The 144,179-nt window shown below is 40.6% G+C and overlaps 4 protein-coding genes across 5 annotated transcripts; 1 reads left to right on the top strand and 3 right to left on the bottom strand.

The window, feature by feature from the left end:
* Positions 1-48,566: 48,566 nt before the first annotated feature.
* Mat2b (methionine adenosyltransferase 2 non-catalytic beta subunit) lies at positions 48,567-63,841 on the bottom strand. Of its 2 annotated transcripts, none has more exons than XM_021626860.1 (7): positions 63,452-63,841; positions 56,880-57,074; positions 54,514-54,628; positions 53,959-54,111; positions 51,807-52,000; positions 50,226-50,339; positions 48,567-49,443 (listed from the first exon to the last, which is right to left on the bottom strand). In XM_021626860.1, the coding sequence occupies exons 1-7, from the start codon at positions 63,479-63,481 to the stop codon at positions 49,273-49,275; spliced, it is 972 nt and encodes a 323-aa protein (XP_021482535.1). In that variant the 5' UTR covers positions 63,482-63,841; the 3' UTR covers positions 48,567-49,272. The 2 variants fall into 2 exon arrangements, with proteins under 2 accessions (XP_021482535.1, XP_021482534.1); XM_021626859.2 differs by lacking the exon at positions 63,452-63,841 and adding an exon at positions 61,143-61,346.
* Positions 63,842-67,317: 3,476 nt separating this feature from the next.
* Positions 67,318-92,242, bottom strand: Hmmr (hyaluronan mediated motility receptor). Its single transcript, XM_021626858.2, has 19 exons — positions 92,130-92,242; positions 88,799-88,897; positions 88,138-88,217; positions 86,775-86,822; positions 85,119-85,307; positions 83,728-83,814; positions 83,537-83,637; positions 78,605-78,679; positions 78,071-78,246; positions 77,535-77,683; positions 76,056-76,270; positions 73,264-73,380; positions 72,560-72,706; positions 72,039-72,185; positions 71,568-71,720; positions 71,370-71,469; positions 70,709-70,885; positions 68,821-68,983; positions 67,318-68,096 (listed from the first exon to the last, which is right to left on the bottom strand). Exons 1-19 carry the CDS (start codon positions 92,173-92,175, stop codon positions 68,077-68,079), a joined length of 2,289 nt encoding a protein of 762 aa, XP_021482533.1. The 5' UTR covers positions 92,176-92,242; the 3' UTR covers positions 67,318-68,076.
* Positions 92,243-92,476: 234 nt separating this feature from the next.
* Positions 92,477-99,554, top strand: Nudcd2 (NudC domain containing 2). Its single transcript, XM_060363847.1, has 4 exons — positions 92,477-92,978; positions 94,594-94,642; positions 94,853-95,004; positions 99,141-99,554. The coding sequence occupies exons 1-4, from the start codon at positions 92,691-92,693 to the stop codon at positions 99,222-99,224; spliced, it is 573 nt and encodes a 190-aa protein (XP_060219830.1). The 5' UTR covers positions 92,477-92,690; the 3' UTR covers positions 99,225-99,554.
* Positions 99,555-103,063: 3,509 nt separating this feature from the next.
* On the bottom strand, positions 103,064-112,402 carry Ccng1 (cyclin G1). Its single transcript, XM_021657865.2, has 7 exons — positions 112,159-112,402; positions 110,990-111,250; positions 109,310-109,563; positions 108,713-108,791; positions 108,535-108,633; positions 108,133-108,327; positions 103,064-103,493 (listed from the first exon to the last, which is right to left on the bottom strand). Exons 2-6 carry the CDS (start codon positions 111,248-111,250, stop codon positions 108,136-108,138), a joined length of 885 nt encoding a protein of 294 aa, XP_021513540.1. The 5' UTR covers positions 112,159-112,402; the 3' UTR covers positions 103,064-103,493; positions 108,133-108,135.
* Positions 112,403-144,179: the final 31,777 nt, after the last annotated feature.

The raw sequence follows: 144,179 nt of genomic DNA, 5'->3' as shown, positions 1-144,179 counted from the left end.
AGTATGGGTTTAATGACAGAGCCATACTATTATAATTTTATCATATAACCGATTAAAAAATTAAGAGCTATTCAGTCAGTAAAAGTTTTCAATTCAATATGCTTTTAGGCATTGCAGCTAAAGTAGAAAAATGACTTAGAGAGTTTTGTGGTCTTATTTGATTATTCTACATTGTATTAAGAATTTATCGCATCAGAGGTAGCTGCACCGCTGTGTTCCCAGGTCATGGACAGTCTGAAGCCACATAGGAAGGACCAGGCCAGCCTGAACTGCACAATGAGACCTTGTCCCAAAAGAAAAAAGAAATCATATCACTTTGAACCTCCCAAATTCAGTGACGACTTGTCAATATGCAATAAGAACAATAAAACATAAAACACAAGCTGTAAATGGAGCAACGAAAAGCGCTTCCTTAACCTGATAAATAATTTCAAAACAGAAACTTACAGCAAACAGAATACACAAGGAAGAAAAGCCGGAATGTTTCCTTTCAAGTCAGAAGCTAGCCCTGACTCAATCATGCAGAGCTGAACTAGAAAGAGACAAGTCAATAAAAGAGCCAATGCATGCAAACTATCAGGTGGAAGAATTGTCAGTATTTAGGTATACTGAATTCCTGTGGAAAACCAATTAAAACTAAGGCAAGGACTCAGAAAGGGTGTTAGAAATATGATCAATTGTTTGTTTGTTTTTTTACCTTTATCACATATAGAGTGGAAGGGAGATGTGTGTCCATGCACAGCACAGCATGGAAGTGTGGAGGTCAGAAGACAACTTGTGAAAGTCAGTTCGCTCCTTCCACCACACAGGTTCCAGAGCTCGAACTCAGATCTTTGAGCTTGGTAGCAAGAGCAGCCCTTATCACCCGAGTCAGCTCACCAGATGTAGGATCATTTTTGTTTTTAAGGTCACATTCTAATGCATCAACAAGTTGAAAATGTTAAAATGAAAAACACTGGTTTCCTGCCTTTAAAAGTGACATTGGAACTGCCACCACCTGAAAAAAACAAAACAAACAAACAAACAAACAAAACCCCTGGAATTCCAACATAAAGCTCCAACCTCTTTCTGAGGACAATACCTTGAGTCTCTGCTATTTTTGTCATGGAATGTCCCTAAATGGACCACATATTAAATGCTTGGTCTCCAACTTGGCCCTATTTGGAACCTTGAAGAAGCAGGTTCTAATAGAAATCTTTAGCCTTGATGCCTTTATTCAAGATTGTAGAGCTCCATCCTCTTCCCTTTTCTCTCCTTGGCTGCTTTCCTGCCAAGAGCCTAATAAACTTCCTTCACACCGGCACACCCACCAAGGTGTTCTGCCTGGCCAATGAACCAAAAGCAACGAGACCAACCAACCACGGACAGAGAAACCTCTGAAGCACTAACTGAAATAAGGATTTCTTCCTCAGATATTTGGTCACAGTGACAGGAAGCTGATGCACAAGCCTCTATGTGTTGTGGAGACTCGCTCTAGCTGCAGTAAACGGGCAAGAAAAAGGCTACAAAACCCCATCTGAGCTATAACAGCACGTTTCAATTTGTGTGTGTGTCCTAAAGACAGTTGTTGTCTAAACAATAGCCACCTTACCCAAAAAGGATGAAAATTCCATTTAACGGAAGTCAAATTCTGCCTTTTGATTCACAAAGGAATTGATACAAATAGGAGACAGCAGCCTAATAAGGGTTTGTGAAATACAGATGTGAGGCGACTGATACGTTGGCACCACAGAGGGTGACAGCTATTAGAAAAGCTATTAGGAGATTATAAATTGCAATAACAGCCAGGAGATGGGGGAAAAAAAGTCTCCTGTCCTCTGCAATAGCCTGGTAGGCTCTAATGTCCCATTCCCTATGTTAGACCCTTCAGTCACGTTTTAAGAGGAGACTTTAGACATTATCATCAGGAGGCCTTGTAGCAGAGGGTCAGTTGGCCATAAAAAATTTTTTTCCTGCTCCTGTGCATCCAAACCCATATCCCTTCCCTTTGCATCTGTGTGGGTTCTATGACAGCTCTGATCAATAAAATGGGGCTGGCTCTCTAACAACCTCTGGGCCCAGAACTGAAAGTACTGTCAGTCTCTTAGAGATGTAAAAGGTCCAGCTTCCCTGAGACTACTATGCTGTGAGAAAGCCAAAACACATCAAGAGGCCCTGTGGAAAGGCAGATCCCTATCTGTCACAGATGACTCCAGACTATGGCTATTCAAATCATCCCAGACCGGGGGCCAGAGATGTTAAGTGATGAAGCCATTTTGGAAAGCAAGTCCAACCAACCCAGTCCCGCCACCAATCCTACAATGGACCCTTGAAAGACCCAAGCAAGAACCACCTAAATGAATACAATCAGCCTACAGATTTGCAAGTCGTAGTTATTACATTATCACTCCATATACCATCACAACGTATAGAACAAATGCATGTGATAATAAACTATTAGAGGCAATTGAAAGGGATCAGCAGGAAATGATGCTTGCCACCAAGGTTCATTCACAATACAGATTTGATCCCTGGAATCTACATGGTAGATGGAAAGAATCAATTCTTGCAAATTGTACTCTGACCTACACATAATAATAAATAAATAAGTAAACAAACAAATAAATACTATTTAAAAATGTTTTAAGTGTGTAAGGGTTGTATTTGTTTGGGGTTGGGGATCAAAGCTAAAAGTCTTGTGTACATGAGGCAAGTGCCTCTAACCACAGCCCATTACGTTTATTACACTGTAACAGATAACCAGAACGTGAGGTTCTTGCTTACAGGCTGTTTCCAGCCACATAAGGAAAGGTTGAGGGAACAGTGTATGTTCAGCCTAGAAGGAAACATTCCAGAAAGGGTAATTACCATCTTCAAATATTTAAGACACTTGTCCGTAGCATAAAGAAGAATTTTCTTTTACAGTAGGCAGCATCAGGGCCACAAAGACTACCCAAATGATCATATTGTCCAAAAAGGTCAAGAGCACCTTCACTTCCCCTATGCATGCTTGAGTCTGCGCAGAAGACATCTGGTCAACTGGGGTATTAAAAGTGAGTCTAGAGGTTGTGACTAGGGTACTATGACAACTAATGTCTGTCTACACTAAAAATGCTTTCCACAGTTTCTACATGTTTAAAATACCGACTGAAGGTTGGGAAGATGGTTCTGTCAGTAAAATATTTACCAAGCAATCGAAAAGACTTGAGTTCAAATCCTCAGAACACACAGTAAAAGGCAGATAAAACAAAAAATACCTATAATCTCAGCACTGGCGAAGCAAAAACAGAAGAATCCTTTGGCTCAGTGGCCATTCGCCATTCAACCTACAGTCTAGCCCACCAACAAGCTCAAGGTTTAGTGAGAGACCCTGTCTCAAAAAGTAAAGTGTAGAAGACACTTAATACTGGTCATGGCCACACACACACACACACACACACACACATGCACACACAATGGAGGGGGGAGGGAGGTAGGGCGGGAAGAGGGAAAAGGAGAGGGAGGAAACAAAGAAAATACACACTTGAGAACAAATTTACTTGACTTCAACTAATAGTGTATTTAAAGAGATGTTTCTTAGTAATTATATGCACATTGAACTTTTAAGATGCTTGTGGAAGCGACTCTCACATGTACCATTTTTCACAGTGTTTATTCAAACCGCTACATGGAAAAGCTTTAGGATGGAGAAAGAGAATGTTCATCTCCACCTTGACTACCTACTTCCTTCTATTGGGTAACTCATGATGGTTCAAAGACAATGCTAATTGGGTCACAGTATTCTTCTATTTGTGCCACATGAAATTCTATAGGATAAAGTTTTATATCTCATTTTACCCTATTGTTTATGTTCTTATTTTATAGATGAAGAAACTGAGGCACAGAGAGGTTGATTAAGCTGCTCAAATATGCAGATAGGGAGCTCCTACCTCCCTGTTCTGCCACCTAGCCAATTGGAGAAAACTTTCTTTCATAACACAATGACTTTAGTTTAAGAAGTTCTGGAAAGTCTGTTTCTTTGTTTCCAAGAATCCTTCTATTTCATTTTCAGGTGACAATTGATGGAGTTAAGAAAAGCAAAAAGAAGTAGATTGACAACAAAGATCTCTCCTTATGCAGAGACGGCAGCTTATTGAGGAAGGATATCCTAGGTAGAAATTACAAGATTGTATGCAACCCCGCCCCATTCCCCACCATACTGAAGTCAGACAAATACTCTGTGACATAGTGCACCTCAACGAAAGCTAGGAAATAAATTGCGCTGACCCCAAGATAACAAGTGCTAAACAATGCCGTTCATTATTATTCCCTTCCATTAAGAACTACAGCTACAACAACAAAGATCTTAAGAGAGCCTGCAGTAGAATCAAACAAAAGACACTCCTGTTATACTTAAGAATCAGTTTGCCAAAAAGCTTGTACATATCCATCAGGAAAAAAAGTTAATTCCTTTCAGGACCCAGCTTGGATTTGTTATCCTAACTGTATTGCTATTGTGAAGAACTCGGGACAGGCAATTGGCTCTTGTGATGTACAAGCTTACGAGCCATCTTTGGATCTCCTAGAGGACACAGCTATTTCTGGAGGTGTTTTCTGTAGGGCTCTGGAAAAAAAAAAAAAAAGGACCTTTCAAGGTGGCCTAATGTCTTTCACCTACAGGGCTGTGTGTATACTCAATCTCAGACCCGACGAGCTTGACTAGCCACAGAAGTTGGGATGGAAGCCAGATGCATCCCAGACATCTCTGTGGTCCTCCTGCCTTCTGGCAAACTCCAGGACCAGATTGGAAAATCTGTGCCCAGTTTGGGGGCCAAGTTTGGTGTGATCCGGGGATGATTTATAAGGCTCTGGGTGGAGTCCACATGATAAGTGCTCCTTTGGCCAAGTTTAGCTTTGAAGTTTCTGACTCATTTGAAGGAAAATGTATTAGGTGCGGACAGATGGGCTCCCTAACAGGGACCAAGAGGAGTCTCCTCCAAATCCTATGAGACCCAAAAGCAACTGATTTTTCCACCTCTTTATTCAAAAGTCTAAAAAACATGCAGCACACGTGGTGTCGAGAAGGAGTTGGATGTACAAACGCTTTCTAGGGTTTGCCAAAAATAAAAATAAATTGCTTTTAATTTCTGAAGGGAGAAAGGCTGGATTGATTCTACAGGCTCTCCTCTAAACAGCAATTTACATGCTGAACCTGTAAAGCTGAGGGTAAAATACCCCTTCCTGGTGATTTGAAATCCGTTGATTAATTTCAAGTTGATGACCTTGTTCCCCTACAACAATAGAACTTTGATTCAGCTCACTCCAGCTGCCTCTAACTAGTTTCCAACAATCACTAAACAAGTCATGGCTATCCGATGGATGGAATCCCTATTAATAAATACAAATTAAATGAAGCATATCAAAAGAACCTGATCCTCATACCAAACTAAGTAAGGTTTTTCTTTGCATTAAAAAGAGAAAAATACATCCCCAACTGAAAGAATCTCAAGCATTCTAAAGTAATGTTGATCTATAGAAATACAATGGGAGTCACATATATAATTTCACATAATTCTAGTAGGCATATTAAAATGTAATAGCTCACAAAATCAATTTTTAAAATACTCTTTTATTCAATCCAATAGATCCAAAATATTGTTATTTCAACATGCAACCAGCATAAAACTTTGATAAGACTTTTATTTTTTACATTTTTTCCATAAGAATCTTTGAAATCTGGTGTGTATCATGTTTACCTTTAACAGCATTTCAATTTGCACTTGCCACATTTCAAATCCTCAATAGACTTGTGTACCTATTGGCTATCATTAGCAGACAGTGAGACTTTAAAGTAATGGCCTTACTGTATACATTTCAGTAAGGAAATTTTATAGTCAACCCAGATATGAGTTACAAAAATACAAAGGGTGGGTGAAGGGGGTTTAGCGCATTAGGTAGAGTGCTGGCAAAGCGTAAAGGAAGCTCTGAGCTTGCTCTTGAATACTGCATAACCAAGCTTAATGGTATGTATCAGTAATAACAGACTTGGGGAGGTAGAAGCAAGAATATCAGAAGTTCAAGGCCATCTTCACCTGTATAATGAGTTTGATATCATGTTGGACTCTCAGAATTTGTATCAGAAAAGATTCGTTAAAAATATGAGGGCTTCCTGACCTCACCAAAATGACATTATTTAAAAAGAGTTTACCACCCTAAAGAAGCTGAACAACAAGGAGGACCCTAGGGAAGATGCTTAATCCTCATTCAGAAGGGCGAACAGGACAGACATCAGATGTGGAAGAAGACAAGGAACAGGACAGGAGCCTTCCACAGAGGACCTCTCAAAGACTCTACCCACCAGGGTAGCAAAGAAGATACTGAGACTCATAGCCAAACTTTGCAGTGGGGATACACAGGGAACAAATTGTAATAAATAAATATATAAATAATATTTTAAAATTAAAAAAAAACAGTTTACCATTAAAGTCCCAAGATTCTGAGAAGAACCTTTTCAAAAGTTCACCATCAGATACCTCAGTTTCCCCATATGTCCCATAATAGTAAGAGTAAGTTTTCCAGTTATCTTTCAGGGCTAAATGAGTTAAATAAGCTAATAAAATCCAAGTGCTTCAAACATTACCCAGAATATCTTAATAATCAATAAGCCCTCACATTAAAAAAAAAAAAGTCCTTGGAGAGATGGCTCAGCGCTTAAAAGCACTGACTGACTGCTCTTCCAGAGAACCCACGTTCAATTCCCAGCTCACACCTGTCTAGAACTCCAGTTTCAGAGTTTCTGACACCCCCACATAAACATAGGTTCAGTCAAAACACGAATGAACATAAAAATAAATTATACATAGATACATATGTATGTATTAGGTAAGTAAAATTGCCACTCATCACTGTAAGCCCCAACACCTGTCACAGTCCAAGGGCTTATAAAACAATAAAGACTTCATCTGAAGAAGGTCAGGGTGGTGGTTAGAAATAAAGGGCTTCTAGGAATGCTGCCTACCAGCAGACCTTAGGAATCATCCCCCTTTAGAAATGCCATCATCAAGGAAATCTAACTCAAAACCACCATGAAATGCCATCTTGCCCCAGTAGAATGGGTATTAATGAAAAGACAAAGTGGTGATGATGATGATGATGATGGTGATGATGACGACAAGGATGTGGAGAAAGGGAGATTTACATATGTGTGGATCCTGACCATGTAAACCAGCACTACTATGATGCTCAATAGCGTGGAGGTTACACACAAAAGAGGAAGCAGAACAATTGTAGCATCGAATTATCCCAATAGCACATAACTATACAAAGGCAATTAAATCATCTGTGCATGTAGGTTTACTGCAGTTCTGCTCTCAAAAGCCAAGATGTGCAATCAACAGGTATCCATCCACAGATAAGTTCATAGAAAGTATGTGGTTCAGAAATATGATGGAATGCTATTTACATCCATAGAAATGAATGAAATCTTGCCATTTGGATCTGGAGGACATGGTGTGTAGTTGAATAGCTCAGCCACAGAAAGACAAACACCATAGGTTTTTCACTCAGTGTAGAAGCCAAAGAGTTGGACTCTCAAAGTGATGGAGTCACATAGTGGTTACCAGAGACAGAACAGAGAGCGGGGAAGAAGGACAGAGAGAGCAGTTAATGACACTGGAGGTGCATCTAGTATTATGTAACAGTAGGGAAATTATGGTTAACAGCATGAATCATGGAATGTTTCAAAAATAGCACTAACAGTTAATGTCTGAAGTGATGGACATGCCAATTACTGTCACCTACATTCATGTGTATGTATCACAATGTACCCCATAAATATTCACTGTGCGGATTGAAAAGGGAAAAATAATGACCAGTGCCTTACAAAGCCCTTTTCCCAGGCAGTTAGTTTACCATCCTGGCTTGAATGTAACATCCCACACATGTTTGTGTGTTGGAACACTTGGTTGAACGCTGATGACACTGTTTTGTAAGACGGCAAAACCAAGAGAAATTTGTGGGAGAAATAGAGTCACTAGCTGTGGGTTTGAGAGCCCTGCTCCTCTTCCTCTATTCTCTCTGTGAACGTCATGTGACTGGCACATCCATGATAAACTGTGTCCCTTCTTAAACTCCAAGCCTAATTAAACCCTTCCTCCCTTAAGTTGCTTCTTGTCAGGTATTTTGTTACAGTGGTGAGGAAAGTAATTAATACATTTCAAACAATACTGACAAGTTCTCCCTTTCCCCTGAAGACAGATTGGGAAGGCCACTTCAGGTCCTCCGATCCTCAGCCTCATGTGCGTCTCTGACTCGACTTTTCTCTCACAGTCCTGGTCCCTCCCTTCTTATCTATTGGCACTGATTCTAAATGCCCTCCCCACCAAACGCCCTGCATGTTAATAAACAATACACACAACCACTCCTAATGAGAGAACAGCTGCTCTCTGCTGAAATAAGAGTTAGGATTGTGTACAAGGCTGAGCGGTGCACCTAGCCGGAGTGAGGGTCTGAGTTCCATTCCCCCAAGAGAAAATTTTAAAAATAGAGAAGGTTTATTTAGCAATTTTTCCTAGCAATTTGTGTCAACCTGGTCAATGGATATGCTGCTGTATACCGCACCTTATGGATTCATTCTCTCTCTCTCCTCCCTCTCTCTCTCCTCTCTGTCTCTCTCTCTGACTTCCCTACCAGCATCTCATTTATTTTTCAAGCTACACAACCACGCACTGACAGAAGAAATGAGAACAGCTGGGAGCACTGAGATTGTTTCAAAAAAAGACTCTTTCTTCTTTGGGTTATCCAAGACCACACGGTACAACCAGATGCATGCCAGCGTGAGCCCAAACCACTGAATTCTCTCGCATCTCGGACTTTCAAAATCTTAAATTTGCCCTTTACTTAAAAAAGTCAATGATTTCACCAAGAAAGTTTGATTAGTTTCTTTTACTTTCTGTAATGAAGTGCCATCCTTTTTACACTTGAAAGGATCTTTGTAATAATGCAACATTGATCTTTTGAATACAGATGAGCTAACCTAGATAATAGGATTTAGAATGTGAAAAACTGGACTTGCAGCGATATTTAATGCTCCAGTGCCATCAAGAGGAATTATGGCACAAAACATCTGTCTCTAGAAAAACTGTCTGAGTCTCCATAAATAAATGTGGAGTCGTGTTTTCTTCTACGAACAGTTTTTATTTTGTTCAGCATCCTAAGAGAAGTAACATGCTGTGTCCCTAGATATCAATCATCCAGTGTAGAGAGGGAGGGAAAGGGGGCAGTTTGCTCACAGATCTGTCTTCTGTGTTTAGTTTTATGCCTCAAAGTTCTAAAAGGAGGACTCATATCTAATACTGGAAAGCAGTTCTAACAACACAAAACAGAGAGATGTTCATTCAAATAGTCTGCGCTAGGCTCTATGAGAGGTTGGGGGTACAAAATGATTAAGCACGCTGCAATCTCCCAGAGAACTGGCAAGGGAAAGGGGAGGAGGAAGCTCTCAAAAATGAAGTAACTTCACCAGAGAGCAATGAAATGTAGTACTGGGTTGCCATCCTACATCCCTTGAAGAGAAAGTGGAGACAGGAGGCTTTTGTGCTCCCACTCTCCAAGAAAGGCAGAGCAGATACCTCTTTATAGAACTCCTTGTACATAGGAAGTAATTCATACTGTCAGGGCCAGTGCCATGCCACCTATTAGAGTTAACAATAGAGGGCCAATGAGGTGGCTCAGTGGGCAAAGGTGCTTGCCAAGTATTTATTATAAAATGGTGAAATTGGGATTTGAACTCATTTTCATCTTGCCCTAAAGCCTGAAATCCTTCATAACTAAGCCATACCAAATATTTGACAGGGGAAAATTAGGTCAGCAAGGCATAGAACCAAACATGAAGACTGGGGGCACCCAGAAAGGCATATCAAGAAAAGCAAATTAAGAAAAAGATCCAGATAGGTACAAGTAGTGCCTTGTGGGAAGACAAGTAATATAACGTTCAGTTTGGAAATAGGGTCAGATGCCCGACCTTGCAATGACAAACTGGGCCAAAGAAATTAGGATAATGCAGAAGAGGACAAAGCAGGATGCACTTGCAGGACCGCCTCATAAAGGAAGGTCTTGGGTACCAGGCAAGACAGCAACAGCACAAATCTAAATGCAAAATACAAGTTCTGCAGAGCAGTAGCTGGGATGACTGTTGCCCTCATCACAGCCAGACGAGGAATACAATTAGCCCGAGAGTCTGGCCTTCAGCGAATCCTGCTTATGAATTCAGTAACCTTAACGGTGATGGTCAGAGCTGCATCTACCAGAAAGCATTCACAAAGATATTCAAGTCTCATAAAATATGTTTTTTTTTGTTGTTTTGTTTTGTTTTTTAAGTAAAGGAAATCTAACTGTATACAAGTTCATTAAGTTGTATAAAATTTGGGCATGTAATGATTTTATTTATTAGTGAGGGTTTTTTTAATAATAAGATTTATTTTTAAAGAAAAGTAAAATAAAATAAGAACTGGCAAGAAGAAAGTGGGGAAGAAGGAAGTGAAAGGAAGGAAGGATGTAATGGAACAAAAAAACAGGAGGGAAAGAATCTCTTCATCCAAGGCTAGGGAGAGCCACTTAATGGCTAATGTGCTTGCTATGCAAGCATGAGGACTTGAGTTTGATTTGTAGCGTCTGTGAAAACAACACATGGTTATAACAGCAGTGCTAAAGGTCAGTGGCAGGCAGATCCTGAGGCAGGTTAGGCAAACTGCAAGCTTCAGGTTCAGGGAAACTAAGCCCATGGAAACTCAACAATATGGCTACCAAAATAAGACCTGAAAAGGGGGTTATAAATATGAGAGGAAGTGAGGGGAGAGGGACATAGGAAAGGTTGGAGGGAGTGGGGATTTGATATATTATACATATATTTTTTTTAATTACAGGCAAATGGATGGAACTAGGAAAGATCATCCTGAGTGAGGTGACGCAGGCCCAGAAAGATACACGTGGTATGTACTCACTTATAAGGGAATTTTTAGCCACATAGTACAGGATAGTCATACTGCAAGGCATAGAGCCAAAGAAGATAAATAACAGTGAGGATCCAAGGAGGATACAGAAATCTCACCTGGAAAGAGAGATAGAGTAGACAGAGGTAGTGGCTGAAGAGAGGGGACAAAGGAGGAGAGGGGGTGCAAGAGTTAAGAGGGTGGAGATCAGACCTGCAGAGAGCAAGGGTGAGAGGAATGAAGAGAAAAGAAAAATTGAGGGTGGGTAAGTCAAGGTAAGCCTCTGGAAAGATAGGAGGGGGACTCAAACGGTGACTCCTGGTAGCAGATGCCATAGAGCCTGAAGAGGACAGCTTCTAACAAGATTAGCTTCCGAGTAGAAGGAGGGGAACTCCAACCCACCCAGAAAAACTTCAACCCCAAATTTATGCTGCCTACAAGATTTCCAGGGATAAAGACAGAGCAGAGATTGAAAGAATGCCCAACCAATGCCTGGCCCAAGCAATGATCTACTCTATGGGACAGTGCCAAACTCTGACACTGTGAATGATACTCTGCTAAGCTTGCAGACAGGAGCCTGACAGAGTTGTCCTCCAAGAGACTACCCAGCAGCACCTCGAAACAGATGCTGGAACTCACAGCCAAACATTGGGTGACGTGTAGAGAGTCTTGTGGCAAAGTGGGAGGAAATAGAAAAGGACCTGGAGGTGGCAGGGGCGCCTCAAGAAGAGCAACAGAGCCAACTAACCAGGGCCCAGAGGGTTTGCTGAGACTGAAGCATCATCCAAGGACCATGCATGAACCAGATGTAGTCCCCTTACAAAGATGTGGCAGATGGTCAGCTTAGGCTTCATGTGGGTCTTCTAGTAAAGAAAGTGGGGACTGCATTGGACACAGACTCACTTGCCAGCTTTTTTATCACTTCCCCCTGGGCAGACTGCCTTGCCAGGCCACAGGGGAAGAGGACATGCTCAGACCTGGTGCAACTTGATGAGCTAGGGTGGATGGGAAAGGGAGCTCCCCTTTTCTGAGGAAGAGGAGAAGGGAGAAGGGTGAGAATGGGAACGAGGAGGGCTGGGATTACAACCAGGATGTAAAGTGAATTGTAAATAAATAAATAAATAAATAATACATAAATAAATAATAAATAATTTTTATATTATTTTTATAACAAAAAATTTTAAAGAGAGAGAGGGACCCTGTCTCAAAAACAAGGTGGAGAAGTAAACACAGAATGACATTTCAGTGTTAACCTCTGGCCTCTGTGTGCCCACTCAGGCAAGTGCACCCACACAAGTACATATGCACAGACACACGTGATTGCCAGGCCAAACACTGGAGAACCCTGTATGGAGCTCTACCCTTTGAGAAAGTCATGGTGTACATTAACATAAAACTCAATTTAAACAGGCAAAATTCTCCCCAGTTTATTTGGCTGCTGAACCACACAGGGTGCGTCCCGTTTAAGACACACGCAGGGAGGGAGAACTGAGCTACATCTTGGAGGACGATAAAGAGAATTACAAGCCATGTGGACAGCCTGAGAAGAAGAGGCTTGAAGAAAAGCAAAGGTTGATGGGATTATAGTCGGCAAGAGTCAATGACTCAGTTTGAAAAAAAAAAGTTTAGGTCCAGATGATGAAACTGGGAAACCTGGAACGGAGAGAGGACATTGTCTAAAGAAGGGATCACGTCCCGGGAAGCCAAGATGGAGTGCCCTAGTCTACCGGCCCAAACAAGGTGTTGGGAAGGGTGGAACAAAAAGAGGAGGTGATGAGGGCTGTGTTCACTGGTGGCGACGCACGTGGTAGAAAGCGGCAGGGCTTTGAGGTCCATCTCACGTGGGCCATGACTGTTTTAATGTCAGCCCTATCGCTCTCTTCCTGTGTTACTACAAGAGAGATCCGTCTCTCTCCTCGCCCCATTCCTGGCAGGAGAAGCTAAATTCGACAGAAGTACCTAACACACTCAGCATTGCACTGAGAGAGCATCGTAGCAAGGACTCCACATCAGATGGATCTTCCACCAGAGGCATGGGTCCTGACCTCTTGCTTTCAAGTCCCCCTTCAATAAAGCCAGTCATTTACCCAATCCCCATGGTGCCCCCTGGCATGTATGGGTTATCTGTCGTGTTCATAAAAAATACATCTCCTTTGCCTCACTTCCCACACAGGAAAGTGTTTACTGAACAGAGGGTGACAGAACATCTGGACTATTAATTTTTTTTTAATTCATCAAATACCGCCTTTAAGAAACATTCCGTTTTATTCTACATACTAGCAGCCATTATAGGTCTTCGATTTCAAGCTAACAGATCCGCTCTGTTGTGCATAATACTGGCCATGGTACAGGTGACATTCAATGGCATCTCTTGAAGATATCTGTCTTAAATGGCTCCTCCTGTTTGAGAGGCCTGCTTTAAGCACCTTCGTGCACTCAGTTGGTACATACACATATATATTCATATGTATGTATGTGTGTATATATATATGTATGTATACACGTTTGCTGGGGCTTGTTTTTTGAAAACAGGGTCTCACTACGTGGGTCAGACTGACCTCGAATTCATGACAACCCTGTCTCTGTCTGTGCAGACCACCGGGTTCAATTTCTCTTTCTGGTCTCCTTGCTCTACAGGAAGGTATGACAATACACTCCCCAGACGCCAGATCTTAGGGTGTTTGTGTGGTTTTTTTCCCCTAAGTTCCCCCATTTCTTCCCATGGAAGCAACTGGCTACACTCCAGTGCAGTCCTGTCTCCATCCCAGGAGCGATGGCCTGAAGCCAGCATCTGGAGCACTGTGTTTCCAGTAACAAAAGGCTAGAGGCTCTGCCTGCGGGACTGAAGGTGCCGAGATAGTCCCAGTGAACCTCAGCTTCGGCTTGTAAGCACGGGCTTTGAAGGAGCAAAGTTGTGAGTTTGTCTCCACTAAGGCAAACTTCCCGAGCTGTTTGCTTTGGGCGTTTTGCCGATGTACACGCGGCTGGAAATGGATTTCCTGTCTGCCCCTCCAGCCACTGCAGGCTTGGCTCAGCTGCCGCTGAAGCTGGAGAGGCATCAGTGTCAGAAGCCCAGGAGCTTCAGCTTTCTACTCCAGCTGCTCTTTTCTAATGTGCTCTTCCTCCCTGATAAGTCAGGCAGTGACTCTCCGACACGCTGGGTACGGGGTTCCAGGGGCCGCCACTCCCAACAGGAAAGTAAGAAAAAACTAGGGCGTGGCTGACCTGCTAGCGAGTGCTCTCACCTCTTGCTAAACAGAGCACAGGGACAACAGAGTGAGTGCGTCGTAGTATCCTAGCGTAGGGCTAGTGAAAGAGAAACTTTGTGAAGCACTTCCTACAGGGTCCAACGGTTAAGCCCGCCTGGCCGGTGACGGAGCTCTCCCGGGTGCTGAAATTCCAAACTAGCGAGGTCAGCTTATTTCTCTTAGCCTTGACTTTTCTTGAGACAAGAATCTCTCCCTGCTTAAATTACCATTTTTCTTTGTTTGACAAAAACTTCAACTGTGATTACCAAGGCATTTCTCTTTGTCTCTGAAACAAAGCATGGGAGGGGCTGGGTGGGTAGCGGTTCTACACTGCCTCAAAGAAGGTGACTGCCCCCGATAGTCTCAGCAACTGTTCAGGCTAGCGCTACCACACTGTCCGATGTTGCCAGAAAGGCGAGAAATCTGAGCCTTTAATGAGAACCGTTTGCATTTAAGTGTTGACAGCTAATTTGAAAAGCCTGCACAGGCCAATACAGCATGACAAACCACATATGCCCAAGGCAAGAATCCTAAAACTGTCTACCTTTACAATGCACGAGCCTCTGCTTCATCACACCTTGGGAAGAGAGGGCTGATTAGCTTTGAGTTAAGAGCTGCACAACCCAGAGGGAGGCCAGGACATTAGGAACCCAGCTGGATTCAGCCCATCTGTGAAAGGGACACTTCAGAGTTTCTATGATCATAGGGTTAAGAAAGGTCACACAACACCATCCCCACAGAAAGCTTGCTGGATTGTAGCTACAGAGCCAGATAAAACACAAGGACGTCCTGGGAACAACAGGATCTAAGAGGTACTGGAGGGCTGGGTTTGAGGATGAGTTTTGCCTTAGCTTTGTGACATTTCCAATTAAATGTAAAATCAACAGAATATCTTCGGCAGGGTCGTAGTGATGGGTGTTCGCCTAAGATTGTACACACACTAATCCCTCAAAACAGCAAAAAAAAAAAAAAAAAAAAAAAAAAAAGCGGGGGGGAGGAGAATAAATCAATTGTCTTTGCTACCTTTATCAGCATAAACAAAGAGATAAAAATACAGTATAAAATTTTAACTGTCTTTGCCCATCCTACCTGCAAATGTGAAATTCCCCTGTGCTTCAATAAAGGGAAAAATACATCCAATGAAGTCTAACAAATGTACCATCTGTTCAGAAAGTGGTAGACAGGCATTTTTTACATGTGACACAATTGCCCTCTAGTGGTCAAAGAAAATAGTGCAGCTGTTTTCCAACGAGATTTTAAAGGTTTTACCTAAAAATGTCCTTTTTGCAAACATAAATCATTTATAAATAGAGCAATATGTATAGAGACATACATTTTAAATAGTATGGATATTATTTATAATAAAAAATTTCTATTCAAATTAGATCTTGGACTCTGAACTTCGTCTCACATGGAGTTTTCTTATAGAAGGAAAAGGAGACCAAGAGGTAAACAAAATGTCATTAGAAGCACCTGGATGGCTACGAGGTACAGCTCATGAACCTAATGCGCTATCAGTCTCTCCTTTGCCGTAGCGCCCTTACCTGGCTTCCCGCCTCACTGCCTTCCTGCCATCATTTACTGGCTCTCTGCTATTCACTTGCATTGCCATTTTTGGCTACATCATTTAAGCTCACCATAGCAAGATAACACTAGAAGGTATTCCCCAGTAGACCTCCCCAGGAACTCACAGCCTGGACAGAGAATGGAAAGAAGTTCCCCAGCCAGAATGGGGAAGACATAACATCTGAAACTACAGAAACCATCCCTCCCTTGACTATATTTATTGACCCTGTCAATAAATAACAGCAACAAGTGACTTTGTTTTTAATGTACACAAGTAAATGCATTATTAAACATTTTGTATACAAGTATAAGCACAGTCTAACTTTAGGAGATTTCTATCAACTTTAAAACTGGCCCACCTTTTAAGCACTTCATATTCCCAGCTCTGGGATTTTGAGCACTTCATGTAGGTGGACTCATAACTGTATTCTTATGTATCACATCATAAGTTGTGATTACCTGCTCTAGCATCACATTGGAGGCAGGTCAGGGCCGCTTACCTTTCCTCTCTTGAAACCTAACTCTTCAATACAACATCAGCCTTCCCAAAGCACTCTGCACACTCTCTACTGGAAAGATGTTGGGCTTAGCCTAAAGATAGAGTGTTCAGCAAAAAATAAACATAGTGCCTGTCCTCACCACATCACAGAGATGTCTACTTTACACAAGTTGATGTAAACTTAACAAGGTAGTATGTTCTACTAAACAGAAGCAAGCCAGGTTTGCTGGTACCTGCTTGTAATTTCAGTACTCAAAGGCATAGGGAAGAAGATTGTGAGTTTGAGGCCAGCCTAGACCGCGGAGGAAGATGCTATCTAAAAAAGGAGTGCAGAAGGCTGGAGCAAGGTCTCTGCAGTTGCTGTGTGTATTTCCAAAGACTAGAGCTTGGAAACCAGAATCTACAGAACAAGGTGACCATCTTATGCATGCCTGGTATATGACCCCTAGAAACAGGAGTATTTCTGGGGCTGCCTGGCTTGCAGCAAAGAGAAAATGTGTGCTCCAAGCTAAGAAGCTAAGCTTCGAAGGCAAAGGCAGAGAGTAGCAGAGGCGAGCACAAAGCTCTAAATTCGGGCCTCCACCCTCTTCAACACCCATGCACACAGTGTACACACACACACAAATAAATAAACCTTGTCCGGAAAGATAGAATAGAACCTTGACACTAATCTGAGAGAGTTTAATGACATTTATATTTGTCTATTACCAAGACAATTAGCATTTTTAAAAAGTAGAGTTTCTGGTCAAAATAATAATGACATTATTTTTCCTAAGAGTAAATTAACATGATATGCAGTATAACTCTTACCAAAATCCTAACTGGCTTTGTTAGAGAAATTGTCTCAGGATTCATATGGAATGCACAGCCCTTTCAAGTAGCAAAAAAAAATTTTTGAAAAAGAGTAAAGTTGTAGGGTAGGATTCATACTTTCCAATTTAAAAATTTTACTACATAGCTCCACCAATGAAGGCTGTGTGGTTTACCATGGAAATAAGAATATAGATCAATGGCATAAAATTAAGAATCTAGAAGTCAATTAATTTTTCATAAGTTCATCAAGATAATTTCATAGGGAAATAATCTTTTTTAAACAAATAGTGCTAGATAACCATATATCCACATGCAAAAATTAACTCAAACTGAATCAAAGACTTACGTGAAAAAAACAAAGCTATAAAGCATTAGAAGAAAAACATGTAAATCTTTGCCTTCTTGCATTAAGCAATGAATGCTGAAATGTGCTATGAAAAAAAAAAACCCTAGGTACTTAGACTTCATCAAAGTTATTTTAAAATTCCTCATTGGATATCTGATGACAAGATGGGACTCAGCAGCACAGGGGTGTCACCCTAAAAAAAAAAATTCAGCCAGGGTTTACTCTTTTTGAGGTTCTACTCGAATTATCATGGTGTGATCCAGAAACACAGCTGAATATACGCTGGCAGTGTTCCTGCCAATAGGATCCATAAAGGTGTCCTAAAAGACCTTTCTTGACTGGATTGTTCAAGAACATCTACCCAAGAGAAATATCATGATAGCCTTTGTACATAAATATTTTGAATGTAAGACCTGCAAAAACTATTTAAAACATTTGTGTAACAAAGTTTCTACCTCTCAAAAAGAAGAAAAATCGACTATAAAACAGGAGACTAAAGTTAAATGCCAGATAGCTAATAAATGGCTAATATACATAATAAATAAAGAACTCTCGAAATTCAACAGCAGAAAGATAAGCCAACGATTCTAAAAATGGCCATTCGATTGAATAGACATTTCTCAAAAACATACACAATGAACAACAGAATGTGAAAAGATGCTATTCCTATTAGCAATATGCCATCTTATTTTATACAAATGATCATAAATTTTTATTTTATTTCTATAGGATGGTTATAATGAAAAATACTGAACCAGTGTAGTCAAGGATGTACAGAATTAGAACCTTCATGCAGTGCTGACAGGGATGCAAAAATGAAGCTAGCAAGTATGGTAAATAATTTAGCAAACTCTTAAATATTGAACACAAATGTAGCACTGTGACCCATGTTGTTCTACTGCATGGTATATACCAAACAGAGCTGAAAATATATAGCCACACAAAAATCATACTTGAGTGCTCATAGCAGCTTTTAAATAGAAATAATCCAAATGTCCATGAATCAACTGATGAATAAACAAAACGTCATAGATTCCTATAATTGGATTTTAGTTAGTTCATAAATCATAATGAAGTATTAAGATACCACACAACATGGATGAACCTTGATGAAATTTTATGATGTAATAGAAACTAAGCAAGGGCAATGTATAAAATGTCCAAAGAGAGAGAAATTCACAGACACAGGAACGGTGGCCTAGAGCAGTAACTATGAAATGTGAGGGAATTAAAGGTGAGTGCCAAAGGGTATAGGATTTTCTTCTGGATTTGATGAAAATATTCTGGTTAGATAGTAAGGCTGGTTGAACAACTCTGCAAGACTCCTGAAGATTGCGCTCACAGGGAGAGCTCAAACAGGCATATGACCTAGTGTCTCAAGGCAGGCTCGGTTCCCGGACTCAATTCAAACAATGCGGAAGCACCCAAAAAGCTGTGGTATATGAGTAGCCCTGGCTGTTAACCTTCCAACTACAAGAAACTCCCGAAGTCTGCTTTGCGGTGCTCCTAACAGGAGTTCACAACTCACTGATGGAAGACTGAAAGGCAGGAAGCATACTCTGCCTCCTATCTTTCTCTGTCTCTTATGCACTTGTCAGCCTCGAAATAACAACTGCCCTAGGCCCCAGGTCTACAGTTGGCTTTACTCTTACCCTCCATCTTTTTAGCTCTTCCCAACCCCTCCTGCAGGCACTGATAAACTCTAACTGCGTCTTCACCTGCTTCTCACAGTGAATGTCCCTCTGACACCTCAGCATCCAGTTCTTCTGTTCCTTGCAGTCTAACCTTGTAAGCACATTTCCATGATAAATTCCCTATATTAAAACATTTTGTTTCTTTTTCTCTTAATTGCATTCTAATAAACCCATCGTCATGTATATTACAGTCTTTTAACATTCTATAATTCATATGGTAAATCATCTATTATTTTTCTTAATATAATGACATCGTATGTCATAACATAACCTATTTTATATTATGGACATCTTTATCAGTATACTCCCATATTATTTTGTATACAGCAAATATATCCTTTTTATGGTAATTGGATCCAGTCCATCTTCTTGCATAATGGTGTTCATTGCTCTAAATGTGTCTAAAGTATACTAGTCTTCTGAGAAACTTTAATTGTCTGAATTCTAATTGAAGTCATTTATTTATTGAGTGCACATTCTCTAAGAACATCATACTGGATATTTTAGGAATCCAATAGGTAGAGTCAGCCTTGTACTGGGAGAGCTTGAATTTAGTAGGGAGGCAGAGAAAGCAAGAGTGCATAACGTGCATTTTCTAGACATTTCCAGCTTCAAGTAGCAATAAATCTTGGATGCAAGGTTTGGCTTTGGAGGCTTTGGAGGTTTCACAGGAAACCCAGATGTCATCTTTTTTTTTTTTTTTTTATCGTAGGCAACTCTCTTTACTCTGCTCTTATCTGCACCAGAAAAGCAGGAGCTCTGGTCATAGTTCAATAATGTTTTGAGATGGGGGAAATCCCGAGAGCACATCTGAATTTAACCGCTTCTCAGTAGGATGGCCGCGGTCCTAAGGAGACAAAAGACTTATCAAGCTACAAAACAAATAGTAGTAAAATTATACCCATCGTCACAACAGCATTCAGAGAATTATCTGAACAGATTCAACTTTGACTCGATTGCAATATCAATAGACTTCCACTGGGGCTCCAAAGACATTTTCTTAGACATCCTAACAAGGTCATTTTTCTTGGTGAACATTTTACTCCAGGGTGAGATACCAATCCTACATTTCATTTACAAATGGGAGAAGCCCAGAGGCCCAGAACAATTTATTAAGGACATTTTCTTTAAATAAGTTCTCTTCATAAGCCCATAATATATTCAAAAGGGGGGAAGAGGGGAGGTTGGGAATTAAATAAACTCATTGGTCATCACTGAAGAGCACCAACTCATTACTCTGAAAATTTGATAATGAAAAAGGTGGAGGAAGAAGGTCAGCATGCATTCCGACTTTCTAGGTAAATAAATTTCAGTGCAAGGCAAATAGCCTGGGTGAAAAATGGAAAAAAAAATTCTTCTGTTCAAAGAATTCCAGCTGGCGAATGCAGAAAAATAAATATAATTCAGAAATCATCAACCCTCAGTCTTCCACAAGATAACCAATGCAGGCCATGGTCTTTTAGTTTCTTGGTACTTATATTACAAGTCACTTCAATCTTAGATTTCTCAAAACACCAGAAAGTGTGTTCTGACAGCTATGGAAACAAGTGTCCCGGGGTCAAGGTGACAACAGGGGTAGGTTCCTTTGGCAGCTCTCAATAAAATCCTTCTTTGTGTCTTTCTCCCTTCTGGGTGGGCCATCCATCCAAGCTATTTCTGCTGCATCATTCCAACATTCATATCTCTAGTTTCTCACGACATTTTCCTGTTGTAACGATGTAGTCGTACTGCATTTAGGTCCACCTGACTGACCTCACTTGAACTCCACTGTATGGAGTAAGACCTTACTTCCAAGTAAGACTGCACTCATAGACATCAAGATTTAGAATCTCAACATATATTTTTGGAAGGCCACAATTCAACTCAAAGCAGTCATTAATAGGTTATTTTTTTTAACTAATAAAATGTTAATGGAAGGTTTTATAATGAAAGGATAAGATTACCATATCTGAATTCCAATGAATGTTAAGATCAATAAAAGCTAGAAAGTTAATCCTTACCTGCATGAACTGCATTATACCACTACAGCATATTCTTCACAAACAAATAAATAATGTGCTGCTATGGAAACCAAATGGCCTTAGTGAGAGATTCTGCCTCCTACAGAACAGACAAGTCAGCTTTTGCTTTAGAGAAAAATTGTTCAAATCCAAAGCATGGGACCTCTCCATGACAGATACTTCTTTTATTTCGTTTCTCATTGTGGTGGTTTGAATGAGAGCTTTGGCCCCCATTTGGTGGCACTGTTTGGGGAGACACAGGAAATGCAGCCTTGCTGGAGGAAGTCCATCACTGTGGCCAGCTTTGAGAACTATTTCCAGTTCACTTTCTTTGCTTCCTGCTTACAGTTCAAGAAGTGAATCCTCAGCCTCCTGCTCCAGCTGCCATGCTTTCCTGACATGTGGGACTCTTTTCTTTCTGGAATCTTGAGCCTAAATAGACTCTTCCTTCTATAAGTTGCTTTGATCATGATGTTTTATCACATCAATAAAAAATGAATACAAATGAATTACAGTTACCATGTTGCCCAAATGGCTTTGAACTCAACATCTTTCTGCCTTCGCTGCCCAAGCACGTTATTATAGGATGCACTACCAAACCTAGTTAGTAAATTCAGCTCTCAAAACAGATCTCCAACATCACAAAAACTAGCCCCAAATATCACCAGATAGAAAAATATGAAAATATCAAGTCTATATGTAGGAAATAAAGATAATTACTAGCAGAGCAGACAGACCAAAGAGTGGAAGAAAGTTTTCACAAAGCTATGCCTCAGACAGAAAGCTAATATACAAAATTTATAAAGAACAGTAGGAATTAAAAAAAAGGGGGGGGAATTAAATTAAACTGTCATTCAACCAATAGGGAAAAGAAATGAACAGGCAGTTCTCAAAAGAAGAGACACAAATATTCAATAACATTTAAAAACATGTTCAACATCCCTAGTCATCAATGAAATGCAAATCAAGACCATTTTGATATAACATCTCACCACAGTCATTATTGTTATCATCAAAAATTCTGACATCAAAGGTTGAAAAGGGTGTGAAGAAAGAGGCAGCTTTATTCACTGATGGTGGGAGTACAATTAGTACAGCCGTTATGGACTTCAGTTTGGATTTTCTCAAAAAAAAAATTAAAACTGGGAATTACTATATGACCCAGGTATTACATTGCAAGGCAGATGCTCAGGGAATTCCATATCCTACCATAGAGATATTTTCATATATATCAAGAATATATATATATTCTTGCTCTTTTTAAATTTTTTAGTGCTTACTTTATCTTATATCCTGATCACAGTCTCCCCTCCCTCTTCTCCTCCCAGATCCTTCCTCTCACTTTACCTTCCTGCCATTCTCCAGTCCTTCCTTTCTCCCCAGAAAAGGTTAAGAAAAGGGAAGCCTCCCATGGTTATCACACCACTTTGGAATCTTGGCATATCAAGTTGTAGTATAACTAAAACTAAGTACATTTTCTCCTATTGCGGCTAAGCAAGAAACCCATTTAAGAGAAAGTGACCCCAAGGCAGGCAACAGAGTCAGAGACACTGATACACTGCTCTCTCTATATGTGTGTGTGTCTGACACACACACATATGTATATAGATATATAGAGAGTATATATAAATATATAGATATATAGAGTGTATATATAAATATATAGTATATATAGATATATATAGAGAGAATATATATATATACACATATATTTATATATATATATACACACACTCTAGTGTTTTTTTCTTTTCTTTTCTTTTCTTTTCTTTTCTTTTCTTTTCAGGACAAGTCCCTAAGACTGTAATTTATAGATGAAGTGCAAAACCATAATCAACAAACAAAACAACCCCAAAACTGCATTCTTGGCAGCTGGGAGGTGAAAGCTTGATGATCAGAGATTCAAAGTCATCTTTGGCTCCATAAGGAGCTTGAGGCCAACATGGGTATAAGATGCTGTCAAAAACAAACACAGAAAAACAAAAGCAAACACTGAAGAGCTAGCTTAATGGTTAAAAGCAGTTATTTAAAACAAAAGATAGTATGAGTAAGGGAAAAATAAAAAAAAACTTATATGTTTCCAACTATATATGATAATCTAGAAAAGGAAAAACCATGAAGAGAATAAACAAATGGCTTCTGTGGTTTGTTATGGAGGAGGCATAAACAGGCCACAGAGGACTTTTGAAGCAACAAAAACTGCTTTGTATGATGCCACTCTGGTGAGTACACAGCACTGTGCATTTGTCAAAAGTGCCAAGTGAACCCCAGTGTGAACTGTGGACTTTCAGTAGTAATGGTAGTTGCATGTCAGCTTAAGAGTTGTGATGATCAACAGAGGTGTGCACAAAGATAATGGAATTTGAATAATCTCTGTACTCTATGCTCAGTTGTGATGAGGACCGGAAACTGTCCTAAGAAAACCAATATCTAGTTTTTTCAAATGAGCAATTAACAATGACCAGATGAATAAGAACAGTTTCTATCAGGAAGGAAAAAGAAAAGAAGCAAACAAACAAAATGTGCTCATAAGACACCAGACTGAAAGAGTAAAGGGGAGCAGAAGCTTCACACCAAATGTTTTCATTTATGAGTCTAGCAAGCTAATAAGAACTTATTATCTACAAAACAAAAACACTATTTTTTTCATTTAAAATGCACAAATGGAGCTTGTTCAAAATGTGGTGGCAGAAATAGAAATTTAAACAGCTGAATTTGAAGATAAAATTCAAGGAGAGGTAGAAATGGAAATGACATAAATGTGGTATTTATATATGACATTCCAAAAAAATTAAATTAAGATAATTAAAATTAAAATAAGCAGATGGGGGTAGAGAAATGTAAAACAAAATGTAAATAGTAAAATTAGAAGGTGTTTCCAAAAGTAAACAAAAAAATAAGTTATTCTCTTGTAAACTTACATCATTTTGTTTTGAAGAGTAACTTACAGAAAGTTAGGAAACAAGAAATGGTCCGCTAAGGGTGGATGCCTTAAGGAAAGGAATGCTGAAACATAGCTAAAATAAAATTAGAGAAAGGGATGAACATCAAAAGAGGGAGAAAACAGGGAACAGGACAGGAGCCTACCACAGAGGGCCTCTGAAAGACTACCCAGCAGGGTATCAAAGCAGATTCTGAGACTCATAACCAAACTCTGGGAAGAATGCAGGGAATCTTAGAAAGAAGGGGGAGATAGTGGGACAGGAACTCCACAAGGAGACCAACAGAACCAAAATATCTGGGCACAGGGGTCTTTTGTGAGACTGTTACTCCAACCAAGGACCATGCATGGAGAAAATAACCTAGAAGATCTGAACAGATGTAGCCCATGGCAACCATTCTCCAAGTAGGATTCCCTAGTATAGAGGGGCAGTTTCTGATATGAACTCAGTAGCTGGCTCTTTGATCATCTCCCCCTGAGGGGGAGTAGCCTTACCAGGCCACAGAAGACCTGATGAGACCTGATAGACTAGGGTCAGAGGAAAGGGGAGGAGTACCTCCCCTATCAGTAGACTTGGGTAGGGGCATGGGAGGAGGGAGGGTGGGATTGGGAGAGAATGAGGAAGGGGACTATAGCTGGAATACAAAGTGAATAAACTATAATTAATAAAAATAAATTAATTTTTAAAACAAAAGAAAATAGAGAAAGAGGATAGTAGAGGCAGCAGGATTGAATCAGAAAAGGGGAGAGGAATTGGAAAATTAGGTGTTGATTGAAGTGTGTATATGCCAAAGCTAGTTGGAAACCTATAATCGTCCAACCCAACAAAAAAAAAGTCAATCACATGGAACAGAAGAACATAGGTGAGTTTCGGTTTCTTGTTTTTGTTCTTGTTCTTCTTGTTGTTGTTCTTGTTCTTCCTGTTCTTATTCTTGTTGTTCTTGTTCTTCTTCTTGCTCTTGTTCTTATTTTCCTATCATGTTGCCGCTATAATGGTACTGATGATAAACCTTGTGAGGAAAGGGAAAAGAAAAAGGGAAGGAAGGAAGGAAGGAAGGAAGGAAGGAAGGAAGGAAGGAAGGAGGGAGGGGTGAGGGGAATGAAGGAGAGGGGAGGAGTGGGGAGAGAAGGGGATAAAACTAATTTAAAATTCATTCATCTTTAACAGCACCCACTCTGTAGAAGATAAAATCACAGACGCTGCCAAATTCAAACAGTTCCGTCTGGACGGAATCAAAGTGAGTAGGTAAGCTGGGAAAATTAGCAATGGGGTTGTTACCAGCAAAACAACCAAGAGCAAGATTACTTCCAAGGTGTATTTTTTTCCAAAAGGTATGGAAATATACCTCACTAAAAACAATATTTGGAGAAGAATAAGGTACATGATTGGTTATGCACAATCCATAACAGTAAAGAAATTTATGAATTACTTTACTTCCATATTAACCAGGATGATGAGGAGAATTCAGCTCATTTATCTGGATTCTTTTCTATGAATTCATAAATAAAATTTCTTAACAATATTAAAAAATAGGGGTGACATGAACTCAGGTTAAAGGATTAACTGGGAATATTGTCCTCAGAAATGGTGAGGGCAGAGGGTAGATTAGCCAAAGCTAAAGATACATGGAAAAACCTTAGGGCACCCTGCATGGGTAGATAATGCTGTCCCAGAATACACGGGTCATTAAATGAAAATATCAGTGCTGGGCACAAATTACCTCCCTCCCAGTTATTGGTCATGAAGATCCCAGAGGTACTCAAAACAACACAGGCTACTGTCGGTTCTCCTGGCTGCACCATCCTATTGCTTAAGGTAGCATGTACAGCTAAGGCAATATCTAGTAACTTAGTTTGGATACAAGACGGAAAATCAACCTTGAACTGATTAGAAAACTCTTCCTGTAGGCTCTCATACATTAAGGTAGAAGGTTCAATGCAGGCTGCTGGAGGAGAAAAAAAAATGCAGTGATCTTGCTCAACGCTTGACAATTCACAGCTACAGCATTGACCCACTAGCAAGCTGGGCTCACTGGTGTAATGGTGGCATAAGAGTTTTGGGGAGGGCTGGAGAGATGGCTCAGAGGTCCTGAGTTCAATTCCCAGCAACCACACGGTGGCTCACAACCATCTATCATGAGATCTGGCACCCTCCTCTGGCAGGCAGGTGTACATGCAGACAGAACATTGTATCCACAATAAATAAATAAAAAAATCTTTAAAAAAAAAGTTTTGGAGATAACCAGCCACTTCTATGGTCTGGTCCATAGAAGGGAATTCAAATGTAGTACTGTAATAGTGCTGAAAACCTGGTCAAATGCCCATGACTGGGGAGGTCACAGGCCCAAATGGTAGACTAATGTTATTTTTCTAAATGGTCCTATCATCAAACTGTATTCAAGACATTTATGTTTATAACCATATATTTAAACTGTTCTCAGAAACACCTCTTTTCACAGCAGGTGGTGGTTAACACACAGAGACTCATAACTGGTCAAAATTTAAAAAAAATGAGTGGATGGTTCATCTATACCAACCCCAACTATTCAAGGCACAGGGAAATTTGTGGGAGAGGGAGCAGAAAGAATGTAAGAGCCGGTGGATGAAGAGGAGAGCTGTGAAATGCCAACTTCTGGACATGCTGCCGTCACCCGCAGCCCACCCTCGCATAGGCAGCACTAATTCAACTCAGGGTTATTAACTGAAAAACAACTAAAAGAACATGAATCTAGAAGGAGGATTCTGGGGAGGAGGGGACTAGTCATTGGAGGAGGCAGTAGTAGATAAAAGTGATCAGCATACGCCATACAAAATGTATAGAATTTTCAAAGAGTAAAAAAACTATTTAAAAAAAATCTTCAAGGTTAAAAAGCCCACAATATAGCAAGTACAGTGAGCCAGGCACAATGGTGATGCCTGTAGTCCTTGCGCTTGGGAGATGGAGCCAAAAGGATCAGAAGTTCAAGAAGAGGAGTACATATCCTTATCTGCCAAGCTATCTCTCCAGCCCAGGGTCAGCAGTTCAAGGCCAGCCCAGGCTATATAAAACACCACCTCAAGAACACAAGCAAATTTTTAAGGGGAGAAAGATATATGTACAGTGAAACAGACACATACATATGCTTGTATGCCTACATTTGTATATTTATATAAGGTTGTATACACACACATGCTAAAATTTCTAAAAGAGCATGAAAAAGACGGCTTAAAGCCTTGCAGAAGTCAGTCAGGAGATATACCCTTCGTTCAGAATCATAAGTATGCCTTGATTGGAAAATAGCACAAAGCGAAGAGGCATGGTTATTTAAACACATGTTTTGTGCCTTACCTGCTGAAGAAGGCTTTTGGGATTCTTCGGGATCACACTGGTTGTGGAACCCTGCAGGCTCAAGTCTGTCCACCTCAGCTGATAAACTGAAAAAGCACCAACCCTCTCCTGAGCTGTACTATGTGTTCCTTGTCAGCCTTGATGAGCAGGTCTCAAAGGCTGGCTCATCCCCATAGGGGACATCCATATACCTGACTCTGATGCCCAAGGAATGTCTCAGAAGAGGGAGCAGAATGTGAAGAGCTACAGCTTAGGGAGGAGTATTGCAAAAAAAAAAAAAAAAAAAAAAAAATGCTGTCTTCTGAATACGACATGGCCATTGCAGTTGCAAACACACAGCAGCTGTGACCACTTGTGCAAGACTTGTATACACTTAAAAATAAATGTAAAGATTTGAAAGCAGAAGGGGAACTGGTTGGGGAGATGAAGGAGTCAGCAGGCATGGGAGAGGGATAACAGGAGCGGGGAATATAGTAATAATACTTTGCATGCAAGTAAGAGACTGCTGTGAAATTAAATTAAGAAATAGTTTGTTTTGATTACCAAATAGATGTACATAGTGTAACAAAACTATGCAAAGATACATCTAGATTAACCCCGGCAGGCACAGGGAACATTGCAGAATTAGGAGACAAAAAAGAATGTACGCACTAGACGATGGGAGGAGTGTTGCGATTCTCAGAGACATGGAACAGGAACACGATTTTGTCTCTAACAGTAACAGAACAGGATTTCCATGAGAAAGTAAAGATGCCCTAGTCTTCTCTAAAATGACCCAAAGTCGCTCTAAAAACTTACTTCTCCGAAAGCCTCAGAGTTTCACTGACCTAACAGGAATCAGATTTCTGATTAATATGAAGCTGTTTCTGAACTAAAAAGGGAAAGCCCTGCGAGGAACTCCACCTACTTTTTAGTCAAGTTTCTCTTTGCCCGTTATCTGCAGAGCACATATTATTGGGGTCTGTTCCTTTCCCTTGAGGCAATAGGGTCAAGAGGTTCTGCCACAATACGCACACAGTGATCCTGAGCCTGCTCAAGGGCAGGATTTCGTTGGCCTCTTTTATTGATTTGCTTGACCCCCGGAGCACACAGTAAATAGCACTCTGTTCAACCTGAAAAGAGAGACTAGACTCTGAACCCTGCCCATACCAATATGAACTCTTCATTGATTTAAGAACAAAGGAACGATGGGGTAACAGGGGAAAACATTTAAGACAATAGACATCAAATTAAATCCACAGTAAACAAAATGATGGGCCTCGGAAAGCAGACACATTGTTCACGGATGAACTTAAATCTGCCATTGCATCAAGCTATAATCAGTCTCATTACGTGGTAGGTCATTGGTGACTAGACACCGGAGAACACGTTCTCCTGCTTAGACAACCTGGTGTGCCCTCAGCTAGCCGCCTCACGTCTTTAATATGACAATTGTCCTTCACACTAAGAGCCGTAAGTCTAGACCTTCATAAATGACTCTTTTCTTTACTTCTCATTTTATGCTTATTTCTACCTGTTTGTTCCCCCGAGAGCTTCTCCAGAACAAATGTCATGGAAAAACAGTACATAGAACTCAGCCACCATCCTCATCTTGATATATACTCCTAAGTTAGTGATGAATGGATTGCAAGGGTTGAGACAGTTGCATCTGCTTTCATCTAGCTATGAAATTAAGCTGGGAACTGCCTGAAGGGATGCAAATAGGACAAGATCTATAGTGGGAATGCTGTTTCTCAATTTTTAGGCTAGAGCCAGGGAAAGATTCAGAAATCTTGTCGCAAATCGTGTGAGCCATAACATCAATACAGGGGGAGGCTTACATTATATTCTCGTATGAAAAGTCCCTACGGAACCCAGGACTGCATACAATGAATATGCACTAATAAAAATAAAGTCGTTTTAAAAAACCAGAGGCTAGGGAGATGGCTCAGTGGATAAAGTTCTTGCTTTGTAGGCATTGGAACCTGAATTTAGATCCCCAGTATTGATTGTTATAACAATCAATGATTGTTTATACAACAATCCAGGTTCATGATACCTTACCTCAAAAAAAGGGGGGGGGGGAAGGGACAGAACTAAAGATACTCAACATTAATTTTTGACCTGTACACAAGTATGCATGGATACATACTCCCCCTGACCTGTACCCCTAGCCACATTTTGGTGGGTCATTCTCTCATTTCCCCTGTGTCCTAGAATAGCTTTGACCCCTAAGCAGGTCAAGGCAGCAACCGTAACCTGGAATGCTTCCCCGGCACTCAGACAAATGAAGGCATGAACACTGAACAGGTTTTTAAGGTAATTCTTCTACAAATGGTGCACTGCTCACACTCTGAAACAGTACTTTCAAAGTCTATGTAATTATGCCGAGCCGATGGTGAGGTCTAAGTTTGTGTAATTCCGGAGTCCCGACAGTGAGGTCTACATTTCTCTCCAGCTATGATTGAAATCAAGTCGGGAGATTTGGCTCCAGCTGGTTGTAAAAGAGTTGAAGTGATAAAGCAGTTTTGCTCAGAATTTGGGATTTAAATTCCAATTTCTCCTTTTAGGGTTGCAACTTCGACCTCACCTGGGAACTTCAGACAGTGCTGTTTTATGTTTACAGTTTGTTTTGCTCAGTAATTATTCACAAAGTGCTTTATAGGGTTTTATTTGTTCTCCTCGGCTTGATCATAAACTCCTGAGGTAGTTAGAAAGCTTTTAAAAATTAAAGGAACATGGAGAGAAATTTTGCTCAGCACAGTTTTGGTGTCTTAATTAGGGTTTCTATTGTGAAGAAACATCATGAACAAAAAGCAAGTTGGGGAGGAAAAGGTTTACAGCCTCTACTTCCATATTGCTGTTGATCATTTAAGGAAGTCAAGACAGAAACTCAAACAAAGCAAGAACCTGGGGGCAGGAGGTAATGCAGAGGCCAAGGAGGGATGCTGCTGACTGGCTTGCTGCCCATGGCTTGCTCAACCTGCTTTTTTATAGAACCAAGGATTACCAGCCCAGGGATGGCACCAACCACAATGGGCTAGGACCCACCCATCAATGACTAATTATGAAAATGGCTTACAGCCAGATCATATAGAGGCATTTTCTCAATTAAGATTCCCTTCTTTTAGATACCTCTAGTTTGTATGTCCACTTGACATACAACTAGCCAGCACAATTGGTTACAGAATTACATCTAAGATCATGGGCATTTTCTGCTACCTCATTTAGCTCTAATCTGGAAAATGAATCCCTAAATTGCCACCCACACATAGAAATCTGAATCAACTTTTTTTTTCCTCTTAAGAGAACGGATTAGGCTTGGACGGCTCAGTGGTTAAGAGCACTTATTGCTCTTACCTAGGACTGGTTTGAGTTCTCAGCATGCACATGGTGGCTCACAGCCATTTGTAACTTCAATTTCAGAGAATCCAACACCCTCTTCTGAACTCTGAGGGTAGCAGGAATGCAAATAGTGTGCATACATACACACAAGCAAAACACTCACATACATAAAATAAATAAACCTCCTAAAAATATTAAAGCTACCATGTGATCAATGCGTGTATCCTTCTCACTACAAGAAAACACTGATTGTAAGATATCAGACGTGCACTAATGTAAACACATTTCCTCATCTATTCACATAAAATAAAGAAAAGCTACTCAAAATAATAAAATCTTTCTCTGCATTTTCATCAGTGTTTTTGTCTCATTCCATTTCACAGAGTCTTCCAAATTCCCTGAGATGAGGAAGAAGCATGCCATCTTTTTGCTTTATAGCTGAACACACTGAGCTTAGAGGTGGCCTGGCAAGTCACATAGGTACCAAGAGTTGCCTTCATTCTGTCTTCTTTCCCATCACCAAAGAACATTGCCTTCTGTTATGAAAATAGATTAATCCCTCTGTTTTCCTCTCTCAGCTTTCCAAAGACTGGGCTGAGTGTCATCTCACAGAGCTCCTTGCTAGTGTGTTTATTGTCTACAGTCCTTTTTCTTCACTTACAAATTAACAGCATGTCCAGATGGATGGCTGCAACAGGTTAGTCGAAGTTTTAAGATGAGTAAATAGCTTAGGGAGTGCAGTGGCTGGCCAGACATGATTAAGAAAGGAGGGATCTGCAGGGTCTGCAGGGACATCAGCAAGAGAGGGGCCCAGCTGACCACTTTCCTCAAAATGCTTCAACTGCTCTACTGTGAGACGCATTTACCCCTACTGCTTCATTGGCGGGGCTCAGACATTGCGTTGCTGACAGGGTGCACACTCTGCTCTTTCTCCGGGATGTTCATTTAGAGCGAGATTGCTCAGGACCCATCCATCAGTCGCCTGTCTGAGAAACATCTGGGTGTGTATTAAAAATTCAGATTGCTCAGTCTCTTCCAAGACCCACTGACTTAGTACATTCTGGCATTCTCCTGGTGGTAGTGATAGAGTCATTACTCCACAGTTTCCAACAGCCTTCCTCTAAAACCGAACTATTGACTCTTTATCCTTTAACATGCAGGATTTCTGAAGTCACTTTCAAAAGACTGCACATGCCTGTACTTTCTGAAACAACTCTAGTAACATCTTTGACTGTCATCAATCAAATCTTCAAAACTACAAAATCCTAGAGTTTACATCAGAGGTCACGGGGGTTTGTCTCAGAAGGCTCTTCTTAAGAATTTGAATTCTCAGCTTCATACAGAGATGCTATAGGCAGGTGCTTTCCCATGAGTCTAATTCATGCTGAAACTCAGGACCACTGCTCCACTCTGCTCCATGCTGCTCAAACCTCAGTGAAAATTCGAACTTCGAGCTTGTAAAACTGTTGATTGTAAATTTGCAAATCATGGTGCCCTGTGTCATACTGGTGCTGCTGATTTGTAGACCATGCTTTGAGTGGCAAATCATCGCATCTTTTCTTTTTATCTGACATCATGAGCAAAAATTCATTTTTAGATACGAGAGTAGGGAGGTGGCTCAATGGGTAAAAGCATTCACCATGAGTGCAAGAAGACCTGAGTTCAAACCCCCAGCCTTCAAATGAAAAGCTGAGCATGGTCTTATATGCCTGTAACTTCAGCATTGGTGGAGAGAGACAGGCAGACCCAAGGAGCTCATTGGCCTGCCAGTCTAGTCCAGATGATAAGCTTGAGGCTCAGTGATGAACCCTGCTTCAGAAAATAATGTAAATGGCAATAGAGCAAGACTTCTGACACCCTCCACATGAACCTCTTCATGCTCCTGCATGAGCACCCACACCTACACCAGCCCCCAACACATACACACACACACACCACACACACACACACACACACCACAAAAGAACAGAAAGAAGAACTGAGGAGGGGAATGAAATGTCACAACAATTTTTAAAAAAGAGGGCAAGAATTTGAGATGGAATTATGGGAGATATGGGAGAAGTTGCAGAAAATGGATGAGGTGGAGATAACATTAATACCATGCTTAGGTATGAAGTTCTCGAACTATTAATTAAAGATAAAAAGAATCGGAAGGGGGCTCTTAAGGCCGATGTGGTGGTCAAGCTGTATTGTCAACGTGAATGGATTTAGAGTCATACCTCGAGGCAGCTGTAAAGGTATTCCCAGAAAGTTTGGCCACAGTGGAGAGGTGCATCATGGCCTCACGTTTGGCAACAACACTCAATGGATGTGGTTCCATAGTGGGAAAAAAAAAGGGGGTGACGTCAGTGGAACACAAGCATCTGTCACTCTGCTTCCTGACTGCAGGTGACCAGCTGCCTCCCACTCCCACTACCATGCTTTCCCTCTCATGATAAACTACATCTCCTCAAACTGTAAGCCAAAATAAACCTTTGGTCAGATGCATGTCCAGAGCTATGAGAAAAAGAACTAATGCATGTGGACAGAAGTGGCTGTTAAGCCAGTAAGCTATAGACATAGAAAGTGAGGTTGCTAATGTGTGTGCGTGTGTGCGTGCGTGCGTGTGTGTGTGTGTGTGTGTGTGTGTGTGTGTGGCCAGAGGCTGATAGTGGGACCTATGTCTTCCTCAATTGATCCTCCACTTCTTTTTTTTTTTTTGAAGCAGACTTGCTCATTAAACAGGATCCTCCTGTCTCCACCTCCCACAGCACTGGGATGGCAGGCCCACACTCCCACACTCAGCATTTAACATGATGCTTGGGTGTCTGAACTCCAGTCCTCGTCCTCGTTCCTACAAATCTAGTACTTTACTATGTGTTTGCCTCTAACTGGTCCTATGCCATCCTCCAAATCCCTGATATCTAAGATCGTAAACTTTTATATGCCTGGGAAAGGAGACCAAAAATGGCTCAACAGGGCTCAGACTTTGTCTTTTCGCCCAGTGTACAAAGAAACAGGAAACCACTTAGCTGAAGAAGCTGATAAATTGACTTCATGTGTCTAGAGAGATAGTATGTTCTGCGCACAACTCTGGTCTTGGACTCGGGGGTAGGGGATCTTCTTTCTTTCTGTTCCCAGCTGTGACAACTGGAATGTTGACCGTGACTGCATCCCGTCACATGATTTCACTAGGGCTCTGATTTCCTCGCTTACTGAATGATAGTGTCTGCCTGCTTTTAAAAGCCCTGGTCCTCCGTCACGTTCAGTCCTGGGTATGAGCACACTTTATGGATTGCATCTGGTGCCTGAAGACAGCCACTCCTGCCCTTTGCATTTATGAGTTACTGAAAGCTCAAGAGTTTTGCTCCTTTGAGTCAACTTCTGTTGCAGACTCTGGGATCACAAGCCTTGGCAACACGTGTAGGAATTTAGATGCTACATGATTGCTGAGTTGTACTTTCCACCTTTACCTTGGTATGTTTTAAATTATTCATCCTTGATGTTCCATCTCACTAAAATCACTAATTTGAAATATGGTCACATAACGAATTAGTTTGCCCGGCTGTCAAGGGTTCCTAAGTAGCTCGCATCCACAGAGATGAGGTATGTATAAATTAGAGAGTGAGGATTTGTTCATAATGGGGACCTTCCAGAATAATTTGTGCAATAAAGACTTTGAATAGCTAGTAGGTTTATAGAATTTCTCTAGTGTAATTAGGAGAGGCATTGTTGTGTAATGAAGAAAATTAATTAGAACTAAATGTTTAGGGAATGTGTGGCTAGGTAACCAAAGGCATATTTGCAGCCTAATTGTTTCTTGGCAGCTGGAGGCATTTTACACCCTTTCAGGGTGTTTAGTTAATGGATATTTTAACATGACCTACTGTTTGCTTTCCCTTAAACCATTTTACTATAGAAAAACAGTTCATCAAAGGCTTAAGACCAGTATATATCCCATTGGAAAAATGCCTGTTATCTAGTTTATTTGATCATACTGTCTGTCAAGTGCTAATTATTTCTAGAAGTCCAAATTGAGGCTAATTGGCATGGCCTCCTGCACCATATAATTACAGAGTTCTGCATGCTTACAAGACACTGAAATGGTTTCTAATGCTTTGCCTTTATTTCATCTTATCTATAGCCCACTTTGGGGTGTTCTTCTTGGAGTCTCATATGGATCCAGGTAGAGTTTTTAAAATATGATTAAGGGGCTAGAAAAATGGCTAAGTTGTCAAAGGTTGTGTATCCAGAGGCCCTGAACCTCCAGCCAACCACATGGCAACCAGACATACTACATAAAGGCAAAAACAAATAAATTTTTAAAGGTTTTTGGTGTTAATATGAGTAATTTCAGAATCAGGGTCACTTCGGCAGGTATAGAGATTTACTACTAAGACTGAGAACCTGAGTTCTATCTCCAGGACCCATGTATTAGAAGGAGTCCTACAGCTGTCCTCTGACCTCACAAGTATGTTGTGGCATAAACACACACGTACAATTACAAACACAAATACATACATATACACACACTACATACACACCACACACACCACATACACACATACATAAACACATACACACACATATATGGACATGTACATACCACATACAGACATACATACTTACACACAGACACACACACACATACCAAACACTCACAGACAAACACAGAGACACACACATAAACTCACATACGTAGATACTCCAAATAAATAAATAAATAAAACAATTTTAATTTAAATTTTTCTTTAAAATATGGTTAATTTCAAAGTAAGAGCTGTTACTTGCCCAGTTGCTTGATTGTTTCTATCTTAATAATAAAATTTTGAAGGCAGGCAAGCATGGAATCAAATCTGAGCTCTATTATTTATTATGTTACCTTAAGTTATTTAAACATCTTAAAATTTAATTTCTTGATCAGCAGCAATTGAGGATAACAAGCCATACACAACAGGCTGGTAGTAAAAATTCTAGAGAAGTACATTTCCTTAATAAAGACATTTTTGAGTTTCGGATGAAAGAAACTCAAATCATTTTGCCTCAAATCATTTGCAATAAGACCAGGGAATAATATTTTTATCTGAAGTAATTTTATATTTCCAAAAAAGAAAAAAAAATAATTTTAGATTTCAGAAAAAAAAATGCAAATATATCATATGGAGTTTCCAGGTGGGACTGACTGAGACCCATACACTTCAAACATAAACTGCCCAGTAACTGCACCCAGTTAGGAAGCCAAGAGGCTGACGTTGACAAAGTACTCATTCTGAAGACCGGGCTTGAAATTTTGCAAGTGTCCTACTAAGTCTTCTCTCCAGTCCAGATACTGCATTGAAGTCGGCTTCGCATCCCCTTAGTTTCCCCAAGGACAATTCTCAATTCTTTTGCTTTTTTTTTTTTTTTAAACAATGAGCAGCTTCATTACATAGTTTCGGTGAGTCAGGACCCTAAGTACTTTTGCTTCAAGGCCTCTCATGGGCTTGTAAACATGACGATCTGTCTTGGTTTCTTATCTACTGCCAAGACAAAGCACCATGGCCAGGGAAACTTATAAAAGAAAGCATTTATTTCATGGCTCACAGTTCCAGAGGTTTAGAGTCCATGTCAGTCATGGCAGGGAACATAGCAACAGACACACAGCTGGACAGTTATCCGCAAAAAGATCTCGTGATACAGGGCCAGCCTCCAATTGCTACTATCTTCATCAGGAGTTGAGCCAGACCTGCTCATAAAAGATCATTCCAGTTGGAGGTGGTGACCGTTTACCTTTCCTCATAGAAAGAAGGGGTGAAGAGGGTCATGGGACCTTTACCTGAGCACCCAGCTACCCCTAGCAACTGTTATTTATAATTCTACACTAATTACAGGAAGGCTGGCTGAGGGATGTGGTTTATGGATTGAGAAAGACTGAGGAGGAGGCTCCATCTATGAGTTATGAGAAAGCTGTCATCCCTACTAACTTAAGTGATGGCACACACCTTTAATCCAACATTCGGGAAGCTTTAAAAATACCTGAAAAAAGTATGTTAATATTTATTTTAAAATTATGCCATGCACAAAAGAGATATTATATAAAAGAGATTTACTGGATGGAGGTGGAGAGATAGAAAGGAAAAGGAAAGAGAGAGAGACATGCTGGGGGAGGGGGCAGGAAAGAAAGCAAGAGCAAGAGAGGAGAGTAAGGGAGCACCAAAGTGACGAGTTGGTCCTTTTATAGCTTGTGTGGTCTGCCACACAGCTGGTGGGTGACACATGATGACATCATAGGTTACTAGGCAACCCAGAAGCAAGTTGCCTATATGCTAACAAAGTATATTTGTAACTATGAAACAAATAAAATCATAGTGTTTGATGAAATAAGTCAAAGAACATAAATCATGTGCATTATTCTCTCCACCTTTGTTTAAAAAAGATATATATACACATACATACATAATTTAACTTGCACATGAACCATCTCTGAAAGTTTATCTCAATAAGTAATAGTTCATTTTTTTTCTCGGCCAGAGTTCACTTCAGGAATCTTGACTCTTTGGGGTGGTGGACTTCCCAGCGCTCTACGCCACCATGATGAAGGCCGCATCTTTTCTGAAAAGTCACAAGAGCCCACTTTGCTGACCATACACATTTTTGACTAGAGCGTCTCTATTTCTCATTCCTGAGCACACTGATGTGAGCTTTAGATAGATTTTGAATAAAGAAGTGGAGCAGCAGCCACGTGCTGTGGCTTCCCACGCCCCCACGAAGAGTGGGTGGGCTGGGGTAATTCTCTAGCATGGGTCAGGACACACAGCAAATGCTTCTGAAGCAGTCAGCCCCCGTCCCTGCCCCACAGATCAGCTGTCTCTAAGTGTGCACCCTGTGGTGGAGGTTCCCTTTCCTGGCTGGTTCTTATCTGGGAACCGCACGTTCTACTAATTTTACAGTGGCAACTCTAACTGCAGATGGCACTGTGACAGACTGGATTTGCAGGGTACACGTGATGAGTTACGTATTTTCTGGGGATGAAATGGAGATTTCGTTCCTGCTACACTTCCCACAGTAGCAGTTAGAACAGCAAGCTCTCATCAGATTTCAGCTGAGCTTTTCTGTGTGAGGAGAAGGATGTATAGTTTGTCAGGATGGACACTCACATTGCATTCATGACGAGTTTAGGTAGATCATTCTCTATATCCCCTTACTTCACTATCTGCCAAGCTAGGGATGTCATCCAGACATCTTATGAACATTTACTTTGTGCAATTTTCTGCGGGCATAGGAATATCTGGGAAACAAATATTTTTTGTGTCTCTTGTTCTCAGGATCTTGACTGTAGTATAAGGTAAATATTGAACATGTACAGATTATATATGTGTATGGGAAGCAAACCTTTGATACGTGTTTAAAAGACATTGCATATCTAAACTATCTAAACGACAGCAATGTTTATGGCCTTTTTTTTTTCTTCACAGATGTATCACTGTTCATAGCTGAGTAAATTAAATCACTGAGAAGTTTTCCACTTTTTCAAGACCATGCTACTTACGTGTCAACATCTGCATTTCAAACCATGTCCCTCAGACCCCAAAACTAGCGTCAGGGCCAGCGAGGCGGGTTAGAGGATAAAAGGCACTTGCTGCCATTGCCAGAGACATGAGTTTGAGAGCGAGTTTTCACGTAGCGAAAGGAGAGAACCTATTCCCTCAAGCTGTCTTCTGATCTACACAATGAACAAGTGGCATCCTCACCACACACATAAGCACATACAAATAAGTAAGTGCAATTAAACAAACAAACAAAAAACAAAACCCCAAAACTGGTGATCTCACTACAGAACTAGCACTAGCAGTGGATGTGGGGCAGCTGGGTCATGTGTGATGAACCCTTATTCTACTGCTGACCAGTTGCACGCCTTGAACTACACTTAGGATTTCTCCACCTATAAAATGGGCACCATAATAGTACCTACCCAGTAGGCTACATTAAGCAAAATACAAATTATACATGAAAAAAAAATATTTAGAAAGGTACTTTGTAAGCAGTAGCATTGTATCAAAAGACAGTTCAGAGATCAAAGAGAAATGGGGGTGGGGGGAGGTTCAAGGAGTTCAGCGTGTGGACCCAAGAGAAGAGGGTGAAGAAGCTTCTCAGGAAAGAATAGGGCCCGATGAACGTGGAATAGAACCCTAATGAAGACAAACTTGGACGTCGTTTGTTCTGTAAAAATGACCATCCTGAAGTTTGTTCTTTTTGGCTCTGTGGTGGCTATTTGCTAGTCTTTAAAGAAGAAAGACGTTGCTTTGTGGAATCGTTTCAAAAGGAATCGTGTGAACTATAAAGTGTACACAATCTGAACTCCTGAGTGGGATTTATTCCACTTGCTCAGCTCAGGCAGAAGCTTCAGGAAGCAAAGCACTGACTTTGATTCCTAAATGGGCATCAGTCCCCATGGCTCAGTTACTCAAAGCTTCCAGCAGCACGGGGCCTAATAGTTCACGCTGCACAGCTGGGCTCTGAGCCTGGGGCTCCCAATGACTTTTCTGAGAGCTTCATGATTGGTTTGTTTCCATGGGATTTGGATCAAGATGAAAAATGAACCCAAGGTTATTTGGAAGCAGTTCGTGTCTGAGAGACCTTCAAACACCACAAATAAAACGAGATCTATAAATACCTTGTAATAACCCTGTAGTAGCCCCCCTACTTGCTAATGCTCTTCACGGCGGGGGTTAGGGGGGAATTAGCGACGGGCATACCCATGTTTCCAAAGTTAGAAAATCAACTCAAAATTCAAGTTGTTTGGAAGAGTTGTGGTTAGCATTTTACTCACAGGAAAAATAGCATCTCGTAGGGGAAGGAAATCACATTTGAATTTCCCAGCGTTGCGATAAAAGCGCTCTTCGGAGATGATAGCGCTTCAGAAGCCACCCGAGCCTCCAAGACCCACTTCGGTTCCTGCCCCCACAGGCTCATTACCCGCAATCTACGAAGCCTGCATTGCTCTGTAGTTACCAAAATGGGGTTATGCAGACTGAAGAGAGAACCCGGTACCGCCATTTCAGGGACACCTAACTATTAAATGGCTTTCCAATTGCCATTCATCACCATCGTGTGTGTGTATGTGTGTGTGTGTGTGTGTGTGTGTGTGTGTGTGTGTGTGTATGTGTGTGTGTGTGCGTTAACCCTGACCCTGCATTTCGGCCTGGAGCAGCCCTTCAGGGCACACTCTGCCTTCACCAGCCAACTCAGCCATTTTTCATTGCAGACCCGCTGGCTGAACAATCACCATTTACAAGGCAGCTTGCGATGCCATGAAGAGCCCAGACAGAACTGTAATAAACAATGTTTGAATTACATTTTGGACATTTAAAAAATGCTCTGGGCTCCATTTCAAAAGACATTTGCATTTGTAATGAAAGAGAAAAAGATCCATGACTGAGTTTCCAGTCGCAGGTTAACAGGCCTTTTATGTTGTGAGGGTTTTTTGCAGGAGCAATTACAAACTGTACACAGATTCATTATTTCTTGAGCACTTTATCAGGGCATTTCCCCATACATCTAATTTGTCCTGTCTGAAATGTAACTTGACATAAGGGAGTTTCTTAATTGCTTTTGAAACTCTTCCAAGATAATCACTGCTTTTTAGAGCATGATAAAAGACAGGAGAAAATATTGCCAGTCTGTCTCAAAATCATGCACTGAAGTTTTGGGGGGTAAGAGACAGAAAAAAAAAAGTGATGTCTTGTAATACTTAATATCTCCATTTTAATTTTCTTACAACTTAAACAGTTTTGTCAGGCTGGAGAGATAGCTCAGTGGTTAAGAGCACTGTCTGTTCTTCTCAAGGTTCTCAGTTCAGTTCCCAGCAGCCACATGGTGGCTCAAACCAGCCTATACTGGGATCTTTTTTTTTTCTTTATTAATTACACTTTACTCACTTTGTATCCCCCCACCCCCACCCCTGGTTCCCTCCCTCCTCCCGTCCCAATCCCTCCCTTCCTCCACCCTCTGCATGCATGCTCCTCCCCAAGTCCACTGATAGGGAAGGTCTTCTTTTCCTTCCTTCTGATCCTAGTCAATTAGGTCTCATCAGGAGTGGCTGCCTTGTCCTCTTCTGTGGCCTGGTAATGCTGCTTCCCCCTCAGGGGGAGGTAATTAAAGAGCAGGCCAATCAGTTCATGTCAGAGACAGTCCCTGTTCCTATCACAATGTAACCCACTTGGATATTATACTGGGATCTTATGCCCTTTTCTGGCATGCAAGTGACCTTCAGATAGAGCACTCATATATGTGAAATAAATAAATAAATCTTTAAAAAAATAAACAGTTTTGTCACGAATAAAAATACCAAAAAGAAGTTGTCCCATTTTTGACTGTCCCACCGAAATGACTATCATTTTCAGGGTAGGTATTCTTAATAATTTATATGTATATTCTTGTTGTTTGTTTTATTTTGTTTTGTTTTGACACAGGGTCTCTCTATGTAGCTCAGGGCAACCTGGAAGTCACAGAAATCTACTTGATTTTCCCTCCCAAGGGCTGGGTTTTAAGGGTGTGTGTTACCACGCCCAGTCTTGTTTTTTCTTTGTTTGTTTTTAAGCATTATCTTTGTTATTTTGCAGAATCTTAACTGATAGTAAAATAATCAAGTGGAGGAAGAAAGGCAAAAATGTTAAAAGCTGCTTCTAGGACTGGGAGAGGACAGGAATTACACAATGAGACCAACAAAGCCAAAAGTCAAAGGCTGGGCACATGGCATTTGCCTGTGGTCCCAGCACTCAGGGAGGCAGAGGCAGGAGGAGCTCTGTGAGTTCAAGGCCAGCCTGGTCTACAAAGTGAGTTCTGAAGAGCCACGGCTACACAGAGAAATCCTGTCTCTAACACACAAACAAACAAACAAACAAACAAAAGCCAAATAATCTGGGCCCGGGGGCCCTGCAGAGAGTGCTGCATCAACCAATGTCCATGCATGCAGAGGACCTAGACCCCTGCTCATATGTAGCCAATAGGCATCTCAGTCTCCATGTGGGTTTCAGGAGCAGGAGATGCCTATGTCATGAACTTGGTGGTCTGCTCTTTGATCACTTTCCCCCTAGTGTTTCGGCCTTACCAGGCCCCAGAGAAAGAGGATCCTGATGAGACTTGATAAGCTAATGTCAGGTGGCAGGGGAGGAGAACTCCCTTTTAGTGGGGAAGAGGGAGGGAGGGTGAGACCTGGAGGAGATGAGGGGCGGGGCTACAATTGGGATATAAAATAAATAAATTGTAAAAAATTAAAAAAAATTTAAAGAGCTGCTTCTGATATATTGACAGGCACACTGTGCTTCATAAATACGCATGAGCAGTATGCATCAATTAAAAGAAATGTATATTTAAAGCTTGTTGTGTTTCGACAATTGTCTTTTACTACATTTAAGCAAAACACAGTGCATTCATTCACTTTAGGAGAAAATTTTACCTTGAATTCGAAAGCTGCAAATTTTAATTTTTTTAATTTTAGTTATGAATCAAACTGTATTCATCCCTGCATTCCCATAGCATGACATGACAAAATGGACTTTGTAGTAATAATTTAGTTTACTGATGAGAAGATGATGCTGGATTCTTACAAGTTCCAAATCTAACCATATACATCCTTGAAATAATGCTTTCCTGACTGTGGTCTGAGAGAGGTAAGGTAGTGCCATTGGAGTTGACATCAAGACTCAACTTACAAAATGAAGGAAGGGAGCCACAAACCAAGGGATCTGGTGGCATCTAGTAGCTGACATTAGCCCTCAGTGTAAAGCCAGCAAGAAAACAGAGATGTCATTCCCACAGATCCAAGGAACTGACGACTGTCACCATCAACTCAGACGAGCTGGGGACATATTTCCTCTTCACACAAACACACTATATGTTAGTCCAGGGAGACCTATCCTGAACTTCCAACCTACCAGACTTGTAAGGTCATTAAATTTGTTCAAACCACTTCTTGAACAAGATACTTCTTTAAAGCCACATAGAAAACTACAAACAGTTTGACAACATCCTTTCTTTGTTCCCTGATTATCCCACAAGTGCCCATATATAGAAGTTATTATTAGTTTCAATGCATTTAGCATTTACACCATCCTATCCTACATAGAATGCAAATACTGGTTACTAAAATCAAATTAACCCACATTTATAAATGGAAAAGATAGTCTAGTCTCATTTCAGAAAGTGGCAATTATTAAGAAAGTTATTGGAACATGGGGAGAAGGATGGACATTAATAACTCTCAGAATAAGAATGTTAATATGGATCCTGACCCTTAATCATATTCCAAGAATTGTTCTTGGAAGGAATCAGAGAATTACTTGTTTGCTAGTTTGAAGCTTAACCTTGATACTCTGTAATAAGAAACCCACCAAAGTTAAAAAAAAAATCATGTCTTTGCAACTACAGATACTTCAGAAATAATAGGACTCGTGACTATTATTAGCATCCATTTTCCAGGTGAAAGTAGTCAGTATTAATGGGCAAAAATAAAGTCATTAGTGCAGTATTTCATTTGAGTTAAATTATGACCTTATCTAATATTCAAAATGTTCTAGTTGTAGTTAATTAACTTTCCCAAAGACATAGTGTACAAGAAGCACAATTCAAGTGAGCCTAAGGTTCACAAACTATTCTGTAAGGTATTGAGCTAAAGAAAGCCGAGACTTTAATCTCCTAAGGCAGGTCAGAGGCACAGAGCATCCAGGCCCACAAAAATCAATAATGGTCTACACTGTTCCATATTAAGAAGCAGACTGGAAACACAGATCATACTTTAAAGAAATCTTCCTTGGGGAAAAAAAAATAAGACGTAAAATAATAAGAGCAGAAAGAACAAGAAAGGAGAGAGCCACAACAAAATTTTAGATACTAGAAAGCAAAGAGACTAATGGAATTGGCTCACTCTCCCACATCTGCTCACTCTCCGCTCGTGAAAAAGCTGAATTTTAGACAGCAGTGTGAAAGCTGAAGAATAAACTAACTGAATCTGAAAACTCTTCAAAACATAGATATAAATCTTGGATAAGGGGAATGATGAAGTGAAAAAGAAGCAAATTAATATTCTCCCAAATGCCTCCAGCTTATTACCCTTCCTTCTATGACAGACCAACACAGATGAGTTCTGGACTGATGAGATATATATTGACAAGCTGAGGAGAGAGGGACTATGAAGAAAATGACATGAACATCGGAAGGTAGAATGTTTTGTTTGCTTGTTTGTTTTGTTGGTTGATTTTGGTTTTTCAAGACAGGGGGTTTCTCTTTGTAGCCTTGGCTGTCCTGGACTTGCTTTGTAGACCAGACTAGCCTAGAACTTACAGAGTTCTGCTTGCCTCTGCCTCCCTGACTGCTGGGATTACAGCCATGGGCCACCCTGCCCTGCTCAGGAAGGTAGAATGTTAGCTTCAGTATCTTCAAACTTTGTGTGTGGAATGCCAATATATTCTAGCAAGAAGACCAAAATTGGTTGTCCAACATTCCAAGGCTAAGCCTCCACTAGACTTACTGCAAGTCGGTCCAAACAATGGCCCTCTACATTACTAATTATGAAATATCTAAGCTGTGATCAGTGGAATAGGAAGAGGATGGCTTGAGAGGAGACCTCAGGTTGACAGCCCTTCTGGGCTGCTGTCTCTCCCAGGTCACTTAAAGGCAAGACTGAGATAGTGATGTGCTCAGCCTTAACTTTTTTCCAACTTCACTTTCTGTGACAAACTTTACCTTCACGGACTTTCACTGAAAAGGCCTCACACTGCAAGTCTGAAGCTATCTGTTCATTACATGCCATGGCCAAAGCATGAGCAGTCATACCTTCACTCTTCAGGCCCAATGATGGAACTGCCCACCATGGGCTGGCCTTCCTACGTAAAATGGCAAACAAGAACATGCAGACATGCCCAGAAGTCAACTTAATGGATGCAAATATTTAATTAATGCTCCCTCTGGCCAACTGACTCAAGGTTGTATCAAGTTGACAGCTGAAGTTAGCTGTGACAGCAACCTAGCACTGTTGGGCTTGCGGACTTACCATCAGGCACTCAGTCAAGTTTTAACATTGCTCTATTATGAATCTTTTATCAGAAAGCTACTGAGGGAGGTGCAGCCAATAGAGAAAGCTGAGAAAGAGAGAAGGGGGGACCAGGTGCAGCAACCAAGAGGGCAGAGGTACAAAAGGGGCAGGTAACCAAAATGGCTGGATTCTATAGGGAACGTCCTCATATACTCCAGCCATTTAGGTTAATGGCCCCTTTTGTACCTCTGGTTTCCCTGCTGCTGCACCGGGGTCCCCTTTCTTCCTTACCCTCCCCTCTTTCCTACATGGCTCAGGCTCATGACTCACTCTGGACTCTCCTTGATATCCCTGCCTCTGGCTAGGGAAGGAAAGCCCAGCCTCTGCATTTGGATGGATTGCTAAGTATGGCAGCCACACATAGGTTATAAATATTTCTATAGGTGCTAAAGATATGTCAGAACACCATCTGCTATGTACCAGGTTGCCCACTATGGCGGGGGAGGGGGGAAAGCAGCGTGATGTCAAGGAAATAGAGATACTTGGATTTTAAGTACAGGATAACCATGCTACAATCCACAGACCCAGAGAAGCCAAGGAGGGCCCAAGAGAGAATGCTTGAATCTCACTCAGAAAGGAAAAAAAAAAAAGATATCTGAAGTAGATGGAGGGAGGGGACCGCATCATCGAAGGGGATCAGGTATAGGGAAAGTAGGGTCTTGGAGGAGGTGGGAGGGAGGACAGGGAGAATGGAAATCAGTGTGGGGAGCATCTCTGGGACAGAGGAGACTCCAGTGAGTCTATGGGGATGACCCTAGCTGAGACCCTTAGCAGGGGGGATATAGAGCCTGAAATCACCACCTGTAGCTTGGTGGGACTTCCAATGGTAGAAGGGGGACACCAACCCACCGATAAAACCTTTGACCCAAAATTTGTCTTGCCCACAAAAAGTATAGGGCTAAAGATGAAGCAGAGATTGAGTCAAACCAATGACTAACCTAACTTGAGACCACCCTATGGGACAGCCAACCCCTGACTCTATTAATGATACTCTGCTGAGCTTGCAGACAGGGGCCTAGCATAACTGCCTTCTGAGAGGCTTCATCCAGTAGCTGATGGAAACAGATGCAGAGACCCACAATCAAACAATAGACCAAGCTTAGGAGTTTTATGGAAGAATGGGAGGAAGTATAGAGGAAGCCAGAAGGATCAAGGACACTATAAGACCTACAGAGTCAACTAACCGGGGCCCATAGGGGCTCACAGAAACTGAAACATCAACCAAAGAGCTTTCATGGCTGGACCTAGAGCCTTTACACAAATGTACAGCATGGTCACCATGTGGGTCCTCTAACAATGGGAGTAGGGGCAGTCTCTGACTCTGTTGCTTGCCTTTGGATCACATTCCCCTACCTGGGATGTCTTGTCTGGCCTCAGTGGGAGAGGATGTACTTAGCCCTGATGTGATCTGAGGTGCCAGGGTGGGTTGGTAACCCTTGGGGGCCTAGCTTTGAGAAAAAGAATGGGGGAGGGGATGTGGAGGGAGGGGACATAAGGGTAGGGCTGGGATCAGGCCGTAAAGCGATTAAACAAATAAACTAAAAACATTCTGAAACCTTTTTGACAAATTCACATTTTAAAGATGACGTTTTAAACAATTTTTAACACACTGGGGGAAAATGGAAATTGTTCAGTGATTTATAGTATGTATATATGCTGTAATATAAAATCAGGTTGGGGAGAGAGAGGATAACAACTGTTTGAAGGGAGGAGCACCTTTGTGGCCAACCTTAGATACAACCCACTGTAAATAAATACATAAACTTGAACGGTTCAGTTTCTAGGCATAACTATGAGTTTAAATCCAATTATGTTGACATTTATGTGGTTAAAATACAGAAACAAGCTTTCAGAAGTCATTTGGCAAAACACTGGATGAAATAATTTCTCTTTAAAATCTATTTAAATATATTTCCAGAACTACGTAACTCATGCTCATGGCAGAAAATCCAGGAGAAGGGGGGATTTATGTGTACATGTGTATGGTTATGGGCCTAAGTGCAGGTTCCTGATGGGCCAGAAGAGGGCCTCCAAGCCTGCAGAACTGGAGTTACAGGCAGTTAGTTAGAAGCTGTCTGATTTTGACACTGGAACCCAACTCTGAGTCACCTATAAGCAGAATATGCTCTTAATTGCTAACCCACTTCTCCTACCCTTACCCTTTTAGAAAATATTTTTAAACAGCAGAGAAACAAAACCCACGAGCAGTCATTATATTATAAAACTATCTTACAACTAAAAATGAAGGTAATAAAATAAGCATGGCATCTGGCCCCCAAAGCATGATAAACAGGTATTTGCAAGTCTGTGTTTCAGATGTTTTCCCAGGGCTTGTGAAATAAGTTTTTGTTTTGTTTTTCATTTAACTCTCAAGGAGCTCGAAGCTCCAAAAGGACACCTTTCCAAATAACCATACCCTAAAAAAAGCCTCTGTCCAAACGGTGGCACCATTCTGTACTGTGATTCCTTGGATGAAGGGCAACGGTGGGAGGTCCCTGTGTCTCTGGGAGAAGGGTTTCTCAACTGCTCTGACATACCTATAAATCCGAGAACTGGGGAGTCTGAGGCAGAAGGATCTTAAATTTGAGGCAAGTAAAGCAAACTCAAAAACGTAAAAACAGTATAAACATTTAGCGTAACTGATACAAAAACGTAAGTCTAGAGCAAGTGCAGAAAATGGGTACCGTGCCGTTAATAGAGGACAAGAGCGTGAGCTTGTGCACCTCACAGTAGCATAATCTCAATATATAAAGCGCTAGATACACAATGTGATTGGCTCAAAGAGAACGAGAAAACTGCAGCCCTCACAAACCTACATTTTGCATTGTATGAAACGCAACAATTAGGGGGCTGGAGAGATGGCTCAGTGGTTGGGAGCACCGGCTGCTCTTGCAGAACACCCATGTAGCACCTCAACGGTCTTTAGCTGCAGTGTTCCAGAGGACCTGACACCCTTATCTGGCACTAGGTATCCATGAAGAACACTTACACGCAGGTATTAACACTCCCACACTTTTTAATTTTTTTTTGAAATTCGAAAGTACAACATTTTAAAGAAAACCTCCAAATTTTCAATTTCACTTTCTAGTTTTGGCTATGTAACCAGGGCTAGCCTTGAACTCATAAAAATCCTTCTGCCTCAGCCTCCCAATACTGGAAATACAGGAAATATACCATTCATTATACCCAACTAGTAAGCCTTAATTTTTATATTCTATTTCAGTGCACCAGCCCATGGTATCAAAAATTATATAGTCAACTCCAAAACTTAATGCGGTCTGGGGACTGCTGCTGTAACCAAATGATCTAAACAAGACCTATTCTAATTCCCAAATTCTAGGCAAACATTAAAAAGCTAAGTGTTGAGGCTAAGGTTACCTGAAAATGACAGTCCAGATGAGAAGCTCAAGACACTGCACACCCTCCTGGCAGCATATCCTTCCTGGAAAATGTAGCACGATCGTGGAGTTGTTCCTAATCAGGTGGTATAAAAAGATACTTCTAGAATTTGTGTAAAGCCTATCAATGTCCACTTCAGCTTTACCTTATGCATACTGCAGTTACATATCAGATACTGTAAGTCTGTAATTTAAAAACTAAGCGAATGATTGGTAAACAGCCCTTCCACTTGTTTTCTTGAGACAAGGTCTCACTATTGTAGCCCTGGATTGCCTGATACTTGCTATTTAGACCAGGTGGCCCCAAAAGCAGATGTTTACCTGCTTCTGGTGAACTTAATGATTTGTTCCACCACACCCAACAGTCCTTACATTAAACAAACAAACAAAAAAAACCAAAAGAAACCAAGGTGTTACATGCCAGCAAGTATTTATTATTATTCATAAGTGGTCAAAAGACTTACAAGGATCATTATTATAACCACATGTATGAAATATCACTTAGTGACAGTGAAAGAGACAGATATATGTATTTACATTAAAAAATACACACACGCGCACTCTCTCAGGTTTTGCCACATAGAGCTATGAAGGAGGCATCAGGCTATACAAGTTCTGATATACATAACACATTAAAGAATCAAGCGTAAAAACCATACTTAAGGTTGCAAAAATAAAGTTTCCTTTTCTTCAAGCATTTTGATCTGGGCTCAAGCAAAGCAAATAATGAACACCGATGATTTTCATATGATTCTACACACACTGAAACTGTCAATACACAAAAGTCAACAAAACAAAAGAGCAAGTTACAGGGATGAACAATGCATTTCATCCAAAGGCTAACAGTCTGTTTCATCCTGGCTCTCGGACATCAAGAATCATAATTTACATTACTTGAACAGCAAGGTAAGCCAGAACAGAACAATCAAAAGAAAGTCATGACTGCAAACAAGGTGTTGCTGCCCTCAGTCGGTCCAACGTTCCCCTAGTGCAACAGCATCATTTACCTGAAGAATCATGAGTCACAATTAAGGAGTACTCATACAAAACTAATTCCTTTATTCTTGAAAAAGTGCCACAGACTATACTTTTCATTTAAAAAAATACACAGCACATAAACTAATGAAAGACGGTCTGTCTCCATCTCTTGTCAATGAGGAACGGCCAGAGAGATTCTTTGATTCCAATTCGAAATGGCGTCCGCTGGCCAATGCCTAAGGTCTCCAATTTGGAGCAGTCGAGCTGAGCATTTTTGGGGCGTTGTGCTCCTATGACGGGGCTGTCAGTAATCTTTAAAGAAAAACAAAACAACTTCTGAGTAAAGGAAGTAACATCCTGAAGCTTGACAACTTTATTTCAGCTTTCCCTTAATGGGGAAAAAAAACCTGATCTTATCAGAACTACAAAAAATAAGCATCAAGGCAACACCTAAAAAAAATCGTGGTATGTAAGTACACACTCACATGAGTAGAGTATGAGGATGGACTCAGGTTGTCAGGCTCTGCAGGTTACCCCAATACTCCCAGCCAGCCCCACCCATACTTCTCTGTAAGAGTACTTCATCAATACTCTCTGACTTCTTCAGGGATAACTTATGCCAGAGACTGTCAAGATCCAAGCCAAGTTCATTTTGATTAGTTATCCAGGACAGAAAAGTGTTATCAAACACAACAGCCTAAGAAGTCAAGAGACCCAGAGGGACTCCATACATAGACCCAAGGACTGTGCATAGACTGGATCTAGGCCCTTACACAGAGGTAGCCAATGGGTAGCTCAGGTTTCCCGTGGGTCCCCAAGTAAGGGGAGCTGGATCTGTCTCTGACATGGACACTGTTGCCAGCATTTTGATCACCAACTCCTGGCAGGACTGCCTAGTCAGACCACAGGGGAAGAGGACGAGCTCAGTCCTGATGGGACTTGATGAGCTGGGGTGGGTTGGTAGGGGTGTCCCCCTTACTGAGGAAGAGGGGATTGGGGAGGGGGACAAGGGAGGAAGAGGGCTACTATAGGGTTGTTAAGTGAATAAATAAGTTAATTAAAAAAATAAAAAGTCAGAGGGACGTAAGACTTACAGGCCGTAAGTGACTGCTGGGGAGGTTGAAGGCATCTGCTATTGCACATGCCATTTCGTACTTGGTCATCTGCTCATTGCCAGACCAGTGGAAGGTTCCCTTAATGGATGGATCCTAACAAAGGAAAAAGGAAAATCCAAACAGTTTCAAATTTGATTCTAAGAAAGTTAATTTTAAAGGTCCAAAAATCAAAATGCAAACCTATCTTTTTTGAAATAGTCTCCTCAAAATACCTAAAATCAAATGTCCACAAATATTCCAATACCAAAATCTGTAGACATAAGATCTTTTTTAAATACTACAAAAGCCTCCAATCGATAGTGACTAATTTTAAGGAACATTTTAAGCTATTCTAAGTTAAAATCAAAACTTAACAGTTTTGAGGCAGGATCACACACAGCCAAGGCTGTCCTTCAAGAGAGCACACATCTGAGACTCATTTCCAGCTTCTCCCCTGCCTCCCCTTCCAGCTCAGGGATCACAGGTGTGCACCTGAGAAGCCCAGTACCACACACCAGCAACCTTAACATTTGAGGAAGCTAAGGCAGAAAGACAGCCTTGAGTACAAGGCCACTCTGGGCAGCAAAGTGAAGCACTGTTTCAAGAAACCAGAAGAGAAGAACTAATTAGTTAAACACTCTTTTAGTTTGTTTTGGAAACAGGGTTTCTCTATGTAACACAGCCCTGGCTGCCCTGGACAAGAACTCAGAGCTCTGCCTCTAGAGTGCTGGGGTTAAAGGCGTGTACCACCACACCTGGCTAGTTAAATACTCTTAACAATGGCATGCTATGACATTTTCAGTCTTGCTGAGGTTTTTTTCTTTTTCTATTTTCTAACAGGTTTCAAAAAGCTCCTTACATAATAAAAGAACTAACTGTGGGTATGCGAACTCGGATGTGCATGCCACAGCACATACATAGAGGTTAAAGGACAACCCTCTTATTGGTACTTCCATTCTCCTGTTAATTTATCACTACATACAGAGGTATAATTTTCACATAGTAAAACACTGTAGTTACACTGTGGCCAGCATTATTAGTACTCTAAATTAAACTTTCCCAATCTTTTTATGGATATTCTATTTAGTGCCAACATACTTAAAATTAACTCCTACTCTGGGCTGGAAGACGGCTCAGTGGTTAAAAGAGTGCTTCCTGTTCCTTTAAGAGGACCGGGGTTCAGTTCTCAGGCGACACAATGGCCTCTGGTTTTCTTGGACACATGTGTACACTTGTACACATGTGGTACACACAAATTCATGAACACATATATATATATACATGCGTAATAAATTAAAAAAAAAAGAACTCTCGATGTCTGTGCTTAGTCTGCTGGGCCTTTAAATTTCAGCACTAGGAAGGCAAAGGGAGGATTTCTGTATTTGAATTTATTTCTTGCATGCTACTTGAATACAGCATCTACTTTGTATAAACTGCTTTTGTTTGGTTTTCTACTTTTAAAAGCACATTTAATTTTGAGTCTGTGATAATCTGTGTACACACACAGAAGTTCAAGGACAGATAAGCAAAACAGAACTTTCGCTAAAACACAAGTCAGGCCCCATCCTTAGCAAGACTTACCAGCATCCTCTTCTCTGCCAGCTGCCGGCACACGCTGGCTACATCTTTCACGTGTGTGGGGAACCTCTGCTGCCAGTGGTCCATGTTTGCTGACTTGTTGCTGAACTGCACCTTGTCAAACATAACAGTCACAGCACTTTCTTCAAGCTTTTCCACTTCCCCGTACAACACAGGAATTCTCAAAACAGCAGCCCCTAGGAACAATACATGAGGATATTTCAGCTAGATCTTCTCCAACTTTGGGTGTAAAGACAAATTGTGTGGATTTAAACAATAGGAAATAGAAACCTTGCCTTTTAATAAAATATACCAGGATGGGATGTAGCTCATAATGGAAACCACTGATTGAAATTCAAATGCAGACAAAAGGACTGAAGAACAATTTAGGACCAACTAAATTGGAAGCCATCTCCACAGGCTATATATTTGATAGCAGGAGAAAAAGTGTAAGGTTTCTTGACTGTGGTAACCATGCTGTGATTATGGAAACAATGCTACTGTTGCTAGAAGATACTCAACCAAGTGTCTGGAGACTGAAGAATTCATCCCTGGATTTGTCCCAGTACACACACACACACACACACAAGCAAAGTACCAAACAAAACTGATCTAGGGACTAGGGTTGAATGCTCAACATCTTTTTTTGGAAGGCGGGGGTTGTGTAGCCTTGGCTGTCCTAGAACTCATTCTGTAGACCAGGTTGGCCTTGAATTCACAAAGATCCTCCTGCCTTTGCCCTGGGGGTTGGGATTATAGGTGTGTGCCACCACACCCAGCTGGAGTATTATAAACACAGGTCTTGCTGTGGTCTGAATGTACCCACCCCAAAATTAATTCCCAGTCCAACAGTGTGGGTGGGTGGTTGGGCTGGGAGGGCTTTGGGAAGATGTTTAGGTCATGAAGATATCACTATGAAAGAGCTTAATGGGGAGCTGCCCAGTTTGATTCCTTGAGGCCAAGCAGAAAGGACGCCTTTACCTCGTGCTGGTTCTTGGATGTCAGGATTTCCCAGCCTTCAGAACTGTGAGAAATAAAGTCCAACTCTTTGTAATGATCCATTCTGTGCATTGTTATATCAACATGAGGCAGAGCAAGGGAGATGGTGCTAGGGAGACTTATGTAGGATTGATGGTTCATTTCTGATGTACTTTGGTGGTATTGCAGATTTAACCTTGGGCCTCATGCATGCTCAGCAAACACCCTACCTCTGAGTCAGAATAATGTATAACGTTAAAAAAACAAAAAACCCTGACAAAGTAAATGTCTGTAGTGAGGGTATCACAAGCTGGTGGCTGTTTTTCAGATGCACACTCCACCCATCACATCAGTTTCCACAAGGATCATGCCATGGAGTGTGGTGCGGCCAGATAGAAATGAAGTTGAACACGATGCTCCCACAGACAGGAAAGAAGGCACAGCAGAACTAGCACCACATATAATGAGATGCAAAGATGTGGGAAGAAAGTCAGATTTTAGATTGAAACAAAAATACTTGAAAAAATTATACAAAAATACTCCTCTTAAGAACCTGCATTTCATGCTTGTCTTCCTGAGAAATCAGCACATGGGAGAGATATCATGCTCCAAGTTTTAAATTTCTTTTTAATTTATGTTCAAAGAAATTACTTTTATATATGTACACACGTAAACATAGACAGACATGGGGAAAGAAAAAAGATCACGGTATAGAATACCTTGAAAAATTTATTACATTTATTTGTGTGTGTGTGTGTGTGTGTGTGTGTGTGTACACATGTGTATGGTCAGAGGACACCTTGTAGGGAGCAGGTTTTCTCCATCCACCACGTGAATCTCGGGAATCGAACTCAAGTCCTCAGCTTGGTGGCAAGCACCTTTACCTCTTGAGCTATCTCACCTGCATGCATTCTCTAATTTCCAGTAACCAATAGATAGTCCCTGTTTTCCCTTTTCTTTCTTTCCTTTCTTTAATTAGAGGAGGGGAAGACAGGACGTAACTTTACAACTCAGGCTAGCCTAAAAACTCATAATCCTCCTGGCCAGCTTCTGAGTGCTGGGATTTCACATTCACTCACACACACACAGCAATTCTGGATATTTTTATCAATTAAGAACACATTTACTCATGAACAACAAAAACACATTTCAAAAATCAATCAATGCTGGATCTTACCTAAATTGTTCTCCAGGACCGCTTTTTCTCCATCTAATTTTGTTTTGCCATACAGATTCAGGGGACTTGGTATGTCCTCTTCTGTGTAAGGGGGATTGGTGCCATCAAACACATAATCTGAGCTAATATAGATGAGAAACGCTCCAATTGCAGCTACAAAAAGAAAGCATAAAGCCACTGCCTTAATTCTACATGAAATTTAGAATATTTTTTTGTGGTTTTTTTGTTTGTTTCATTTTGTTTTTCCCTGAGATAAGTAAGACAGCTACAAAACTTTCAACTTCAAAAATCCAGTGAAGGAGGCTAGGGAGACAGCTCAGCAGCAGCTAAGAGCACTGGCTACTCTTCCAGACCACCTGTGCTTACTTCCTAGCACACACATGGATGCTCATAACCACCTGTAAGTCCAGTTTCAGGGGATAGGAAGCCCTCTTCTGACCCCCAAAGATGCCAGGCACACAGAGGGTGCACAGACATACACACAGGCAAAACATTCCTGGACATAAAACAAGTATGTCTTAAAAAACCAAAAAGTCAGTTATAATATAGCATTACCTGCCTCCTTTGCTAAATTCCCTGAGGCACCCACATTCAGCTGGGAAGCAGCATCTGGCTGACTCTCAACAACATCTGGTCTTCTCTCTGCAGCACAATGCACTATGACGTGAGGCTGAAAGTTAAACATCGACTTTTAACCCAAAATGAAAAACAACAGAGAACCATGGATTTCTTAGCGTAATTTCAGGCAAAGAAAAAGGTTCCTTAAAGTCAACAGATCTTCAATTAAAAAGAAATCATTTAAATTTTTTTCTTGGGTTTGGTTTTTCAAGACAGGGTTTTTTTCATATAGCTCTAGTTGTCCTGGAACTTGAACTCAGAGACCTGCCTGCCTCCACCTGTGCATTGAGTACTGGGATTAAAGAGGTGTGCTACCGCCTCCAGGCTCATTTAATTTCTAACAAAGTTTTGTCGTAGTTCTCTTTTCTTCCTAAAAATAAAACAAAAAGACCAAAAAACAAAACAAAACAAAGCAACAGCAAAAAAATCCAAAACCACACATACACACACACACACACACACACACACACAGGCACGCATGCACGCTCTGCAAAGGAAAGAACAATTTATTTTTTTGTACTTGCTTTTTGGGGCAGTGCTACAGATACAAGAACCTTGCACATTTTGCACATCACATGCTGGGCAGATATGTAAGCCCTAAGCTATATCCCTAGCCAAGGTAAAAACAACTTAGTAATCCTTAGACAAAAATGTAGAAAAAAGTATTAGTAACTATCTATAATCAAAATAAGTCCACTATCCCAATGTGGTGGAAGAGTCAGCATGACTATCATGACTATTTACTCATCGGAGCCCAGGCCCCACACAGACTGCTAAGTGCCCTGCCACTATGCTACAGGCCAGCCCTAACATTTAATAAATTCAGGACAAGAGGCAAGTACTATCAGTTGCAAGTAAATTCCTAAGTTCAAGTCTTGTGAGCACTCATTCAACAAGACTCAGCTACCCACAGAAAACACATGTCCATTTGCTCTTACTATGGATCAAAAGCAACTTGAGGAAAAAAGGGTTTATTTCACTTACATAGCAAAGTGCATCACTGAGGAAAGTCAAGGCAGGAACTGGTACCAAGGCAATGGATGAACTCTGCTCATGGGCTTGCTCCCCATGGCATATTCAGTCTGCTTTCATATGCAACTCAGCCTGTCCACATCAGTCATATTAATCAAATGGGGGAAAAAAAGGAAAAATGCCCCATGGACTAACATGTTAGAGGAATTTCTTAACTGAGCTTCCCTCCTTGTAGATGACTCTATGATTCTAGCTCCTGTCAAGCTGACAACTAACCAGGACACATGACATGAGTAAGTACTGAGAAAAGCAAGGTCTTCACATTTGAGTGAGCATGACACATTTAAAGAGCCGACACAGGATATCTTCTACAGAGAGAAGGCTTTTTTAATGCAAGTGGGACAAAGCAAGGACCAAGATTGGTGTTAAAAGTCCATGTGCTGGAGGCTGGAACTCACATGATGGCTAGCAACCATTTATAGCTCCAGTTTCAGGGCCTGGAAAGATGTCTCACTCAGCTGCTTTTGCAGAGGACTTGGATTGATTTCCAGCACCCACATGGCAGCTCACAACGGTCTGTAACTTCACTCCCCAGGCATCTGACACCCTTACACAGACATATATGTAGGCAAAACACCAATGCATATAAATAACAAATAAATCATTACAGTTTCAGGAGATCAGACAACCTTTTCTGTCTTCTGAAGGCACTGTATGCATATGTTTCACAGACACCAAAACACCCATACAAAGAAAATACATCAGAGAGAGAAAATGCCGACACACCCAATTTTCTCAATACCTGCTCAAGGCCTCTATGAATTGCTTTCAAATTTGAGTGTACAACACCTGGGATCCTCCAAATACAATATTCTGGCCCATCACAGACATAATACATTACTCTTTGGACATTTGGCCTGAAATCAATTTTCCCCAGTGTTTCCAGTACTCATGCTCCCAGATTCCTACTTTTAAATTCTTCTGACCATACTTTTTCAGCATTAAAGTAGAAATAATATTTTCTTTCTCAGTTCCCAGATAACACACGGACATTTGATGGCAAGTGTAACTAGGAAAGCATAGACACAAGCTGTGCCATGCTACCAGGCTGTGCAGGAGAGGGAGAAGGACTCTGGGGGGAAAGCCAGCATGAGGGGCCTCTGGCCCCAATACCCTGGGTAACTGCAAGGAAGGGAAGTACACTCTGAATTGTTGCTGCTCAACAGGCTTCAGCTTTCAAGCACAGCTTCCTGTCTGTAAGCACACCTTCTGTATAATCCAGACAACCACTAACAAAATACAACTACAATTCCAAATATACAAACCTATACCTGAAAATCATGAATGAGGTGATGGACTGCTTCAGAATCCAACAGGTTCACTTGCTCAAACTTTGGTCTTGCTCTTCGAAAGCCACAGCCAACGGTGTGCCAGTTACTCTGCTGAAATTCTTTGTAAACTGCTCTGCCAAGAAGCCCAGTGGCTCCGGTAACTAGAACCCGACGGCTAGGGGTGTTTACTTCCTCCTAGAAGTAGGAAGAGAGGAGAGCCACAGTTTGAAAACAATTCTCTGAAAGAAATGAAAGCTGCCACTATTGTGTACCAAATACCTTTTTAAAATCAAATATTACATAGCTAAAAGTCAGTTTTAAAGCTAGATTAATCAAACTGCATCAACCACATGACTTAACGTATTTGTTTTTAATTATTTTATTTTATGTCTGAGTATTTTGCCTGCATGCATGTGTGGGTGCGCTACCCATGTTGCCTGGGGATAGCAGAAGAGGGTATAAAATCTCCCAGAACTGGGGCTACAGGCAACTCTCCAGCCAACAAGCAGATGCTGGGAATGAGGCCTAGGCCTAGGTTCTCTGCAAATCAACACAGTACTCTTATCCATAAGACCCCACCCCTCCCGCCTTGGTAAGTTTCAATAATCAGTCTCATTGGGGCTAGAAGGGCTCCTTAGTGGTTAAGAACACACTGCTTTTGTAGAAGACAGACATAGGGGAGCTTACAACTACTTACACTCTATAGCTGATACCTCTTCTGGCCTCTGGGGGGTAACTGAATTTACACGTACACACACAGAGATAATGAAAAATAAAAAATAAGGGGTAGGAGAAATGGCTTAGTGGTTACGAAGGGTGTTCTTCCAGAGTACCTGGGTTCAATTCCCAGCACCCACATGGCAACTCACAACTGTCTGTAATGCCAACCCCCAATTCCAAGGGATCTGACACCTTCACATTAATGGACATAAAATAAGATTAAATAAATAATTTTTTAAAAAAACATGCATTTTAAATTTGAGCAAACTAATATGTCCGTCTGTCAGCACTAAACTTACTTACACAGCATACTTATGACTGATAGCTACAGATAGCATAAAATTTTTGTTGCTGTTGAAAAAAATGCGTTCACAGAAATTGTAAAAAGTCACCGCTTAAGAAATAATTTGATTTCTGTATACCCAAGGCAAAGTTCCAAAAATTGACTAACACTTTTCCTGCAAAAGGAAAAGTCAATTTTTCCTTTTTTAAATATACTATTTTAAGCCATCAAGGTGTCACATCTGTAAACTCAGCATGTGGCTGGAATGCTCATTAGATTTTACCATACGGTGCTATTTCTGTTAAAGTCACCTAATTCTGAGCTGTGTGTGTGTGTGTGTGTGTGTGTGTATAAAATATGCAACAGCTAAAAACATTTTTGAGCTCTAACTTCCAGTACATGATTTAGCAAACATGCACACTTTACTTAAGAACACCAAAATCAGGTGTTTCTAGAATATACAAAAGCTGAAATCAAAAGAGGTGTGTGTGTGTGGGGTGCAGTATACAAAAAAGTATTAAGGATTTTAATTCAACCAATATCAAAACATTTTTTAAAAATTAAAGAAATTTCAGGTGGTAGCTGTGACACAACTTGGCTCTAAGCCAAGGAATTTATGAAAATAAAAATTTGAGCTGGCAAAATTTTCTTTGAACTTTAGCAAGAGAATAAATCTCTAAAGGTTTACATGCAAATCAGGTGTACTGATGACCTCTTAAATCCCTGCACTCAGAGGATAGGGGCAGGATGTCAGCAAACTGAGGAAGGCCTGGTCTACATAGGGAATTCCAGGCCACCCATGCCTGTAAAACAAGACCCTGTTTCAAAAATCACAGTTGTATACACATACATACATACACACAAATCTGAAATGAAAGGGGTCAAAACAGGCTAAGTCTAGTATATAGATTTAGAAAATCCTGAACATGTGATAAACACCATGAAGATGCCTGGGAAAATACAATGAAAGAGGCACACTGACAGGTAGGTCAGAGGTTAAGAGCACTGGCTGCTCTTCTGGAGGACCCTGGTTTGAGCCCCACACGAACATGGCACCTAACAACCATCTGTACTGTAACTCCAGTTCCTGGGGAGATAATTCTCTTTGGAACTCCAAAAGCATTGCATGGATGTTGTGAACAAACACATATACAGGTAAAACAAAGTTGCTGTTGCAGAGGACCAGAATTGGGTTCTCAGCACCCATACTAGGCTGCTTACAACTCCCTGTAACTCCAATTCTAATGGAATGGACTCCCTCTTTTGGCCTCAGTGGGTGTTGGACACATGGTGCACAGCTATACACTTAGCAAACATTTAAAAACAAACAAACAAACAAACTGGAAAGTCCACGTGTAAGCTTAGTGTGCTCCCAAAATTACAGCACTAGCACTTGTCATCTGATGCAGGAAGATCCTGAGATCAAGACCAGCCCTGGGTATAGAGAAAGTTCTGGCTCCAAAAGAAAAAAGTTTCCCACTGACTTCCTACCTCTGTAACATTCTGGAGCACCCTTGGGATTTAAGAAACAAGGCATCCAGACTGCTTAAGAAGGAATGGACTTCAGATGGGAGAAGCCCAATGCCCTGTCTCCCCAATGTACCCACTGGCAGTATTCTGAGAAGGGGTGCCTCTCTAACATTAGCTATGCCAATTCTCAGCATGTAGTAAGAGCAAATCTCAGTTGCACTGATTGAGAGAGCAACAAATGTCCACAAATCATAGCTGTCTGTACCTTCCTTCTGCCTTGGCTTGCCTGGAAATCACTCTCCCTCAGCTTTCAGAGTGCTGGGATTAACACACAAATCATCATACCCCAGCTAATGCTCTCCCCTCCCCCCCCAGACAGGATTTCTCTGTGTAGCCTTGGCTATCCTCACTGGCTCACAGACATCTCCTGCCTCTGCCTCCCAGAGTGCTGGGATTAAAGGACTGTACCACGCCCAGCTGTACCTTTTTATTTATCTATTCATTTATCTATTTATTTATTTATTTATTTATTTTTAATGAAAAACATTGCTGGCTGTGGTGGCACCATTAATCCCAGTCCACTGGAGGTGGAGGCAGGCAGATCTCCAAAGATTTGAGACTAGCCATGAATACACAGTTAGACCCTGTTAACAAGACAAAACAATCATAGGCATACGAGTTAGTACCCAGTTTTACTACTCCCCACTTTTACAGAACTGTACAAACACATTAAGCTTACATGCATTCATACATGTATGCAGGCATAAACAGTTGGACATGTGTTGTCAGCAGTCTGTAACTGCAAATTAATAAAACAGACTTTACATTTGTACAGCACTGTTCATCACTGAAAAAAGTCCGGATAGGAACCTAGAGGCAGGAGCTGACTGACACAAGACATGGAGGAGTGCTGCTTACTGGCTTGCTCGGCCTGATTTCTTAAACAACTCAGGACCAGCAGCCCAGGGGTGGTTCCAACCACAACGGGCTGGGGTGTGGGAGGGGAGGTATGTCGATCAGTAATTAAGAAAATGCCTTACAGGCTTTTTCACGCAGCCCAATCTTATAGAAGCATTTTCTCCATTGAGTCTCCCTCCTCTCCAGTGACTCTAGCTTGTACAAACTGACATAAAACAAGCACAGACGCTGTCTCAAAATAATAATAATAAATACTTTTTAAAAATTACATTAACAAAACTGCAAGGCACGTAGGTTTGGGAATTAAGTCTTACATACTGTGCTGGATATGTTCTGAGAGTCAGTATTGCTAGGGGGCTTGAAACGGAATAGTGAAGCGGAATTGGAACCAAGCAGGGGAAAGTTTACTAGACATGCATTTTCCAAATATCAGCAGTCTCCCACCATGCAAAATACGGTCGCGGAACCCAAGGGGCCAGGGCCAAACAGATCTGTACTGGAGTCCCTGATCAAACCTTACGGAATAAACTTTAGGCAAAGCCCGACCCTTTATGCCCGCTTTCCCACCCCTGAAACTGAGCGTTAACAGACTCGCATAGTTGGAAACACAGATGTCCGTAAAGTGCCTGAAGTAACGTTGCCCTGGTGCAAACTACGGGTTCACCAACTTGACACCTCCAACACCGCCCTTTGGGAGAAGCCACCCTCCCTTCTGTTTAAAGATCCAGGACTCCAATGTTAACCAGCCCCCGGGGGCGGCGGGAGCCTCCACCTCCCGGCTCCCCGGCTGCGACCGCGTAAGCGTAGCCTAGCGGGGAGCGAGGTAAACAAACTCAGAGGCGCCACCCGGGGCTCCACGCCCCGCACCTCACCTCCAACAGCCGGCAGCTGCCGGGGACGAAGTGGATGGAGAGCTCCTTCTCCCGGCCCACCATGCCCGCCGTCTTGGCGCCGCCGCAGTCGCGGACCGCAGCCTTCACCCGCGCAGCACAGCCGGGGGCCGCAGCGCCCGCGCCCTTGGCCCTCCTCCCCTAGGCCCAGGCCCTCCCGGCTGACGCTTCCGGCTTCCGCCGCCATGGTCGCGCCTGTTGATTGGCCGCCTCCCGACACGCGTTCGCAGGGGGGCGGGACTCCGAGGGACGCTCTCAGCCCACGTGCCAGTTCTTAAAGGGCTAATGCACGCAAGCGCTTTCCCAATCTCTCCTTCTTAGTGAAGGGGTAAAGAGTCGGTTCACCCAGAGTTCTAGGTTTGCAGGCTGCGAAGTGCCTAAGAACCGACGGCAAAGTAGACTAAAACGTCCGTGAAATTAGGAGGCGAGGCACCTAAGGTTGGTTCCCTACACTCACAGCTTGGCTTTCATTCTGGCCTTGGACTCAGAAAGAATTTGAACTTGTGATCCTCCAGCTTCCCCTCTTAAACTCCGGGATTAAGGGAGTGGCAGACCAACCTAGGCAAGGTCGTTTGTTTAAGGCGGGGAGAAAGAGTAAAAATAAGTGCTGTCCTCTGAGTCATTAGTATCTCTGGAAACTATGTTCTTCTGGAATGCTAAAAAAAATGCTTTAAATGTTTTTAAAATTTTTAAATGTTTTTTAATTATTTTTAGCTAATTAAAAATAAAAAGGCGTGGGAGAGAATATTATCTGGGTACTTTTTTTTTTCCTTCTTTTTCTTTTTTTTATTTTGATTTTCAAGACAGGTTTTTTTTTTTTTTTTTTTTGTGTAGTTTTGGCAGTCCTGGACTCGCTTTGTTGAACAGGCTGGCCTGGAACTCACAGGATCCACCTGCCCCTGCCTCCCTGACTGATACAAGGCAGAGTTTGCCTTTTTTCTCAGAGTCCAGTCTACTTTTAAGTGGGCTTCACAAGCTTCCTGACTCCCCTTTGGACGCTCCACTTAGGGGCTGCTGCCAGGAGCTACCGGAGCCAAGCCTTGGAGGAGCTGCAAAAACTTAAAATGATGGAGCAAAGGAAGAGCACAATGCCGGGCACTCTTCCAAACCTGTGTGGTGTTTAAAAGTTAATCAGAAACAACAGCCCCTGGAGCCTGACTCAGCTCTCAACTGAATTTCCTGCAGGTTCCAAGCTCCAAAGTATGGCAGCAACAGGCAAGCCTGGGTACACTGAAAAAAGCCGGCACGCACGAGCGGATTCGCCCACTTTCTACCCAACAGTCTGTTCTCCAGACACCCACGATATAAGGGACTTAAAATTCTCCCCCAAGACGTGACCACCGCCCCTCCCGCAGACGCCTCGTTTTCCTTTCGGTTTATTTTTAAACTAAAGATCAAGCTGCCTGAAAGTTTTCCTCAGAGCCAGGAGATACACCCCTCCCTCCCCCGCCCCGTTCCCTGGTTTCTGTGGTTCTTTGGAAGAGAAAACAAAAGGCAGCCTGCGGCCCCTCACTTTTCGATTTTTCCCCCCTAATCCAGGCCTTATGGTTATTAAAAGAAAGGGCTATCTAGCCCAACACTAAGGTAAAAGAATTAGAAAGAAAAAGTCCGATGGAGGGAACAGAGAATGTTTCAAGTGTCCAGCTGGAATGTGTGTATCTCTTCCTACAGGGGGTTATAAAATGTTCCTAATAGAAGACTCAAGGATTTCTGCAGCTAGCAGTTTGATCCTCAGAGCAACCTCGTGGGTGAGCGAGGCGATTTTTGCTTGCCTCTCCATACAAGAACACGGTTTGACGCTTGTCAAAAGTTGGGCATAGCTCTGGAGGGGTGTATTTAAGCGCGATTTTTAACCGTTTTGCTTAATAAGAGAAGGTTCTATGTTTACAGTCAAGGTCGGATTTCCGAACGAGGTCACGTCTTAAAAGAGCGCAAACCGGAACTGAGAGTCTCCTTAGCGGATTCAAGCCCTGCGAGACAAAAGCCGGGCATGCACCGCTGGTTAAACCGTACGCTTTACACACTTAAATCTTAACTTCACCACAGTTGCACTTCATGCGGAGAACGAAGCAATCGTTCTGCTTCACGTTTTGTTTCTGTCCAACTGGGTTTGATTTCCTGGGTGAGAAACCCAAAATAGTTCATCCTGTGTCCCAAGCTTCTTATTTCTTAAGAAAATACATGGCACCGGCAAAGATTTTCTTTACACCCTTTCAACTGCTACCAGCCATTTCGAGTCGCTTTGAAAGCGATGTTGGGTCGACGCTGTGTCTTGAATTGCTAGCTCTTACCTGCTCCATGTCCTCCGGCATTTCAGGCATGATTCCAGTACTAATTTGGGAAAACGCAGCGAGGGGAACCTCAGTATCTGGCTTCTCTGGCCCGGTCTTTGTTCGCTCCGCCCTTACAGGGCAGACGGAAGCCAAAAACGTGAGGCGCAGCTCCGCTCGACCTTTCAAATTAGCATTTCCATTCCAATCCTGGAATCTCGTGCAGCTTTCCACAGTGCAGTAAGCTGGCAGCTGATTCCTCCTGCTAGTTTTAAAACTACCCAATGAGAAGTTGCATGTTTAACTGCCAAGTCAAGCGAGGATCCACTACTAAAATCCATTAGTCAGAACAGAGTATAAAAACAAAGGAGCTCTGCAATTCCTTGGTAGAACTTGTTGACCTTGTCCCTTCTAGAGCTACAATGAGCCAACTGTTGGGAGACACACTGTGCAACTGATTCCTGTTGTGAAATATTTCACAGGGTTCACACCTTACAGTAACAGAACCCTCAGTAAAATTCCCCAGTGTTTTTTTTTTTTAACTTAACCATTTCAAATGGCAATTTTAAAAAGCCTAGGGCTAACAACACAGAGATGTGGTCATTTACAATAACTACCTTCTCCTTAAATTTAGCCAAGCACTAAATTCCGCTTGAAGTACTTCCTGGACCTGCTAGTAACAGCAAGTGTGCAGCCATTTTCTAGGAGTGAAGCACAGACAACAAATATTTTAACAGTTTCAAGGACGACTTGGGCGTAGTTAGGCTTTGAGAAGCTGTTTGGGTTTAGGGCATTGCAAGGTTTTAACTTTAAAATCAACAGAAGCTGGTATTGAAATTGACCTTTAATTCCAGCATTTAATTAAGCAAAGGCAGGAGGATCACTGTGAGTTCAAGGCCAACCTGGTCTACAAAATGAGTCCAGAATTGCTAAGGCTACAGAGAAACCCTGTCTCAAAACAAAACAAAAAAACCCAAAATAAACAAAATTTAAACTATCTCTCAGCTCAGCAGTGGTGGCTCAAGCCTCTGATCTCAGCTGTCTGGAGCCAGAGGCTGGTTTTCAAGGCCAGCCTGGTCTACAGAGCAAGTTCTAACACAATCAGGGATACGCAGAGAAACATTGTCTCTCTCTCTCTCTCTCTGTGTGTTTGTGTGTATGTTTGTCTGTGTCACTCAGCATTATAGTCTACCCAGTGGGCATATAGCACATGGGAAAACAATGTCAAAATATATTTTCCTTTATAGGGTGTGTATATATATTTTGCAAGTTTGAAAGATATCTTTAAGTTATGGTACTCAAAAGGCCAAAACCAATGTTTTTCCTTTCTTTGTACAATTTTTGTGCCTCCAAGTGAAATCTAACCATCTCCTCTTTGAATCTCCATACAGCATCTCTCACTTAAAAACAAAGAAAAACAAAACAAAATAAGGGCTATTAAGATGGACTCAGTGGGAAAAGGTGCTTGCCACCAACATGAGTTGGACCCTGGAGAACCAATGCCTGTAAATTATCCTCTGACCTCCACAAATGTGCCATGGCACAAGTGTGAGAGCACACACACGTAAGTAAACATAATAAAGCTGTTTTAGTGATCTTGCTACCAAAACATGTCCACTCTATTTGAATATGAAGCACATCGATTGCTGCAGCTGCTGGTGGCAATCTTAGGTGAGTGTTCAAGGCCAGAACTAATACACCCAGAAGCTTCCCCAGGGACTTTGGATTCTAGGATCAAGTTTAAATGCTTATCATTCTGTGCTTTAACCACCAGCAGCTTTGGTCCTTGGCACATTCTATAAATGGCTTCTGTCAGCAATGGGCAGTGACAGCAGAGAGCAAAAGGTCGTGGCACCTTGTACTGTTACAACCATCAGAGTTCATGAATGTCGGGATCCTTAGCTCCCGAGTGCCAAGTGCCATAGTTCTTGCACCAAGAGTGTTGAATTCCTTGACTCTTAAGTTTTGGCAGCTCTCTGGGACTCTTCTGGCCATCAGTGCCTACATGCCTGTTCAAGTCCTTAGTTTTACGTTACAGGTGTTTTATCTGCATCTTTGTCTGTACAACATGTGTGCAGTGCCTGTGAAAGTCAGAAAGGACCATGCGATCCCCTGGAACTAGAGCTAGACAGGTGTTAGCTGCCACGCAGGTGGTGGAAATTGAACTCTGGTCCTCTGGAAGAGCAGCTGGTGCGCTTAATCACGGAGGCCTCACTCCAGCCTTTCTCAGTGCTTTGCAACCCTTCTCATCACTTCTGATATGTGCTATGTTGGCTGTTCTGATTCTTGTGCTGCTGTCCTGACGCTATTGCCACTGTCACTGTTGCCTTTGCCAGCATCCTCTTCTTTTCTATTACCCGCTCAGTCCACTCTAGGGTTTAAAAGGAGGCAAAGAAGTGCCATTCAAGAGAAGCCTTTTACCAGACATTTTGCTTCAACATAGGAGCAGAAATCACAGCAATTTCTCATCTGCACACAGAACTGTGCCTTGATAGGTACAAATATAACTCCTCGCAATGTGTGTAAGCAAGCCATTCAGCTTTACTTTGTGGGACAGCCAGGAGACACCTGGGATACTGGGAATAGCAAGGGCTCTTGAAGCCTCAAACCCACCCCCAGTAACACACCTAACCCTTCCCCAACAATTCCACCAACTGGTGACCAAGTATTCAAATACATGACCTTATGGGGTCCATTTTCATTCAAACAACCACAAATGTTATGCCCTCAGGATCCTCATTTATTTCCACTAGGCCAACTTCAAAGGATTCCATCTCCCCTCTATACCACAAACTTGAATACATGGTCTCCAGGAGACTGGACACTTCAAGTATCCCGGGATCCTTTACAGAGTTCCATAATCAATCTCCTCTGGAGGCCAGACCTCAAATTGAGAGCAGTAGCCACTGAATTTGCAAAGTTAAAATCAATGGGAATAAAAGATCTCAGGATGCCAGGGCTAAGGGATAAAAATCAACTGCCAAACGCAAGATTTGGTTTTCACAAAGGACAGTGGAACCAAAGAGCAATCAGAATAGTGTGACCACATAACTACATAGACTTAGGTAGTTGGTTATTTGCTCATGAGTCAGGACAGGAACCGTACCAAAATTTCACTTAACCTAAATAAGCCAAAGAATTAGTTCTATAACCGGTGTGTGTGTATATATGTGTATGTGTGTGTGTGTGTGTGTGTGTGTGTGTGTGTGTGGTGGTGGGGGCAATCAGGTGTGATCCTCTATCACTCTCCATCCTTTGTGGTAGGGCCCTTCCCTGATCCTGGAGTTGATGTCTTTGTGACTAGGCCAGAAGCCAATGAGTCCTAGTGATTTTCCTGTCGCATCCTGTCTCAGACCTGGGTTGTCAGGCATGTTCCATATGCTTGCTTGTTAACTGGGTCCTAGAACACAAATTCTGGTCCTTATGACTGTGGTGTAAGCACTCCTAATCATTGAGCCTGATCTTCAGCCCCACAAATACTTTGTAGATAAGTTATTACTAAGCCAGTAGTCCACAAAAAATCTGAATATTCTGTTTTCCCTGTGTATAGTCACTATGATTAAAAGCTATTAAATCTCTATGGAATATTAGAAGAAGAATGACTAAAGCTTCAATGTAAAAATATAGTCTTAGCTGGCCTGGGACTTAGTATGTAGACCAGGTTAACCTCAATCTCATCCATCTGCCTCTGCCTCCAGAGTGCTAGGATTAATGGTGTGTTCCACTAAACCTGGCATAAATAAACCTTTAAAAGAAATAAATAAAAAATATCATTTATGATTCTTGGGACAAGTTAGCATGGAGGTAGATATGATTAATTACATCTTAAACAGAAGCAATGCTGCAACTTCATTAAATAAAAATTAAATCACTGGCTGCGTATGAGTTTCTATATGACTTTATTTTATATTCCACATACACTCAGAGGCTATGCAGATGACAAATTCTCTAAAAATCTTAATATGTAAAGTTTTTCAGATTTCCTTGAGCCTGGGCGTGGTGTGCTTGCTTTTAATCCTATCAATTAAGAGACAGGGACAGGCAGATCTCTGAATTCAAGGACAGCCTAGTCTAGAGTTCTAGGACAGCCTGGGCTAAAGAGAGAAACCCTGTCTCACAACACTCCCACCCCCAAAATTTTAGATTTCCAATGTATCTAAAAATTAGCAGGGTAATCTCCAAAAAAAATATAAGTTTATAGGCCGTTATATGTTTTAATTTACAACTGGAATAGAGCCAAAGAATTTAGAAATAATTAAAATAATCCAGTGACTTTGATTAAAAAAAGAAGAAAACAAATAACCAAGGTTACTGTGGAGTTTAGGGTGCCCTTATTTCTGTTTGGAGTGAAAAGAAGATGGATGACAGAGGCCAGAGTGAGCATGATCAGTAAATCATTGCAAAAACAAGGGCAAGCCAAAGTGCTTTAGCCTTTCCACTCTTTACCAGAGTAGAAAGAACTCTACAATCAAGACATTTTGATAACAAATGCTGAATTTCCTTTCATATACCTAAAAATAGGCAGTTGAAATTAAATACATTATATAATATATACTATAAACACAATATCAAGAATAATAAAGAAAATAATCTTCAATTGGTATTTCAGACGTATACTTCCATGATCCTTGATGTTACATCTGAATTCAGCAGCAATTTGTGTTACCTGAAAAGAGTACAACAGAGTTGTAAGTATTTTATATTAAACTGCTACCCGATGGGCCAGGCTGTGGATGTAGCTGAGGTACAACACTTGCCTAGCATGTTCAAGGGCCTAGATTCAAATCCTTAAGAACCAACAAAATCAAATTCCTAAGTCATTACAAACTAAAACCAGACCTATTTTCTTAAAGACAGGAGAAGCAATTTTACATTCTGTACAATAATTATAACATATATAAAACACACATATAATATACATATATATCATATCATATGAATATATACACATATCATATGCACAAATATAATATATATACTTATACAAAGTATCTGCCAAGAAAAAGTTTCTCTAAAATTGAAATGTAAAAAATTATGGATCTAAGATACACTTAGGTCACAAAGTGAGTTCTAAAGAAGGATTAGCCTTGGGCAAAAGAGATATGCAGTTCAGAGACAGAAGAGCTGCTGATTGGAGCAATGAAAGACTTTCAGGAAGACGTAATCTGAATAGGGCTTGAAGGACAGGGAATCTTGACATACAGAAGCAGAGTAAGGGAGGAGGAAATGGCATTGAATACATCAACTCAGTGAAAATTTCTTCTATATTAGAAGATATCAGCAGTTTCATAGTTTATAAAAAAGTTTTTAAGTCACCAGCTGCTGTGAAAGAAGAGAGAGAATGACAAGTGCATAAATATACTAGTTTTTTGTTGTTGTTTTGTTTTTACCTTCTTTTAATGGAGTCTTAAGGGGAAAGTTCTCTTTAGATTCATGATGAAAAGCCTTAGAAGGGTCAAAGTGTTTGATGCCCAGAGCTTTATTTAATTCTCCCTGAAGTCTGAGCTCATTTTGCTTCCTTTTAAAAAGCTGAGATCGGAGTTTTGACACTTCCTGTATAAGAAAAATATAATCACTAAAGCACACAGTGATAAAATGTGTTATTGTTTTTGTAGACATATTCCAAAAGTTGTTTATGCATCAAAGCTAATGGCAAAAATAACTACTCACTAAGACTGATTTGGAACAGATCTAGCAAAGTAAACAAATTATTTTAAATTTTCTTGTCCTTCTATAGTTAGAAGTGTACTTTTCTGATCAAAATTGAGGTACAAATATATTGCCCTCAAATCAACTTTTGGTTTGCCAGCATTATAATCTGTGGCAGGGACAGTATAAAAAGGCAAGCAATTATGTTCTCCCTCTGGAAATGGTCCTAAAAGCACAATAAGGAAAGAAACAGCTATTCAAAAAGACCCACAAAAGCTTGTCTGGCATTTGAAACCAAAGAGCTCCTTCCCTCCCCTCTAGAAACCACACAAGAACACAGGCTTTCCTTTTCCCCGACTCCCAAAGCCTATCTAGGATGAGCCCATTTTGCCAGCAGCTCATACTTCCTGAGGTGATGTTCTTGGGCAAATATATTAAGAGTACAAGATTTCTCTTGCTCAGCCACACTTGTGCAGTGCTGGAAACACTGATCATCCTTGCCCTGGTTTATAACAGTGACTCTAAGGAGATGCAAAGCTGAGAGAAATTGAGGCTATCTCTCACCTTCTTTCTGCAATCACTGAGAACCACAGCACCAAGGGTGCCACTAAGAGAGGATTACCTGCCCCAGTCCTGTGCCAGAACACTAGCTCAGAGTCTGTCCAATGGAAATACTACAGAGTCAGAGGTGAGACTGGCCTCCTGGAGTCACAACAAATTTCACAGGAGGTCAAGTCCATCACTGGACCTTCAGACTCTACAGAACTTAATAGCAGACAGGAAGCTGCAAAGATCCAACACCCACTGATCTTAGGCTCAGAGCTACTTTCCCCATCACTTCACTGCCTGAGCTGAGCCCTCGACTGTCTGTGCTATGGCTTGTGGGGAATTGCATCCCAGGGCTACCTTTGGAGTTGTGGCAGGCTACCTTCAGGTACCCTGACTTGGGATTGTTTCTTATTCTTAGGCCTTCCAGGTCGTTTAGTTTTAAATAATAGGTTCCTTCCCAAGATGGCTCTGAAACACTGTCCTCTCAATTGCACAGTAACAGAACAGATTTCCTCTTTGCTGACCCATTCATCAATGGAACTGCTTTCTCATCAAATCTCAAAACTTGCTTTGACACTTTTGAGGGCCATGGGCTTATACTGAGGGTAGAACTGTCACCTTTTAATCACCAGGACGTATACTGGTCTATATCAAGTTCTTAAAAAACGCAAATTAAAACCACTACATGATCCAGCTTATAGCTCCTGGGTATATACCAGGAAGAATCAAAATCAACATATAATAGATACCCATAGGGTCAGGTAATGTAACTCATTGTTTTGTATCCCAAAATAAAATACAAATTAATTAACCTTCTAGAAGGACAAAAATTAAATAATTACTTTTTTGAATACTGTTTATCTTCATGGCATTTACAAAAATGAATGGGTATTTTGTAAACCCAAATGAATGTGTAAAACTTTATACAGTTTCCCAATTATCGTAGCCATTTCTAATACTAAGTAAAATAATACTTATCTGGTCAACACTAAATAAGCCCACAAATTCTCAGATGAATTCTCCTCTACAAATTGTTCAACTTTTTTGGCTTTTAGTATATCTGAATACAATTTTACAAACCGATTTCAGTTGACTGTTTTCATCTTTCAATTTCACAACATGCTTGATTTTTTGCTTTAGATTCTGGTGACCCAGTAGCTCTGCATACGAGTCTCTGATTTTATTTAGCTGTTCCTGAGTTGCACCATGTTCATTCAACAATGCTTGCTTCTCTGCTTCAAAAGCATCCAGTTGTTGCTAGAAAACAAAACAAAACATATTTTTCTACTTGTGCACCCACTGGGTGGTGGTGGAGGACTCCTTTAATCCCAGCAATTGGGATGCAAAGGGAGGTGGATCTCTGTGAGTTCGAGGCCAGCCTGGTCTACAGAGTTCCAGGACAGCCAAGCCTACAACCCTGTCTGGAAACAAACCAGAAGACTTGTGCACCCTTCTGCTCCTGCCTCACACCAGCACTATAAGCATTTATGACAGGCCTGACCTACACTTTCAAATCTTACTAATCTCACATAAAGCATAAAAACATAAAAACAATACAAGCACTATTCTCACTTTTTCACACAGAGGATAGCCTGGAACTGGAGTCACAGCCAGGAGAGAGCCACCATGTGGGTGCTGGGAACTGAACCTGCGCCCTCTGGAAGAGCAGGTAGTAAGGTAGTATCTTAATGGCAGGGCCATCTATCTCTCCAGTTCACAAGTTTAATTATAAGCAACGAACCTGAAAAGGTTTAGTTTTGTTATATAGTTCTTCGTAAAGGAGACGCCATTTATCATTTTCCATGGTTAATTCTGTCACTGCATTTTCTTTCTCTGTTTTTCTGCATGGGAAAATTAAATTTTAAAAATTTAAATTTCATTTTGTCAATTTGTTAGAAAAAACTAACATCTCACTCACTCACTGTCAAGCCTGAGTTACCTTGCTTCTTCCTCTTTGAGTTGCTTCCTAAAGTCTTCATCTTGTTGTCTGAGTTGATTTTGCAAATCAGTAATTTTCTCAAGAAATGAAGATGTGATTTCTTTAATTTCTGTTTCTTTCAGTGTTGATCTGTTCTGCAAATCTAGAAGCATCCTTAGATTTGAGAAAGAAGAATCCACTAAACATTTGGCAGTCATTTTAATTTATACCCCCTTCTTTTGGAAAACAAACAAAAACACCACAAAAGCCAACAGAAGAAAATTCTTAAAAATTGTAATTCTAACTGGGTGTGGGACTGGACTTTAATTGCAGCACATGGGAGGCAGAGTCAGCAAGATCTCCATTTAAAGCCAGTGTGCTCTACACAGGTTCCAGCCAAGTCAATATAGTAAGACATAGTGAGATCCTGTCTCAAAAAAAACCCAATGAAAATTGTCATTTTCTTCTGACTGATGCGTTTGTGTTACTCACCTTGCATACTCTTGATTTGTACTCTCAGCTGCCAATATCTGTTGCTGAGCATCTTCTACACTTTTTTCAGCCATGGCTACTTTTTCCTGTAGAGTCAAGTTCTCCAGCTTAAGATCTTCTATTTCTTTAAGTGTTGATGCTTTATAACTTAATAAAAAGAAAGCAGTTAATACTTTTTACTACCATATACATGACAAAGCTTTGATTTTTATATACTTCTCTGCAGAAAAAACTTACACTATATTCATGCACTTACATGAATATAAACTAGTTCTCTGAGTAATGAGTTTACATGACATTGTCTGTTTATGCGTGTCTAGCCTGCACGTATGTTTGTGAACCATACGTGTGCAGTACCCAAGGATCGAGAAGATAATTTTTGATACTGGAACTGGAGTTACAGGTGGCTGAGGCACCGTGTAGATGGCTAATAGTGACTTCATAGTGAGACTCTATCTCAAAATAAGAGAAAACCAATGAAATTCGTCATTTTTTTCTGATGATGCGTTTGTGTTACTCACCTTGCATACTCTTGATTTGTACTCTCAGCTGCCAATATCTGTTGCTGAGCATCTTCTATACTTTTTTCAGCCATGGCTACTTTTTCCTGTAGAGTCAAGTTCTCCAGCTTAAGATCCTCTATTTCTTTAAGCGTTGATGCTTTACAGCTTATTAAAAAGAAAGCAGTTAATACTTTTTATTACCATATACATGACAAAGCTTTGATTTTTATATACTTCTCTGCAGAAAAAAACCTCATGCACTTACATGAATATAAATTCAGTACCCTGGGTAATGAGTTTACGTAACATTGTTTATGCGTGTCCATCTGTGAACCATATGTGTACAGTGCCCAAGGGTCCAGAAGATAACATTTGATATCCTGGAACTGGAGTTACAAGTGGCTGCGCCACTGTGTGGGTACTGGAAACTGAACCTGGGTCTCAAACACCAAGAAAGCCATTTCTACAGCCCCCTTGAACTTTTTTTTTTTTGGGCGGGGGGTGGGGGGGGGGGTTCAAGACAGGGTTTCTTCTGTGTAGTCTTGGCTGTGCTGGACTGGCTTTGTAGTATAGGAAGATTACTAGATGACAGTGACTGCCCGTGATGGAATTTAAAGCTAATAGCAGTCATCCTCCATTGGACTGCTCTGCTCATAAATTTCGGTGGGAAAACATTTCTCCCCATCCACATATTCAACAGTGGGCACTACAAAGAAAAATACCTTTCCAATTGAGCGATGACGTCTCTAAGATTTTGCACTGTGTCACTGTGCCTCTCCTGCACAATCAAGGTGGCATGTGCGTGAGCAGCATTACTCTTTTCCAGTTCAGCTTCTTTCCTAAGAAAAGGGCAATTTCTAAAGATCAGACACTGTGCACCATATTATCACATGTGCTCCTTTGCCATAACTGCTGTATTCGTTTAAAAATACACATTTATGACTTAATCTCATTGTATGACAGTTTTACTAAGTTGTTTACTGGTTTCATCTATATCTACTTTCTATGGGATTTCTTTTCAGGTCTCCTGCAGTATGTAGCTAATTCAGGAGAAAAAACAATGAAAACCAAACAGTAATCTGTAAAGCCAATCTACAGAGTTGTCAGGTCTAAAGACTGAATGCAACACCAGCTAAAAGCACTTTACTGGAGTTTAATTCTGTATATTGAAACACATTATGGAAAGTACACATAGTTAAAGACACTTCACATTAAAACCTTTTATAAGGTAGAGTAAGTATGGAAATTCTGATTATATGATAATTCCACATATGCTGTTACTCATTTTTTTTTTTCTTTTTGAGAAATATCCTGCTATTTAGGCCACGCTGGCCTTGAACTCAGGCTCCTCCCATCTCAACATACAAGTGAGAGGATCGCAGACATCCAACCTTGACAAAATCTTGATGAGCAGTTTTGTATAGTAACAAAATAGGTTTTAAGTCATTTTCTAAATGTATACTACAAGTCTCAAGTAGTTTTTAAACACTGCATATTATTAAGATGCTTTTATGTGTTTAGATGTGCATAAGAGCCTATGAAAGGCCTCTTAGAGACTATGGTGAGGTAAAAATAAACTATACAGAATCCTAAGCGAGCACTCAAATTAAGACAACTGAGGAGCAAGCTCACTGCACAATAAGAACAGCTACAGCAGAAACCATCAAATGCCACTAAATGGTTTGTAATAAAAATATTTTTCCTTATCCCTTAGAAGAATGACTTTCAGTTCTTGTTTTTTAATCTGAACCTAAAATGTCTAGCCTTGCAAAGACTAGAAACAACATCTCATAGAGCACCTAAGTGAAGGAGAATATGAACACATCAAACCTGTTCCCCTGGGGTCACACAGCTAACAAGTAAAGAGCTTGGATAATCAGAATTCTTTTTGCTAGAGTGAATGATTCTCAACTTCTTCAGGTTCCTCTTCCCCCAAATCAGATGCAATGAAGAACAATCCCCATAATAACACCTTTGTACTACTGCCCCAGTATGGAGGAACACAAATACTGCAGTGCCTCTCTGTCACCAAGCACAAAAATCCCAGAAGAAATTATTAACTTCTCAACAGGAGTGGGCGTGAGACACCAAAGAATACCTCACATTCAAATCCCATCCACAGCACCTCGCTTCCATGAGGATATTTCAAGAACTTAATGAGAAACTAATTTGTAGTTTAAATTCAAGAATCAAATTGCAAGGGCCAGATAAAAGCCTTTGCTATGCAGCCTGTCGACCTGTGTCTGATCTGGTAGAGAGGACTGACTCCTGAAATTTGTCCTGATCTCTTCCTTTGCCTGTACTCACACACATACACCTCATATAGCCACCTCACAATAACATTAATAAATTAAAAATACACATTTTGTTATTTATACACACACACACACACACACACACACACACACACACACACACACATATTGGATTTTCGAGACAGGGTTACTCTGTCCTAGATTTCACCTGCCTCTGCCTCCCAAGTGCTGGGATTAAAGGTGTGCCACCATACCTGGCTAAAAACAATTTTTAGGCAAATAATAAAAACTATCAGTTTCTCAATTATAAAATTGTCAATTTTAACTTTAATGCATATGCTGGAGAAGAAAGTAATAATAGGACTGAAGTAATAGGAAATTGATATAAAACTGTGAGATATTACTTTTTCTACTTCTAATAAGAATGTTGTTTTGAATGTTGGCCAGCCAGGTCTGACTGTTTTACTTCTGCCTTTATTATTCTCTGAGGGAGCATTCTATTCTACCACTCAGGCTGTCCTCGTGCTCACTGCGGTCTTCTTGCCTTGGCCTCTGAAGGGCTGGAGTTAAATCTATGAGCCACTCTAACCTGCCTTCTGATGGCTACTTCTGAAGCAAGACTGCTGAGGGAGTAAAGGCACTTGTCAACCGGGATCTGAGTTGCACTCTGAGGATCCCACATGGTGAGAAGAGAAGCAACTCCTGAAAGTGGTCCTCTGACCTCCACGTGCATGCGTGCACACACACACACTAATGAAGTGTTTGTATTCTCTTAAGGACATTTACAAAGACAAAAGGCTTAGATGTTTTCAAATATAAAATAGATTGTTTTCATGCTGATATCTAACAGCTTTTAGAAAATGTAGTAACGCACATAAATAAGTCTTTAGCTTTAGAGAAAGTTTTTTTTTTTTTTTTTTCTCTCAGACAAAGGCTCACTATTATAGTCTGGATTTCTTGAATTCAATTTGCAATCCAGACTAACCTCAAACTCATCATCCTCTTGCTTTAACCTCTTGGGTCCTGGGATTAAAAGTGTGCCAGGTAACTTTCTACTCTGACTGCCATATCTGCTCACAAACACGTGTGTACATCTGTAAGCATATACATATTCTTGCCATGTCTTTCTCTGTATCTCTTCCTTATCTTGTAAGATAATGCCACCTCCATGCATATACATGGTGACTTGGGAATTCTGAGAGAACATGCTGGAAGCCCTTAAGTCCTACGTAAAGACAAGACACATTAATAGTACACACTCTCTCAGAAGTTCCTCGAGCCGGTTCAGCTGCTCTGCAGTTGACTTCCTTTCCTCTTCCAGCTGCTTAACCAGCCTCTCGTTCTGCTCCTCCTTCTGCTGTACCTCATCCAACTCGTCCAGGGCAAGCTTTAACTCCTCTCTAAAGACATTCTTCTCTGAAGTCATTTCCTCTTGAAAAGAGGAGAGCTGCTGCTGAAGACTGGCGGACAGTTCCTGCATTCAGACAGGTACCCACAAAATTACCTGGCATGACACCACAAACCTTCACAGAGACAGGAATGCAATACAGATAGTAAAGTATGGAAACTAAATTAGAAAGCTTAAAGGAAATGCAATAAATATAGACACCATACTCATTTTCCCGTTTATATGTTATAATTTAACACTGGAAAATGTAATTTCTGACATTTTTAGTGTAAAACCATCTTTATAACTGCTTTAAAATTGGCTTATAATTATATATACTTCAATATTCTACACATATGGTAAAAAGTATATTATGATCCCAATATTACATAAAATGTTTAAGTTGTAAGATACATATATCAAAGTTTTATAATAAGACATCAATGAGAAAAATAATTCTAGATTTTAAGTATTAATTTTCATTAGTCCTTATCCCAATCTCATTTTCCTTCTCAGAGGTAACTTGGTTTAGAATACATATTGCCCATATGTTTTTGTACATATATACTCTTTGGGGGGGGGCTTTGTTATATATTTTGTATATATACAGATTTTAAATTCATAAAAAGTTGAGCTCTTTTTAGGTCAATGTATATTAATATTAACCTACTGAACCCCTTTTATTGTCTGTTGCCCCAAAATATATCACACGCGTGCATGGTCATTGCTGTTGATTCAACCTTCACCAAAGCGTCACACTGAAATGGCTCAGATTTTGGACATCTTATTAATGAAAATCTCTATCCGTTGACTGTCATAGGGAGATCTTTACAAGTTGACTGAATTTCACTTAGAATTGTTTACCTCTATCGCACGATCACATTTTTTTTGTTTGTATTTTTTAGTGGGTTTTTTTCTCACTGATATTGTAAGATCGTTATGTAACCTGTGGTTCTTTTTTTTTTTTCAATTTATTTTTATTTTATATCCATTGGTATTTTGTTTGCATATTTATCTGTGTGAGAATGTTGAATCCCATGGAACTGAAATTACAGACAGTTGTGAACTGCCATGTGGGTGCTGGGAATTAAACCTGGGTCCTCTGGAAGAGCAGCTAGTGAGTGCTCCTAACTGCTGAGCCTTCTCTCTAGCCCCTGTACCTGTATTTTCAAACTTGTTTTTCTATTGTTAGACACTCTCTTTAAATACCTATGTCATCTACTTATTATAAACGTTTACCATTATCTGTGGCTAAACAATCAAAGTATATACCTGAATGTTTTTTGACATTAAGAAAAATGATATAAATAAATTGTCTTTCTACAAAACAAAAATAAATGTAGTAAGTTACCTTCTCTTGCTGCAGAAGTGACTGGATGTGCAATTCTTTTTGTTGTAGCTTTTCATATTCTTCTTTTTCCAGAACCAGCTTCTGTGTGACAACCTGTATCTCAGCACTGAGACTTTCAGCCCTTTCTCTAGCTTTGTTGGCAAGGTCTTCTGTAAAGGAGAGCATGGAACTTCCATAACTAAACACTAGTGATAAGGGACTTAGCTCCCGCAGTCATTTATCCCTTTGCTTCAGCACAGTACACAGATCAAGCATTTCCAAAGAGGGGGACAATTACAGATATACACAACACAGATATGCTAGCTTCGAGTTTGCACCAATTACAAACGGCTTCCCAGACTAGAAGCCAGCAACCAATACAAGTCTTTCTTTTCAATCACAGAATACAATGTATTGAAATAATAGAAAACATCCTACAACTTCTCAAATAAAGCACATGGATTTTGTTGTTGTTGTTATTCACAGAATTATGAAAAATGTTGCTTTCATAGACAGTATCCAAAAGCCTTTGCAAAGTGATAGAAATAGCACAGTACCTCTTTCTCTCTCAAGCAGTTGACATTTAACAGTCAGGTCTTCTATTTGCTTAGAAAATGTAATGTTTTCCTCAAGAGATTGCTTAAGACATAAAATCTCACGATCCTTCTCTTTCATATCTTCTTCTAACTGGGCAATATCAAATTTGTATTTGTCCACTTGATCAGCTGCACAGCTGCATTACAAAAATATGTTGAAGAGAATTCCTCTTCAGGTACTTGCGAAACGTGTTCAGCAAAATGAGGTGCTTTTGTTTTGCATATACAAAACAGCTGACACTGAGCCCAGGGCTTCCCATACCCAACTATCTTGTTCTATCAAGAAAGTTATATTCCCAATCAGCAAAGTTTATTTTATTGATTAATCTTTTATTGTAATCATTCATTTACTCAATGTATATGAGTATGTTGCCTGCATGCATGTTTGTGTACCACATGTATGCAGTACTGAAATGGGTCTTCTGGAGGAGCAGCCAGTCCCACTAACCGCCATCTCCCCAGCCTGGAAGGTAATTTTAAAACTATTTATATTACCTAATTTCTTCAATGTATTCTAAGAGTTTTTCTGTTTCAGATTTTTCATCGATCTTTTCTTTCTCTATGGAAACACTGAAAAAACAAAACAAAACAAAACAGAAAAAAGAAGTAAATACTTCACTTATTTATGTCAGGCAAGGTAACTCTTGAGGTCAAATTTTTACCTATAATTACATGTGATTTTTTTTTTTCAGATTAACAACGTAGATCAACATAGGAGACTAAATTTTCTTCACATGAAAAGGCTTTCCAAAGATACTCTGTTGGAAGAGTTATGATAAGAACCACAGTATACATTAGAAATGACAGGTTTCCTACTTTCCTTACCAACCCAAAGCATATTTTGTATGCCAAGAAACTTTTGTTCCAGGCTCTATGGTGTTCAATTGCTTATGTGATTTAGGATCTTCAAGAGTTTGAGGAATGAATGAGATTTAAATAAGACACTTCAATAATAGAAAATATATAAGGTCTATAAACGTACATAACAGCATTCAACATTAACAAAAGTTAAAATAATAAATTATCGCCAAGTTGTACAGCCTTGTAAATCCCAGCAACTTGGAAAGCAGGAGGATCTGAACTCTGAAGACTTGAGACACTGGACCTTGTTTCAAACAGGAACAAATGACAAATGGCAAATTAGCATAGCATCAGAAAGGCTGAAATAGAGCAGTAATATCAAACACTATGAATACAGAACTCCAAGGACCACACTTTGCTGAAGAGTTATAAAGCAACACAGCTCTGTGTGCATGTGGTGTATCTGCAGATATGTCTCTGTATGAGTAGTGCAGGTACAGATACACATGTGTATGCATGTGGGAGTCTGTAAGTGGTGTGAGACTTGTTTTGTGTGCAGTGTGTGCTCATGGAGGCCAGAAGTCAAGATCAGATGGCCTAATCTGTTACACTTAACCTTATTTTCGGGTTCAGAGTCCCTCAATGTAGAGCTCATTGCTCTGGTTATACTGGTTGATCAGCTGGTGGCCAGCCATCTGCCTGTCTCTGCTCACCATGATGTTAGAGATACATGCCCCCGGGCACATTTTATGTGGGTACAAGGGATCTAAATACAGGTCCTCTGGTTTATACGGCAGGCATGTCGTTCTCTGAGCCATCTCCCAGCTCTTAACTCTGAGCTTGAAAAAGTATTTAATATGCATTTTTCTGGTCTGAGAATCCCTACTCCTAAATGCTTACTAAAGAACTATAAACACATATGCTCACAAACACATACAGCATATTCATACCTATCTTACTCTGTTGTCAAAAAACAAAACAAAAATCTCAAATGATCAAGAATACTAATAAACTGAGAAAGTCATATAGTAAAATTAAGCTAAGCAATGAAAATAAAATAAATTATAATACACATGACAGTATATATGAATTATGGTGAATGATTTCCGTACTCTGAATCATGATAAACTTTCCCTAAATAGAAATTTATAAAAGACAGAAAATAGTCTAGGGTCAGGGAATATTTCAAGATTACAAAGGCAGCATTCTGAGGGGAGGAAATGTTTTTAGTCTGGTTAATGTTTTCACAACCTATGTCATATGAGGACATATGAGCTCAGTATTTTTTACAGGGCTATAATTGGACATTAATCTTATCTTCCTATACCAGTGCCTCAGTTTGGATTAGACAACGACTTCAACATAATGATGCAAACATGTTCTTTAGGTTATTTCCTGTTCATCAAAACTGGTGATGCATGAAAGTAATAAAAGGTAACATGCATAATATTTGGAAATGATTAGGAGTTAACTGTCACTTAAGAGGTTAAGAAAGGCAATAAAAAAAGTATTGAGTAAAGTCTTAGTAAATAAAAGCTTTCAGAGAAAGAAAAATAAATAATTGTTTAACAACCTACTGCAGCCTTAAATTAATAAAAGGAAATAATAAAAATCTGAGTAGAAATGAACAAAATGGAGACTGAAAAAAGCTCACTCGGTAGTCAAGACTGACTGACCTCTTATGCTCCTGCCTCCACCTCAGAAATGCTGCATCAGTATACCTGGTTCTTTTCACTGATCCCTTGCAATTCTTTTGGTTTGTTTTAAAGTTTCTAAGGATCCATCCTCAGAGGCCTATTTTCTTTAGTTCTACCCAACCTGCTAAAGGTTCCACAGCCTCCCAACAGCATGACCAACTAAGAACAGGTTAAAAACATGAGCTTGTATGTTTGGGACATGTGCCATTCAAAAGACAACAAAGGTGATCATTTTCCATAATGAAAATTATAAAATAATGATGTAACAACTTAAAGAGGATATAAATAATTCTTTATAGATGGGAAAAAAAATCAATATTGTTACAATGTCCGTACTCCTCAAAGTAACCTACAAATTCAATGCAACCTCTAACAAGACAAAGATACTTTTCACAAAGCAAGAAATAAATCTACAATTTGTATGAAATTACAAAATAATGAAAAACCATATAACCAAACAACACCTTGAGCAAAAAAGGGCAACCCAAGTGATTACACTACATGATTTTATATAGTACAAAGCTACTATAATGAAGACACTGTGTTGGAGTGAAAACAAGACTGTTAGGTATATTAACAGCAACAAGCACACCTAAGGCACAAGCAGTGGAGACAAGAGAACCCTCACTATTGGTGCTGGGGACACTGAATCCATGTGCAGAAAAATGAAAGTAGGCCCCTATCACCCATCAGCTTCCAAAGTCAACTCAAAACAGGTTATACCCTTTACACTCACATAGTTATACTAGTAGCACATTTCCAGGATTAATACTTCAGGGCACTGGAGCTGGAAAGGACAACTGGCTTGTGTGCGTGTCTCAAAACCCCCAGGGCAGAAAAAGTAAACGCAAAATAGATAAATGTAATTATATCAAACTAGAAACATTCTGGAAGTAACTGTCTGTATGATGAAATAACCTATAGAATTGGAGAAAATATTTGCAAAGTATATCTCTAATGAAGTTTTGATCCTGTGGTGGTTTGAATTAGTAATGGCCCCACCTGTGTTTGAATGCTTGGCTCACATGGAGTGGCATTATTAAGTGTGGCCTTGTCAAAGGAAGTATGTCGCTGTGGAGGTGGGCTTTGAGGTCTTACAAGGTTGTTAGGCCTAGGGTAGCAGTCCCCTGCTGCTGCTTGAAGACCCAGACGTAGCACTCTCAGCTCCTTCTCCAGGGCCACGTCTGCCTGCATGCTGCCGTGCATCCCGCCATGATGATAATGGACTAAACCTCTGCACTGTAAGCCAGCCCCAATTAAATGTTTCTCTTTATAAGAGTTGCTATGGTCCTGTGCAACAGGACTGCATATGGTGCAGATACAGGCAAAATACACACAAAGATAAATAAATAGATCTTTTAAAAAAAGACTGAAGTTAACAAGTGCTGATAAGGATATGGAGGAAAAGGAACCCTTGTACACTGGTGAAAGTAATTTGGAAAATTATGGAAAACAGAATATAAGTTTTTCATAAAAGAAAATTAAAACTGAAAATAAACTACTGTAAAATGAGTGAACTTTTATTTTGCCTGTTTCAGTTGTTTTCTCAGAGGCTTTTTGCTTCTGTCTGTCAACCTAGCCCAAGTCCTGGAAGCTTCTAGCCTCTGTACAATCTAACCTAGGCCTAGGATGTTTTCAGCCTCTGAAACTTACTGCTTAATAAGCTCACCCTTTCTTGTTCTTTATGAGCTCACAGCTGGCTGGTTCAACTCAGCTGTTCTGGCTCAAACTCCTCTCCCAGCTGACTTTTTCTATCTGGCTTCTCTCTCAGACCCTGAATTGCTTTGCTTGGCTTCAAGCTAACTCCAGCAATGTCTTTTAATCTTCTGGCTCCTCATTCTCTGGCTTGTTCTGTCTTCACCTGTGTCTAGCTTGTTCTCTCAATCAACCTCTCTCTGTAAATCTCTCTCTTTCTCTCTGCATTGCCCCTTAAAAGTAGCTTCCCTTAGTAAGAGTTGGGAATATCCTATTCTGTCATATCTTTCTCTGATTCGTCTTTATTTCTGCCACTCAATTAAACATCACTTTCAAACATGGGTGCTTCCTTCTACAAACTAATTCACTTTCACAGTTTGGGATTAAAGGCGTGTATCACCAAGCCTTGACCTATGTTTTTCTTGCTCTATACCAGGCTGGCTTTGAACTTAGATCTGCTTGCTTTTGTCTCCTAGATTAAAGGCATGTCTGTATCCCAGAAGGATCACATAGACCTACAAGGTCTTTGGATGTGATCTCTTGCCAGAGCAGCCATGTTCTGAATTAAAATACCTCTACAAACTACCATAAGATCAACAATCCTACTTGTGTGTAGACAGCTAAAAGAAACAAAATCACTATACAGGAGTCATGGCCACCTTCCTGTCCTAGCCCCAGCACTACTTACAAGAGCCATGTAACAGAAACCAGACATCTATACAAGAGATGAATGGAAAAGGAAACTGTATCAAAGATACACAAAGGAATAGTATATAAGTGTATAGAAAATGAACTTTGTGACATAATGGATGGAACTAGAGTTCATTATGTCAAGTGAAATAAGGGAGGGACAGAAAGACAAATCCTATAAAATTTTGGAATTAAAAAAAAAATTTGATTATCATAGAACACTGGTTACTGAAGCTGGGAAAAACAGGGGAAGGCCAGCATGGGAATGGTTCATCAATGGTAACGTTTGGTCAATGAGTTCTAATATAGAAGTTGGTGTGCTACAGTAAGGTGAGTGGATTGAGTTTTGTATAACAATTCAAAAGGCTAGGCTGTTTTCACTAAAGGAAATGAGAAGACCCATATGTCCTCATTAAGCAACGTGTATGTACATTAAAATATTGCAGTTTTATTATTAATAGGCACAGTTTGATAGAACAGTTAAGTAAAGGAAAAAGAACAAGAAATCATCACACTTAACAATTTTTTTCCTTTTGCCACTTACAGTTTTTCTTCCAGTTGTTCAATTTTCCCCTGAGACTCTACAAGGTCTCTCTGAGTGGCCTGCAGTTTCAGCTCCATGCCTTCATGTTTAGCCATCATACTCTGCACAACAGAGATAGCTACATTAGGAAATGAGCAACTCTTAGGTCCCCAGAGTCAACAGACAGGATACACACCAGATGTATCACTCACCCTCATCCTTGTTTCTCTTTTATTTCTAAGTTTCATCAGTTCTAGGCTTAGAGTTCTCATATTCTTTTGGTGACCATCTTCAGAAAACTACAACAAACAAATAAAAATTCAGATGTTTTCTGCTAAATCATATATAATTACTTAAGGCTGATTGTGGCATAAGATGCCTGTATATTTGCATTGCAGAGATAAAGGCAAGAGGTCAAGAATAGCTTGGGTTTCCTAAGGTCTTGTCTCAAAAACACAAGAATTCCTTAAATGCTGACTAATGTGCCTGTCACTGGAGCTATCACGTGTAATATACTTTGGCAGAGAAAACAGCTTTGACCATAAGTACTGACTGTATGCCAGCACTATTTTCTTTCTTCCTTGATTTTCTAGCCTATTTTGATACAGTCTAAGTGGCCAGTTACTGTTATATGCTGGAAAGATCACTGCAAGGTTGAAGACAAACCCCAGAACGACTTGTGGAACCATGTTTGCTAAACCAGCCTTGGCTGGGACACCTGCAGTATGCAGCATGTGGGGCCTAGTCCGGGTCTTCTAGGTCAGAATCTCGCTTGGGCTCTAATACACTTTTTACTCCCTACATAAAGAGCATGTACTCCCTACATCAAAGCCTAATACAGGCCCTGAATAAATGATGAATTCAACTCAACAGTGACTTGCTGTCTCTTCTATTTCTCCCAGTGGTTAATAAAACCATATTATATTCTCTAGTATCTATTACCATGTTATTTACTTATAAACATAGGCATTAAGCACATTTGGTTCATTATTTCCTACTACATTCCCTGAAAACCCTTAGAAGAGTGTTTTTTTGTTTTGCTTTTTGAGACATGATTTTGTCATAGGCTGGCCTCACACCTATAATCCTTTGCCTCCGCTTCTGAGTATCGTATTACTTCTATGTGGCATTATGGCTTTTTTTTCAAGAGAAGACTGTAAAAGTGACTTCAAAATGTAAATTCTGTAATAGTTGTTGATGGTCATATTTACTGAGGTGTGTCAAGGGGTGAGAAAATAGCAAATATCAAGACAAAAAGCTGCTTTTTATTTAACCCATTATATGCCAAGCCCTTTAATAATAACTTTTTTAAATGTACAAATAATCCTACAGAAGTAGGCTGCGATTTAAAGTAGTTAATATAATAATGTAGTTAATGTAATAGTCACAGTTAGACTAATGGCTTGCCCCTGCCTACTACATGCTATTCAGAACCGTTCCGGCCTAACCAGTGAAGACACGAACTTCTACACCTGCACTGTAAGTGAATAAAGAGCTGCAACTACACCTGCTGTTTTCACAAGCTTAAACTGCCAAACAATTTGAATGTGAAGGCGCTTGCTTAATAACCATTCAATTTTGAGTCGTCACGAGGTTCAACTACCTTAGATTTTAGTAGCTCATTGGCTCTGGTTAGTTCAATAAGCCTTTTTTCCAGGGAAGCATTACTTGCAGAGAGAGACGTTTTCTCTCTGACTGATGCATTTAGCTTTGCTTCTATCTTCTCCAACTCAGATTCCATATCTTGGATGCGTTTGTCCTGAGCACCTCGCTCTTGCAAAAGAACACGAATCTGGGGAAAAAAAAATTGATAGGATTGATCTTACTGGTACCAGAAGACAGGAAACCTACATTTTGATAATGTGTTCAGATATTCTTACTTTACTTGCTACTTGAATATTTACTTTATGACACATCTTTTTTTAAAAAATTTTTTACAGTTTATTCACGTTGTATCCTAGCTGTAGGCCCCTCCCCAAGTCCACTGATGGGGAGTGGTCCTCTTCCCTTTCCATGTGACCCTAGCCTATCAGGTCTCACTAGGACTGACTGCATTGTCTTCCTCTGTGGCCTGGTAAGACTGCCTCCCTTCCCTCAGAGGGAGGTAATCAAGAGCCAGTCACTGAGTTCATGTCAGAGACAGTCCCTGTTCCCCTTACTAGGGTACCCACTTGAATACGGAGCTGCCATGGGCCTTATGACACATTTTAAAAATATGTATAAATATAGAATAGTTAGCATTTGAGAGGTGGAAGCAGGCGGATCTCTGTGATATTCAAGCTAAACTGCTCTGCCAGGCCAGTGGGAGCTACATATTGAGATTCTGTCTCAAACATCTGCACAGAGACAGATAACATAGAGAAACACAAACACCACCAAAACACAATGATTTTTAATTGCCATAAACTCACAAGTATAAGATAGCTCTATTTAATCACTTAAAAGTTGTAAGAATTCTCATTTTCTTTGGTCCTAATTACACAAATTTAAATTACAGCTTGTAGTGCTAAATGTTTAATTCAAGAAAGCAGAGTGAGAAGTAGAATTTCCTAGACAGCAGTGAGAAGCCAGTTTTGTTGTTTCTACTAGTTGAACAACAGCAGCAAAAGAGGCTAATATTTGTCAACAGTAAACATAAACAAAAAGAAACAACATATTCAACATGTCTGGGGATGGCTATGGAGCCGACTCAGTGTGTAAAGGACTTGCTGCTCAAACATGAGGATTAGAGTTTAAAGGTCCCAGATCCATGTAAACGCCAGCCAGGTGCTATGGCCCTCTTTTAATCCCAGCACTTCAGGTAGAAACAGGAGCTCTCTGGAGCAAGCTAGCTGGGCAGACGAGCTGAAATGGCGAGCTCCGGCTCTGTGACACTCTGCTTCAATACTTCAAGGTCAGGAGCAACCGAAGATGATACTGACACCCACATCTATGCATCTATGCACATGTGAACATGCATATATACAAGTATGTATGTATACCACACACCAGTGCTAAAAAAAGGGGGTGGTGGTGGGTAAGCTCGCCAACCTACAATCTGATGCAGATGATTAGTCTTAACTTTGGCACTGCCACACACTCATCAGCAACGTAACTCAGCCAATCACTACAAGTGTAAGAATCTACAACACCCTCACTGCCATGGAGCCTCAGGAGAGACAGTCAGCAATACAGTGAGAGACAAGTGACGAGCCGGGAACCATTCCCTAGAGGTTCTGATATGAATGTTTATTTCCCGTAAATTGAAAGTGTGGCTTACCTCTTTTTCTAATCTCTTCAAATCTTTATCATTCTTCTGAGGCTCCTTCTGTTTAAAAGTCAAAGGACAATTATGAATTTACACGCCACAAATATCACAGCTCAATCTGATATCTGACTATTTATTTTTGGTTCTTTTCCAAATTAAAAAAACGAATTCACATGTATGTGTATTTTGCCTGAATGTATGTCTGTGGACCATGTCCACGCCTGTTAACTGCAAAAGCCAGAGATGAGCACTGAATCCTCTGGAACTGGACTTATAAACTGTTGTCAATCTCCACTAGGAAACGAACGTTGGTCCTCTGAAAGAGCAAACACTGATCTATTTCTTTAGCCCCCAATTTTTAGTCTTTTAAGACATCTCACTTTGTAGGAAATACTGGCCTTGAATTCACAATACAACTTTCAAGTGCTGGGACTGAAATCGTGCACAATACACTCACCTTCATGTCTATCTTAAACACTGTAGAGGGTCATGAAATATTAGCTTTTTGTTTTGCTCTTTTTTTTTTTTAACTTTCCGTGGCCAGGTCTCATGCAACTCAGGCTAGCCTTGAGCACTCTATGTAGCCAAGGCTGGGCTTAAAGTCTTGAACCCCTAGTCCTTACTCTACTACTCAAGTGCTATAACATCAGAGGCCTATGCCACCATTGTCAGCTCTGTTATGAAGAATTTAATCTACAACTGCTCAACAGTTTGAGTAACCTCCTGTTAGTCACTGACATTTTTATTTTTCTCTTTTTTTCACCAATACTTATCCTTCCTCACAAAAAAGCAGACAAGCAAACAACAAACAAAATATAGCAATTCCAATGTGATAATAAAAAAAAAAAGCACGGCATGTTTGTAAAACCTTATGTAATTATCAGATTTATATCTATAATTTAAAAAAATGGCTTCCCCCCTTGGAGACAGGGTTTCTCTGTGTAGCCTTGGCTGTCATGTACTGGCTTTGTAGACTGGGCTGGTCTCAAACTCACAGAAACCTGCCTGCCTCCGCCTTCGAGTACTAGGATTTTAGGTGTGTGCCACCATGCCCAGCTAAGAATTGGCTTTGTAACTGTGAACTAAAAGCACATTTAAAGAGACTTACTAACAACATAGGCAGAACGTAAAACCTGATAGAATTCTAATGATACTTATTTCATTAATTAATAGATTTTTAACTGCAGCTCCTGGTGCTGGGACCTGAAGCCAGATCTCCTGAAGAACAATGACTACTCCTGTGCAGCGAACTTTCTAGGCCAGCTTACTTATAAATTTGATTTCACACTTAGCCATTTTGATCAAATACAGTATCTTGCAGTTAGACAGTTAGTGATGGAATGAATATAACAGTTGTCTTACAAGTGGATCTCACCTTTGACACCAAAGTCTTTGCTTTTTTAGTGGAAGCAAGCAAGGTAGAATCTTTGTCAATGTGAGGATTTTGTAGAGATTCTGCAAGAAAAATAAATCTACATAACCATCGATATTTACATGTTTTAACCAAATACAATGAAATTTCCAAACTTCTCACTGCAGATAGTAATTGAAGCATGGTAAGCTTTCTTTTAGATTGTACATTTCAAATCATTATTTGCACAATTATTCGTTATAGACCTACAACCTTCCTGATATTTATTTTCAAAAACATAAACTTGTGTATGTGTCTGTTTGGGGCTATGTGCACCAAACAGACACATATACAAGTTTATGTGGTAACCCAACTCAGGTCCTCTGCAGGAGCAGTATGTGCTCGAAGTACCGAGTTAGCTCTCCACTCCCTTTCTTCATCGTCCCATATTCTGACAGAAAGAATAAGCAATTATCAAAAGGGAAACTATCTGTAAATATCTTGTTTAATTTCCCTTGTGATACACATCATTCTGTACTCGATTCCTTCACAAATATACCAAAAAAGGATATTAAAACATACCCCGGACCATTAAACTCTAGGCAAAAGCATTTTAAAATTCTAATAGTGTTGTCTATCATGTTAGGTTATAAGGCTGTTTGACCACTGTTTAATGACCCATTACCTCTTTGGTTTTTAAATCTTTGTGATTTCTGAAAAGACACTGGTCCTTTAGATACTTCTGAAGTTTTAACATCATAAGCACCTGGAGATGGAGCACAACCTACAGAAAACACAAAATAGCAAGGTATCACTTAATCTTATTTTATTAATACTATTATCATATTAGCAATGCCTATGATAAGTATCTATGATCTTAAGTTAAACCAGTGGTTTTCAAGCTCTCTAATGCTTAATATATAGTTCATGTTGTGGTTACCCTCAACCATAAACTATTTCCATTACAATTTTGTAACTGTTATTATGTTACTGTCATGAATTATAATGTATATAATATGTGATTCCTGTGAAAGGGTCATTGGGCCTGAAAGGCTGAGAGCCATTGGGTTATACACATTGGAAGAGGAAGTAATTGAGGAACTTTCATCAGATGGGCCTGCCGGTAGTCTACCCCTGGACTGGTGGTCCTGGGTTGCATAACAAAGCATGCCAAGCAAAGCAAGCCAGTAAGCAGAACTCCATCTTTGCTTCGTTCAGTCTCTGCCTTGGTTTCCTTGAGAATAGATTCTAACCTGCAAGCCAAATAAACTCTTCCACTCCACCCCACACACATGGGAATGCAAATGCTGACAGTCTGAGTCTACTGTCAATCATTGTTGATGAATTATTATAAATTGTTCCAGATAGACCATGATTCCTTTACTTAATATTCTTTCTTCCCTGTCTTGGTCTCCCTTCACAGAGCTCCACTATGTAGCTCAGGCTCACCCTGAACTCACTGCACACTCCAGGCTTGTCTTGACTCCATGATCCTCTCCCCACCAGCTTCCAGGGTGCTTAGATCACATGCAGCATGACATCTAGCCTCACTGGGCCTTCCTTTTATCTAGCACATTTTCCTCTTTCAAAGTACGTGCCAGGTGATAAGATTAGGGTACTACCATTCAAAATGCTTCAAAGTTGTTTTTTTTTTTTTAACCTTGTCAAATTGAAAACTGTATTACTCAAGTTTTTCCACAGAAGCATCTCTTAGAAGCAGAGAGTAAAGAAGAATAAGCCTGTTTTCTATATTTTGAATGGAAAACAGCGGCATCGATAAGAGCTTGTCAGTGCAGTCAAAGCCAGGCTGACTGAGAAAGACACTCTCTCCCATTTCATGTTAGCCACAAGAAAAGAAGCAGGTGGGATGAATACAATTTTGGACCTCAGAATTTTGTCATTTTATAAAGCAAATACAAGAGCCTATGTGCTTTATACAAGTATGTTCCTGGCTTTCTTATGCATGTAGACCTAGCCTTGAACACTGAAAATCGGCCAAGTGACAGCACAGGGGCAGCTAAGGAATGTTGACTATTGGAAGGCACTTTTAAATGTACCCATTTCATCTCTTTGGGGTCCACATAGGTTTGAATTTTTTAGACATAAATTTTTTCTCACTTAATACAATGAAATCAGCTAATAACATAATGGGCCAGATGAGGATTTTATTACATTAAATAAAGCCTTCAAACGGCCAGATTTTCATATTTTCTAGTCAGCCATTTAGAGTTTATAGTCGACTTCCAATTTTGTTCAGCCAGTTCTCATTTACATTCCAGAACTCAATCTAGATATTACCTCTAGCTTTATCAGAGTCCCAAAATCAGAAAATTCTCATAGCACCTTCTATCTTTCCTAACAAATAACTTATGGTTTCTTAAGGATTTATTTATTCCATCTCCACACCAGACAAAACTGCTTCAATTAGAGAGCAGCTTCTAAGGCTCCAGTATTTAGCTCATGGTTGTGTTAAGCAGTATAGAAAACAAACTTGTTTGAGATGTGGGATGGACTATGCTTTTGTAATTAGCCAACTGTGTCTGACAAGCTACAGAAAATACTGTGCCAGATACTTTGCAGAAATATGGAGAACACAGTGAACACAAAACATTAGAACCCTTCCTTTTTTCCCGGGATACTTAAGTTTCCTTGAGATGGGGGGGGGAAAGGATTTGAAGATTATGGGATTAGAAGCTGCCTCTACTGACACACAACATCTGGCAAACGTTACTCTTGAAACTGTCAGCCTTAACTATTGCTCCTTAAAACCAAACAGCAGCTGAGCCATGTGTGGTGGTGCAGTTCTCTTAAGTGTCAGTCCTTGGGAGGTAGCAGCTGGAGCTCAAGGCTAGCCTGGACTACATGAAACCCTCTCTCAAAACAAAAACAACAGTCTTCCCTCCTCTGTAGAACCTAAATTATTTGAAAATCTTGGGAAGGGTGCTGCCCTTGAGCTGGATTAATCGAATCATTCACATGACCTTGTGCATACAGTGCTGTTGACAGAAATCAAAAGATGGAGTACTGACTACTAACACAATATATTACAGAGGACATAGAATGGCCTTTGGAGTACTTTGGTCATCTGGCTGCTCAAAGCCTACGTTCCTGACCTTACAGTTGTACAGTTAGCATCTATCACTATCCAAGGCTCCTAGTTACTGTGCGCATACACCACAGTGGTTAAGAGCACAGGTTGTATCCATAGGAGGTTGTCAATTAAATTCTGTCAATTTAATTTTATAACAATTTAATTTTATAACAGTTTATAAAAACTGCAGCACAGGCCACTGGGCCTGGAAACATCGATTTATTTCTTTTCTTTTCTGTCTCTCTCTCTCTTTCTCTCCCTTTCTCCCTTTCTCTCTTTCTTTCTTTTGTTTTGAGACAGGGTTTCTCTGTGTGTAGCCCTGGCTGTCCTGGATCTCATTTTGTAGACCAGGCTGGCTTAGAACTCACAGAGATCCTCCTGCCTCCCAAATGCTGGGATTAGAGGAGTGTGTAAAAGTTACTTTATTCTAACCTTTTGGACAGTACCACCATCTACACTAAAATTACTATGCCGTCTACAAATCAAGTTATAGTGTTTCATCTTTAAAATAACTGAGTATTTCTTAAGGATGGTTTCAAGAGTGGAAAAAGAAACCCTAGGACAGCTGTCATTACTTAACTAATTACTCAGTCTTCATGCTTTTACACTTGTACATAATGACAAAAAAGATCATCATCACGAAAGTAACATTTTTTTTTAAAAAAGTACGTAATACCTGCCAACTCCCAACCTCCTCCCCTGCCCCCCACCCCGCAACAGGCTGTAGTTTCTCCACGGTGCTGACGGCTTCCTGGGAGAATTTCACGCCTGCAGGCTGGCTGTGTGGGGGAGGGACTGAGTTCACTCGCGTGAATCTGAAGGGAAACAGACAGCACCCCAGCCCTGATCTGGCTTCCGGACGATTGAGGAAAAGAGGGGGCATCCCGGGCATCCCCTTCCCACCCTGCTCCGGCACCGTACGCACCCGACGGGTCATTGAATCTTTTCAGGGGCGCCTTAGGAAAAGACATTCTGACACCCGGGTCCAGACCGACGTGAAAGCAAACAACCACCTCTGCAACTGTCTGCTCGCCTGGATTCAAATTTACCCCGACTTCCCCCGCGTCAGCCAATCAGAAAACCTGAAGCTAGCTCACCAATCCTGCGCGGGCCAAGGCGCAGGCGCACTACGCTGTTACCTCGCCCAATCGGGAGGTCTGTAAGTTTAAGGCGGTAGCCAATAAGGGACTGCTTCTGTCCGCCGCAGCTACACCTGCGTCCAATCACGTCTGGCGTTACTCAACGTTCCGGGGCCGCTCAGTTCGCGCAAGCGCACTGCACGGTGGCCTGTCTCAGCGTTCTTATTTTGGCGTCACACAGGTTAAAGGGTCCAGGGCTTCTGCCTCCTTTGTCCCGGCGTCACCGTTCTCGGGGTGTCCGCATCTCTGGGCTTCGGTTCTCTCACACCAGGTCTCGCGACTGTCTTGAATGGCTTCTGAAAGGGAACCCTGGGCCCCCTCGTACACGCCGGTCTGGACTCCTGCGCATGTGCAGTGACCCCCCAAGGCGCGGAGGGCAGAGCCTGAGTCGCGTCCTGCCCGTGCCGAGCTCTGGCGGAGGGCTGTCCCTGTGCGGCGTCTGGAGGATGTCTGCCCCGTTTGAGGAGCGTAGTGGGGTGGTTCCGTGCGGGACGCCGTGGGGACAGTGGTACCAGACACTGGAGGAGGTGTTCATTGAAGTCCAGGTGCCCCCGGGCACTCGCGCGCAGGACATCCAGTGCGGCCTGCAGAGCCGGCACGTTGCTCTGTCCGTGGGTGGCCGCGAGATCCTCAAGGTAGCCAGCCAGGGCTTGTCCCGAGTTCATTCTTCTGGCCTCCCTGCAGCCTGAGTCCTAAAATATCACTGTTTCAGAGGGATAACTGCTGGGTGCCAAGGTTAGTGCCTGGCTGGCAGAGAGAAGCGGTGAATTGATGTAGGGGGTGGGGGTAGGGGGGTCTCATCGCAGCGGCCTCGCCCTCTCCCAGCGCAGATCTTTCGCGAGCACAAGTGTAACGATTTTGTTTTACCCTTTGTTTCTAAAACAGATGTGGTTTGCTTCTAATTCCTCTTGGTTCCTCTGCTAATAGAAGGCTAACTAGGTCGAAGAGTCCCAGATAACTAGGCAAAAGGTCTCTGAACTGTATTCATGATGTGTAGGCAGATCCAGGAAATTGCTAACAAGGATAGGGTAATGGAATAAGGATTCAAAGATGTCGGCTTTCCAAATACAAGTTTCTTGGATCTTGATCATCTGGTTAATGAAAACGTGTGTGAAGAAAATATTGACCCTTTTATTTGATTTCACTAATGTATTTAATCTGGCCCATACCTTTTTTAGTTGTTGTTGTTAAGAATTTATTCAAACTCAGGTAACAATCAGACTATATTTCACCTCTAGTTTGAAGGCCTGGCCTGTTAGGTAGCCATGTAGTGTAGTGGGGAAGGGAGACATGGTACCCTGTTTTGTAACCTTGGGCAGGAGGAGATGAAAAATAAGTCACATCTAACTGGACATCAAATCTGAAATACCTGATGAAATTTTTCTTAAGAAATTGGCTTTGCCTAGTGCCGGCCTCCCGGAAAGAGATTGAACTGGCTTTAATAACGTTGATTTTAAAAGATAGCAATCTTAAGGCTGGCTTTGTGGCAAACGTCTTTAATCCCAGTATTTGGGATCTCCTTGAATTTGAGGCCAGCCAGCCAGATCTACATAGTGAGCTTCAGGACTTTATAGAACAGTGGTTCTCAACCTTCCTAATGCTGTGACCCTTTAATCAAGTTACTCATGTTGCGGTGGGTGACTCCCAGCCATAAAACTATTTTCGTCGATACTTCCATAAGTGTAAGTTTGCTGTAAAGAATCTATTGTTAAATATCTGATATGCAGGATATCTGATAAGTGACCTCCCCCCCTTCCAAAGGGGTTGAGACACAGATTGAGAACTGCTGACAGAGAGACCGTACTTCAAGAAAAAAAGTTACTTGGTGGTGGTTTTGACCTTTAATCCCAGCACTCAGGAGGCAGAGACAGGCAGATCTCAGTGAGTTCAGTGAGGCCACCATGGTCTGTAGAGCAAGTTCAGGACAGCCAAAGCTATGCAGAGAAACCCTGTCTCACTACACTCCCCCACCAAAAACTACAAAAAGAACCAAAAAATAAACAGAACACTTTTTTTCTAGTTTCAGCAGAAGTCCCTAAAGGGTCCTTCGATCTTTTGTATGGTAAAGTTTTCAAATTGTGTAAACTGGACTCCCTTTCACTCAGTAGAAGTAGTTCAAGGTTGAGTGCCTACAAATAGGGGGAACTGGTCTAACCTGTACCTTAGCTTGAAATGAGCCAAATCTTGATGATAAGAATTCATAAAACTTTGAAATTCTGTAATTTTAGTACCATTATATTTATTTTTCAGGGGAAATTGTTTGATTCTACAATCGCTGATGAAGGAACCTGGACTTTGGGTAAGAATAATCTGTTATGATTCCCAAACTTTTAAAAATTGTATCATAGTGGTATTTCTTCTTTGTATTAAGTCTTCTTGTCTTTGTAGCTGTGAAAAACGGGGAAATGTGTTGGGAACACTTGCATATCACAATTACCTGATAGTCTTTGGGAAATATAAAGTTTAATGATGAACTATAATTTCTCTGTAACTTGTTCTTTTATCTTAGAGGATAGAAAAATGGTCCGCATCGTCCTGACAAAGACCAAGAGAGATGCTGCAAACTGTTGGACTTCTCTTCTGGAATCTGAATATGCAGCTGACCCCTGGGTACAAGATCAAATGCAGAGGAAGCTCACCTTAGAGCGATTCCAGAAAGAAGTAAGTCAAATGCAGGAATGAGTATGTCACAGTTACAGGACTCAAACTCTGGTATTCATAAAGCGGGGTACTAAGTTGTAAAAACCTTTTGAGTGAACTTTAACGTGAGTGGCTAGAAAGTAGCCTATTATGTTGATTTTAAATTTCACAAATATATGCATTGCTATGAGATTTAAGATTGTTGAATGCTCATCAGTGATTCATGAGTAATGAACCTAAAAAGTTGAAAAGGTAGTGTATACATGTATAAAAAGGCAGGGTCCCGTCATTTGATTCCTCCACATCATGCCACTCTCATTAAATGACCTTCCTGTCAGTTTGATTTTTAGCATAGGTGGAGGTTCAAGCATTATTTTCATGATGCTTTTTTTTTTTAAATAATATATTGTTGGCCTCTTCCCCTAATTTTACATACAACTAGTACCCATTCTTTAGAATAGCTTTGGTTCTCTCATACGGCGAATATTTTTATAGTTATTTCACTTTGATATTGTCTTAACATCCTTTTTTTTCTCTCCCTATTTTAAACAAGCTTATACATTCACCTCTGAAACTGCTTAAATGTTTCAGGATAGATTTGGGAGATGAATTACTTAACCACTAGACTTTCAGAATTCTAGTGAATAATTTCCATCTGTATCATGCCCACTTCCAAGTGTGTTTAACCTGGACTTTTCCTTGTAAATTTTTAGTCTGCGTGTCCAGTTATTTAACGAACATATCCATTTATCTGTCTGTCAGACTTTACATGTTCAAAGTGAGCAAACTGCTTTCACCACCTTTTTTTTTTTTCCTGTTTTTCATATTAGTTAATGGAAACTAGTTGTTCATAATTAGCGGTGATGGGCAGGGGTGGTCAGAGATGGCCCAGTGCATATGGCACTTGCCATGCAAGCATGAGGACCACAAGCCTCCTGGAGAATCCCCAGAATCTGTGCAAAAGTTCAGGGGATGTGATGGCTGCCTTTGATCCCAGCACTACCAAAGCTGAGGAAAAGGCTCTCTGGGGCAAGCTTCTTGTCTAGACTACCTAGAGTTTAGAAGCGCCAGGCTTTAGACACTCTGCCTCAGTAAGTGAAGTATGGAGAGCAATTGAAGAAGACACCTGACACGATGTTAGTCCTACACACCAGCCTGCATGCCCACCAGGCAACTCTTAGGAAACCTTGTTAGTATTGTCTTCCTCTCACATTCAAAATTTTACCACTTTACGCTGCCCAATCTGCTAGTACTCTTGTCTAGATTACTTCAATAAATTTCTGACTAGCCTCCTGGACTCTGGCCCAAGCATCCAAGCGGTCATCTTTTTTTTTCCCCTCCAGTTTTTCAACATGGGGTTTCTCTGTAGCCTACCTTGGCTGTTTGGAACTCACTTTGTAGTCCAGGCTGGCCTCAACTCACAGAGATCCGCCTGCCTCTGCCTTCTGAGTGCTGGGATTACAGGTGTGCACCACTGCACCTGGCTACCAAGCAGTCACCTTAAAGTAGCAATTAAAGAAGTCTTTTATAGTGCAAGTCAGAGCAATGCCTTTTTCTCCTGAGAATTTTCCAAGTTGTTCTCTCTCTGTGTGTCTCTTTTTTTTTTTTTTTTTCCAATGCAGTTTATTCAGGAACATTGAACAATCCTCGGACCCCGGGGAAAGCCAGCCCACAGCTTAAATAGCCTCTGGGTAGCCAACCCAGGCATGCCACGGGGGCAATGCAGATAGGTCCACATACATGGAAGCAAGCCAGATCCTCGGCCTTAGCCAAATGTGGAGTTGTTCCTGACAGAGAGCACTCACCATCGGGAAGGTGGAAGGCGGAAACCAGCTCCATCTTTAAGGCATAGCATTCTGCAGCTCTCTACAGTTCCCCCTTTTTGTTTAAGACGCATCAGGCAAGAGTAGAGGTCTGATCTCTGATATTAGAAATAAATTGGGACTTTGTACCGATGTTCATTTAGGTGTCATCCACCCAAAGAGCATCGGACCCGTCCGATACCTTTTTCTCAGAGGCGGGACCTGGGGCATCAACCCGCATGCAATCAGACATGCTCTTCTCTGGGTCCAAAGCGGCTGACCCTGAGTGCAGTGCTTAGCTTCGCATCCTGGTGTCTCTTTTATTTGTAATATATGATGAAATAATTTTATTTTTATTTTTTATCTACCTTAAATCTTTTTTCCATTTATTTATTTAATTACTGTATAGCTTAATTCCAGCCCCCTCTTTCCTCTCCTCCAAGTCCTGCCCTTTTTCCCCTCCCTCCTAACACCTTCCCTTCTTAGGTAAGGGGAGCTCCCCATGGGTAGCAACCTAGCCTGGCACATCAAGTCTCAGCAGAGCTAAGTGTATCTTCTCCCACTGAGGACAGACAAGTCAGCCCAGCTAGGGAAAAGGGACCCAAAGGCAGGTAACAGAGTCAGAGACAGTCTCTACTCCCATTGTTAGGGGAACCACATGAAGACCAACCTGCACATCTACATGTGTATAGGGGGCCTAGATCCAGCTCATTGGTTGGTGGTTCAGTCTCTGTGAGCCACGATGGCCCAGGTTAGGTCCCTCTGTAGGTCTTGTGGTGTCCTTGACACCTCACACTCCCTCTATCTTTCTTCCCACTCCTCCATACAACTCTGAGCACTCCCTGTTGTTTGGCTGTGGGTCTCTGTATCTGTTTCCTACAGCTGCTGGATTGAAGACTCAGAAGGCGGTTAGTGCTAGTCTCTTGTCTGCAAACATAGCAGAGTATCATTAATAGTGTCAGGGGTTGGCTCTGTCCCATGGGTTGCATCTCAAGTTGGGCTTATCATTGGTTTGTCATTCCCTCAATCTCTGCTCCATCTTTATCCCTAAACTTAGGTTAATTGATCAGTTACTGTCTTACCTACCCTTCCTTTTTTTGTTTTGTTTTTGTTTCTCTGCTTGTTTGTTTGAGACTGTATAATTCTGGCTGGACTGGAACTTGTTACATAGATGAAGTTGGCCTTGAACTCATAGAGATCTCTCCCCAAGCATGGGGATTAAAGGTGTGAGCCAATGTGCCTGGCTCTTCGATGATTCTGACTGGGATGTTTGTTCTCCGGTAGTTTTCAGGTCATTGTATAGTTAATGACATTTTGACTATCCTGTTAAAGTCTATAATTTTCTCTCCTTTTTCTTTCTTCTTCCATACTTTCTACTTATCTTTTTTATAGCACTTAAAAGCTTTACCACACTAAGTCAGTGGTTGGCAAAATGTAGCCTGGGGAAACTTAGCCTGCTGCATGTCTTTGCAGGTACAGAGACGTACCTTTGCTTACTCATTATCGTGTTATCTTACACATAGCAGTTTCTTGTAATTGAGTGTTTATAACAGAGGTCATGTAGTCTACAAAATCTAAAGGGCTTACTGTCTGACTGTACAAGTCAAACTTACTAAGCTCTGTTTGATGTTTGTGTTTTTGTTTGTATTTGTGGGGTTTTTTTTTGTTACAATGTACACTTCTCTAGAACAGTGGTCTTTACTTTGTTTACTTTTGAAATCCACATGTGTTTAAATGATGTTTTCCAGAAAGTAGGACCTCAAAAAAAAGCCCATTAAACAAATGAAATATTCCCCTAAGAAACTCTAAAGCTTGAGTCAGTACTTCATAATACGTAATATGTATCAATATGCTGCTCTCAGAACACTGCAAGGCATATAGTAAGGTTAAAAAAATGATGTATTAGCTGTGTTTACCTTTAATTCCATCCACTTGGGAGGATGAGGCAAGAGAACTGCAAGTTCAAGGCCAGCCTGGGTAGCATAGCTACAGCGGGTCTCAGAAGAATAAAAAATTAAGTTTAAAAGGTATAGCTCAGCGCAGAGCGCCTGCGTAGTTTGCAGGGGACTCTGTTCAATCCATAATATACCCACCAGAAAAAAAAAAAAGCTTTTAAAATTTGTTTATAAATAGTGAAATTGGGATGTATGTTTCACTATACAGTCACTAGCATTGTCGTATGCATATCGTCTTCTAAATATGGACAGATCTGAAAGTTGAAAGGTGCCTTTTAGGCACCGTAGGTGATTATAGTGAAGATTGATGTCTTTTCTCAAATTTTTAACTTTTTTTTTCTTTTTGTTCAATTGTGAATTCAACTTCTCCTCATAAGTTTTATTACCTTATATCTTTCAGAATCCTGGTTTTGACTTTAGTGGAGCAGAAATTTCAGGAAACTACACAAAGGGTGGACCAGACTTCTCAAACCTTGAGAAATGACTGCTGTTCTTTAGTCTTGCTCTGTCTTGTGGATCACAGCAGACAGGAAGGATGAAAAATACGGATGTCTACAGTTAACAGATTGCAAAGTGTATTTCAGTATGGTTGTAAACGATTACATTCAGATAAGATTTACATAGGAGAAACGGCGGATGTCCTGTGGATAGATGGTAACTTTTATTGCTCTGCATTAAGTTTTATATGCTACGTTTGACTAATTTCATATTTAATTGTATTTTTACTACAAAAACATTGGAGTATAAATCATGTGAAATGAAAAGGTGCCTTCATGAAAAAAAATAAATTTTTTTTCTTGGTGTTATGCAGAAATAGTGTTCAGTAAACTTCTAAGTAAGAATTGTGTACCCCTTTGTCTAAAAATGCTACTTCATACATGAAAAGTACCGTACTGGAAACATTTTAAGAAAGAAAAAAAAAATACACAGAAGTACTTTGGGTAGCTTGAGTTAGTGAAATAGTCTAACTGCCTATGTGATTATGTCAAGAAATTGAAAAATGGTAAAACCCTAAAATAACCTGTTAGTGTTTAAAAACCAAATTTAGGCTGGGCGGTGGTGACAAACGTCTTTAATCCCAGCACTTCAGAGGCAGAGACAGGCAGATTTCTGTGATTTCGAGGCCAGCCTGGTCTACAGAGTGAGCTCTGATTCAAAAAACCAGAAAAAAAAATTTTAGGCTCCTGAGTATAAGGGAATATATTTGATTCAGATACACAGGATTGCCTAGAAAAATTTTTTTTCTCTTTCATCCTTTTTGTATCTTGTGATTATTTTATTTTATGTGCATTAGTATGAAGGTGTCAGATCCTTTGGAATTGGTATTATAGACAGTTGTGAGCTGCCATGTGGGTGCTGGGAATTGAACCCTGGTCCTTTGGAAGACCAGGCAGTGCTCTTAAACACGGAACCATCTCTCCAGCCCCATCTTTTAGTTCTTTAAATTAAAAAAAAAAAAAAATCTGAAGTGTGTAGAAAGCTTAGAGGTGAAATATTAACATTAAAAATCTTTGTTTTTAAAAATAAATTGGCTTGATGTTGTCATCTCAATACTTTGACTTTATTTTTTTATTTTAAAAAGTAAAAACTAAGTGCTCTCAGCAAGGCAGCCATTAAAGTCAGAAGATCAACATGGACATGATACTACAGTATAGACCTGTGCCATTCATGCTGAACTGTTACTAACAATGCCCTTTAAATAAGAAAGTCCTATAACCGGACATGCCGCTCCAGCTGAGGTCTGGCGTTTACTTCAGTCTGGAACATGTTCCCATTTTTTCCTTGGCTTTTACTGTTTTGATACGTTTTTGTGACAAGGTCTTACCAAGTAGTCTGGCCTCTGACTAGTGATATGCTGGCCTCAGCTATCAATGATTACAGGACCAATGATTACAGGTATGCACCTGTGCCTAACCTAGCTTTTGCACTTGGGAAAATTATGGGAATTTTGTCTGTTGCTTGTTCAGATGAGGTCCATGGTCTGCAATATTCCTCTATCCTGTCCTGAACTAAGAATTTCACCCTGGGATGGAGAGATGGCTCAGCAGTCAGATGGTTAAGGGCACTGACTGCTCTTCCGGAGGACCACGGTTCAAATCCCAGCACCTACATGGCAGCTCACAACTGTCTATAATTCCAAGACTTGACACTCTCAATGTAGGCATACACGCAGGCAAAATACCAATGCATATAAAACAAAGGTAAATAAATTAAAAAAAAAAAAATTTCACCCCGTGGCTGACGCTGGTGATGTCTCATACAGCAGTGAATAAGGTGGTATCTGCTGGATTTCTCCACTGCGATACCTAGTTCTGGGTGTTTTGTGGGAAAGTTTTAAAGTACCTCCTGTTTTAACCATACTTTGAGCTTACTGTTTTACTTAGTGGGTTAAAAATTATTCTCAGCCTGGTGGTGGTGGCACATGCCTTTAATCCCAGTACTTCTGAGGCAGAGGCAGTGGGATCTCTGTGAGTTCAAGGTCAGCTTGGTCTACAGAGAGATCCAGGACAGCCAGGGCCACACAGAGAACCCCTATCTTGAAAAACAAAAGCAAAATTATTCTCATTACTTTTATGCTTACAGTTATATACTTTGGCCATTGTAAAACCAGTGTAGGTAGCTTCTGTGTCCTTTGACATGTTTACATCATTGTTTGAGCAATTTCTTGAGAAATACTTTAAATCTTTGTTCTCACACCATTAGCTTTCAACTCTCCACAGTCAATCACTCCTTGCCCCAGTCTAAGCATCAAGAATCCAGTGCTCTTTAGTGGATGGATGCTTTCAAAAACGAGATGTGCGTGGTTGTGTTTTTATCACGCACATGTTAAACCTCTGCATGCATACCGGAAACCGTGAGGTTTATTTTAGTTTTTCTCTCGTGGCATATTCAGAACTCACATTAGTAGCCTGCTTTTCACCAATCTCTATGTACTTGACTGTGGTTCATTGTCCTCTGGTCCCAGGAACAAGGGAGCAGAGGCAACGAACCGGGGCCTCAGCTTGCTGCAAGTATGACGGAATGACCTCAGGGAGGCACTTCTACTCCAGGGAGATGATTCACCTTCATTCTGAGTGAGCAAAGGCCATTTAATCCTTTCGGAGTGGGTGGGTGGTTTTCAGGATAGGTGGACATTAGTTAAGGCTAAGGATTCCAGTGATGGTTTAATTCACATGTGACAGCACAGTCCTATCACAGGAATGGGAACACTGTACATAAATTGTTCCTTAGGTGCGAGGAGGTGAGAGCCAGGAACTGTGCCAAAGGTCATAGATCAGATAAGGTTAGAGGCATCTATGCCTAATGAGACTCTCCAAATGAGGTCAGGCAGAGAGAAGGCCCTGCTGGGGAGAGGGAGTCATCTATCTAGCACCCAGCTCAGAAAGGCTATCCAGACTGGGAGGACTGCAACCTCAAACAGCAGGGTCCTCCAACACCGACAGCATGCCAAAAGCCCTCTCCATATCAGTACATGCCACGTGTGAGGCTGTTGAAGCTGTCTTCACTGCCTAAGCCCAGCACTGAATGCCAAGCTTACAGATCCTGTGTGTCTTTATTCTCCAGGGTTCATTTTTAGGTGCAAATTTAAAGTCATTGAATTTATAATTTAGTATTCCCATGTACACACATTCATTTGTGGAATTTTTATTCTGTTTGTGGGGTTTGTTTTGTTTTTGATTCCTTGAGTTTTCTGTGTAAATCAGTTTCATTTTCCCCTTCTAGTCCATAGTCACCCCCTCACCCTAGTCTGTTTGCTTTGGAGATGGAATCTCAAGCAGCCTGCCGATCCCGAAATCACTTTGTAGCTGAGTTGTTCTTAAGTTCCTGATTTCCTTCCTCCACCCAATTGCTGAGATTAGACCTATTAACCTATTTGTCTTTTCTGATTCTACTGGTTAGACAATAGAGAAATCAGCCAGCCTTGAACCAGCTCTGCTATATGATTGTGAGCATATTGCTTTTCATCATTAAGTGGAATGCTATCTGCAGAGTTTCTCTACTTCCTTTATGTCAATCAGGCTGAATTTCCCAACTATTAATTTCTAGGTTCCTGAACTTAAAGGGTGTAGAAGGCCAGTATGGTGCTGCATGCCTTTAATCCCAGTCCTTCCGAAGACACAGGTGTGTTTCAAGGCCAGCCTGGTCTACAGAGCAAGACACCCAGTGAGCCATATAGAGGAACACTGTCTTGAAAAATCAAAAACAAAAAAAAAAGCATGTTGAATATTTCCAGATGATGTTTCTGTATCAGTTGTTCATTTTCTTTCCTCTTGTTAATGTGACGTTGGGGTCCAAAAATCCAGAACAACCCAGTCACAAGAGTTCAGCAAAGCAAGATCTTTATTTGAATTTGGCAGCAGAAAATGACCAGTCAGGGATAGCAGCACAGGCCCAGGAGCTGACCGCATCCTTGAATGTTCATCTTAGTTAAGTATTTAAGCATATGACGAAAATATCTTGTATTCAGGTGGCAACTGATCAATCATGGCTACAGAACAGACTTGGGAGCTGAGCTGCGACCCCAATCCAGAATATTTCAGAGTTTTTGAGCTCTAAAAGCACAAACATCTGTGCTGAGTTATCCCACCAGTCAGGATGTAGGGATGGGGACTTCCGTAGGAGCATGTGTTTGTGGTGGTACACTTCTCCCGTTCCCATTGGTTGTATTCATCTGTGGCAGGTCAGCGTTCCTAGCATCCATGTTTCAGCTCGTCTCAACCAGGAGGCCAGGTACCCACGTATATCGCTCTTTCTGCCAAGCACAGTGTCAGTTACCAAGGGAGTTCTTGGGAATTTACATTTTATTTCACTTGACCCCTATTCAAAATGGAAGTTTTATTCAAAATTGCTTCAGTATGGCTCCTTTTTACAGTGGTAAATTGTACTAATTTTACATTTTGAATTAGCTTGTTAGAATCACACAAACTTGGTCACATGTATCACATTTTTTTTATAGTTTAACTTTTTTTTTTTTTTTCACATTTTGTGTGCACCAATAGGTACCACATGTGCAGTGCTCACAGAGGCCCTAACAGGACATTGGATCCCCTGGAACTAGAGCTGTAGACAGTTGTAAGCTGTTTACAGTTGCTCTCTCTCTTCTGTTCCCTTGGGTTTCACATTTTCTTAAACTCGAATCTTAATTGGCTCTTAAGACCATTGGAATCAATAATGCAGTGACTGTAGTTTGCTTTTCAAGTACTGATTTAGCCCATTCCACACATGGTGCTATTCATTTTCACTCAGTTTAAAGAACTTTCCATTGAGCTTATCCTTAGAACCACAAATTGTTTGGAAGTCTGTAGTTGCATTTTTAAGTTCTTGGAATTTTACCTGTTACATGTTTCTACTTTATTCAACAAACATATTTTGTATGATTTCGGCTTTTTAGTTTTTAGGACCCAAGATTTATCTTGTCTTGAATGTTCCATACTCACCTTAGAAAGTTTACATGCTGTTTAGGATGCAATACTTATTATTCATTCATTGGTATTCAGCTTTGTATCATCACTAATTTTCTAGTAATTCTGTGGATTTTCAAGAGTAGTATCTAGTTTTCCAGTTATAATTGAAGATTTCTCCTTTCGTTGCTGTGCATTGCTTTATATATTTTAAGTAGTAATATAGTATATCACTATCTAACCTTTGGTTATGAATTATCCTGTAGCAGTTGATTGCTCCTATGTCTATGTATTGAACTAATGTAAAAATCATCTGGCTCTGGATTAGGAAAAGTGTAAGCTTCCCAGTTAACACTGTAAGACACATGACACATTTTGTTAGGCTGTTTTGTGATGGCACATTTGATAAAAATGACTTTGTTATTTTAAAAAAGTCCACATACTATTCTATCATGATAGCACACAGAATATGGTTTAAATTGTGGAGACTGAAATTTCACATGGATTAGTTCTCTTTGGGGACAGAATATGCAGAATCTTAAGAGCAAAAGGCTCTGGAGTCAGAAGTACTTGAATTTTAAAGTCACCCCCTAGTACCACATATGTACCAGGTACATTTGTTAACTGATAACATCATTCTATTTAGGACTTAGGTAAGGTGAGTTATAGGTATACCAAAGACTCAGTGCTGGCTACAGATATTAGAGCAGAAATAGAATTATATGTGTGGCTTATATTTGGAAATACATAAAGTTCAAGTACTTGGAAAGGGGAGTTTATGGTGTCTAAGTTTATGGTGTCAAGTACAATAGGTTATTGTCATTTCCTCACAATGCCCTCTTTATAACTCTTTAAATGTTGTAAAGAACTGGGTCCATTAACATTTCATTTTGGAAAGGAAAAGAGTTCTTGAGGCCCCACCCTTATCTGAGGGAATAGTGACTGTGTGATTGGGGGAAGGGGTGTGTTTTACTTAGGATTTCTAAGAGAAATCACCAGGACCAAAAGCAGCTTAGGGAAGAAAGGGTTTATTGTGTTTACACTTCCACATGATTGCCCATCATGGAAGAGAGGAGGACAGGGTCAGATGCAGGGGCCCAGGAGGAATGCTGCTCATTGGCTTGTTCCTCATGACTTGCCCTCAGGCCAGCCTAGAGGAGGTATTTTCCCAGTTGAGGTTCCCTCTTCTAAAATGACTTTGGCCTGTATCAAGCTGACATAAAACTACCTGGGACAGGGTATTGTTTTCTGAAGGGTTGCACCCATTGAGAAGCTTCCCATGTTCCAGTAAATAACCTCTTACCCATGCTCAACTTAAGCTCAGTAAGGAGCACACATGTAAATTTTCATTATGAATAACAGCCATAGCAGTAGTGTGTCTAAATGAAAAACCTGATTAACAACAAAGCATTATACAGTGTTTTAGTGCACATTTAACAAACATACTTACCCTGTGTTTTTTTAAAAAATTAGGAAGTAATTAGGTGATAATGGTACTATATTTTTTTGAGATAGGGTCTCACCATGTAGCTAGCCTGGAGCTTGCTATGAAGACCAGGCTGGACCCAGTGTTGGAATTAAAGGCTTAAAGGCATGTGCCACCATATCCAACTTCATAACTGTACTATTGAAAGATTCTGTTTCTACTTCTGTGCACCATACTTTAGTAAAATATAAAATATAAAGAAAACTTATTTTATAATATTGCTAAAATACTTAAATCATAAAAAAAATCACATAGGGAAGGACTGCATTTCAATAATTTTATTGAAAGGTATATTCCTTCATAACATAATGATAGCTGGTTAGTTTGCTTCTGTCCACTCAAAATCAACATTGTTTTCAATTTGAAGCAAATCAGCCTTTAAGAAGAACTGAAATGTTATCCTTAAAACCTGGTTGACAAAGGTTAAGGATAAAATACACTGGTTCTTTGGTTTGTTTTCAGCTTCTCAATGGAAAATGTCAAAATGGGTACAGCCACTCTGGGTACTCAGGCTGCACAGTGCACGGAGGACCTGCCTACAATTTAACAGTGTAGCTCTACATTCAAGGCCAGCATGGAGAATCTGAACACAACCATGGTGGCCTCATAACTATGGATGTGCCTCCTTACTTCCTTTAAGACACAGTAAAGGAAGTTTTGCAAATACATTCTTTCCTTTAAAACAACAGTCTACATTAGGAGATTATAGAAAAGTCTGGTAAAAACTTCTAGAGTGTGTTTATCAAGCCTGAACTAAGTTTAGTGCAATTAATAAATTTTCAGAGTGATAATTCATCCAGTTATTAATGCAGTAGAAACAAATTTTCTGAAATGGGACTAGATTGAGGCAGCAAATCTGTAGAATTTTTCTTTTATTATAGATACAAACCACCTATTCTCTAGAAGAAATATTAAAAGTAACAATAAATTTTCAAAACTTGTGAGATCTGCTTTATATAAAACACCCACAAGTGCAAATGTAATTCTCATATAGCAATTAAAAAAAAATTCCACCTCTAAGTTAGCTATATTACTTGGTTATGGGTGCCAAGAAACCATTTACTGCTTAAGTACCTCTTAAAATACCTTAAAAGTGCATTTGTGAAATGTTCATTTTGATGTAAACCTCATGATTTAAATTCTGTGATTTAAATTAAGTAGTTTACCATTTTCAAACCACCTATATATTGATCCAATCTAGGAAGTTAGATAAAGGTTTAAATGAAGGTTCACAGTTTTATTTCACATTTGTCTTTAGCCTGGATTTGAATGCTTCGTGGGTGAATTCAAATCTAAGCATAGCTAGAATACCAAGCCTAGAATCAGGAGTTTTCCTAACGCTGAGACCATTTTGCTAACGTGAGCTTTCTTAGCTTAAATCCTATCAGAGTGGCAGAGAAAGACTGCAGGAACAGTTTTTGTTGCTGCTGCTGCTGCAATCCTACTGTTTATGCAAACAGTACAAACACAAGTTAACAGAAATCTGCCTACGTTCTGCGAGCTGCTAAAGGTGAACAGGTGATGTCTAAGATGCACGATCACATGTTAACTGCAGGGCTGTGAGGCACGTGCATATGTCAGAGAAGAGCTTGCCAAAGCACTTGTGCGGTTTGTTTTCCTCCATAGTGTGGGCAGGGTGTCAGGCTTGGGGCAAGCACCCTTACCTTCTGAACATCTTCCCAGCAACATTCACAGTTTTTATTTGGTTGTTGTCTTCCTTTAGGCTTTTGTTTTTACAGGGTCTATTATGTGGTCTCTGGCTGTCCTGGAGCTCACTGTGTAGAGCAGGCTGGCTTCAAGCTTAGAGACACCCACCGGCCTCTGCCCCCTGCTGCTGGGGTTAAAGGCATTCACTAGCATGCCTGGCAACATTATTTTTCAATCATAAAAAGATAAAGTTTTGCTATGATTAAGAAAGTTAGATGAGAAAAATGTATATGTATCAGAGACCAAGTTTATATCTTTATGCATATAATTTATATTAGTCTGACTGCTATAGAGGTAAAATACTAACTATAGAACTGAGACACCTCAGGAGTTTCCAGAAACCTAATGTAGACACTGTCTCCCCTATTACTTTGTAAGTCCATCATCCAAGTTCATACTTCACTTTCATAACGAACAGACTCAAATTTGTTTATATATAGGTCACATTTTTTGTCATTCTGCTTGGGCTGTAACTTTAAATAAGCCTCAGTGAGGTGATATGTAATTAAAAACTGCTATTCCAGTAACTGCTTTTAAAATTTAGGTTTGGAGGATTCTCTTTCCTAAGCTAATCATTTGACAAAAGTGTTACCATATATCTAGAAGTTTGCTAAGTCCTTTCTTTTAAAACTGATGTACATTGTATGCAGTGAATACCTTCCAGTGTTTGCTAACTAGATCAGTTATTTTTCCTTTACTATTTTAATCCCATGTTTATATTGAGAGTATTTCAATTCTTTAGTTAGAACAGAAAATTATCACATTGGAAGCTGTATACAGAGAACAACCAGATTTACCAACTAAGAGATGGTTTCAGGAATTGTTGGGAGGTGAGCAATTCTATAGTAACTGTGCTTCAGTTGCCGTGCAGTGCGTCCAGACACAATCCATTTTAACTTCTGAACATTTGGTTTAGAACACTTGTTTGATGAATATTCAGTTAAACACTTGGATACAAGCTCTTGCCAGAAGGTCAAATCTCGGCCATTTATCTGTACATAAATTAAAAAAAAAAAAAAAACATATAAAAGCCCCCCTGTATTTATAGTAATAAATGTAACCCCATATTTCCTCCTCATCCAAAGAACACTAGGGGAGAACCACTTAAGCTTTAAATCAATACATGACATCTTATTTTCGGGGTACAGTAGGTAAATTTGTAGCTGGTTAATAGGACTGATGCTACAAGGTTGGCATACCTTGGAATGTTTTTGAATACATTCTATTCCCTCTGTTAACTCCACATACTTCAGCGCTTGGATCTCCAAAGCAAGGATAGACAGTGCCAACACAGAAGGCTGAAAAGATAAATATAAAGTAAAAATCAACGGTAAAAATAGGTCATTGTGATTATGCGTAATCTCATAAAATATTTACCTTTGCCTTAGAAAATATGATCCTGCAGTGGCATGCCTTAAGTTGGGCTTCTAATCTTTCAAAATTAAGATCATTTCTCCTTTAAAAAAGAAAGTGAGATTGCTTTTATGTAGACAGTATTATATCTAGTTGGCAGTTTTAGACATGTACTGAAGTCAGTTTTAAAATGAAACTCGTATACACTTGTAGAAAATTATTTGAAGAAAAGGATTCTCTCTCCTATCAGTGACAGGAACTTCTTAAGCAAGAGTTTTGAATGATTCTGGTTAAAAAACCATTCAGTGAACAGGAGTATACCACAAATAGCATGATTTTGTTTCAATAAAAATTTATACATCTTTTGAACGTATTTCTGTAATTTGTGTTAGATGCTTATTTCCTAGGTTTTGTAAAGTAGGAATGCCATTTAATCTTAAAAAGAACCTTCAATAAATGATCAACAGCTGTCTTTTCACTTCTCTAAGGCAGCAGAGGCCACGGGACCACAGGTGCCACACACTGATTTTTATCAGACTCATTTTGCTTTATGCAATAGCCAGACAGTATTCCTTTGATTTCCGAACCTTTTTGTTGTTGTTCAAAACAAAGTTCACTTACCTTTCAAATGGTAAGTTCTCTTGAATGAGTGAGTAGTAAAGTTGCAGAAATTGAAAGGCAGTAGTAGCTTTGACTTTCCAACACACTTTCTCCAACACAATCTTTTCCATTCTCATCAAGTCTGAAACTGTGAACCTGTACTGACTTATTCTGATCAAATCAGTGGCCAATGGAACATTCCTTTCCTCTTCAATCGATTTCACAGCCAAATAAAAGCAGCTCAGTCCAACACACCCAAGATGCTTCGCCTGTACCTACAAACACAATAGCAGTGTGTCTTTACCATGCTGCAGTAAGGGGAACACAAGGAACCTAGGACTGAACCATCGTTATGAAAGCATATCTGAAACAAATATCTCAGCTCCAACAGATTTAATGTGCCTTTGACTTTATGAAACCAGTGGCTTTGAGTGGAAAGGGAAGAAAACTTTAATTTTAACAGCTAAGCTTTAAAAGCCATATAAATAGTTTGTCAGTGACTGGGAAATAACTATAAATGATTTTCCTTCAGACAATGCTACCTTTTCTGTTATATGCAGGAAATGTTGACACTGGAAATGCCAAATGGTTAATGGAATTAGAACGTATACATATACGTATATACATATATATTATGGATCGTGATTAAGAAACATCTGATTCTCAACTATAACCTAACATTCTGACTTTAACAAACATCTTTAGATCTATGAACATATGTAGATGAATAGAAATACCCAGTCTATCAAGAAAGGTTTTGATTGGGCTCGTGTGATAGCTCACTGAGTTAAGATGCTGGTCACCAACCCTAATGACCTGAGTTCAATCCCACATAGAAGTTGGAGAGAACCTATTCCTGCAGTGGTTCTTACCTCCACATAGGAAGGAGCACGACTGTGCCCACACACATGCAAACATACAAATGTATGTAAAACATTTGAGAAAGATTTCTAATTTTTTTTTTAATTATCTTTTGAAATGGACTCACTGTGTAGCCTTGGCTGTCTTGGCACACATGATAGACCCAACTGTCCCTGAACTCACAGAGATCTGCCTGTCTCTGCCTCTCAAGTGCTAGGATTGAAGGCATGTGCCATTATGACAGGCCCTTAATTTTATTTTCATCATTATTCTGTGTGTTTAAGGGAGAGATGGATATGAGGGCACATCTGAAGTCCAGAGAAAAACTTTTGGGAGTTGGTTTTCTCTTTTCACTAAGTGTTCCAGGAACAGAACTCAGTTTTGACTAAGACATGTGCAGCAAGAATCATTCTGCTGGCCCAAGGAAGGTTTTTAAATATAGGCAGCTTTCCTACTAGAGTACTACAATTAATTGCCTGATGCTAGATTATTTTCTACTTCAGTATACAATTAATAAGTGATGTATTACTACTCTTGATTATCAGAAGAAAGCATTATCATAATATTTGAAAATGTTTTTTCAATACCAGCTCTAAACCAGCAATTTGATGGCTTTTTCCCCTTTTTTATTAATTTTAATCTGTATATGTGTGAATGTTTGTTACATTTCTGTAGGTGCTGAAGGAACACAAAAGAGGGCCTCGGATGTCAACTGCCTGCCTGGGTGCTAGGAACTGAACTGCTGCCTGGTAGACCAGCAGTCCTAACCACTGAGCAATTTGATCTCTTAAACACACTCAGAACAAAATTAAGAAATAGTGTATTGTAGTTTAAACATACCTTCATTTTAGACAAGAATCTGTCCAGTAGATTCACAGCTAGGGAAAATGTCTCTGTGTCGAAGCCAAAGAACTGAGTTAGACTGAGTAGATCTTTTACTTCAAAGTCCCTTAGCCTTGCAGTCATTCTGAGGCCATTATCATGTGCAGACTCAATTAGTTTCAAGCCACAGACCTTTGGCTGACATCTAGACTCCTGTTCCAGCAGGGTGTTCAGCTGGTGTAGCAGTTTCTGAGAGTCAGTTGTCAGTACCTCTATCATCTATAAATAGAACAAACCCAGAAAAAAAAGAGTAAGAACGCTTTCCTGCCTGGCCATGTTTGCATTGTGCCAAGAAGTGCTTTAGAGCGCATGGCCCCCTCCCTCCATTAAGTCTACGACACTGCAAAGGGCTGCAAGTTAATTTCTACCTTTTCCCAGTCGGTCACATTCCCTAAATTGTGAGTTTGTACAGCACATGAACTAAGGCTTACACAAACGAAAACACTCCCAGCTTCAGGAAAGACTTTTCATTGTCAGCACAAGCCACAAACAGACACACCCAAACCAAAAAGTCAAATGACAGTACACACTCTGCCATATAGATCAACAGCGTGAACCTCCTTAGTTCCTTACCAGTGACGTAGAAATAAGATTATTACCTAAGCTCATAGATTGCGTAGCTTAAGCGGAGTCACACAAACCGCTCAGCACATAGATAGGTGCTTAATTATCGCCAGATAATGAGCTTATGTCTGCATCTTTGAAACGAGGGTAACAACAGCTGTTTCTTGGAATGTCTGTGAATAACGCACGGTATGACTCAAGGTGGCGGAGTGCTTAGCACCCGGTGCTCCTCCGTCTAACACCATTTAAAAACCAAAAGAAAAAGTTAGGCGAAGGTGGGGATAGCATTGGTCTAAGCATGCACTGTACTCTACCTCGGAGTTCCGAGCACAACCTAAGTCCCGCATACAGGGGACGATCGTTTTCTTGTCAATTTAAAGACAGAACAGGAGGTGAGAGTGGTCTTGGCGAGGAACCACTAACTCGGTTCAAGGGTGCAGGTTGGGACTGGGAGGCACGAGACAGGAGCACGGCTCCCGCCGCACCTCTCCAAGCGCAGGCTAGCCCGGGCTTGCGTCCCGGGGCACGCGGCCCCCGCCGCCTACCCCACAGTCCCCTCTCACCTTGACAGCCACGTCTTCTCTGCGTTGACCACCCTCCCCGGGCCTGCTCTCAGCTCGCCCACGTCCCCGATCCGAGAAGCCGACGAGGGGAACGGACTCGCGGGCGGGCAAGAGAGCAGAGGCCCGGGGAGGGGCCGGCGTCCCGGGTAGAGGGACCCTCAGCGCCCCAACTAGGCGCTGCGTTCCGCGGGGTCAGCGCAGAGCGAAGGGCCGCGGGGAGAAGGGTCGGGCCCCGGGCTAGCTCGCGGGGACCCATCTTCGCCGCTGATTGGCGTGTCCCTCTTGATGGATGGCCTCCGAGGAAGCTGGCTGGGCCAATCAGCGCACACTTCCTATTGTCCAGCCGCTGAGTCTCCGCCCCCTTGAAAGCCACACCCGAATCTCTCAGCCGCTCTCATTGGAGCATTTCCGAACTGTCCTTCCCTAAACTGCCAAGCTGTATTCTCAGTGCCAAGGCTTGTCCGGGCAGGTCTGGCAGCTGATAGCCAGATTGGCCTGGTTAGCATTCCAGAATGTACTGGGAGGGTTTTGCTTCTTTCTTTCTTTTTTTCTTTTTGTCTTTTGTTGTTGGTCCACTGCTGTTTAGCTGTTGTGTAGTGATCCAGCGCCCTTTTTCTAAAAACACAATGACAAGTTAAAAAAAAAAAAAGCATGCTTCGTTCTCTTTACCCATAAACAAGTGGTAGATCTCTCTATAGTATGATTTATTACATTCCGGAGGGTACTCTTTGAGTTTTGGAAATCAATCTTTTATCTTATTTTGCTTTTTTTTGCGAAACTTATATATAATGTTACCATCAAGTTGGTTTATGTAGTTTCTTGGTCCTCTACTAATTTCCTGAATTTGTTTTTTTTAAACCAATTTGTGTGACAAGCTTGGTGGATCAAGCTTGGACTACCCTCGTATTCGTCAGACAACAGCAAGAACTTATGTGTCAAACACAACCTCAGTGGGTGGAATTACCAGCTTCAGAGCAGGGTGTGAAGGACTTTTGGACTCTTCATTCCTATGAACTTAATCTCCATACGCCTCTTCTCTACCAGGTTAACGGAAAATAATTATCCCAGCCTCCTGCTGGACTCCTTTCTCCAGGGTTGAGAGAGGGGCCTGTCCTCGGAGGCAGTGTCCAGGCAGTCAGTTCTCAGCTCTCAAGATGGCTCTCTGGGTGTGGGGTTTCAGGGCTTCTTCTAGTTCAGTGGGTCCCGTGAAAATAAGATCCAAGTCAGCTGGCCACCCCAAAAGGGCATTACCTAGTTACAATTTTTGGTTGTTGTTTTGAGACAGGGTCTCTATGCAGTCCTAGCTGTCCTGGCACTCCTTAGGTAAGTACACCGGGTTGGCCTTGAACTCAAAGACCCACCTGTCTCTGACTCCCCTAGTGCTGGGATTAAAGGCATACACCATCAAGCCTGGCCTTCTCTCTTCAGTTAAAAAAACGAAAGAAAAAAGAAAAAAAGTTTTCTTTTAAAATTATGTCTGTGTGTGTGGGCGTTTGCCCATGATTGCGGCTGTCCACAGAGACCAGAAATATTGGATGTGGAGTTTCGGGCAGTTACTTATGAGTTGCCCAGTATGGGTACAGAGAACCAAATCCATCTGGGTTCCTGGTTCTGTAAATCTACGAAAGCAGTAAGTACTCTGTGGTGGTTTAAATAAAAATGGCCTCCTTGGTCCGTGGGGAGAGGCACTACTAGAGGGTGTGGCCTCGTTGGAGTGGGTGTGGCTTTTTTGGAAAAAGTGCTTACTTCGCTAGGGGATTGCTTTGAGGTCTCAGAATCTCTAAACCGGGCCTAGTGGCCCATTGCTCTTCCTGCTGTCTGTGGATCCGGATGGAGGCATCTCAGCTCCTTCTCCAGCACCATGTCTGCCTGTACTCCGCCATGTGTCCAGCTGTGATGGTAATGGACTAAACCTCTGAAACTGTGAGCCAGCTCCAATTAAGTGTTTTCCTTTATAAGAGTTGCCGTGGGCATGGTGTCTCCTCATAGCAATAGAAACCCAAACTAAGAAAAGTTCTAACCAGTGAACCATCTATCCAGCCCCTTTCTTTCGTTTGGTTTCCATTTTGGTTTCTCCAAAACAGACGGCAAAAAAAAAAAAAAAAAAAAAAAAAAAAAAAAAAAAAAAAAAAAAATCTTAGGCATAGATAACCGGGAGGATTAGACAGTGGGAAGTATATGGTAAATGGTAGCCTTATTAATTGACGTTTATTTTAAACACCTTATATAAATAGTTGATTCTGTTTATTCTTTTGTCAGTCCTCTCATCCTAGAGTACTAGAATCGGTTAACTCTAATAAGAAGGTTTTTGTTTTTGCTTTGTTTGTTTTTTTCAAGACAGGGTTTCTATGTGTAGCCTTGGTTGTCCTGGACTTGCTTTGTAGACCAGACTAGCCTTGAACTCACAGAGTTCTGCCTGCCTCTGCCTCCCCTAGTTTTGGGATTACAGGTGTGTGCCACTGTGCCTGATTTCTTACTCTTATTTTTTTTTTAAACTAGTTTCTTACCTATGTGTTCCTGTGTGTGTGTGTGTGTGTGTGTGTGTGTTTGCACATGTTTTTGTGCACATAGTCACACATACTGTGAGTCCATGATATCTGTAAACAGGTCATATACAGAAGATAGTATTTCACGGCAGTCCCCCCCCACCCTTCAGCTCTGAAATTCTTTCCATCCCCTCTTTCTCAATGTTCCTGGGCCTACAGCGGGAAGGGTTGTTAGAGGAGACCTGTTAGAGGTGAGCACTCAATATCCACTTCACCACCTTGATCAGTTGTGAGTCTCTGCTTTAATGAGAGCCTACCTCAGAAAGAGACTTGTCTGACCAAGGCTGAGAAAAACACTAGCCTGTGAGGTACCACTGCAATTTTGATTTGGTAATATTAAAATGGAGGCCATCTTTTGAGTAATTATTAAACACTGCAGAATTTAAATCGGGCAATTATCTGTCCTTACAAAAGTATGAAAACAAGTATTACACTATAATTCAGACTCAGAAAGACAAGTATGGTATGCATTCACTTATAAGTAGATTTTAGCTGTTAAGTAAATGATAATCAAACTGCAGTCCACAGACCCAGAACAGTTAGCTAAAGAGGAGGGATCTAGTGGGGAATGCATGGACCCATAAAGGTGACCTTCACCACATTGTATTAAGGTATGTCTCTGTACAGCTGATTGATTAATGCTGAGGACTGTTAATTGCTGAGCCGGCAGTGACCTAAATGTAACAGATTTCCAGTATGGTCACTGCTAATGAGGAATTTCCTGTCTCAATGTTGTATTTAAAATAAAATCACTCCCCAGTTATCTCTGAGTCATTAATAAAGAAATTGAAGAGCCTATGACTGGGCAGAGGAGACAGTAGGTGGGACTTCCATCCCCAGGGTCTGGGGGTCCCAGGAAGAGAGAGGGAGGGTGACCTTAGTGAGGACTCCTAGTTTGGAGGATACTGAGTTTGAACTGGTCATCTTTTGTAGCCAGGCAAGACTCTGAGTGGTGAGACCGGGTTGCATTACATTTAGTTGTTGGTCAAGGAGGTCCTATAGAGATTCCTAAACAACCTAGAATGATGCTAGGACAGAAAGTCCTCTGAAAATGGACAGTGGGGCTCTACTGCCGAGGACAGTATCTGCATCACTGCTCAATGAATGTAGAGAGGTTGAGCTGGTGCCTTCACCCCCATATTCTGGTCTCTTTTGGTTGGGAAGGTACTCTGAAGGCTACAGAAAGAGAAACTTGGACAGCAACCCAGCCACAAAACCCTCCACCTACAATCTGTTCTGCCTGTAAGATGGACTGGGGCAATGACGGCACAGAATTTGTGGGAGTGGCCAACCAATGTCTAGTTTAATTTGAGGCCCACACCACAAGAGTAAGTCTATGCCCTACCCTGTCTGGATGGCCAGGAACTGGAGACTCAATAGCCCAGAGACCTAGGACAGAACCAACCAAACGTGACAGGAAAAAAAAAAAAAATCAATGGTTTCTAACGATATTTTGTATTGTTCAGAGATCAGTGCCTTGGCCAGACATCATCAGAGAGGCTTTATCCAACAGTAGATGAGAGCTGGTGCAGAGATCCACAGCCGGATTTTAAATAGAGAGAAAGAGTCCAAATTAAATGTCTCCATCAGGTCCCTACCCTCAGAGATTTGGGAACCCTGTAGAAGAGGGGGAAGAAAGATTGTAGGAGTTGGAAGGGAGAAAGGATACTAGGAAACCACGGCCCACAGAATCAACTAAGTAGAATTCATATGGTCTCACAGAGACTGAGGTGGCAAGCATGGGGCCTGCATGGCTCTGTACCAAGTTCTCCATGTTTATGTTATGGCTGTTTGCTTGGTGTTTTTGTGGGGATTCTAACAGTGGGAGCAGGTGTGTCTCTGACTCTTTTCCCTGCTCTTTGGACTCTTTTCCTCTTATTGAGTCGCCTTGTCCAACCGCCATATGAGGACTGTTACATTGTCTTTTTTTATCTTGTTTTTTCATGTGTGGTTGTTGTCTCTTAAAGGCCTGCTGTTTTTTTGAAGGGAAATGGAAGGGGGATAGATCTGAAGGAGAGGGGAGATAGAGAAGCTGGGAGAAGTGGAGGGGGGGAACTGTGTTTGGGGTATATTGTAATGAGAAGAATCTATTTTTAGTGATAATTTAAAAAAGAAAAATATTTTGGTTGTAGAGGATTATTATAAATTATTATTGATTCTATAGTTCTATACCTAAATCATTCTCAATCATATCTTGTATTTATTAACCTAAAAACAACTTTTTAGACCTTAAACTATCTTCTTAACTTCTAAACAACTAAGCTTAATTGTAAGACTGTAACTGCCTAGTCTTCAACCCCATCAGAGCCTTGAGAAAAAAATAAAATTATTATCTGAGTAAGCAGGTAGTTCAGGCAAGTAGCTTCCAAAACAAATAAAAATGACACAGACATTTTGCTTCCTGGACAGTTACCCAAAATCTCTCTATAACATTGGAGCATCAATCTTCAACATTCTGCAACAGTGTATCTGGCAGACATATTTGTGAAGCAGGAACTAAGAAGGACTTTCTTACCCTGTCTTGGCAGAACTAAGCAGTCAACTCAGCCTGTACCCAAGTCTTGTCCATTTTTGGACAACATATTGTCTGCAGATAGAGTAGGGGCATTTGCCCAATTGAAGCGAACTCCAAATTGGAGGTCCTATGATGTTCATCATCATCTTCTAAGAGGAAAGGAGCTGGGATGCCTTAAGCCAAAAAGGCTGTAGTTTAATAAAAACGTCTTTAAATGCCATATTTTGTAGGTCTTGGAGGTTTTTGAAGACCATCTATCTATATAGTGAGAGGGGAGGGAGGAGGAAGTTGGGTTGGTGTGAATCAGGAGCAGGTGGCCGAAAGCAGCCTAGTCTGAGGACGGGCCTGATGGAGCACAAACAGCTCACGTGGAACATGTGAAAGTATTTAGTGGGATTTTTGGATGGGAAATAGACAAAATAGCTTAGAAGGTTAATATCTGCCCAGCCCCAGGTACTAACAGGTTTCCGTGTTCATTTATTTCTAAAATAGTGGATTAAAGGATAACTGATTCCTACTAATTAATACATTTTAAGTAAATACATTTATTTAATCATGAGTTCCTATCAGGAAGTTTTCAAATGACGGTTGGGGGTTGGTCTGATGCTTGTATTTTGATGCTAATTCCTGGCCCTCAACATCTGGTTACTGCCTGGATAAACCTATCCTTGTTGTGTAAACCTGTCTGAGACATTATATGTGATTGGTTGATTAAAGGCCTAAAACCTGGGTGGTGCAGAATGGGATAAATGTGGATAAGGTTCCTGGGCTTTTGTTCAGGAGAATCATGGGAAACAGAGAGACCGGAAGAGAGGAGGCAGGAGGGCTCTGTAATGGATTATCATGGAAAAGGAACCATGTGGGCAGGAAGGAAGGACTCCAATAATGGCATGGAAAGGCTCAGATAATTGTTTGTAAGATTATGAATGGAAGGTAGCCCAGATAAGGATGGCTAAGGTGGATGGCATTGGATGGGGGCTGAAAGGTGAGTGATGAGGTTATTGAGATGGCATAAATGGAATTATTTTCTCAGCCCAAGGTGTTTTAAGGCAATTATAAAGTTTAACAGATACCTATGTCTTACATGATTATGACAGCGACTTAAATAATACTGCCAATCTCACTGAAATCAGGGACAAGACAAGGCTGCCCACTCTCTCCATACCTCTTCAACATAGTACTTGAAGTCCTAGCCAGAGCAATAAGACAACTAAAGGAGATCAAGGGGATACAAATCCGAAAGGAAGAGGTCAAAGTGTCACTATTCACAGATGATATGATAGTATATATGAGCGAGCCCAAAAATTCAACCAGAGAACTCCTCCAGCTGATAAACACCTTCAGCAAAGTGGCAGGATACAAAATCAACTCAAAAAAATCAGAAGCCCTCCTGTATACCAAAGACAAAAGAGCCGAGAAAGAAATTAGGGAAACAATACCCTTCACAATAGCCACTAATAACATAAAGTACCTTGGGGTGACACTAACCAAGCAAGTGAAAGACCTGTTTGAGAAAAACTTCAAGTCTCTGAAGAAAGAAATTGAAGAAGATATCAGAAGATGGAAAGATCTCCCGTACTCATGTATTGCTAGGATTAACATTGTGAAAATGGCCATCCTGCCAAAAGCAATCTACAGATTCAATGCAATTCCCATCAAAATACCAATGCAATTCTTTACAGACCTTGAAAAAAAGATTCTCAGCTTCATATGGAAAAACAAAAAACCCAGAATCTCCAAAACAATCCTGTACAGCAACAGATCATCTGGAGGTATCTCCATCCCCGATCTCAGGTTGTACTACAGAGCAATAGTAATAAAAACTGCATGGTATTGGCATAAAAACAGAAAGGAGGATCAATGGAACCGCATAGAAGACCCAGAAATAAACCCACACACCTATGAATACTTGAGTTTTGACAAAGAAAACAAAACCATTCAATGGAAAAAAGACAGCATCTTCAACAAATGGTGCTCGTCAAACTGGATGTCCACATGCAGAAAAATGAAAATAGATCTATATTTATCACCCTGCACAAAACTAAAGTCCAAGTGTATCAAAGACCTCAGCATAAAACCAGATACTTAGAAGAAAAAGTGGGGAACAGCCTAGAACTCATTGGCACAAGAGACAACTTCCTGAACAGAACACCAACAGCACAGGCTCTAAGAGCAACAATCAGTAAATGGGACCTCATGAAACTGAAAAGCTTCTGTAAAGCAAAGGACACCGTCATCAAAACAAAACGACTGCCTACAGATTGGGAAAGAATCTTCACCAACCCTTTATCTGACAGAGGACTAATATCCAGTATATACAAAGAACTAAAGAAGCTGAAAAGCAGCAAACCAAGTAATCCAATTAAAAAATGGGGAACAGAGCTAAACAGAGAATTCTTGACAGAGGAATAGCGAATGACAGAGAAACACTTAAAGAAATGCTCATCCTCATTAGCCATCAGGGAAATGCAAATCAAAACGACCCTGAGATATCACCTTATACCCATCAGAATGGCCAAGATGAAAAACTCAAGTGACAACACATGCTGGAGAGGTTGTGGAGAAAGGGGAACCCTCCTCCACTGTTGGTGGGAATGTAAACTTGTACAACCACTCTGGAAATCAATCTGGTGCTTTCTAAGACAATTAGGAATAGTGCTTCCTCAAGACCCAGCTATACCACTGCTAGGTATATACCCAAAGTTTGCTCAAGTACACAAAAGGGATACTTGCTCAACCATGTTTATAGCAGCTTTATTTGTAATAGCCAGAACCTGGAAACAACCCAGATGTCCATCAACGGAGGAATGGGTACAGAAATTGTGGTATTTTTACACAATGGAATACTACTCAGCAATCAAAAAGGAGGAAATCATGAAATTTGCAGGCAAATGGTGGGATCTAGAAAAGATCATTCTGAGTGAAATATCCCAGAAGGAGAAAGACAAACATGGGATATACTCACTTATATAGACCTATAAGATATGATAAACATAATGCAATCTATACACCTAAAAAAGATAATCAAGAGAGCGGACATGGGGTAAGATGATCAATCCTCATTTAGAAAGACAGATGGGATGTGCATTGAACGTATGACAGGAGTCTACTGAGCACATCTGAAAGATTCTAACTAGCAGTGTTTTCAAAGCAAAAACTCATGACCAAACCTTTGGCAGAGTACAGGGAATCATAAGAAAGAAGGGGAGTTAGTCTGATGGGGAAAGGATAGGAGCTCCACAAGGACCAAATATATCTGGGCACAGGGTCTTTTCTGAGACTGACATTCAACCAAGGACCATGTATGGATATAACCTAGAACCTCTGCTCACATGTAGCCTGTGGTAGCTCAGTAACCAATTGGTTTCCCAAAGTGAGGGGAACAAGGACTATTTCTAACAGGAACTCAATGATTGGCTATTTGGCCTCCCCACCCCCGAAGGGAGGAGCAGTCCTGTTAGACCACAGAGGAGGGCTTTGCAGCCAGTCCTGAAGATACCTGATAAAACAGGATCAGATGAATGGAGAGGAGGTCCCCCCAATCAGTGGACTTGGAAAGGGGCACGGTGGAGATGAGGGAGGGAGGGAGGGACTGGGAGGGAATGAGGGATCCGGACACCGCTGGGATACAGAGTTAATAAAATGTAACTGATAAGAAAAAATAAAATTCAAAAAAAAAAAAAAGGAAAAAAATACTGCCACGATAATCATAGGGCAAATAATAAATAACAGTGTTTAGCCCAACATAATGTTTTTTTTCCTACAACAAATGACTAACTTTTGCAGTGTTATCTTGACTCTATGATAAGCATAATAATATGTATACATGTATACACACACACACACACACATATGACAGGCCCTCTCTATTATACATTTCTATCTGTCCTAGAACTTTGTTGGATAGAACAGGCTGGCCTCAAACTCACCGAAATCCACTTGCTGCTGCCTCTTGAGTCCATGGATTAAAAGTGTGGTCACCACACCCAGCTCAATGGATCATTTGATTCCCAACTTCCTACTTTCTTCCCGATCAACACTTCCATACAAGTCACAATAATGACTCTGAGGCTAGGTAAGAATACAGTCAGTAACCAGAAGACTTAATCATGTTCTTGTTGAAGCCTAGAATACTGGAGCCTGCTTTGAGACATAACTGCAGCCATTTCAGCTTCCATTTTGTTTCTAAGGTGAAATTTAAGTTCAAAATGTTAAACTTTTCAACTCTGCTTCCTGGAAGTGGTTGTTTGTAGCTGGCACTAGGAGACCCTACCAGAGGGTCAAGCTGACCTTATACTTTGCTATGATTCAATAGTGTTATAACTCATGCTTTATTGTCTATCCATTTGGCTACTCTTTGGTTGTACCCTTCTTATCTACACACTGGCTGCTCTAGAAGACCCTAAGCCCGGCCTCACTTCACTTAGGACCAATCAGCTTGAAGGTTAGCTGATAACATGTTGTCTAGTTAGCCTAAAACATAATATTGCTTTCTACAGTTAAGCCAAAATGTATTACTGCCCTCCCCATGTCCTTTCCGTTTGGTTCTTTCTGTCTAAACCCTGCTGTGGGAACTTGTAGAGGTCACAGTTAGGCTCCCAACCTCCTTTCTGTGTCCATGATCTGACCAGTCTTGGGGTGTTACGTTCAATATTCAATAAACCATCCATATCTAACTGAGACTGGAGTCTGAGTTGTTTGTGCGGCTATCCTTAGATTAGAACATCCTCTAGTATAGTCTAAAGACGTGCCCTTGAACAACAGAAATTATAGCAAGTAGGTCTGACAGTGATGGTTTGTGTGATAGGTTGTGTTGTCATCTTGACAAAATTGCCTGGGAGATGGATCTTTGGGCTTGCCTGCAGGGTATTATCTTGAGTGAGTTAACTGAAGTGTGAAGACTCATTTACTGTGCGTGGCACCATTCCCTGGCTTGGATCCTGGACTGTGTACATGGAGAGAGGGAGCTGAGCCTCAGCAAGCTCTCCCTGCTCTCTGCCTCTTGACTGTGGATGCCATGTGACCAGCTGCACCAAGCTCCTGCTGCCTTGTCTTTCCTGCCACAGTGGTGTGCCTTGATCCATGAGCCAAAAGTAATACTTTTTCCATGAAGCCACCTTTGTCAGAGTACTTTTATAGCAACCACAACAACGATGGCAAAAAAGAGAAAAGAAAAAAGGAGAGAAAAGAATGCCAAATGCTGCCCTCACGCATACGGAAATCTCTAGTTGGTTCTGTTTGCTTTCGTCCTAGAAGGGGTTCTTTCTTCCTCCTGCGCACACAATATGCAAGTACCTTATTCTCTATTCAGTCCCCCTCATAAACAGTCCCCCTCAGAACTTCTGGGTTGTACCTTTTCCACATCCAATGAAGGCCAAGGAGTTTGGGGTCAAGAGGAGCTCAGCTGAGTCCCTTCCTTCTGCTTCCTGGCTCATTGCAGTCTCCTCTACAGCCCTAGGTTTCCTCTAGAGAGTCTGCTTTGTTTTATTTATTAGCAGATAGCTGGCTTCCTTAATTTTTTGGCTTGGTATCCCATTGCTTTGTACTCAAATAAGGAACATGGTAGGTCAGAACCCTTGTTCCCTCAGTTGATAGTAAACTGGTGAGGATTTTTTGGGGTTAGATCACCACTTTGCTTATTACTTTACGGTTGTCTTTCCCTCTTCTTTCTCGTCTCTGGTTTTGGATGTTGTTTGGTTGGTTGTTTTTGTTTTGGATTTTTTTGTTTGTTTGTTTGTCTTTGCTGCTTTTCTCGCCCCACACACCAATTTCCTAATTCTCAGCAAATCCCAAGATTGTTGCCTTTCACTGGAACAGGAATTACAGATGGCTGTGAACTACCATGGGCGTGCTGGGAATTGAACCACAGTCCTCTGGCAGAGCAGCCAGTGCTCTTACCACTGAGCCATCTCTCTAACTCTCCAAGTTTTACATACGCTAAAATGTTCCTTTGAGCTCCTTGCTTCCATTGTAGTTTGTGGGTTTTGACTAGAAGCTTCTATCATAGTACCACTTATAAGAAGATAAATAGACTCAAATTCATTAATTGCCTTGTAGTAGAGGAAGCTTCTGATTGATTCAGCAGTGCCGTGCTGCTGCTTTTTCTTCTTCTTCTTCTTCTTCTCCTCCTCCTCCTCCTCCTCCTCCTGCTCCTCCTTCTCCTTCTTCTCCTTCTCCTCCTTCTCCTTCTTCTTCTTTTCTTCTTCTCTTCTCCTCCTCCTTCTTCATCTTCTCCTTCGATTTCTTCTTCCTTCTTCTTTCATTCTTTCTTCTTCTTCCTTCTTCTTCTTGTTCTTCCTTCTTCTTTCATTCTTTCTTCTTCTTCCTTCTTCTTCATTCTTCTTCTTCTCCTTCTCCTTCTCCTCCTTCTCTTTCTCCTTCTCCTTCTCCTTCTCCTTCTCCTCCTTCTCCTTCTCCTTCTCCTTCTCCTTCTCCTTCTCCTTCTCCTTCTCCTTCTCCTTCTCCTTCTCCTTCTCCTTCTCCTTCTTCTTCTTCTTCTTCTTCTTCTTCTTCTTCTTCTTCTTTTTCATCTTCTTCTTCTTCCTCCTCCTTCTTCTTTTTCCTGATGGCTTTCTTGACATTATTTAGACAAGTCTTATCTTTGAAAAGCAAATTGTCTCTAATTACATGTCCACTTTTGGCTCTTACCTTATCTCTTAAACCTGCAGAGTGCTTCATATTTTCATTGGTTTCTTTTACTATCTTGTTCTTACATTCTAATTTCGTGGCAGGATCAGATATTGTATTCATTTTTTTTCCTTAAAACATTTTTTTTCAGATCCCAAAAGCTGAGCTGATTCCTTTCTGAGATTCCTTTCTCTTGATTTATTTTAAGACTTCTCATATTTCCTTTTAGTGTAATGTGTATAACTTTGCACAGCATTTATCACTGGTCTGTTTCCTAATGTTAAAAATATATATTTATTTCTTTGAGATTTTCACACATGTTATGTATTTTCAACATTGTTTTTTGCTGCTTTCCTTTTTTTTTTTTTTTAAATTGGACTCCCTCTCTAACCCAGGCTTGCCTCAAACTCACAGTCATCCCCCTGCTTTAGTTTCCCTAGTGTAAGGATTGTGGCCATAATCACTATACCCAGTTGGCTAGTTTTATTTTAAAGACACACAACTATGTGGAATGCTACCCTGCTTCAGGATTTTTTTCCTTTATACTTGCTCACCAACCACTAGTATTCTGAGGGGAAGGGTACCCCACTGGTCCCAGCCAGCAGCAGAAACTGACAGCTTAAAGCAGTGAAAGGCAACAATTTGCTGAGTACCAGGTATGCAAGTGGGGCACAAATGTACATGCAGGCAGACCTTCCATCACATAAAATTAAAATTTTACTTGGATACATACAAAAAAGCAAAAACAAAAACAAACAAACAAACAAAAAAGCCACCACTAATTGCTATTGTTGGTGCTATTTTAAAAATCTATTTTGTTTGGGTTCTTATATTTACCACCCTTCTCCACCCCAATTTCTTTCAACATCCAAAAACTAGGTAGAAGAGAGGGAAGGTTAGTGGGGAGAGGGAGTGTTGAAATCTTTATAAACTACTTTGTGCTGATTAGTACTGTTGAGTTCCTTGGGGCAAGCCTACTCTTTGTTTTGTTAGGACATCTCCAACTTCTTCTTGCCTCTCAACCACTTGACAAACCAGCAGCAGCAGCAGCAGGAGCGGGAACCAGCAGGAGGAACAGCAGCACCTCCTCTGTTTGGGCTCTAGTCTTTTTACACCCTCTCTAGAGTCTTTCTAAGTCTCCAGCTGGCAGAATCGTGCCCCCGCTGGAGCACGTACAAGACCAATAGTCTGTTGCTGTGGATGATTTGAAGCAGCCCCATATCCCACACCTGGGATTAAAGCAAAAACATGTTTACATAATATTACTGGGTTTTGAAAGACACCAAAATTCGCACTACAATAAATGTTTCTTATGAACTATTTTATATTTATAATTTCCATTTTCAAATTATTCAAAGTGCTCTTTGAATTTTAAAATATTTTTATTTGGGACTGAAGAGATAGCTCATCAGTTAAAAACATGAACTCTTCTTTCAGAGGATCCAAGTTTGGAGTTTAGCACCCATGTTAGGAAGCTCACAACTGCTAGTAACTCTATTCTTAGCTTCATGGTGTCCATTGCCCCCATCTGATCACTGTGTCCATCTGCACTCACTTGTGCACACACATATCAACCCTCTCCCTCTCCCCGCACCCCCCCAATACATGCACACATAATTAAATATAAAAGATAAAAATCCCCAAACCTCATTTGAAGAAACAAAGATGCAAACTACCACACCCCTTATGGAAAGCAGCATAGAGAATCCTCAAAAAAATTAAAACTAAACCATTGCATGATATTACAGCCAAAAATAAATGAAATGAATACGTTGAAGACAGATCTGCATGTCCATGTTCATTTCAGTATCATAACTGAATTTCTCTCTAATCTAAGAGTCCACCAGTGAATGAGTAGATAAACATGGTACATACACACACACACACACACACACACACACACAATGAAAGGCTTAAATTCTGTTATGTGTAACAACATGGATCAAAATGAAGGTTGTTATGCCAATTGGCATAAACCTGGCACAGAAAAATGAGTGCAAGTTACCTCATTCACATGGGAACTCTACAAATGTTTTAATCTTGCAGAACGTGAGAGTAGAATGGCGGTTTAAACAGTCTGGGGAAGACTGCCCTTATGTGGGAAAGTGAATGACGACACTCACCAGGGGTTAATTGTGTGTTCTAATTGTGTAATAGTTAAAGCTTGCAAAGTTCACATATATCTTTCCATCCAAAATTTCCAGAACACTGGACGTATTTTTAAGGGATGAGATTGTGTATCCATTTGCTAGGACTGCATAACTAAGCCTAAAATCCTTTAGTTCGGATGGCTTAAAAAGAGGTTTATTTCTGGAAGCTAAAAGGTTGAAATACAGTGTTCAGTATGCTTCCTTCTTCCACAGTCTCTCTTTAGCTAACACATGTCTTTATAAGGTCTCTGGGCACCCTCTCTTCCTCTTTCTTCTAGTAAGAGTTGTTGGGAGCTAGAGAGATGGCTCACTTGTTAAGAGCACTGTCTGCTCTTGCAAAGGTCCTGAGTTCAATTCCCAGCAACCACATGGTGGCTCACAACCATTGGTAATGAGATCTGGTGACTTCTTCTGGCCTGGAGGAATACATGCAGGCAGAACACTGTATACATAATAAATGATAAGTTTTTTTTAAAAAAGGTTTGTTTATTTTTTGTATGCTTTTACAGGCACTACAGTTATTTCTGTCCAGCACTTTTCTTTTCTTTTCTTTTCTTTTCTTTTCTTTTTCTTTTCTTTTGAGGTAGGGTTTCATACTGTTCAAAATTACCTCCAACTAGCTGTGTAGATGAGGATGACTTTTCACCATTAATCCTCTGGCCTCCACTAGGCCGGCTTTACAGGTCTGCACCAGATACCTAGTTGATGTTGGCTGGCAGCCCCACATGCATGCCAGAAAGGCAGTCCACCAACTGAGCTTTACCCTATCTTTTTGTTCTTATTAGGACATCATTCCTATTGGATTAAGACCTGCACTTAAAACAAAACTACCTTTATATACTTAAACATCCTACTCTCAGATCCCTCCACATTAGAGAATTAGGCTTCAACATATAACATTTGAAGCCCATAATTCTGACCATAACAGATTGAAATTCATATTTGGTGGGGGAGAAGATAATTAGACAAGAGAAGTGAAATGGTTTATTCAGGGTTGCTTGGCTCTTGAATTACAAGTTAGGGCCGACACTCAGAATTTTCACAGTCCTATTTCTTCCCATTACAGCTCCGTAGCGTGAAGGACTTAAAAGAAGGGGTAGTCCTCGTTATGCAATTCCATCTTTTTGAGGTCAGATTGTGCCGCCGTTCTAAACTTCCTTTTTAAACAGGGAAGTTCATAAGGACATCATGTGCATATCAAAACAAACACAGTATTCACCTTCAGTGACGACTGAACCACAGTCTCCGTCCTGCTTCTCCCTGCCTTGCAGTTCACCGGTAGCCGGCTGCTGTGATTCCTGCTTCACACATAGCACAGAAATGCCGTATTTTTCATCTTATAACTGAAAGTTTGGATCCTGTGATCAACATCTCCCAAATTCCCACACATTCTAGCCGCTGGCAACCACATTCTGCTATTCTGGGAATCTAGCACGCAACATGGTGACTGTAGTAAGTTACGTAAAGAAAATTCAGTTTATATAAGCCTGCCTGACCACACAAAATTTGTCTGCCCCGAATGAATGCTTTTACTTATACCAAGTGACAGAACTTGGTGACATTTCAACTGAAAACAGGTATTCTCTAATCAGGAATTTGTGTTGATTGCACTCTATTTTTATCACACTCTTAACTTTGATTCACTGAATAAATGAAAAGATGCCTAATACAAGCTTCTCACTGATTCACTGTACATTTTGCATTTCTTTTAAAGAATATTTTACTTTTATTGGTATATGTGTGCGAAGGTGTGTGGGTGTGTGCAAGTGCCCACGGAGACTGGAGAAGGGCGTCAGATTTCTGTAACTGGAGTTATGCTGTGAGTCACGTGAGACAGGTGCTGGGGAGTGAACTTAGGTTCTCTGCAAGACCAGCAAGTGTTCTTAACCGCTGAGCCTTCTCTGAAGCCTGTACATTAAGATGGGTTCATTGTACATCTTAGAAAAGAAGGCATTTACATAGCCAGTATTGCTTTAGTCATCTTTTTTCCATGAAGGAGTAATCTATAGAAAGATATATACACATGTGCCAGGAGGGGTGGTCCAAGCCTGTAATCCCATTGTGGAGGCTGAGGCAGGAGGATTGCAAGAGTGAGTCTATGGAGACAGCCTGGGCACCGTTTTATCTTTAAACCCCATCCCAATACCAATCAAGAACTCAAATCAACAACAAAAGAAAAGAGAAAAACGTTAAAGGAATCACTGTACCCAGTGCAGAGTCACTTGTCTCATGCTCTCTTGAGCTGGAGTTCAAAACTGAAAGGAATTTAACGAGTCTGTAGACACCAGTGTCTTTCTGACTTTGCTTTTCCTCACACTTGAATGGGCTTCCTATAAATGACCATATATATCACTTCTCCCAATGATCATATTGATTTTTAGATTTTCAAACCATTTTTTTTAAAAAGTTCAATTGACAGTATAAAATTCACATATCTAATTGTCCACTTCAGTGGATTTTAGTATATTCTCAGGATTGTCCAATTCTTACCTTAGACTCAGTTTAGAGCTTCTCTCACCATTCAAAGAAGCTCAATATCCATGAGCTGCTTGCTCTATTTCCTTCTGTAAGACCCATAAATGGAGGCTACCAATAATCTACTTTGTGTCTCTTTATATTTGTCTGTTCTGGACTTTAGTGTAAATGGGATCATGTAATGTGAGGTCCCTTGTTACTGGATTATTTCACTTAGCATAATGTTTGCAGGGTTCCTTGATATGGTAGTGTTTACCAGTATTTCATTCTCTTAAAATCCTGTTGCACAGTATAGCACATCTTATGCCTCCTTCTCCCCCCAGAGTTCCTCTTTGTCCTGGAAATCCCACTTCCTTTCCTGCATCTGTTATAGGCCACCAGATTTTTATTAAAACCAGTCAGAAGGTGAGATAAGGGGTGTTTACAAAACACTGAGACAGGGATTGTTACAAGGTCTGTAATCAAATCTCTGCCAGAACACAACTTAGTATTTGAATATATAAGCCTCTCTTTCATCTCCCTTCGCTTTCTCTCCCTCCCTGATGCCTTTCTTCTTCCCTTCATTCCTTTAGTTCTTTCTTCTTCTCTTCCTCCTCCCGCTCTTCTGTTTTATCTATCTGGCCCCTCAACAGAAAGAATGATCCCACTCTATCTGTAAGTGCAGGTCATCTTTACTCAGTGTCCTACTGACACAACTGCTAATCTCTTCTTGCTTTGATTTTGGTTTTCCCTTCTTTTTAAAATAATTTAAATTTAACCTTTTAAAAGAAATTTTATACTTGAGTAAGGTGTTACATAATTTTCAACACTTCTCCCCCCTTTCAACTTCTTCCATATCTGCCCCATTCCCTCTTAAATTCATGACCTCTCCTCTAATTATCATTGTTGCAGTTTTCAGAAAGCTCACTCACTCCCTTAATATTCGTTGATTCTGCCTTTCTGTGGAACTTCCACACTGGACACAGTACTTTCTTACCTGGGACCCTTCAGTGTGGCTCTTTGGCTTCCTCACAGCATAGTGACTGAGTTCTAAGGTCCAGCATTGAGACGGATGTGATCACAGTTGAAGCTAAAAATGTTTCACGAACTAGTCTTGAATGTAACATATGGTCTTCTGTTTTCTACTGAAGAGGCAGTTAGACACATCCTAGTTCAAGGGGAGAGAAAAGTGGCTACACTTCTTTTTGCGGGTGACAAAGTTCTGGAAGAAAATGTGAGATCCATGAATACTGCAGTGCTTATTTTTAGAAAAGACACATTCTGCCACACACCTCAGTGGTAATATATGAGTTTTTAAAAAAGTAACCGTGAATTCTAAAGAAATGAATGTCAAAGTGGTGGGTATTTCAGGCACCTATGGGAGAACTATTTACATAGCTCATTCAATACCGATCAAATGCTAGGTTGGTGAATATACATACTACAACCCATGGATTAGCTCTGTTTGACAAGAAAATACTTCTCTTAGCATTAACTGAAGCAAGTTTTCTATGCAGAGTTTTGCAAAGCACACACACAGTCTATCTATCTATCTATCTATCTATCTATCTATCTATCTATCTATCTATCCTGATAAGGCAGTTAGACACAGCCTAGTTCAAGGGGGGAGAAGTAGACATTTGGGTAAAAGAAGTTGGATGAGAGAAGGTGATGGAGAGTAAATATGAGCAAAGTATAATGCTATACATGAGTGAATATGACAAAGAAACCCATTATTCTGAACACTTCCCAAAGTTATTACAAAAAATAAGCAAAATATGAATGTTGAAAATATTAATGTGTCAAGGAAGACTGAGGAAATGGACTTAACAGTCATCCAGGAGTCCATAGAGAATGATTATGTTGCAGTTGAATGCCGAGACTATTGTCAGTGACATTCATGCTGGGTTTGAACTAAGGGCTGAGTGATTGGCATTTGAGTTTTCCTCATTAAATACACACCTTTTGAGAAAGCATTTCATGACTGGGGCAGGAGTGGGAGGAAGAGAACGAGATGCTTTAAATGTCATTCCTGGAGCTCTAGAACCAGACACATTTTATGTGTTTATGCAACCCCTAGTCTTCTTACTTGCACTAACAATCTGGGGTTGACAGGACAGGAGAATTAAATGAATACTCTGCATGATATAGTTACAATTCTGGCTTGGGAAATAAAACTTGGTGTTTTGTGTGTTTCTTCATAATATTACTCTCTGTTTTTATCTCCTGCTTATTATCATGAACTGCATGTTAAAGGTAAGCAAATCCTAATATTGTCAGTTAAATAGACTATTTCACCAACTCTCTTTTAGTATTCTTCTAGACAGCAGATCTACCTATTTTTTATTCCTTTTTCTTTTCTCTGTGTATGTGGACACATGTGTGCAAGCATGTTTACCTGTGTGTTCAAATGTGAAGATCAGAGGTCAATATTGATGTCTTTATCACTCTTTGCCTCATTAAAATTTTTTTCTTTCAGTGTGTGTGTGTGTGTGTGTGTGTGTGTGTGTGTGTGTGTGTAGCCTCGGCTGTCCTGGACCCACTTTGTAGATTAGGCTAGCCTTGAACTCACAGAGATGCACCTGCCTCTGCCTCCTAGAGTGCTGGAATTATAGGCTTGTGTCCCTGGGCCCAGTTTCCTTTCATTTTTTTAGATTACAGTATAGTGATATAATCTCTCCCTCCCTTCTTTCCTTCCTCCTTCCTTTATTTCTTTTTTTCCTTCCTTCCTTTCCTTGTTTACTTCCCTTTTTTTTTTTTCAAGACAGGGTTTCTCTGTGTAGCCTTGGCAGTCTTGGACTCCCTTTGTAGACCAGGCTGGCCTCAGACTCACAGAGATCCTCCTGCCTCCGCCTTCCCGAGTGCTGGGATGACAGGAATGTGCCACCCACTACGCTGGCTTTCTCCCTCCCTTTCATCTCTTCAAATCCTCCCATATATCCTTTCCTGGTCGTTTTTTTTTTCAACTTCATGTTCCCCTTTTTTCATTAATTGATATTGCATGCATATATATGTTGGCATTTACATATATATATTTCTAAATATAACTTGCTCAGTCTGTTTGTTACTTGTACGCATGTTTTTAGGTTTGACCACTTGGTACTGAATTACCAGTTACTCTGCTCTTCCCGGGAGACTATTTCTCTTGCTGTCAGCACTCCTTAGTTGCCTGCAGTTGTTTTTCTAGGGTTGAAGCCCCTTTAGCTTTCCTGGTTCTCTTTGGCATGCCTACTGGTGTTGTTCTTGTTTGGGTCATGCTTGGGCAGACATGTTGGTGAGACTTTATGGGCATAGTTTCTAACATTACTAGAACACAGTTCCACAGCAAACTCTCTGTCTCTTAAGATCTTTCCACCCCCTAGCCGGACATGGTGGCACATATGTCTTTAAACCTAGCATTCTGGAGACAGAGGCATGATGATCTCTGAGTTCAAGGCCAGTCTGGACTACATGACAAGTTCTAGAACAGACAAGACTACTTAGAGTGACCCCCTCTCAACTTCCTCCCAATCCAACCCCCCCCCCAAAAAAACAAACATAAACCAACCAACTATCCAACCAAACAAACAAAAACCAAAAAATCTTTTCACTTCATTTTTCTCAGTGTTCCCTGATCCTTAGGTGTGGGAGTGTTGTGTAGATGTATCTATTGGGACTTCTTTTTGATTGGTTGTAGATTTCTCAGTCTGTTGCAAAAAGACAAGACTTAAGAAAACATGTTCTAGTAAGAACACAGTGACAACAACAACAACAAAAAGAACACAGTGACTGAAGAGCAGGGCTGTCCAGAGTTGGAGTGGGGGTGAGAAAGGACTACATTATAATGGATCTGAAAAGGCTTGTTTGATTTGGGCTCGGAGGCCTGGGAAGTGATAACACTGGTACTCAACATTGGGGCGGAAACATAGTCATCCTATCACCCAGGACCGTTAGAATCTCACATTTCATAAAGCACAGCCATGGAGTCCAGTGTTCTGAGCCTCAGAAAACTTTCCCAGAATGTTTTCATGTACATAAAAAATTTGAGAGAGATCCTTAAAAGGATGTGTCTGCTTCATTAAGTATAGAATAAAACAGGATGCAAATTGACATAGGATCTGAATGAAATCAAGTCAAAATACCAGTCCCTATGGAATGACTTTGGGGTACAGATTTTTGCTAACCGTCATCGTGAATTAAGCAGACTACTTGCAGCACTAGAGCTGGCCGACAGCAGGATGGGACAGAGCAAAGACTGAGACAATGCCTAGATGGACCCTGAATGGGAAGGTGGCACTGACTGAAGAGAACGTGAGGAAGCCGCTTGCTTTGGGCAATAGCTTTGCGTGTTTTTCTTTTCCTTTATTTTTAATTACAAAACCATTTGGAAGGTTCTAAAGAACCACTAGATGGCAGCATAGTGCCACTCCCTGGCAAATCTGAATTTATAGAAAAAATAAGCTTAAGAGTTTGAATAGAAGGCTAGCTCATACCTTTCTGCCAAGGACATTGTTATGACATTTTTTTTTTTAACAATTTTTTTGTCTCAAAAGGGTTTTCCATTAGTTGTGACAATCAAAGCTCAAAGTTTTTGTTCACTGAGAAGAAAGCGGGAGCTTTAATGAAACACACAGGGTTGTAGATTCGAGCCAGAGAAAGGAATTGACCAAGGCAGGCCTTTACATGAATTGTTCCTTCTGGTTCTTACAACGTCGTCCTGAGACAGGCGTTTTCACTTCTCACTCTGCGCTGGGAGTCGTGGAGATTCAGGCTTAGTGGTGAGTTCACAGTCCCTCACCTGGTGGCAAACCTGAGTCTGGACCTTGGGTCTGCTTACCCCGCCGACAGACTGTACACTCTACGCCCTCACATGCACTGCTTTTGGAACGTTTGCTAATGTCCTAGAAAATTACAGCCGTATTTGAATCCAAGTTTTTAAAGACAGGAATCACACATAAGGCTTCATATTGACTCTTCTCTACATTTCAGCTTAATAGATTCTGTTAGCTTTTTTTTTTTAATGTAAATAAACCAATGTCTTTGCTCTTTACTTAGAATAAAATCAATCCAAAATAGTTTACATGTATTAAAATGTAGATCTACAGTATCTAGTAATGACAATTTTCAGCTTTTTTTATCTCTCTTTTTTTTAATTTTTCATTTTCATTTTCTTTTCTTTTTTTTTTTTTTCAATGCAGTTTATTCAGGAACCTTAAACAATCCTCGGACCCTGGGATTGTTTAAGCCCACAGCTTAAATAGCCTCTGGGTAGCCAACCCAGGCGTGCCACGTTTTTCTCGGTTTGGTATTCCTGCCATTGATTAGTATTGACTATTATTGATTGGTAAGAGTGAGAATTGAAATTTCTTGCTCTAACTGAATGCTGTCATTCGAATTCCTTTTCTCTACGGTGCACAGATTAATAATATGATTTTCTTACAGCATGCATCACTTTCTATTTTGTACAAAAATTATTTTTTCATTAAAACATTTTTTTTTTTTGCACGTAAATTTGGAATGATGGGGTTTGTCCTTTGGTTAAGTCATTGTATTCTTGCTTTCTATGCCATTATTTACTGATTTATTTTTGGCTTTTGAGGCAGGGTTTCTCTGTGTATCCTTAGCTGTCCTGGACTCACTTTGTAAACCAGGCTGGCCTCAAAGTCACAGAGATCCTCCTGCCTCTGCCTCCTCGAGTGTTGGGATTTCAGGGGGCACCACTGCTTCCTTTATTGATTTTTACCTAGAGCATTTAGTTTATCATGGAAACAATATGTCCTCTTCCTCCTGTTTTCACTTAACTGCAGGTATTTAATTGTATTGTATAATTATATATATATATATATATATACCTTTAGTAAGTCTGTAACTCAGCTGAAGGGAGCAGAAGTGTGTGGGCACTCTGAAAAGTTACATATGTCTTAGTCAGGACTCTCATTGTTGTAATGAAACACAATGGCCAAATGCGGGGAGGTAAGGGTTTATTCTGCTTCCACTTTCACAGCACTCTTCATTAATTAAGAAAGAATTCCTTGAAGGATAGGAATTCCTGGAGGGCAGGAACCTGGAAGCAGGAACTGATACAAAGGCCACGGAGGGGTGCTGCTTATTGGCTTGCTTGTCATGGCCTGCTCAGCCTGCTTTCTTATAGAACCCAGGACCCCTAGCCCAGGATGGCACTACCCACAATGTGCTGGATGCTCCCCCATTGATTACTATTTGAGAAAATGCCTTAAAACCAGCCTCAACAGAGGCTCCTTCCTCTCTGATGACCCTAGATTGTATCAAGTTGACACAAAACCATCCAGTACATATGGGAACCTCTAGCATTCAAAATGCTTTGTTTACTGGGCTGCCTATTTCTCAGAGAGGATAGACTTCTGATTTCTGCAGTGAGTTTGGTAATATAATTTATGTTGGGTATGGATTGTGTCAGTCTAATTGGTAAATGAAACCACAGGGTATACGATATGGATTGTGGAAGTTAGTCTTAACATTTGGCAGCTTTGGGCCAGGCTGGCCCAAAACTCAGAGACCTGCCTCCTTCTGCTAGATTAAAGGTGTCTTCTTGTAAAATGTAATGAGAATAATACCATATAAGAAACTATGTAAGGTGGTTTACACATTCCCTAAGTATTCTCCCAAGTAGAATGTTTGGAATCAAATAATACCATCATGACATCATACTGACACAGCTTCCTGTTGGGAAAGGAATCCAGTTTGAATGACATATATTATAAAGACAGTTTGATCTTGAGTATAGAAACAATTGAATGAAGTGACGAACCATGGGAAGAAAATACTTAATGAACAGGTCTACCTCAAGGGATGAAAGCCGCACAGACTGAGCACTAGTTAATTCCAGCTGCTCAGCCAGAGACTGCGCATCTGTTTTCTCAGTCACTCCTCACAACCACTGGGTATATTAAATATTTTATACCCATGAAGAACGGAGTATCAGGAAATTGTCTATTAGTCTCCATGTGATAAAACAGCCAGCAGGTGGTGGGGTAGCAACAGCAAGAACATGTGAGCTTAGACCAAGGCAAAATTATTGCAATGTCATCGTAGTGAGCAAAATAACAAATTTTATACAAAGACACGATTCCTAACAGTGCTGCACAGAGCCCCGGTGACACAAAGAAATCTCCCTGATTCTCCCTAAACTGGTACCTGGATGGGGGCATGTGTTGCTCGTCCTGTGCCAGCCTCTGAAGGGCTCCAAAGCGCCTGCACAATACAGATTTTTTTTTCAACTTTCATCAATAAAAAGTTACTGGCTTTTTTCCATCCAGAGTATACCATCCCCAGCCTAGTATTTGAGACAGCTTTAATTTCTGTGGTCACAGTGTTTAATGACATACAGTGTTGAAGGTTGGAAGGCAATTGCTCTGAGACACATGATTAATAGCCACTTACTGAACATCAAGTGGCCAGCTATGCGCTTGCACTCGAAGGGAGCCCTGATTTTCAGCTGATTTTGTGACCTCAGAGTACGCTTTGTCGATTGAGATAAAAAAGTTATGAAAGAACTTTAACTTGTCATCAAAGCTATGGTTCTGAAATATTTTTTTTTCCTCACTAGTATCCTCTGGTGAGGAAGACTGACATGTTATCACCATGATATTCTCCATAGTGGTTAGTTTCGGTTGTTCACTTTTTTTTTTTTTTTTTTTTTTTGAGACAAGGTATTCCTATTTAGCCTTGTTTAGCCTGGAAGTTGTTATGTAGACCAGGCTGGCTCCAAACTCAGAGACCTGCCTCCTTCTGCTAGATTAAAAGTGTCTTCTTGTTAGTATGATGAGAGTAATAACATATAAGAAACTATGTAAGGTGGCTTACACATTCCCTAAGTATGCAATAGTTACTTAGTAGATGTGATTCTCTATTGCAAATGGTAGCGGTAATTTGGTCATTATGGCTGTGATCCTAGGCAAATTACTGAATTATTCACCTTATATGAAACTCACTTTATCTCAACTGACAGATGGGGAAAAAAAAGACAGAACCTGTGTTATGAGGCTCTGGAGGTAATTAATGGAGTAAAAATGGACATTATACTATTTGCCATAGAAAAGTTCAAAAAATGTTAGCTCTCTTTTTTTAAATGTATCTGTTGAAAGGTACTTTGAAATCAGTAATGTTAGATTTTTTATCTGTGATAAGGTTGTTCATAGTGTAGGACCTAATGCATGACTCATCATGTGTTTGATGAGATAATGTGTCAATGAATAAATATTCATATTATAGATGCCTATAAGTCGTTGAGGTAACAATTGAAAAAAAATTCATTCTGGTAGTATGTGTGACAGAAAGAGAGAGAGAGCATGAGAGAGACAGAAACCAAGACAAAATTAATAGAGTTAGATTTACAAAGAGACAAAGACAGAATGAGAGACAAATATTATATGTATTGATATATGGCATGTGTGTATATATACATACATATGTATATATAAATAAAGAGAGAGAGAGAGAGAGAGAAGAGAGAGAGAATTATACCACAGAAGAATCTCCAGAGTTCTAGTGAGACATTTTGTGCATACCTTGTGTTATGGTTTTATCATGTTCCTCCCAGAATTCAGATGTTGAAACTTAATGGCCAATGTACTGGAAATAAGAGGTGGAAGCCATCGAGAAATTGTTTGGTTACCAGTGCTTCACGAAAGGCTAGTAGCAAGTTGGGCTTTTGCCTTTCTGCCTTCTACCCATGTGATGAAGGTTCCCTCTTGGGAGCAGAGAGCAGCCCTTACCGGATAGCCACACTTGCCTGAGCCTTGGGCTGGAAATCTGGCTGACAGAACTGAAAGAAAATAAAATCATATTATTCATAAATCACCCTGCTTCAGGTGATTGTTACTGTAGTGCTAAAGGAGTAAGGTACCAGTTTATAACTTTCAGGAAGGAATGGAGATTCACAAGAGGATATCAGTTTCCCTGACAAATCACCCAGCTTAAGTGGGCGTATTCAATTATTCAAATAGAAATTATAATAGAAGGGTCATTAGAGAGATCCATTTCTTCCATGACCCACAGCTTCTTGAATCTGTTCTCAGCCCAGCTTACCCCTTTACTTTACTTTCACATCTCTTTTTTTCAAAAGTTATAGAAAAATTGCTGTCAATCAATATTTAATTTGAAGATTAAAAAAACCTGCATCTTTCTGAAGGTACATCTTTTAAGATGATGAGGTGGATACAAGGGTGTCTGAGGGCCTTGCTGGGAAAGCTTTTATCTACGTTCACTATCAGTTGAATTGTTTTGAGTAACTGACAGTAAGAAATAATTAAACTCAGGTTGTAGTGTTTGTTGCCATAACGCCTCATATAGAAAAAAAGATCCATCATCATCAAGAGTTTCCCCTTTACTAGAAAACAATCAGTTAAATGAAATTATTCAAAAGTAGAGCTTTTGGGCCAGATTGCATGGTTTTGCCTTTTAATTGTACTGTTTCTCAGAAATGAACCTTTATTAGCTTATTTTTCTGAGCTCCAATTCTCTCATCTACAGAATAAAGATAGTATTTGTCACATAGTGTTGCTGTAGGAATTAAATGAGGTGTGCTAAGTGCTTGGCACTGTGTCGGCATATTTTAAATGCTTAATAAATATTAATTTTCACCATTGTTATTCAACAGATTGATCATCAGATAGCTGCAGCCACTGATGAAGTCACTTCGGTAAGGGGAAAAGTTAGAGCATACATTCCCCCCCCCAAGGTTGCTATTTTGCAAACTTTAATATTAATGCACTTAGTTCATGAGATGAGCTTCAGAAAAATTGATAGCTGAAGAGGAAAATTACCTAATCACCAGTGTGCTTTAAAAAGTTTGATTCAAATTATACTAAATGCTAATATCAAATTGTTAGGGAATAAGAATATGGATACATTATTCCCAATGTTATTTAATCTCAATTGCACTCAGCACAATTATAAAAACTACAGTTGACTAGAAACCCAGTGTGTATAGGATACTATGTTTCCTTTGTGAACTATTTTTTTAATATGAACTGCAACAGTGTTTGCAAAGTGTTTTAGTAGATAAGTTTCCAAATGGTTGGCCACACACACACATACAGGCATATGTTGAGGGCAAAATATTTTAATGTAAGCACTTTTATTACCAAATGAACATATACAATCATTTGGTTTAGGTAGAAGAATTGCTACTTCTGGACCATTCTGTATATAAAACTAACATGAACAGAAATATTTGACTACTATCGGATAGATTCAAAGTCAGGAATATTAAAAAATACCTCATTTTTCTTGTTCTCTGAAAGGAGTCAAGGGTCTGTTCTCTTATCTATCCCATGAATATTACATACTTATCTAGTGAATAGTTTCAAGATAATCTACCATCAGTTTTTAAAGTAGCTCACAGGAGAATGTTATTTATTTTAGTTTAGTTTGATTTTCAGCATAGTCTGCCAGGAGCTTTATGATACACCATTCTATTGAAATTAGTCAGCCCCGAATCATGCCTTTGTGTGGATTGATTACATTAGGCTGATTTATTGTCAGGTGCTACTGGCAGAAAGAGTTTGGCTAAAGACCTTTGTGAAGGCTCATGCTGAAGATGTGATCAGAGTAGCTACAGACACATCTCAAAAGAAGAAACGCAAACGGCCAACGTGCATTTTAGAAAAGCTCAAGATCCCTAATCACCCAGGAAACGCAAATTAAAACTACTTTGAGATACCACCTCCTCTCAGTCAGAATGGCTATCATTAAGAAATCTGACAACAAATTTTAAGAGAAAATGTGGGGGAAAAGAAACCCTTATTCAATGCTGGTGGAAGTGCAAATTAGTTCAGCCATTATGGAAATCAGTATGGAGAGTCATCACAGACTAAAAATAGAACTACCATATGCCCTGTCTATTTCACTCCCGGGCACATACCCAAGGGAGTCCATACCCTACCACAGAGACACTAACACATGTTTATTATTGCTCTATAAATAGTAGCAAGCAAAAGGAAATAGCATAGATACCCATCAACAGATGAATGAATAAAAAAATGTGTACCTATGCACAATGGAATATTACTGAACTGTGAAAAAATGAAATCATGAAATTTTTAGAAAATTTCAGTTCTGGACTCTGTTTCTTCTTGCTGGCATTTTCTTGAAGGAAATAGAAAGTAAGAACAGATACAACACAATTAAAGATCATTTGTTGATCTACTACTTTCTATTAGTTTCCTCAGTTACTCACTCAGATTCATATAATTTAAATCTTTTCATCTTAATGGAGTATGTTACAAATATAAATATCTCAGCCCCAGTTTGCAGATGAAATACCTTCAGGATCCCAACATTCTAAATCTAGTAAATAATAGATTTGGATTATGCGGCCTGGCTTGTGTTCCATCTGTTATTTCTACAGAGAGCTATTGCAGACAAACCGGTGGCGGCATGTGGAGCCCCATTCTCTTCTGCACACCCTTTTGGAAGAACCAGCCTAAACTGAATCTTGTTCTAGACAAGGATGACAGCTAGGGAAGCTGTGACAATTCTTTCAGACTTTTAGTTTATTTTTAATTGTGTGGACAAGTGTGTTTCTGAATGTGGGTATGTGCATGTGAATGCAGGGCCGGTAGAGGCCCAAAGAAGGTGTAAGGTCCTCTGGGGCTGGAGCGAGAGGGGGCTGTGAGCCACCCAGTGGTGGTGTGCTGGGAGCCAAACCCAGGTCTCTGCAAGAACAGCAAGTGCCCTTAACCACTGATCCATCTCTCCAACCCCTTGCTCAGCTCATTGTTTTTGTGTTTATTTATTTATTTTATTTTTTTTTCACTTTGTATCCCAGCTGTAGCCTCCTCCCTTATCCTCTCCTAGTCCCACCCATACTCCCTCTTCTCTTCCCATGACCCTCCCCTAGTCCACTGATAGGGGAGGTCCTCCTCCCCTTCCATGTGACCTTAGCCTATCATGTCTCATCAGGACTGGCTGAATTGTCTTCCTCTGTGGCCTGGAAAGGCTGTTCCTCCCTTAGGAGAAGGTGATCAAAGAGCCAGACACTAAGTTCATATCAGAGACAGCCCCTGCTCCCCTTATTAGGGCACCAACTTGGACACTGAGCTGCCATGGACTACATCTGTGCAGGGGTTCTAGGGTATCTCCGTGCATTGTCCTTGGTTGGAGTATCAGTCTCAGAAAAGACCCTGGGCACAAATTTTTTTGATTCTGTTGCTCTCCTTGCGGAGTTCCTGTCCCTTTAGATCTTTCTATCTTCCCCTTCTTTCATAATATTCTCTGCACTCTGCCCAAAGTTTGGCTATGAGTCTCAGCATCTGCATAGATACCCTGCTGGTTAGTCTTTCAGAGGCCCTCTGTGATAGGCCCCTGTCCTGTTTTTCTGTTTTCTTCCTCTTCTGATGTCCGTCCCATTTGCCTTTGTGAATGAGGATTGAGCATCTTCCCTAGGGTCCTCCTTCTTGCTTAGGTGTACAGATTTTGGTATGTTTATCCTATATTATATTTCTAATATCCACTTATAAGTGAGTATATACCATGTGTGTCTTTCTGCTTCTGGGATACCTCACCCAGGATGATCTTTTGTAGCTCCCATCATTTGCCTGCAAATTTCATGATTTCCTTGTTTTTAATTGCTGAGTAGTATTCCATTGTATAAATGCACCACAATTGCTGTACCTAGACACACTAAACCTGTTAGAAGAAAAAGTGGGGAAGAGCTTTGAACTCATTGGCACAGGAGACAACTTCCTGAATAAAACACCAACAGCACAGGCTCTAAGAGCAACAATCAATGAATGGGACCTAATGAAACTAAAAAGCTTCAGTAAAGCAAAGGACACTGTCATCAGAACAAAACGACAGCCTACAGACTGGGAAAGGATCTTCACCAACCCTGTATCTGACAGAGGGCTAATATCCAGAATATACAAAGAACTCAAGAAGTTAAACACTAAAAAAATCAAGCAATCCAATTAAAAAAATGGGGTACGGAGCTAAACAGAGAATTCTCAATATAGGAATATCGAATGGCAGAGAAACACTTAAAGAAATGCTCAACGTCCTTAGTCACCAGGGAAATGCAAATCAAAACGACCCTGAGATTTCACTTCACACCCATCAGAATGGATAAGATAAAAAAACTCAAGAACAAAACATGCTGGAGAGAATGTGGAGAAAGGGAAACCTTCCTCCATTGCTGGTGAGAATGTAAACTTGTACATCCACTTTGGAAATCAATCTGGAGCTTTCTCAGAAAATTAGGAATAGTGCTACCTCAAGATCCAGCTATACCATTCCTAGGCATATATCCAAAATACGCTCAAATATATAACAAGGACATTTACTCAACCATGTTCAAAACAGCCAGAATCTGGAAACAATTCAGATGTCGCTCAGCTCATTTTTTACATAACATTTTTCCTTTGGTCTCTTGGCTGTGTGCGACTAAAAGATTGATGAAAAGTTAACAGTGCTGTGTTAGCATATTAAACAGACTTTCATCCCTCCTGCCAATGTTGGAACAACTAATTATCAGCCCTGGTTGGGATCAAGAAAAGCTGACCTCTGATAGACCAACAAAACTCTTCAAAGAGGAAAGTAAGAACAAGGATCCCCTGTTCCCTCAGTTTCTAGGCATCTGTTCTGATTGCTTTAGAATAGGACTAGTACTCGGAGTCTCCACTGATGCACATCCTCAGAAATAATGATTACAGCAAATCAGGGCTCATGAATAAGCAGCTTACTCCTGCTTTAAGACATTTAAGTTATCTAAATTAAAAATACCAAATTATGGATTACAAAGAAAGCAGTAGGGAGTTTTTTGTTTCAACAATTGGAAAATATCACTGAAAGTGAAGTCTTCCTGCCAACATGAAACACATAATCATTGAGCCAGGAATAGGATGCTTTTCTAAATGCTTATTTTAAATACCCCTCCCCACCAAGAAATGTATTTAAAGATAGACTGTGGAAGCTTTAATTCATGTGATTTTTTTGGTTGTGAATTTCAGTTTCAGGGATATCCATTTCAGGACTGAATCTAACACTAGCTCATTCACAGGTTGATCTCTACAATTAATATCTAATCTTAGAAATTCAAGGAAAAGGGGATTGGTTTTGTTGCCTTTTTCTTCCTGAGGCACCTTCCTTTTCTCCAGAGTCTTCTGGGACATTCTAAGTCTCATTATGTGAAAATCCTGCATCCTATTAAATCCTGATGCTATAGACCTTATACCCATGCTGGTAAAAGTACCTCTTTTCTCTGTTGCTTCATGGAAATGACGCATTTGAGTCTGTCTTTATTCATCGTCTTTGGAGGCAATCTGGCTAGTAAGTGTAAGTGTATGTGTAATGTTTCATAATGTGTCAGGTTAGTGTTGTCTTTTTGTAAGTTTAAATCTGCTAACCTCATTTTCAAAGCCCTGAACAATGCCAGGCAGCTACCTCACGGATAACATGGACTTAATCATGTGGCACTGTAACTAGATATAAGAAGATATAACTAAAAATGACACGTGTGTTTGAGATAAGAGTTAAAAGACAGCACAGAGTTCAGTGATGTAGAGGAGAGATGCAAAGGCATAGTGGGTGTTTTTTTCCATTTTTTGGTAAGAATGGCTTATTCTGGTGCATCACTTTTTTTTTCTATGATCTCAGAGTCTTCTCTCTTCTCATGGCGGCCAAAGCAGCTTCTGTCAATTAAAATATGGCATTTGGGACAAATCACTTATTTTTCTTAAAACAAAGGCAAGTATAATGAAATAACGAAAAGGACTTTGGATCATCTAGTTGGGTAGAGATGAGCCTAGGCTGTAGGAGTTGGAGTTTGCAATTTATGTGAAGAGAGTTGCAAAATCAGAAGGAGAGGTCCAATTCCAAGTCCCAAGGGCCCACAGAAAGGCATGAGCAATTCTGAAGCAAAGCATGTCTGCTGGTTGGATTGGGCAGTTTTGGAATGAGAAAGAATGTGCTGAAACAGAAAACATTCCTTGAGGCTTTACAGCCTTATGTCTCCTTAGGTCATATGTATCCGAAAGTCTACTTTACATAAAACAGCTTGGCATTTGTCATCATAAATGGGTATGCTGGCACACTTGTTGTGTTCTCTGAGTAGGGCTCTGCAGCTGATGAAGAACCATGTTTTTCTAATAAAGAAGATAACAATGTCGAAAACAGAACTGAGTACTTATTTCCTGAGGGATGGTATACCCCTGACCCTGTTTTGCTTTTATGTTTGCTTGTGCTTCCAAATGAGATTGCAATGATAACAATCGGAGATTCCCCAGGCTCTCTTGGGACTAGTTGTCAGCCACCTTCACTGAGTTCTGCTTTCTATATATTGGTAGAAAAATATTTGCTATCTATTGGAGAAAAAATATTAAGTTTTATGCCCAAATGTACCACTGAGCAGTTATCTAGGAGGCCCACCGTTCTACGAGTAAAGCAGCCTTTAAGAGAAACGGGTGGCCCCTGAAGTATTAGGAACATTCGATTTATCATCCCACTTTCTGGGCTAGGTGGGATGCCGATGCATTCACAGGAGAAAAGATAAGAAGCATTAGATAATCTCCTAGGCAGTTGCAGCATCCTGAATGTTACCTGTCAAGTGGACTCTCACAGAATCTGCAATAGCTTTGCCTTTCCAACACTATCCTCACTCTTACTCCATCCTGAGTATAGCATGGGCCCATGTGGCATTGGAAGGGAGGATTATGACAGACATTAGAAAGTAGGGCCAGGCTATATGCTAAAGAGGAAGAGGTTAGAAGAGGG

The sequence above is a fragment of the Meriones unguiculatus genome, chromosome 11 (assembly GCF_030254825.1).
Source record: "Meriones unguiculatus strain TT.TT164.6M chromosome 11, Bangor_MerUng_6.1, whole genome shotgun sequence".
In the NCBI taxonomy this organism is placed as follows: Eukaryota; Metazoa; Chordata; class Mammalia; order Rodentia; family Muridae; genus Meriones; species Meriones unguiculatus.
The sequence above is the reverse complement of the archived record's forward strand: the minus strand, read 5'-3'. Positions and strand labels throughout refer to the sequence as shown.

What these genes read in the sequence shown, in the direction of transcription:
- Mat2b (XM_021626859.2), bottom strand. Translation starts at nt 61,205, where the DNA reads ATGGTGGGCCGGGAGAAGGAGCTCTCCATCCACTTCGTCCCCGGCAGC. An exon ending in GCAGCTGCCGGCTGTTGGAG is followed by an intron (nt 57,075 to 61,142) that starts GTGAGGTGCGGG and finishes TCCTACTTCTAG; the next exon opens with GAGGAAGTAAACACCCCTAG. An exon ending in CCAGCAGTCACTTACGGCCT is followed by an intron (nt 49,444 to 50,225) that starts GTAAGTCTTACG and finishes TTTTCTTTAAAG; the next exon opens with ATTACTGACAGCCCCGTCAT.
- Nudcd2 (XM_060363847.1), top strand. Translation starts at nt 92,691, where the DNA reads ATGTGCAGTGACCCCCCAAGGCGCGGAGGGCAGAGCCTGAGTCGCGTC. An exon ending in GTGGCCGCGAGATCCTCAAG is followed by an intron (nt 92,979 to 94,593) that starts GTAGCCAGCCAG and finishes TTTATTTTTCAG; the next exon opens with GGGAAATTGTTTGATTCTAC. An exon ending in TAGAGCGATTCCAGAAAGAA is followed by an intron (nt 95,005 to 99,140) that starts GTAAGTCAAATG and finishes TATATCTTTCAG; the next exon opens with AATCCTGGTTTTGACTTTAG.
- Hmmr (XM_021626858.2), bottom strand. Translation starts at nt 92,175, where the DNA reads ATGTCTTTTCCTAAGGCGCCCCTGAAAAGATTCAATGACCCGTCGG. An exon ending in CTCGAGGAACTTCTGAGAGA is followed by an intron (nt 73,381 to 76,055) that starts GTGTGTACTATT and finishes CCCTTTTCTTAG; the next exon opens with GAAAGAAGCTGAACTGGAAA. An exon ending in ACAAATCAAGAGTATGCAAG is followed by an intron (nt 72,186 to 72,559) that starts GTGAGTAACACA and finishes CTTTTTATTAAG; the next exon opens with TTATAAAGCATCAACACTTA.
- Ccng1 (XM_021657865.2), bottom strand. Translation starts at nt 111,250, where the DNA reads ATGATAGAGGTACTGACAACTGACTCTCAGAAACTGCTACACCAGCTG. An exon ending in TCATATTTTCTAAGGCAAAG is followed by an intron (nt 108,634 to 108,712) that starts GTAAATATTTTA and finishes TTATCTTTTCAG; the next exon opens with CCTTCTGTGTTGGCACTGTC. An exon ending in GTATTCAAAAACATTCCAAG is followed by an intron (nt 108,328 to 108,534) that starts GTATGCCAACCT and finishes ATTTATGTACAG; the next exon opens with ATAAATGGCCGAGATTTGAC.